The sequence below is a fragment of the Tauraco erythrolophus genome, chromosome Z (genome assembly GCF_009769465.1).
Source record: "Tauraco erythrolophus isolate bTauEry1 chromosome Z, bTauEry1.pri, whole genome shotgun sequence".
NCBI classification, from domain to species: Eukaryota; Metazoa; Chordata; class Aves; order Musophagiformes; family Musophagidae; genus Tauraco; species Tauraco erythrolophus.
The window spans coordinates 17867368-17979828 of NC_141496.1; the positions used below are offsets into that span (position 1 = coordinate 17867368).

General features: G+C 41.8%; 1 protein-coding gene across 2 annotated transcripts; it reads left to right on the top strand.

Moving 5' to 3' along the window:
* The first annotated feature begins 20675 nt into the window (after positions 1-20675).
* GHR (growth hormone receptor) lies at positions 20676-96452 on the top strand. Of its 2 annotated transcripts, none has more exons than XM_086628793.1 (8): positions 20676-20745; positions 79549-79678; positions 82286-82446; positions 83445-83623; positions 89416-89587; positions 91931-92021; positions 95163-95232; positions 95490-96452. In XM_086628793.1, exons 1-8 carry the CDS (start codon positions 20676-20678, stop codon positions 96450-96452), a joined length of 1836 nt encoding a protein of 611 aa, XP_086484919.1. The 2 variants fall into 2 exon arrangements, with proteins under 2 accessions (XP_086484919.1, XP_086484918.1); XM_086628792.1 differs by lacking the exon at positions 20676-20745 and adding an exon at positions 78113-78212.
* The last annotated feature ends 16009 nt before the right edge of the window (positions 96453-112461 follow it).

The window sequence follows — 112461 nt, forward strand, 5'->3', positions numbered from 1 at the left end:
ATCACCCTGGAGCCTTCTCTTCTCCAGGCTGAACAGCCCCAACTCTGTCAGCCTATCTTGATAGCAGAGGTGCTCCAGCCCTCGGATCATCTTCATGGCCCTCCTCTGGACTCGTTCCAGTAGCTCCATGTCCTTCTTGTGTTGGGGACTCCAGAGCTGAACACAGTATTCCAGGTGGGGTCTCACGAGAGCAGAGTAGAGGGACAGAATCACTTCCCTTGACCTGCTGGCCACACTCCTTTGGATACAGCCCAGGATACAATTTGCTTTCTGTGCTGCCAACGCACATTGCTGGCTCATGTTGAGCTTCTCATCCACCAGCACTCCCAAGTCCTTTTCCTCAGGGCTGCTCTCAATCCATTCTCCGCCCAGCCTGTACTTGTGCTTGGGATTGCCCCAACCCACATGCAGGACCTTGCACTTGGCCTTGTTGAACTTCATGAGGTTCTCACAGGCCCATCTCTGCAGCCTGTCAAGGTCCCTCTGGATGGCATCCCTTCCCTCCAGCGTGTCCACAACACGACACAACTTGGTGTCATCTGCAAACTTGCTGAGGGTGCACTCGATCCCCCTGTCCATGTCTCCAACAAAGATGTTAAATAGCACTGGTCCCAGTACCGACCCCTGCGGAACACCACTCGTCACAGGCCTAAAAAAAATATTAAATAATAAAAGTTGAAAGCAAGCACAGTGTCTCTCTCCAAAAAGTATGGACCTTTTTGTTTCATGATGGGAACCAGGAAAGAACCTGGCTTACAGGTTTCACTTCAGCTAACCACACATAGGATGGTTTATTTTAACCTTGATTGCTATTGCATGTTATTCTTGGTTTTGCATGGAAAATCCCTTCTGTTATTTTCAAACGTCTGTTTAATTTTTGTCTCTGTTCACTTCAAGGATTTTCTTTTTTGGTAGTTGGGGGTTGGTTAGTTTTGTTTTATTTAAATATAAATACAGAGGTAACACTTAGCCTTTTACACATTGCATTGAAAAAAGATTCCTGAGAAACAGATTAAATTTTAACTTGCAGTCTATCCCTTTTTGCTTTCAGTTTTTTGTTATTTAGAGATCTGTCCATACATTAATGAGGCTTTGGGCAACCTGGTGTAGTGGAGGGTTTCCCTGCCTATGGCAGGGGGGTTTGAACTAGATGATCTTTGAGATCCCTTCCAACCCTAACCATTCTATGATTCTATGATTCTATGATTAAAATGCTAACAGGAAAAAAGAAGAAAATTCTGCGGGTACAAATCAAGATTCCTGCTGCTCTTTCTTAAACCAGTGCTAGTACTCAGTCAAGGAAAACTGGCTTTTAAAGTATTACTTTTTTCTTGTTAAGGCTACGGCAGTGTGGCACTAGGCATTCAGTCTGAACGCATACAGCATTTCTTTAGATGTTATTTGTGGGTTTTTGCAGAATGTTTTCTGTTTCCAGTTATTTGAAGAGCCTGATACTGTGAAATCTGGTCTTCATTTCATAGTCCTACCCCCTAAAAACCAAATTATTATTAATTACTCTATTAGTGTGGGCACTGTGGCTGACATTTTGAAATACTTTAAAAAGCTGACTTGCGTCCTTGGGAAGAAGTAACCTTCCGTGTTGAATTAATATTATTTTTACTTAAATATAGAAGTACTACTAATTCAAAACTGTTTTAGATACTGCTGCTGTGCAGTAGGGAGTGATCATGGGAGTGATAACGTGCTTAGGAATTCTGAACATAACAAGTGACGTACTTCCTTTTTTTAACAGCACACCATCGTCCTGAGATTTATACACTGTCCTTTTAGAGAAAAAGGAAAAGTTGCTTTCTTAAAATTATCAATTTCTAAGTTGCTACACTGTAATTTATTGTCTGAAGTAGTAGCAGCGTAGTGGTTTTAGGCTGATCCAGCAACTAAAACTCACACAGTCTCTCCTTCTCCAGTAAAGTAGAGAGGAGAGAAAAAAAAAACAAAGGGACTGAGGGTTGAGACAAGAACAGAGGGAGCACCCACCAACCATGGTCCTGGGCAAAACAGGCAGAGCTTTTCTCAAAGCAAAACAGTTTATTAATGATTACTTAGAAGAACAAAGGGAAACAAAAACTGATTACTTGAGAGGACAGAAAGAAACAAAACCAGATCTTAAAACCGACACCTCCCCCCCCCCCTTTCCTTTTCCTCCCGGCTCTACCTCCTCCCCCCAGCAGCACAGGGGGCAGGGACTGGGGGGTGCAGGTCAGTTCATTCCGTGCTGTTACTGCTGCTTCTTTCTTAAAGGAGAAGGAGTCCTTACACCCTTTTCCCCTGCTCCAATGGATCCCCTACCCACGAGGAAAAATCCACAAACTTCTCCAGCGTGAGTCCAGCCCACTGGAAACAATCCTTCCCCACAGATTGCTCCGGTGTGGGCTTTACCACAGTCTCGGGTACTTAGGGAGCTGTAGCCACTCGCTCCGGCGTGGGTCGTCACGCAGACTCCAGATGCCTTTCTGCCTTGTCGTGCACCCCAACACGACCATCCTCAGGCTGAGGCATCTTCTCCCCACGGGCTGCGAGTGGGTCTCTGCTCCACCGAGGCCGTCCTGGTTGCCGGGGGGCCGCCTGCTATCTCACCACCAGCCGCAGGGGAAACTCGGCTCCGGCACACCTCCTCCCGCTCCATCCTCACTGACCTGCTGTCGATGCGGCTGTTTCTCTCAGATCTCAGTCCTCTCCAGGTGAACTCAGCCCAGTGGGCACCCCGGGAGTGGGGTGCCCCCGAGTTCCCCAGCTGGCTCCGCCGCCGCCATTCTCCGTGGGTGGCGCCGGCCCGACGCAGGCAGCTGCCCAGCCGGGAGCCAGGGAGCGGGGGCAGTGCCCTCCTCCCTTCTCTCCTCGATCCTGGGCAAAGCACCTTTTCCAGTTCCTTTGTCCTGACTTAAATAGGGCAATTCGCAGAGGCGCCCTATTGGCTCAACCCCGAGGGGGATGGCAGTCTGATCTGGTGGCCAGAACTAAGCCTAACCCGGTTCCAAAACCGGGGAGGTCACAGGGACCAAAACCCCTCTCCTGCCACCAGAACCACCCCCCCGCCTCCACATCAAACCATGACAAGCAGTGAGATACTACTCATCCAGACCCTGTTCTTGATGATTCAGAGTTTACTTCCAGTCCAGCTGATTTCCAGCGTGGACGTGGAGTGAAAACGAGCCTCGGTCAGTCACCCTGACTTCTCTTTGCCATTTAAATCGGCGTTCGTGTGTTTTAATGTCAGGGTCAGCGTGGGATCCTGTGGCTTGGCAAGCCCCCAGGGACACGAGGGGTTTCAGGCAGCCGCTACTGTTTGAGTGAGAAGCCCAGGTGCTCTGCTCAGCGCTGCTGCGCAGAAAGGCTGCCCAGATGGTGGCTTTTCTCGAGGTGGCCTTCCCTGAGGGACGACAGTGCCAGGACACCTGTTCGGATTTTGTTATGTGGCCTTCCTGCTGCCAGTGACCTTTGCTTATTCCAGACCTGAACTCTTACCTGTGTTTCCCCTGGTTTTGCGTAGGTGCTGAGATGGCTGGAGAAGGTCATGTTTTGCAGTTGAGCTGAGGGAGGCGTGAAGCATCATCCATCCCCTGCTGACATTGGAGGTAGTGTCACAACTTTCATCTTACCTGCGAGTGACTTTATGATGAATGTTGGCTAAGCAGAGCGGTCAATAGTGTCCTGTAGCGCTCTGCAGATCATCCTCACAGATCCCATGATCCATTCCTACAGAAGGTGATAATGATAATATGCAGCATACAGAATTCTGATTGGAATCCATTCGTCATATTTTATTAACCCAACAATAGAGAGATTTGAACTAAGGCTTTCAAATTCAATCCCAGTGTAAATTGATGGCTTCAAGCCCTTTCTACCAGTCTTCGGCAGCCAGCATTTCAGACAAAGTGCTCGGTAACTGGTAGAAGTGCTTAAATGCCATTTTTCCTTGTCAGAATTATTATACTGTATTTTAATGAACCATTTCTCGTTTAGAATGCTATTTAAAATATTAATTGGCTGACTTTTAAAACGCATGGTATTGAAACAAATGGAGAAAAAAAAAAACTGTGTTTTTCCAGGGAGAGAGAACTGGAAAACACGTATCAGAACATTGTACATAACAGACATCTAGTTTGAATATATGTATCGGGTCTAACTCATATCTAGACTGTATTACTGAAAAATTAATCAGATTACAGAGAGGTAAGTTTGAATCAAACATAACTGAGATACACTGTGGTATAACAGATTTGGACCTGTGATTGCTCATGCCATGGAACTGAAAAGCTGTTATCTGAGGCTAATTGACTGCGTGAGACTTTACAGCTGCTATCTGTGTATTATTAACAGTTTTAGGAGACTTTGCTGGCTATTTCTGTCTAAGTATACACAAAAGTTGTGTTACTAAATAGAAGAGAAATTCTGGAGACTTTTTGCTTTCGTTACAATATAACAGGTAGAACTTGCCACCCTATGTCCGTATTTTAAATGTTTCTAAACCCAGATGGTGGAACTCTGTAGATTCGTGCATCATACCGTGAATCTCTGCTTGGGAGACTTGTGTAAGGATATAGTAATTCCACTAAGTAAATAAGAAGGTCAGAATAGTGAAAAGTTACTTGTAAAAATGTTTGTAAAATAGCCATTAGGAACTTAGAGTCATCAGGAACATCCTCAACCAAAGCCTTCTTTGTTGTGGGTGCTGTGCCTTCTGGTACAGAGTTAAGCACACCTGAAAAACAATTTATGAATGGCTTATTTTATAGCTGAATTATGGCAACACAGCCACACAGAAAGCTGCTTCTGTGCTCTGTTTTCCTACCTCTCCGTGCCCAGTGAGCTGGTCAGTCCCTAGCTAAGCTGCCCATTCCTGATTCCTCAGTGAGGAGCGTTGCCAGAAGTTTGCCCGGCACTGGAAGTGCATGGCTTGGATCCAGGGTCTGGCCTCCCTTCTAAGCTACACCACCAGCTCGCTGAGAGGTTCTGACACCTTCTGGAACTTCGTTGTGTTTCAGTTTCCTATTTATAAACGAAGGCTAATGATTCTTCACTTCCAGGAGGACCACCGCATCCCAATCCTTAAGACATGCTGTTACTCACACAGTGCCTGTCCAATTTGATGTCATAGTGACACTGTGTTACCAGGGGAGAGTTCAAACCCTTTGCATTTAAGTGTGGCCATGGGCTTGGAAATTCATAGTGGATCCTTGGATGGTAAAAATAATTTCTGTGGTGCTTTCTCACTTGATACGTTCCACTAAGATAAAGAATGTTTTGGCACAGGGAAAAGCAACTAACTTACTCCAAGGGTAACATGATCGTGGGGGAAGGGACATATCTTGAAAGTGACGTGTCTGTAATTTATATTACCTATGCCAAGTTAGTTTTAGATTAGGAACTTGAAACGTGGTAACTGTCCCCATGTAGATCAATTAAAGGCTGAGCCTTATATATATACCTTTCGAAACACGTTTGGCAATACCAGCCCTAGACTCAGTCATCTGGAGGCAAGTTTACTGCTTAGCTCTTCTGTGAAATTGAGACATTTAATGCATTGTGCACAGTGGGAAGTGTTCATCTGCACATTTTCTAGACTGCGATTAATAGCGTTCTATGCTGAATGAGGTTTTTGTTTATCCTAAATGAATGTGTCGTATTCTTTCTTTAAAATCTAAACAGATGTCTTGTTATTTCAAATCCAGGATTCTGAAAGTGACCCATAGATGTGGCAAGAGTAATTTGCGCCTCATTGACATTTACAGTCCCAATGGAAGATAACACATGAGGCACAGCTTTAAATAGATTTTGACAGTGCTGGTAGTTCTGCTGAATATACTGGAAAAAATTTTAATATCTGGCCAAAAGTAGCAGAGATGTTTGTAAAATAACTGCTGTAAAATATTCCAGTAACTGTAGTTTCTTTAGCTATTAACACTTCTCCAGCTACCAGGTCAGCACACCTCTCCGTCCTTTAAATAAAGCTCTGCTAAGTTGCCTGCTGTGGAATACAACGTACGGAGCATGGAAACCATTTGTGGTGCTGTGAGAGCCTGAGAAAACTAAGAACATGGGAATAAAATTGACTGTGATCTGTTTCTCCACAGTTTGGAAAAACTTACAGGCATACGAGAGCTGCTCCTTTTGAACAGCCAAGTTCAGGGAAGAACTTGCCTACATTGAAAATGTCAAGTGTGTGGATGTTGTATTGACAATAAATGTATCCATCAGTTTAATACCAACATGCTGTAATATTTTTCTCATCAGGCAACTTGTTTGGTAATGTTAGACTTCCCCAAATCAGGTATCCACCATGTGTGGGTTCTGTCCACTAGTTTGTGACTGAGATCAGATCCAAATCCTTCGATCTATAGTGTTACGAGTAGATCAGGTATATATATACTTCACTAAAAAAACCCAAACAAACCACTTTTTTTTTTTTTTAACTTTATGACTATTCTTCATGCTTTTACATTATTAGTTCATCATACAATTTGAAGGGTTTGCTTTTTAGGAGTTAATGATACAGTCATCAGTGGAACAGTTTAATTTTCTGTTAAATACATTGAGTTAAATTCTGCTGCGGTTGAGTCATACGGTACTTCAGATTTGAAATCAAAATTAAGATTCAGTTTGAACAAGTCTGGCAAAGTTAGGTATTATGGCCTGGCAAAGGGCTACAGGCAGTCATATTTTATTAACTACTGTGCATAAAATAGAAAGGAAATTAGAAAAATAAACATCAAAATATACTGCACAAAGTATTTACTTAATTGTCTTTTTTCCTTTAAAGACAATACGCTTCACTCATTGGTAGCCACTTTTATTCTGGCTCTTACTTCTGAGTAAAGTACCTCATAAATATGCTGTTTGAGAATTATTTGTGAAAAATAGATTTTCCAGACTAAATATACCACACTGAACCAGTGAGAAGAATCAGATTAGATAAATCTGTGGAAACCTATCCTCCCACACATGGCTCAGCATGCTTTAAAAATACACTCCAGCAAATTGAGTCTTACACCGTGGATACTACTGTAGAGTTTATTATGCATGACTTGTAAAAATATGTCCATATGGTCCAATCTTTGCAGTACTATGTGGGAAGTAAATCAGTTTTGGAAAGGGTAGTCTCAATATTCCCACTTAGCTGCAGTGGTCCCACTGTTATTTCGGCAATACCGGTCTGTCTCACCCCATCTAACCTCTGTGCCCTCTCCCAGGGAGGTAGCTCATCCCACACTTTGAAAGCAGCTTTCCTCTGTCCCTCTCGTTCCCTCAGGAAGGCTGTTGCCCTCCTGCTTCCATCACCAGCAGAGATCAAGAGATAGGAAAAAGGAAAGGATGGGAGCAAGGGGCTGGAAAAGCACAGCTCCCCATCCCTCCCTGCCTTGTTGGCAGCGGGAGGACGCCAAGCTCCCCTTTAGGCTGTGGCTGGCAGAAAAAACTAAGGGGGTTCAGGCAGTCTTCACAGCTTTAAAGCCATTTCTCATGCTCTCCTGGCAGACATCATTTCATGGCCTAGATCTGGTTTATGAACTACGTGTCATAAATAGAAACCTACTTTAAAATCCAATTTTTGTTAAAGAAAGAAATGCTAGTCCTCTTTTTGAGACATTGCGCTGTAAAGGTATACCACCATCTCTATTAATTTGTGCTACAGCTCCTAGTAACAGCTGTTTGTTTCCATATCAGATAACTTTCAGCCATACCAGTAAATTAAATGTACTACTCCATGAGTACAAATTCTTCTTGGAAAAAATAGCTTTCAAGTTGTTTCAAATAAGCTAGTTGCTTAAAAAATCACACCGCATGATATGAGTTTCCTACCTTTGCTGTAGTAAAATACTTCAACGTTTCAGTCTCAGAATTGTTCTTTGGATCCTTTATCAAACATGTACGTAAATATACCTAGCACTATCTACAGCAAGATCTAGAACAAGTATCTATATCAAAGGAATGTATATATTTTAATTATTTCAGACTTAAAATCTGAAAATTACTCCTTCCTCTAGTATGTAACAGGAAGACACAGGGAAATTAAAACACAATTGCAAATTCTAAGTTTTGAGGACTTTCCTGCTCAGCAAGGGTACAGCTGTTGGGTACTCCCTACCAGCTGAGCTATTCAGGAGAAATGTGGCTGACCTACACTATGTGCTCTTTCTGTGAGTTTTATACGTCTGCCGTAGAGTGTGTCTGAGACTGGAATAAAGCCTGCTCTCCTAGGGAGATAAAAACTCAATTCCAGGACAGCCAAAACCAGACCCTTCTTAGCCAAGAAAGTAATTTATAGACCACTGAGTAATCCTGCAATTAATTGTTCTCTGCAGCCCGTAGAACAGCTGACATCAGCTGACATCTGGATTCACTTTCTAAGCTATGAAAAGACTACAGACTTTTCGAGGCTTGGGTTTTTTTTTATATGTGGTTAGAGCACCCCGTATCAGTTTATATTCGGAGCTAACTGAAAGTATGGCTGGTAAACTGTTGAAAATCTTGGCAGACTATTGCTTTTAGAATCTCTGAAAGCAGCAACAGAAAAACACCTTCCTTGAATGAACTATACCAAGTCATTATTCTTTTTAATGTATGAGTCCAGTCACCTGTTATCAAGTCTGATTGCTGAAGAGAAGCTTGAATGAGTGAACTAAACATCAGGACTGATTTATGCATCAGGGCAATTCAAAACTGAAAGCTTGATCTGCTGTGATATTCCACAGTCGTAGCAATGTTGGGAAAATGATAGTCTATGCAGAAGTAATTTATCTAACACTGCTGTACACTTTGTAGTAGAACCCAAGAGCAGTCAGTCTCATCATGCTTATTGCGTACATGGTTGCTCATTCAGGATTCAAGTGTGATTGTTAAGTGTCATACGCATCTTAGGAGCAGAGGATATCGTTGTTAAGGACTTCTTTAAAGAAGAAAAAATACTTTTTTTATACAGTAAAGTTTTTCTAAAAATGGAAGCCTTTTATCTCTCCAAAAATCAAGTTCCCTGTGATACTAGACTTATTCAGTGTAAGAACCACAAAAAGGAACCGTCACGCTCTTTCCCTTCTGCGCTGTCAATTTCCACGCACGGTCACGCTGGTGAGGCTATAAAGACTGCCGTGTAGTCCACAGGGCACGGCATGGAGCGGGACAGTTACCGGTACGCTGCTTAACGGGGAGAGAGCCGGTTGCTGAGACTTTTTCTGACAGGCTCCTGTGCAAGCAACCTTGCTCCCTATTTCAGTATAAAAACCTTGCCCCCTGTTTCATTATATATATTTTTTTAATAAAAAACAGTTGAATCTGCTCCGAAGTTTCATTTTCTTAATCAGATAAGTGATAGAGTTCCTGCAGAGAGGGAGGCTCAGCATCGGTGGCAGAGGACGTGCTCTCCCTCGGCCAGCTGCTCGCCTGGCACGGAGTAGCCCTCTTGTTTGTAGCACCCGTTGCAGATTATCTCATTTAAAGTTGATCAGTTCAGAGTTTGTGTATTTTAACTCAGGTCTAAAGGCAAATGCAGAATGTTTGCAATGCAGAACTGTGATGGTTTTAGTAGTGGTGAATGTCTACATCCATGTAGTGGTGGAGAGGTCTACATCCACTACACTGGTTACCCTAGCTGAAGAGCATGGTTCATTCCTATTGTTTGTAAAATAGAGCTATATGCTTATGAAGAAGGTCTTGCTAGTTCCTTGAGTGTTTCAGATGAGCTGGTCATTCTCTTAATTGCAATTTTTTCTCTCTTAATGCAAACTACTAGTTTGTTGTTTCAGGGGCTTTTTAATCCCCTGCAGCTTTATTTTGTGATTTTAAGATAGCTGGAAGTAAATCCACAAGACTCTTTAATGTTCTGTGGTAGCTAAAACGTTGGAGAGGATTGCAGTTCATGCCTTACTTTAATGCTGGGCTGTGGCGTAAATGCAGGCAAACTGCTCCTCTTCCCAGTGTCTCCGGTTCCCTGTTTGTGAAGTGGATAATGGCACTGACCCCCACTGCAGACTGCTTCAGGGTTTGCTGATGGAAAACATTGTCTAACAGCATGAAAAGACCTCTTCAGAAATAGATTTGGCAAATTACCTTTAAAATTAACAAGGTTGTTCCTGTTGCTTATTTTGCAGATGCTTCTTAGTTTCTTCGTTGGTAGAATTTTCTTAGAGGAAACATTGGGCCTTCGGGCTAAGCTCTTTCATTTTCCAGTGTGAATCTCGAATTGCAACCTGGTATCTCCCTTTACCTTGCTTATTCCGGAATATAGCCTTCCTTGTAGTGCTGCGCTAGCTGCAGGTGTGCACTTCGAAGATTAACTGGGAGATACTCAGCTTCACCAAACTAGTATGTGTTAAATAGGTCACTATCTCTAGAGATTACCAGGCATGGCTCTTCAGTTTATTTCCCTTAAAAGTCAGACTGGCTTGATCACTGCTGTGCAATCCACTTGTCTCCACTTCCTCAATAATCATCTCCAACTCGCCCTCCAAGCCTGTCCTGGATCCCGTGCCGCATACCCTCTGACCTCTCCAATGGGGGAAAAGGCTTTCCTCAAGGCTTCTCCTACTTCTTTATCGTCAGATCTTTTGTCCTCCACCCTGGGCTCACCTGCCTCGTGGGGTGGAACCTCCCTCTCTCATGCGAATACAAATAATCAGCTGAATACCAGTGAAGTCACACCTTCGTGTTTCAGCAAAACGCAGGTAGGCGTGTGTGCATATGTGTATGCAGTGCGTGCAAGCATACACGCACAAACCAAACCATGCTTCACTTCCTTCCTTGTGAAAAGTTGTTTCAGAACCTGTGGTAATTGAAATGGCTAAAATAATGCCATGATGTGATTCAGAATGTGATCTGGAAAGAAAGTTGCTTGAAGTCTTTAAAAAATAAAGCAGCGTACCCAGAATATATATTACATTGACTTTGAATAAATTTAGTTAGTGGAATGAGCTGACTTGTCTCCCTGTAGTTGGAAATACTGGACATGCTAACCTTGAAAAAATCTTGAATTAAAACAATAACTTAACAGAATTCTTCCTATGGCTCTTGGTTTAAAAATGTCATCAACAGCTGCATCATAAAAACGTGTATCAGAAGTGAATGGTTCTGTATAAAGGTTCTAGAGATCCTGTTTGGATGGTATACAAAAATGCTGATGTATTTTTAAGCCACTTTGGTGTGTATGGACAGTCTATTTTTTTATGTGAGATGTTTCATCAATACATACTTTAAAGTTGCGTATTTTAATTTCCAGATCTTACCAATGCAAGTGGAGGGAGAAGTTAACTGACTTTTAAAGATTTCATGAAAGATTTGAACAGATATCAGCATTTCTTCACGAGTTATTACTTAGCGCATGAAAACTTGTATAGGCAATGCTGCATTTAAAAACACTGAATAATCTTCCCCCCTTGCTGGTCTCATTCAGTATCTCTTTCAACTTTGTGCTGATTTACACAATTAAGGATCTAGCTCACAGTCTTTGTATTTGGCTATACGAAGTTGTTTATGCAGTTGTTGAATGCAGCACGCTACGTTTTGGTAGGTGCCCACAGTTTATATATTCAGATTTGTATGGACTTAAAGCACCAAATCAGCAAAGAATAGGGCCAGGGAACAATGCTGCTATGGTCTCACAGAGGACACATGGAAAGCAGTTGCAATCGTATTGTTTGTCATGAACAGAAAACTTATTAAACAGAGGATTTTACTTGCAATTATTTTGAACGTTTATGTTGAATAGGTATGTTTATACGCTAACTTTACCTCAGTTTAAACGAGATTTAAAGCTATCTTCCGTTCGTAAATTAGAGATGCAAATTAAATCAATATAAATTATATCTTAAACTGATGTGAACTTCAGGACCTACAAAATTACACCAATTGCACTGTTTACTGCTATACTTTCTGTCAAGCTGATTAATCTTTGTATGTTGACCAAGTGATAGTAAATATGTGAGTACTCGGAGTCATGAGTGGCTGTCCAGAAATGCTGCTCTAGTCCTTTGTCTGTCATTTACCAGCTTTCACTTAATCCGCTGTTTAAGCTAATGACTTCCTAAATGCCATATAGGCTTTGTTATGTAGTCTTTAATCTGATTAGGAGCATGCGAATAATTTAGCATGCGATTAAACCGTGTAATTAATTTGTCCCATGGTAATGAGCTGTTAAGTAGATCCATTAGTCCAAGATAAATACCAGGGTCTTGAACTTCATTTTTACAGCTTCTTGAACATGTTTTTCCTGGAGGAAATGGAGGGGGGTGGAGGGGGGTGTATATAAACACCGTTTCAAATTAAAACCCTACTCCCACTGATTTCCTGAAATTGCTCTTTGAGGTCTGAAAGGCAGGTTTGGGTTCAAGGTGATTAGAAGAAATTGAGGATGCTTTGTTCAAAAATGCTCAGCTGTATCCAAACCCCGTCTCACCTGAGGTCAGCAAGAGCTTCATCATTTTGAAGACAAAAAGGTTAATTTTGTCTTTTGGATGACTATTATCTAAGTGTTAATAATATTTAAAAAAAAAAAAAAAAAGAAGAAAAAGCCTAGGAAAAATTACCACTGTACTTGCGAAAAGTGTTTAGAGCCTAAAAAAATTACTACTCATAAACAGGCCTGCATCTCCTTCCTTAGTGATACAAGTACTTGTAAAGCTCAGCAGTTGGCATCTGCATGATAGCAGCTACATGTTGCAATTTCTTTCAGCTGGGATGCATCTGTTTTGCTGCTTTGGTGTGTTTTGAGGACTGAAAGGCAAACAAAGCAATTAAGTCTTTTCCATGTTCAAAATTTTCTATCTGTGCAGTAGACAGAAACTTAAGGCTATAACTTCAATTCTATTTTAGCAATTGTCTTTTGACAGAGATAATCTGTTTATAGCTAAGATCCTCCCCCTGTGTACCTAGTCCATTAGGTTATTGCTGTCAAAATGTGACAGATTTTATTGTAAATAAAGAATTGATACGCCATATGACACAGCCATCCCTTGGGCTTCATAGCCCAATTCTTGAAGTACGACTTTATGACTGTATAGCTGGATTAACCTAGAACAGCTTTCACTACAAGCCCAGAGCAACGTCCAAACTCTGAATTCACTGAAGGGCTCCTTAGCCACATCCAAGAACTGATAACCATTTGGCCTGTTACCTGTTTAAATGCAATTTAAATTACAGTAATTAGCTGACGCATCTATCCATAGGAAAAACAAATCAGCTCTGGTGGAAGTGTTGAAAGTGTCTGTTACAATGGAGATATAAATAAATTTGGTGTTAAAATTAAGCTTTCATATAGACGCTATTCCAAAATTAAAAGTTTATTAGGAAAGTAAGCAATTATTTTAATAAATTCCATTTACAATTGTAATACTTAAAACTATTATAAATTATTTAGCTTACAAAGAGCTCTAATTAATAATATAAAATTGCCTCTGTTCCGTAGTTTTAGTTTATCATAATGATGTACCTTTTAATAATCCTCAAATTTGCATCAAACTATACACAATGAACGCAACTTTATGCCAGTCTTTCATTCTTTTTCAGTGGCGCTGTCTTTTGTTGTCAGGTTTTTGGTGGTTTTTTTTCTGAAACGTGCCCTTTATGATTTTTTTTTTTTAATGTGCAGTACATAATTTCAGTTTCTATGGTATTATTCCTTGTTCTTTTCATATCCCGGATAACCGCACGCACTGGGTGAATGGTGTGTTATTCATATCAATTGTGACAATGCGATATTTCTACTTCTTAACACGGCCGAGTATACAGCCCTGACAAGGGTTCTGTAAAAAACAGGCATTCATCCAAGTGCTGCTGATGACTCAGTCAAGCTGTAATACCAGCAAGCAAGGAAAGGCGTCTTCAGGTCCGTGGCGGTTTTAGATTGTGTTGATTAGGAAGGGCTGTCTGTTGGCGTTCGGGGCAATGACGGTAAGCAGGCAAAGTGATTTCAGCTATACGTGATCAGCCAAACCGGTGTGAGTGTTTCTGTGGAAGTACAGGAGGAAGATTTCCTCTTGGTGCCACTACTCTTGCCATGACATAGCTTGTGAGGAATATCCAGGCTGTGAAAAATAAAGGCCTTTCCCCCAGAAAAGTTCTGCAAGGGTATGTACATGTGTATTTGATAGTTGCATGAACAAGGTTCAGCAGAGAGCTGGACAGCCTGGGATTAAATTCCCATCTCAACACTTCTTCTTATTTGGTGGGTGATGTATTGGTGTGTATTCATCTGGGTCGCAAGCTCTTGTGTCCTTGCCCGTTTGTGATCTGATGGGATGACAAAACATAGCAATGTACAGAAAAGTTCCTCAGATTAATCCTTCATGCAATAATTCTGTGGTTCAGTTTGCAGCAGAGAGGCTACCTTTGGTTCTGGACCAACTGCACATGTGCTGTTTTGGCAAGCAATGCTAAACTGGAGGAGGTTGCAGGGGGAAAAAACCTCTCTCATATTTAGAGCACAGTGAGTTAATGGAGCTGACAGAAGCAGAAGTCCCTTCATAGGTGCAGTTTAATGAGGTGTGACATCCTTTCCCTTCCTTCAGGTCCTTTCAGGTTCAGGAGCTATCTAAACATGAAGATCTCACTTCAAACAACAGTTTTGTTTATCAGCAAAACTCCTTATGGTTTACTTTCAGTGTTAACATTCTTACCTGCAAGAATGCTACCTGAGTAGCTGCAAACCACTCAGTATGCTGTGACTAAGCTACATCTTTTCTCAGGGATTTTCTTAGCCCATTTTCCCCTGTTTATGCTCACTATGTTCACGTCCTGCTGGAGAGATGTTGTGTTTAAATTCACTTGTGATTGACCTTACTCCAACATTGCCATAGAAAAGGGCCAAGAATTTTTTTTTATCCTTTTCATAACTTCTGACTCCCTTTCTGTACTGAAGCAATTAGCATGAGCTGACCTCTAGCCAAATGTTCCTGTGGTCAAGTTTCAGCTGCCTTGAGGACAGTCAGCTGCTGTATTTTTTTTTTTTTTCTGGTTTTAGCTTTCTTCGTTATTGCAGACTGCTGGAGTTGGGTAAGATATGGGCTATTACTCCTTAAAATAGTGTGTATTACAGACACTGAATTGTTTTTTCTGTTAAGTAACTAGGATTTCATCAGTGGCATTTGTCTTTCATATGGATACAGGGGTAGGTGTTGGGAGGTAGATATTACTAGATTGTAAAAGGACAATTTTGGGCTAAAGCTGACAGAGAAGCTGTGTCCTGCTAGGTTAACACTGCAGCCTCCGAACAATTCTGTTCTTGTTGGCAGTGAGCTTGCAAGAGTATCTTAGAGCAACAGCAGTAAGTGATTGTAAGACAGATTTGTGAGAACTTTCTGCAAGGCAGTAGTTGTCTAATGGTGGGGCAGATGGTACTTCAGAGGACTCTTCTCTCAGAAATTTTATTCTGTACCACCAGAAGTGGTGTCATGATGGGGAGCTCCGCTTTGCAATAGACTTTTTTCCCACGAGATCAGAAATGGTCTCTCCCTTGGCCTCCAGTACTTCTAGAAGTGGTGGTCATACCTGCAGCTCAGCAGAGCTTTTCATATATGTGCTGTGCACACAGAGAGGTCACATAGTCCCTGATGCTTCGCATCCCTTGCAGAGCTCCTTTTGCCTGGGAGAGACGTTGAGTATAAGTGCCATCCCAAGGGCTCAGGGTTTGGGCTCTGAGGAGGGTTGCATGACTTTCCCTTTCCAGAAGCTATTGTACAAAAGGTGGAGCATGGCCCATCCATATTTTCTATATTTTCAAATGAGAACAGTTGCCATTTTTGAGCTTGTTCCTGTTCGTATTCAGCATGTTTGGAGTACACCTGCATGCGATTTGTATGGACACGTAACTCAAGGGAGGATCCCGTGTGGGTTTAGGCTGAGCAGAGACACTCTACTGCATTGCCTTGCCAGGATGGAGCATTGGTGAGAATCCACAACAGAAAGCATCATTTACTAGCAAAAACTAGGGGATTAAACAGCGATTTTGATCACCTTTAGGGTTTAGGAACACAAAACTAATCCTGTGCCCTGTTGCAGACAGCTAAATGTTTTAGTCAGGATCTGTGGATCAGCAGGAACTGTCCTGATAGTTATAGAATTGCTCTTAAGTAAGTGGTAGCTGCTGCTGGAGGAGTGGCTGTGTCCTCCCCTCCGCCCTGGCTGCTCACTCCATGCCTGTGCTGCCAGGCTCTTCTCCGGGGATGTGCCTTTGTGGAGTCCTGATAAACCTGGTCAACAAACAGATCTGATAGAATACATGTTTGAAGTTGCTAAGCCACTATCCATTATATTTCAGAAGTTGTGGCAGTATGGTGAAGTTCCCACTGACTGGAAAAGGGGAAACATAGCCCCCATCTTTAAAAAAGGGAAAAAAGAAGACCCAGGGAACTACGGGCCAGTCAGTCTCACCGCCGTGCCTGGCAAGATCATGGAGCAGATCCTCCTGGCGACTATGCTAAGGCACATAGAAAATAAGGAGGTGATTGGTGACAGCCAGCATGGCTTCACTAAGGGCAAATCCTGCCTGACTAATTTGGTGGCCTTCTATGATGAAGTTATAGCATTGATGTATAGGGGAAGAGCAACTGACATTGTCTACCTGGACTTATCCAAAGCATTTGATACCGTCCCACACAACATCCTTGTCTCTAAACTGGAGAAACATGGATTTGGCAGATGGACCACTTGTTCGATAAGGAATTGGCTGGATGGTCGCACTCAAAGAGTTATGGTCAACGGTTCAATGTCCACGTGGAGGCCAGTGACGAGTGGTGTTCCTCAGGGGTCAGTACTGGGGCTGGTGCTATTTAACATCTTTGTTGGAGACATGGACAGGGGGATCAAGTGCACCCTCAGGAAGTTCGCAGATGACACCAAGTTGTGTGGTGTTGTGGACACGCTGGAGGGAAGGGAAGCCATCCAGAGGGACCTTGACAGGCTGGAGAGGTGGGCCTGCGAGAACCTCATGAAGTTCAACAAGGCCAAGTGCAAGATCCTGCACGTGGGTCGGGGCAATCCCAAGCACAAGTACAGGCTAGGTGGAGAATGGATTGAGAGCAGCCCTGAGGAAAAGGACTTGGGAGTGCTGGTGGATGAGAAGCTCAACATGAGCCGGCAATGTGCGCTGGCAGCCCAGAAAGCCAACCGTATCCTGGGCTGCATCCAAAGAAGTGTGGCCAGCAGGTCAAGGGAGGGGATTCTGCCCCTCTACTCAGCTCTCGTGAGACCCCACCTGGAATATTGCGTTCAGCTCTGGAGTCCCCAACACAAGAAGGACATGGAGCTGCTGGAGCGGGTCCAGAGGAGGGCCACAAAGATGATCGGAGGGCTGGAACACCTCTGCTATGAAGACAGGCTGAGAGAGTTGAGGCTGTTCAGCCTGGAGAAGAGAAGGCTCCGGGGTGATCTTATTGCAGCCTTCCAGTACTTAAAGGGGGCCTACTGGAAAGCTGGGGAGGGATTTTTACAAGGGTGTGTAGTGATAGGACAAGGGGCAATGGCTTTAAAATGAAAGGGGAGATTTAGATTGGATATAAGAAAGAACTTCTTCACTCAGAGGGTGGTGAGGCAGTGGAACAGGTTGCCCAGAGAAGCTGTAGATGCCCCATCCCTGAAAGTGTTCAAGGCCAGGTTGGATGAGGCTTTGAGCAACGTGGTGTAGTGGAGGGTTTCTCTGCCCATGGCAAGGGTCTTGGAACTAGATGGTCTTTGAGGTCCCGTCCAGCCCAAACCATTCTATGATTCTGTGTTTAGGAACTAATTTTGACTGGAACAATTTCCTGATGGAGTTCACTGCCTGCAGGTACGTAAAGAAGTCTGCCAGCGCAATAACAGTACTGGAGTGGGATTGTTTCCATCTGCAGCAGCAAGACCTTATTGAAGTTCATCATGATCCATGCTCCTGATTTGGTGCTTGGGCTGTTAAACCGTTGTTCTTGGAAGGAAGCTGAGATGGGTGCCGGTGACAGTGCAGGAGTGGAGGCGATAGCCGAGCTGTGAGGGCTGTGTGTGAGGACCGATCCTGGTGACATAACGGAGTTGTCCGGTGCAGTTACGAAAAACAAAACGTTGTTCACAAGTGTGCTTTGAATTACAGAGTGTTGATGACATTTGTTCTCACAGGGGAACTCCTGTGAGGGTGTGGGCTTTTCTTATGGCTGTTGTTAGGCAGGAACAAATAGGAAAGCTTTGAGAAGAGTGGTAGGAAGATCAGCAGAGGCTGATGGACATGGAAGAAGAGGGAAGTGTGAATATGGAGGCAGCCCGGGATGCCTGGGTATTGTGACAGGGAGAGAGCAAGAGGATTGTGAATAAAGTGACATTATGTTCATGCCTGTGAAAAAGAAGACAAAACTTCAGGGAGAAAGTGCAAGGGCTGAAAGGGAGGAGGGTCTGTTCAACAGGATAAAATTCGTGTAAGAGGAGAGGAACTAGCAAGTACAGAGGCACGTTTCTGTAGAAGATTTATTAATATGAGACAATAAGAATCCTTTAAACAAGAGCCCGTGATTTGCTTTATGAACTTTTTCCCAGCCATATGCACTCCAGCAGCTGCAGCCCTCACTGCTCCTCGTCCTGCTCCTCAGGCCGTCTCGCTCACCCAAACCCTGACTAACAAGCCTCCAGCCTCACCGTACCCCTTCCCTCCTCCCTGTCCACTTGAGGACGGAGGAGCCACCCATGCCTGCCTGGCCAGGGAAGAAGCCCTGCCCAGTGCCTGGCAGGTCCTTGAGCTCCCCCCGCTCCCCTGGCTGTGCAGCTGCCCCATGCCCATTCTGGCGGTCCGGAGGGTCCCCGGGTGGTGCACCTCCATGCTGAGGTGGGAGCGGTGGGGGCATCTCCTGGCTTGCCTTTGCACGTCTGGGTTAGACTCTGCCAGCCTCGAGCAGCTGGAATAAACGTCTCCGGTACTGAGCTTGGAATTTGACAATTAATAAGCAGTTGTGTTAATGAGGGTGTGAGAAATACCTTTTGATTTTCAAGTTTTGTGCTAAACAGCATGAATGGGAAAGTGGAGTTGGTAATAGTTTTGGGTTTTTTTGTAGTGTGATTCAAATCTGTTCTGTTGTGGTAAGAAAATTAAGGAGGAGATTATCTTTTAAATTCAGTTTTAGCATGGTTTTACATACTTGGCGTGCTTGTGTTTTACAGTTTCTGACTAAATTCAAACTTTGCTGACTCTACTAGGAGACTGACTAGTTTTTAATACCCAGATTTGACAGCATCAGTGGTTAACCGGTAACACCCACTTAGAGATTGTTACTTTTTAGTGGGCTTGGTTGTTTGGACACTTGTGATTTAATCTCCTATTAGATGAAGAAAGAAAATGTCTAATAGAAAGCTCGCCAGTGTAGAATCAATGTTCGTCATACCAATTTACGGTCAAATGTGAAAGTGGAGCAATTTCTCTCTCTCTCTGCAGCCTCACTGAGCTGAGGTGTCAGTGTATCTTGTCAGTTTTGTGCCATGGAACTGCCTGGCTTGTTTCAGTATTGGTGTTCATTGTGGTGGTGTAGCTTTGGTTTTGAAGGCCTCCAGTAATGTGTGTGCTTTGCTGGAATGGTTGTAAATAATCAGGTAGTATGTATGTTTCCCCCTGCTACGTATGGAGACCTCTTGAGCTTTTTGGGGCATGGTACGGTGTGTATCCCAACTTGTGTCCTATCCCTTTTGTTACCAGATGCTGGTGGTAACGGCAGGAGCAGAGTAGTGTCCCTCAAACAGAATTGTCTGATGGTGTTGTAGGCTATGTGTATGTGGCACAAGAGAATTAGGGAGAAGGAGGAGAAGGCTTTTTGGGAAGATTGTAGAGGCTTATTTGTTGTTATGCCAAGGTTCATGTGCTTGGGGTTTGTAAAGGCTTGTGTGGATGCGCTCAGGTCTGTTGGAAGGAGCTTTCTTGGAAATGACGCAGGTAGAAGTTTCCAGCGTGAGACACATCCATGGCAGCCCCTGAAGAGCAGCGTGGCAGAGCAGGGCACCAAGACGGGTGCTCAGGGTTGTGCAGGGTGCCGGTAGGGATCAGACCGGAAAATCAGCCTGGATCGCTCCCAGTCCTGCAGCCCCATAGCTACTGCTGCCCTCTCCGCTCCTGGCGTGCTGCCTGCCACAGGCACCGGCCGTCAACGCCGAGCAGGTGTTTCTCTGCTAAGAGCCATTTGGCTTTCTAGTGTGCAAGATGGCTTATTAAACTGTGTCACTCCTCTCAGCTTCACTGCATGTAGTCCTAGACCCGGGAAGGGCTATACCTGGCATGCAAAGATGAATACAGCTTCAGAGGAGCATGAACAGGAAAGGACATCATCATCTCTTGGTGCCCTGAAAGAGACACTTCCCTACTTTCACGTTTAACCTCAGCTAGTCTTTGGGCTCCGTCCCCCAAAGACTGCTGTGGGGGGAGCATGGCTACTCCCTGGAAAACAGGATAGAGATTGACAATACTTGATTTTTCCCCCCTCTGTATTAAATGAACTAGAAACCCATAAGCTAGTTCTCTTGTAAAAATAGTATTTACTCTCTGTCCTAGACAGCAAGACGATATGTATGACTTTATGAGGCAATAAACTGTAAACTAAATACACTTGTGGTTTAAGTCCAATCAGAAAATCAACAAAACTCAATAATAGTTTAAATGTCATGTCATACTAGTTATTAATACTAGTTTATAAAGAAACTCTCTTATTGTCTTTTATTATTACAGAATTGGAGGTATGGATCTTTGGCATCTGCTGTTTACTGTGGCACTCGTCTGTGCACATGACTCACTTTCTGCAAGTGATGGTAAGTTTTATGATACTTTTCTGTGCCTTTGTGTGTGTACATATACATATAGCTTTGTATATAAAGAGTATTTTTGTATTACATATGTCAGGACTATGCAAGTCCTTGAATGCAGCAGCCTGGGTGCATAAAGTGAGAGGTGAAAAATACATCAGTTTCTCTTGTAAAGGTAGTGGATGAGATTGAGATGTGTTGCAGAGTGAAGGTGAATTTCATAGACAGATGTGTGGTGTGTAAACAGACTGGATCAATGTCGTTGTTAGATATCTGGATTTTTTTTTCTCAGATACCGAATTTATGAAAGGATTGTATGCGTTTGTGGGGTTTTTTTTGTAGAAATTAGTGGGTCTTTTCCTTAAAGAGTCTTTTATTCGTATGTTAAGCGTAAAACTATTTGGAAGTACAGAGGAAGCATTTTTAGACTGTACACTTTGGGTCTGAGGCCAATATGAACAAGTTTCATAAGAAATACACTTAGAAATTCTTGAGTAGAGGTTATAAAAGGGATTTGAAAAGAATGCATACCCTCAACCAGCCAGCTGGCTGTGGGTAGCCAGCAGAAGGTTTTTAGTGAGGAGAAGCTCTGAATGCACATCCTGTGGTGTTCATGATTCAACAGATCTGCCCAGAGTTCACATCCGCTGAATGTACCTCTGGCTTTCCACAGTTCTGCTCCTTCCCATCCTTATTCACCTCAGTTCTTCCATCTTCTGAATTAAATGCCGGACTGGAAAGTACTTGGTCCAGCAGAGCGCTTTCTGACGTTTTTTCTTGTTGCAAGCAGCGATGATTTAGAACCGTTTCCCTATCACCCGGAGGCCTGTCCTGTCCCTGGTGAGTCCTCTGGGACTAGTCTTTTACTCATCTAGAACAAAAAATTCCCGTTAACTCCAGTGGGAGCTTTACATTGTGTCAGACTGATCTGCTTACACTGGTTATGATCTGCTCCTGTAAACAAATGCAACTTAACCTGGTCTGCTCTGTCTTGTTCTGACCTTTGGAGAGAGCAGTAACTGTTTTCCATAATTACTAATTCCGTGCAAATACATCACTGCTGCTCCCAGAGGTACAGAGCAGCTGCAGAAGAGTGGCTTCTTAAGCAGGTGCCCCTCCTGACCACCTAGCCAAAATCAAGGCTAGCAGAGAAAGTCAGAGAGGGCGGTTTGACAAGTAATTTTGGAAAAAGCGGGGAGGAAACAGCTCCACAACAAACTGTAAACAAACTGATAAAATTTTCTACTAAAATTTCTGTCATTTCTCAACTTCTCTTTTCTTCCCTTTAGCTTCATACTTACGTGTTAACTGAATGCAAATTAAGTATCTATAGATTTGTAAGCCATGCTTCATTAGCCTTTCTGGAGAATATGGAACTAAACTAAAGGGCTATGGCATGGTTGCCTGTAGTCATAACTATCCTACAGTTTAAAGGTATAACCATCCTCCTTTGCTCTAATACAGTTCTGTATTTTCTTGGAGTTGCATGCTTAAAATTTCTAGATATCCATATTTGCGGAAGCGCTGGAGACATATTAGAGATATTACTTCAGTGTTAATGGAGACATTAAGCTGAAATAAGATGTAATTAGAACTCAAATGATAAGTTTTCAGAGAATTCTTCCATAAAGTTAATTTTGTTTATTAAAAAAAAAATGGCATTTGGATAGGGAAAACACAAGTTTCTGTTTATTTACATCTATATGTGTGGCTCAGATGGTTGTCCTTTGTGTTATCAGGAATCTGTACGACTCTCTTCTCCCGTGCTAGTTAAGGCTTTTTCTTTAACATTTACCAAATTTGGTTTGAGTTCCTAGCGTATCTGACCATTCAAGGCGATGAATGAATCAAGTTTTCACTTTTGTTCCTTCCTTTCCTTTCCTACTTGCAGCAATACTTTCATTCTGCTACCTATATGTCTTGTGGGAAATGAATGTGCCTATTTAACAAGTAAGGAAGTGTGGGGCAGTGAAGTGTTTATTTTCGTGTTGGAATGGGGCTGAAAAAACGTGGAGCCTCTATTTAATGTGTTTTAAATCCCTCTTTGTCTTCTGATTTGGTTAAAAGAAGAGGAATTTTCTGATAGGAATTTGCAGAACAAAGCTCTATACTCATTTTCCCCACTTTGTGTATCAGTCTTTTTAGTTAGACCAATGAACTGAAATAAGATTTGCAAATTCTTGCTTGATTCTGCTGAAATGTGGAAAGTCAGTATTTCACAGTGAAATATGATACATGTACCAGCTTCTATTTGTTGCCTCATACAGAATGGTCAGTAGAACAAAAATTAATGTGTCCTGACTTGATCCTACCTTCTGAGTGTCTGCATTTTACAGTACATTCTTTCTGTAGACAAAAGTAATCCTGCCCAGATGCAGTCTACTGGACCAATTGATTTCTCTCTCAAGGTTTAAGAGCAGATGAGGATTTTTTTGATCCTTGGCAGATGAGATGTGATCCAGATGTCTGAATTTCGGTAAAAATCTGTGTTATAAATAAAACTTAACCACAACATCACCTTTTTGTGGCCTTGTCTATACTGATGAAATAGTAACTTCCAGGAGCTTACCTTCAGAAACATAAAATGAAGAACATTTTAATTGTGTTCCTATGCTTAAATCAAGACACAATACTAATTATATATGTCCTGATGTGCTGCATTATTAAAGAATTGCGTGTGTGAAGGGAACAGAGCTTTGTTAAATTTCTAACTGCTAAAGTGCTTCTAATGCTGTGACATATTTATTCTGAGTAGAGGAAATGCCCAGCTGAGAAAGTCAGACAGGAAAGTGTAAGTCAAACAGGAATATTTGAGATAACAGCATAAGAAAATGTTCGTTTGCCATTCTTGCATGATTTAGGACAGAATATTAGATGAGATCTGTTTATCACCTGTTTTGTTCTTTTCGTCCCTCATATGAATGTGCTTCTACCTGCAAAAGTTCTCGTGAGCATCCAACTCTACTCAAGTGATGAATCCTGAAAATCTTGCAGAGCTCTGCCCAGTGCAGTCTTGCTGAAGCCTTCCTATAAACTTGATTAGATGCGCTCCATACCTGTACGTTGCCCGAGGGACTGGATCTAGAGTGTCACGATTCCCTGAAAAATCCACTTCGTTAATTGTATTTGTCTGTCAGCAAATGAAAAAAATTACACGTACTTATCTAATCTTGCACCAAAGCACATTACTGAGACAGTGTAATACTGACTTGTACATGGAAGACTTTTATGTCTTGAGAGTAAGTAAAGCTTACGTTCAGCCTTACAAGAGCCTGAGCTTCGAGCTGGCTCTGTGGGGCTGGATCCACTCTTGGCACACGGTGAGATCCCATACGTCTTTCTTCCTGGCAGGAGACAGGGTGTGAGGCCAGCAGTTGGCCAGGCAACTGCACAGCATTCGAGACCAGGTATCGGACGTTTACTCACCTATTTGCTGTCTCCAGGCTGGTGCCAAGTTCTGCTGGAGGCTTTCCACTGATTCAGCTCATTTTTGTGCTCTCCTTTTGCAAAGAGCTTGGCTTATCAGCTCTTTAGACTGAGACTGGCTAGTGTGGAGTGACAGGGACCATCTCTGCGGTGGCGATGCCAAGCATGTCTACTGTGCCAGGTCTTCGAGTGTAACTCAGAGCTGAGCAGGTCTGGGACTTGCAGCCTCCTACCAGGGGACACTGCCCCACACCCTGTCCGTGTGCCCCACGTGCCTTCCCTGCAGTGGTAAGGGCAGAACGGAGGCGGTGGTAGAAAGGAAGCGTAACAGCCACAGTAACAGGAAGGTAAACTCTGACAGGTGTGTAATTACCATAGGCAAATGGGTTTTGTGCCCTAGGGACTGGAAAACGTAAGGCCCATTTTCACAGCTAACAAAGACATTTTTGCTAAGCTACAGAATTTGCGCTTCTGAGAGCTCAGGTTGCTTTGAAGAGAGGAAATAGTGTGATTTTGGAAGTTTAGTTTGATTTAGTTAAGTAGGTACATGAACAAGAAAGAGCACTGCTTCATGAGTAGATCACCTACGTCTGTGCAATATTGTTCAAGAGAAAACTAAGAGCTTATGTTCACCATTTGTGTTCAAGATATTTATATTAATGTAACTGTAGTGTTTGAAATACATATCCAGCATACCTGCTGACATCAGAAGTGGTTGAGAGAAATTGCTCCAGACACAGATTGAAAAATATTTAGGAAGCAAAATAAATTTTGTCTGCTTGTTACTTCTCTACAACTGATGAGTGTAGGTCAGATAAGGACACAGAATAAACTGGGAATTATTCCCAGTTAATAAAACAATACATAAGCTCAAGCAGTTCCAAAACTAATTTCTTCCCAGTGACAAGAAGTGGGAAATGTCTTTTATAATTTTTAATACTAGATCAAAGTTCGTTCCAGGCTATTACAGCTATGCTACTTCATCCTCTGAAGCAGGTTTAGAGAGGCATTCATATTTAGTGGTAGCACAGTAAAAATATTTTTGAATGAACTGGCTTTGTACAATGATAATTTTAAGAGCTACAAGCCTGAATTTATTGTTCATTTTATCTAATCTGATTTTAGAATTTTTTTTCCATCACAACTTCTTTTAATTACTGTATGAAGCTGTTATGCTCAAATGCTCTGTTTTCCCCACTTCTATCTAAGAAGTAGGATTAATTCTTTTCCCTTCCGAGATGTATCCAATCTAATTTTTTCTATCAAAATGTCCTTTCGTTATGCTGATGTCTGCTTGCTTACTGTACTTGCATGCTTTGTGTGCATTACATATCTAGATTAAACCATCTAAGTATAGGTGTGCACTGGATATCAAAGCTCCCGGTTGTAGAGCTGGAGATTGAATCCATAACCCATGCATAGGGCTTTAGTGTCATTAAGGTCCTTACAGCCAAAATCATTCTGTGATTAAAGACACCTCTGGGCACCCGAGACATCTGTATGGGACTCAGGGCAATGACACAAGACCTGCAGGACATCTGCATCATTCTGGAATGGCCAGAAACTTACAAAGCTCTATAAAAAAATTAAGGCCAGGTACCTCATACGTACCTTAACATCTGTTTTCTGGCAATTAAATCCACTCTGTCAGCTGTTCCTTGTTCCAGGGGCTGTATTGACAAGCTCTCCATTGACTATTGGGAGCTTGGACATTTAAGGATGAGATTCATCCATGTATTAGTCATATGGATATCCTCTAGGTACACAAAAAATCTGCATGAGACTTGTAGACAGGACATCTGTGCCTTTTGGAGCAGAGACTGTAAGGCAGGCAGAATATCCTAGTCAGTCTGAGATAGCTGCAGGTGTCCAGGCAACTGGATTTTGCCCTACCTTGCAGAAAGAGAGCTAAGTATAGGTGTCTTCATTTTGAACTGAGCCTCACCCTTACAGCCGCCTTGTTCGGATATGCATAATTCTGTGTTCTTTCTTCTGGGTAGCGTCATAGCTGCTCAGCCACACGCTGTAGGTCTTCTGGTACTGCCAAGATGAGGCTTCTTCTCACTGGATTGACAGGGCAGCAGTTGAGTTGTTGCTGTCACCATGAAGTTAAGTAGCAGATGTATATGGTCTAAAGGCATGGGTTTGACTTTTGGGACGCAGAGGAATTCTTAGTCTAAGCAGTAAGGTGCCTTTGAATTGTGGCATATTCTCTGCTGAGAAAGGGAAATTTGTTGCTCGACCTGAAATACTCAGAAAAAAAGAGCAATTGCTGTGTGGGGTCTTGACTGAAAACATGTTTTGTGATTTAGATGTACTCAAATTTTATAGATTGCAGTCGGTGTAGTGACAAGCCATTTCTCACACATGAAGGATATCCTTTTCTTTTTAATGTCTTTTTTTTGATGATCGGGAAGACTAGACATATTTGTATATATAACAATCCTAATCTTGTTAGGAACTGACAAATGAGAAAGGTAATCTTCCTTAGCTTAAGCTGCAAACTCTCTTGCCTCCTCTTGATAAATAGTAGTGCCATAATACAGGTGGTAGTCATTTGTTCATTATGGTCATTTTTTCTTTTTAATTCTTCTAATTGGTGTGTCTTTGCTGTACCCTATCTCTGTGTTACATGCAGCTATCTAAGTACAGAACACAAGCCAAAGCAGAGCTGGCAGTAAAACCTGAAAAGCTCAAAACTATGATCAGCTTAGTGCGTCCTGATTTACATGGACAGGGGCAGAACTGTTGAGAATGTGGATATAAAACTTTTACCTGCAGACAAAGCCCTCAGAATAATTGCCTTGTTTCCAGAACTTCTAAGTGTTTCGGAGCAAGAAATACGTAGAAGAAATTGCTATAGAGCTGTTCCAGGAGCCAAGATCAGGAAGCTTGGCACAGGGATGCATAAGTTATACCACTCTGATCTGGCTAAGCCATTTCGGCTGGAGGGAAGATTCAGTTTGGCAGAGAACAAAGCAGTATTTCCATCATCACTTTCCATTGTGATTAGGCATGGCTTTGATGGCTAGCAGAAAAATCTGAGGGAAGGCCTTGAGTCTGTGCACTTCTGAGTTGCTTTTACTGCTCTTGCTTCCTAGCCAGTAGTATATATTTCGGATAAGCCATTTGTCTGGGCCAGTGTGGCAGTATCTATGGTCTCGCATGGAAAAGAAAAGATTTCACCTTGTCTTTCTTCTGTCATGGGAGCGTACATGATATTTTAATAGGAAGGGATTTGGGATTTCTAAGAGCGGGAGACATGCTGGAAATGAATTGTAGACAGGCCTATATTTTGTAAGAAAACAGAAAATAGAAACATAGTGCTGAAATTTTCAGGTATAGTAGCCTTAAATTACGCCTCTAAAAATCCGTGTTCAGTCTTGTAACTGAGTACATCCAATGGTTCAAATACTAACCTGGGTTGCCAGAGATTTGTCTCATCTATCCTTTTCTGCAAACCACATCTGTGACTCCAGCATTTACTGAAGAGTTTCAGGCCTTTGGATATCTTCACCCACAAGCCTGCCAAAAACACTTTCTGAACAATCAGCTTCAGTCAGACATCCTGCAAAATAACATACGTGCCATAGTTATCCCGTCCAGTTATCTCTGTCATCTTTAACATTCCTGCTACCATATTTCCTTCATTACTTTTTAGTTGCCGTCATACTTTCTTCTCTTTCGTCATACAAACTCACTGATTTACTGTCCTCTCATTGCTGGGTTTTGAGGTTGTTTGCAAGAATTAGCCATACCCCTGTGCCACCATAGCTAGTGCCGATGCAGTCAGAAGGAGAAGTCAGTCTTGCTGCTTCTCAGCTGCGAAGCTTGTAGTCCCAGCGTACGTCTTTGCTCTCCCCAGCAGACCTATAGACTGCAACCAAGTCACCAGCACACACGCTGGTGCTCCTGTGAAGCAGAACTGTTCCTCCTTTGCCAGGGCTGAGCTGCACCCAAAGCTGCTGGCTGACGGTGGCCACTCATCGCCTGCTTTTGGAAGAGCAGCGGTGAGGCCAGTTTGAAACACAAACTGTTGCCCAAACAGGCAATTAAGTCCGTGTATTTGAAGAGGAAGATCAGATGATGGAGATGATGCAAAAATGTGCGCAGTGGTTAGTTATTGCTATCTAAGAAGCTAACAAGTGAGAAAATTCCTAGTTACAGTTTTTACTTTAACTCCTGTTCCGATATTTTAAATGTAGTTGTATATTTTACGTGAATTATTTAAACAGTTTGTACTGCACTAGCCAAATGGACTCAGTTGATAAACTGACTGTGCATCAGGGGAAGGAAAAGTATCTCAGGCAAAAAAACACTAATCCATATTATAAAAGCATATTGCATGAGTTACAATGAATCATTCCGTGCAGTGGAGCACGCACAGAGCCAATTGCTTTCAGTACCACCCATTTGTAACGGGAAAAAGAAAAAGAAACCCTTGTTACTGCACATTCGTAACATACAATGAAATGACCATGGGACAGGGTAACATTTTTTCATTAATTTAAACAGTAATGCAGTTGTGCAGTAACTTGCACTGCCTGATTTAAAATACAAGAGATCTTTAAAACCAAGAGGCTATCTGCAATGTTGTACCTTTTCTTTCCATGCTGTGCTCTTCAAAAGTGACAGTCAGGATCAGACTGGGAACAATAAAAGCGTGACTGGGAAATAGAGAACCGTCACTGAACAGACCTGGTTCCTACCAGTATAAATGAGGGAGCTCTGTGTGCACCTATGCAATATTTTGGCACACCTGGGTGTCGTCTTCAGCTGTTCCAAGGGATCGGAAGTGAAAGAGAGACATTTTAGAGTAGGAATTCACAAGGTGCCATCCTGGAATCATACAGAGTGACTCTGAAAGTTTTGTGCTGGTCACCACCCTCAGCAGAAGCTTGTGATTCTCAGGGTGGCAGCAGCACTTTCAGCACAGCTGGGTCCTTCAGGAACTGGAGCCACTGTTTGGAGGATGGCTAAGCCCAGCTTTACAGAATTCTGTATCCGTTGGGCTCCAAAGAGTCCCCCAGTTGCTTATTTCCAACCTTGGCTGCTCCCCTAGTCTTCCCTGTTACACTCCAACAGAGTACTGGTACCCAGGTGACTATCTACTTCTGAGGATGATGGAAAGGGGAAGGCGAATGAGAGAGTGCCGGGGAGCTTGGCCAGTGTGTGGCCCTCCACAACAAGGCTTTGGCAAGGTTCCCCTTGGGAAATAAAAATACCTGGCCTAGGCTGTTTCTCTGCTACTGGAGAGGTGCTCAAAATGAACTATGGAAGAATAGCCTAGGAATGATGCCGTAGGTGAGAGGCAGAGCTACAGACTATCATAAGGACTCTCTAGCTTCTGAATCTGAAACAAGGCAGAGGTTTCTCTACTTTGCCTTCTCTTCCTGCCCATTGTAGAAGCATGCTGTAAAAATTCAGTGATAGCAGCAATGGTGAGTTTTCTGCAGACCTTCTAGAAAATGGTCACCCTGCTAGGGATTTTGGATTCTTCTTGCATAATGCAGTGAAGGCTTTCTTTTCCTGAAGTACAGGATTTTTTTTTTTTCCAGATAATTAAAAATCTTTTACAAAGTAGGTAAGTCCGTGTTAAAGGATGTAGAACAGCCATAAGGTAGGCTGATAGAGGTGGTATATTGTTTAAAGAGCCATGCATAAAGTCAGTTCAGTCCCATGTTTCATTCTCACTAAGTTGGTCAAGGAGATTTTCCTGGAAGTTTCAAAGAATGCAACAGGAAGCTGTTAAATATGGTGTAGTTGGGGAATTTGTCACTTGTATCAGCTTTGACACCAACGAGGTGGGATGTAGCAAACCTCACACCAATGTTGAAAAAGAACTCAAGGAAGTTGCACATCAGAGTTTGTCCCCTGGGCAAGGCAAGTTGGAAGAAACTTGGAAAAAGCACATATTGATAAATGTATCGATAAATCTATATTTAGGAGTCTGTATAAGTCATGTTTCTTTCAAAAGAACTTGGTGTCTGTCACCCATAGCTGCTGACTCAAAAAAAGATGTCAACACGCACAGAGAAAATGGTTAAGTCCCTGCAGCGGGAATTTTCAGAGTAAAGTTGTTTTCTTTTACTGCAGCAAAGGTTCCTTAAAAAAAAGCCAGGGGTTTAAATGGAAGGATTTCCATGTGTTAAAAATTAATCAGAAGGGGGAACAAAGGAACAAATGACAAACAAATTTCCATCAGCAGAAACATCCAAGGATATTTCCATACAAGCAGAAATTAAATGGACAAGATCTCTTCTGCATGGAAAGCTCCATAGTGGGACAGGACAGAAAGCAGTGCAGTCCTGCGTGGTGCCGAGGGCATGGAAGAGATGGGTGTGAGTGGGCAGGAGCGCTCCAGGGGCGGCTGGAGCCCCGCGTGCGCGCGTGCAAATGCTTGGCACTGCGCTGCTGGAGTGACGGAGTGCGGTCTGGCTGTGGAAACATGAAAGATCCACCCAGACTGAGAAGTATGTCTTTTGTGGGCTATCCCTAACTGTTACCCAGAACATATGCAGAGAAACATGCTGAAAGGAAATATGTTTATTCTGTATTTGGTCTGGGATTTTGTTTGTTTATTATTCCCCTAGCAATGTGTAGTCTTGACTTTAGGGCTGAGACAGAAACTTTAGAAGCAAATTTGAAAACTCCTTGGATGGAGAGTTTACCCTTGAATCCCTATCTGCTAAAACCCCCTGTTTTCTACTTTATAAAGACGACAAAAAAAAAAAAAAAAAAAGAACAGAACAATTGCATGCCTAGCTGGCAAACACCATGTGCGTCATGTTTCTTTTGAAAGTCACTTAGTGTTTGCCACCCGTGCCTACTATAAAACAGGAACAACTGTTAACATTTAATAAATACTAAATCTTAAGCAAGAACATGTACAAAGTAAAATAATGTCATTATACCCTTTGAATTTGAGTTCTGTCTCTTCATCACTGAAGCACAAAACAAAGAATAATGTGATAATTTGACTTTGAACAGGAAATTGCAAGTGTTAGGGAAGCAAATGTAAGTAATAACTATAAATGTTAACGTGGTCTATTTATTACTTGCTGTTAATGATCAAATAGTTAATACTCAATATAATTACCTCAATGAAAATGCTGATGTCAACTATAGTTACTTTTGTATAGGATTTAATTCAAACCATCTGTTTGAATCCACTTGTGTATATCCTGGGTTGATCTTTGCTTGCAGTGAAGTGTTTTTCTGGTATTTAAAAGTAATTATTAAAAGAATGGAAATTATTAATGGTTCATGGTTTGGCAAGGAAAAGAAATGCCTTTTTACGTTCTTAGTGTCTATTTTAGAGGCCTTCTACACCAGAAATGGTTGAGGGTAGGCTGTAAAGCAGAAGTGCTTTCTGTCATAGGCCATGTGTTGATATTTAGGGTTCATCCCAGTGAGGTGTTTGGATGTGTAAGTCACTGATCTGATTATGCTGAACCGCTTAATTAAGTCAATTTATTTTGTAGGGCAAAGGAAATATTAGTTGTTTATTAAAAAGGAGATGTAAACGACTGGTGAACAATGTGGAAAAATGCTGGTATGTGTATGTAAACAACGTAATTTGTTCTCTAGTCGACTGTTTCATTCTCCAGTGTATTCTTCTGTGGATTTGTAGGGTATGTTTGGTCTCACTAACTAGTTTAGCTAACTTTGAATGTAACTGCCTTCTCTGTGTCAGTCAGAAATTGTCTTGTTATCTAAGGATGTCGCCACTTGGCTCCAGAGCTCAGCTCTTCGTACTGTGAAGATCTATCAAGCCACTTCACAGGAAAAACACATCTAGGGCAGCTCCACAAGTAATGAAGTGGATGTGAGATCAATAACTTACTGTCTTTCCTTTCTGACTCCATAGCATTTGCACAATAGGAAGTTATAGAAGTTAATGAGAAAAACCCAAGGTATCTCCTGTTACTCTTGACTCATGCCTTTCAACTCACCTAGGACCATTCAGAACTAAATAAAAGTCCTGGCTGGATTATCCCATAGTTTATGGAGATAGAAGGCAAGACTTTGCTCTTGAAAGGATGCACTGGGAGCTCTTCAGGGTGTCCAGCTTTCACACCTGAGACTGTTAAACCTCCCATTCATGGCCAAGCCAGTTAAGTAGAGTTACATCCTTGTCTACAGAAATACTTGCAATAATATTGCAGGACTCTCCTGATCAAGACTTCATGTTAAGAGAGGGAGCAAAACCAAAACAGGCAGAATTTAATGTTGTTGCGCAAAATATCTAGCTGCTATTATCTGTTTTTCCAAGGCCTTGAACACTGCTTATTGTTTGAAGTAGGTTTTTCTCTGGGTTGTCCTTTTTTTCCTCCTCTAGTCAAAAAACATTTGTTTTTTACCAGGAGGAACATGCGTTACAGAATCTGGCACGTTTGCCTGTGTTGCAATCTTGTGAATGTTTTGTTGAGATAAGTGAGTGACAGCTTCCAGTTGGTGTTGTGCAGGAGGTGAGGGCTTCTTTCCAGAATTGCTGACCATCTCAAAATAGCTATATTCTTCTTGCAGAGCTCCCAGTCTGACACGTTATGTTATCCCCTCGCTACAGCAGGCCTGATATTCTGCAACACCAGTTTATCTAGCTAATAGAGTTAAGTAGCAGTTCTAGTTACAGGAAAAACTATGCAAGGATTACATCTATCGGAGTTAGCGTTTGGTCTGTGTTGTCTAACTTTATAACAGAAGACTTGATTGTAAATTATTGTTAAATGCAGTTTTTCAGTTAAGAGATCTTGTTACCACTAGAATTCAGCATTGGGGTTTTTTTTGCAGTTTGTTAAGCCAAAAGTGCAATTTTTCTTAAGAGAATGAGACTCTGTTTTCTTCTTGTTTAGAGAATTGTCAACAATTAAAGTCTTGCTATTTCATGTCATTATATCCCCTTGAAATCCCTTAAGAAACATGAGTTTAGGCCATGACAGTGGTTTGCACTTCATGAGTTTTACATCTCAGCGACTTGCAAAGATGTGTGAAATGCAATTAAGATCTGCAGTAATCCCAAGATACCATATATACACACTGCCTTTCTAGAAACAGTGTTGTTTTTCCTAAAGTCATAGCTGTCCCTAAAGGACATAGAATATTAGATGTAGTATGTGGCTCTTAACCCTCTTTAAGAACAGAAGTGGGGACCAATAAAAATAACACATGGCTTACATTGAAAGGACTCCTGGATTTAAAAAGAAATGGTCTCTGTATGTTCTAGTTGCTTGTGGGAATCCCATCATGCATTCAATTGCAGTTTATGAAAAGCTGCTATAGTCTTCTAACAAATTACTTTTAGAAAAGCCCTGAATCTATCATATCTCTGCTTCACTAGAGGTAAGCTGCCCTGACTTCTTATGTAAGTGGGGAAGTCCTACACCATTTCCTATTCATTAACATAATAAACCGCAGCTTTTAAACGTAGCATGTTAGAAAGACACATGATCTTTACAAAAGTGCATAAGAGGAAATCCTCCTTCCTTTAAATCAAAGAAAATTAAGTCATAGATAGGGAATAAAAATTGTTCCATATTTGGGATGGCTACGGGATGGACATGTCCCTAGGAGGAGCAGAGCTGGCGTACTCGAATCCTTGCAGCCCAGCATATAGGACATGTCAGGAGAGCTGCTGTGCGGAGCAGTGAGGCTCTCCTGAGTTATCAAGTGTTTATTTCAGTGCTGAGATGTGAGCAAGATTTGTTTTACGGGTTAAGGCTGTTTTGTTTGGGTTTTTTTTATTAGTAGATAGTTCTCATATGATTGGTGTGAAATTACCATTTCCATTTTTTCCTGGAGGAAATGTGCCCCAGTTTTCTGAGTTGTCACTGGCAGCCATACCTGTCATGGGTCTCAGCAGAAAGGCAAAGGGGTGGCGATAACCTGAGCCCTTCAGATGAGGCTGAAACATGTTGACAGGAATGGGTGAGTTTCGAAAGCCACTTACTGCCCCTAAAGTAGGCAAAATCCCTGTGACTATGATTCTATGATTCTATGAAAATCCCTGTGACTCCAGGAAGATTAATGGTTCTGTAATAAGGACATTGATCTGAAACAAATTTTCAGCGTCTGCTGTGCCACAGAAATTCCTCTGTGTCCTTGGAAAATTGATTAATATTTGTGTCCCAGCTCCTCAGCTGTAAAGTGAGAAGGCACTTTAAGGATAAACTCCTTAATCGGTTTGAGTCGATCAGATATTATGGTGACGAAGTTGCTGAGGTTGTGCAATAACCTCTGTCAACAGCATTGCATTTATTGTGCAGAGCAAGACGATATAAAAATATATCTCTTCTTCTGGCACTCATGAAGCTGGCGTGTTGGGCTGCGTGCTTGTCAGGAGGTAGGGAACACCACCAGCAAGCAGAGAAAACTCCGGTTTCCTCCAGCGCATATTTGTTTTGTGCATAAATCTGCGTACTTGCAGAAACTGTGCTTTTCTTCCAACAGGCAAGGACTTGTGCTAAAGCGGGCCCATAACTAATTGTTGCCATGGGAAACTCTGAGACGGCCACCCACACTTTTATATCTGAATGGAGCTTGTGTTCAGACACACTCTTCAGTCTGTGTGTCAACATATGCACATAGTGCATACATATGTTTCTTCTCTGGTGTAGCGCATTCAAGTTGAGGTACAAAAGGTTGCTTTTAATGTTAGAGGTTTTGGTAGTGTCAGCAGCACCTGGAACACTGTGTCTATGGGGCTGCTCAAGTAGCTGAGGTGCCCAGAGTGCCACTTGGAGTTGCTTTAACTCGTTGATGTACTCCGAGCATATAGAAGGGCACAGCCAATCCTAAGAAATTTTCACTTTTGTTTCTTTAGTTGTTGCCCATGTGACCCTCCAGCCCTTCTCCCCATGTAATAATATGATCCAAATATAAGTTTGGAAATGCTGGAGCTCTTCAAAGAAGAAAGTATTTTGCTTTGGATTATGAACCTATTTTCCCCTTTTCTTGAACTGAGAAAAGGCTGTACTGTCCTCTGTGAAGTTTTCTAAAATACTTCTGTCATGAGATGTACGCCTGATTTAGAAAACGTCTGCTTAGATGACTGAAGTTTGGAGAAGCTGTAAGTGACCCCAATGTCCACGGTGGCAGGTGGTGACTGAGGCGTCTCTGCTGGGACAGGAGAAGGGATGCCACTGGTCCATGGTTTCTGCTAACTAGCAGGCGCTTGTGGAAGGTACCCGTACAACAGATGCATGTATCAATTCTAGATACACTCTTCAACAGGTTAAATTTGACTTATTTTTAAGCAGCTTAGTTTCTGAAATCTTTTAGATATGCTATTGAAGCCAAGCTGCTTGCTAACAAGCTGCATTAGAAGATCACTAGTGTCAAGAAATGTAATTGTTTCGCATTATTCTGTCAGCAGAGCAAGGACTTCTCTAAGTGTAGTTGCACCACCGTTCTTTCAGAGAGGATCTGTGTGAAGCACATTAAAACATATTGATGAAATGTTGTGGAAAAGGCTGCATTGTCGCTGGCAGAGCTGCACATTTGCTTTGGACTGTGGATTTGGCACTGTTCAGCGAGACGAAAGAAACACCAGCACTAGAGTACAATGCTTGGCTTCCTCCCGGCCTTCAAAACAGTTTAACCTGCCAATTCCTTCTGCGTACACAAATACTGACTGGATTAATATAAATGTCAATTATAACATCATTTAGGACAGCAAGCAGACACTTGTTCCTGTCTGGCACTTCTGTGGTGTGCATGAGCACCTTTAACACCAGCAGCTCCTTTCCTAAATGAAGGATGAGCCACAGGGGTCACACGAGCATGGGCCTTAGTTATCCCTAACTGTGTGGCTTTGCGTCTTTTATTGGGTTGTTCCCCTGCTGTCGTCCCTTTTTTGTTTTGAGAGGGTTTTTTTTAAGCCAAAAAGGTGGAGACTGTACATATTATTAAACTAATTTGTTTATGATGGATGTACTAATGTAGACTTGGATTTTCAAGGATGAGAAGATGACTACGGATCACTAGATACTCAGTGGGATTTTGAGAAGTAATAGACATCTAATCATCATACTGTTTGTATGCTTGTATTTACTTAAATTACAATTTCAATTTAAACTAGGATTGTCCTTTACTATCATTGTGAAAGTAACAGCTAGCAATATTGAAAGTGAAAGTAGCAATTGAAACATCTCCTTATGGAGCTGCCTGTTGCCCATTACCTCACATTCCCAGTCTGCGTAATTAACTGATGAAGAAAAGACATTACTAAAAGCATGTGAATATAAAACATATTTTATAAAAGTTATACACTTAAATGATCTTTAAATGATCTTAAAGAACTTTAAGAATTAGATAAACCAAATTGCTTAAATGCAGGCAGAAGACAGTTCAAGCTACAAAAGATTTTAATCATAGAATCATAGAATGGTTAGGGTTGGAAGGGACCTTTAAAGATCGTCTCATTCCAAACCCCTGCCATAAGCAGGGAAACCCTCCACTACAACAGGTTGCCCAAAGCCTCATCCAACCTGGCCTTGAACACTTCCAGGGACAGGACACCCACTCTGAGCAACCTGTTCCAGTGCCTCACCACCCTCTGAGTGAAAAATTTCTTCCTTATATCTAATCTAAATCTGCCCTCTTTCAGTTTAAATCCATTGCCCCTTGTCCTATAACTACATGTCCTTATAAAAGTCCCTCTCCAGCTTTCCTGTAGGCCCCCTTTAAGTACTGGAAGGCTGCAATAAGATCACCCCAGAGCCTTCTGTTCTCCACACTGAACAGCCCCAACTCTCTCAGCCTGTCTTCATAGCAGAGGTCCTTCAGCCCTCCGATCATCTTTGTGGCCCTCCTCTGGACCTGCTCCAGCAGCTCCATGTCCTTCTTATGTTAGGGACCCCAAACTGAACACACTAATGATTCTAGAAATTATGGTTCTAGAAGTGATCCTAGAAATTATCCTTCTCCATGAAATACCATTATTACAAATTTAAAAGAAGAAAAATTTTAATTGTTTTTCCACTCGCAAGGTAGCTTGTCTGTTATCTGTATTTTTTTTGCGTTACCTTAATATTTTGTATGTGCTACGTGTGCCACTTAAAATGTTCTTCTTTTTCTAGATCTCTTAAGTAGATAAATCTCTTGTTTCAATTCCTTGAAATTACATAAAAGTATTCAGATATTTGTCATATTGTAGTTGCAATTGTGTAACTGTGGGCACAATGGGAGTTTCTAATTGACTGTATTTTTCTTTCACTTTGTAAAATGCCTTACTGAAGATGGAGTCTTAGGAGCATGATTTACTTTAAAGCATGAAACTTAATACCTAAGAACGTATTCTAGATGTCATATTTAATCCTTTTGCCAAATTTATCTTTTGAAACACGAAGAAAAATTTGTAATAAAGCAGTCTTTTTTAAATAACTGAGAAAATTGCATTTAGTTGTGTTTTCAACAACACTCTGCTACTTAAAGGGTTTGCAAAACAGTTGTTCTGAATTTTTTTGTTGTAGCTTGTTCTGATTTTTTTTTCATCCATTACTGTGAACTTTAATCATGTTGAGCTTAGCCCAAAGGTTTCCTGTGTTCCAGCTTTTTAAGCTGCCTAACCTGTGTAAATACATTAGGGCAGTTCTAAACCATTAAAAACAAGAGGAGATGGATGTGTGCGAAGTTCAAATGTGTTCTGCTGGCTTTTATCATCAGTGTGAATCATGTGGCAATTTAGATGCTTAAAATAGTTTGTTGTTCATAAAACAAGGCAAAATACAGCAAATGAAATCTCTCTAGAGGAGACAGAAATACATATTGGGCATTTCAGTTTGGTGTTGTGGGAGGTTTCTTACTGGAAGAGGCTAGGTTTTTTTCCATTGGTGTGTTTTCATTTTTATTTAGAATTATTTTTGGTGTACTTGAAATTGTGTGTGTTGAAAGCTGTGGAAACTGAAATCCTTCTTTCGTCCTCAAAAATGAAATAGTATGGGAAGTTTAAAATATGTGCTTCCAGGACAGGGTTAGATCACAGCCATTTAACGAAAACAGGATTCAGTATTCCTGCTGAATTAGTTTCTCACCTCCTTCAGTTATTTCCCGAGACCTCCAGCTTAATTCCACATTGCATGCAGAATCAGTGAATAAAAGTGTTTAGAAACCTTACAAAGCCCCCAAAATTTCATTTTTTGGTCCAGGTACAGAGCATCCTCTCTGGACAGAGGCTGAAAGTTCGTCCTTAAAACCAGCAGGCACAGTGTGTCAAACCAGCAAAACTGTGTGGGAGAGTAGAATAGTTCAGGAAAGTGTATAAAATCTAGTTGATTGACTGCAATTAATTGGATTTTTTTTTTTCACCTTCAGTTATCATTAGTGTGTAGACATAAAACAGTCAATACTTAAGAAGCGAGCATAGCAAGAGGGAACCCATCCAAATCTGTGTAAGGAAAAGTTAATCCCTTAGAGGTGTAAGGGAGACAGTACTTGCATGGACAAGCAGGCAAGGAAACAGAGATTGGGAGCCAGTGAGGGGAAGTGGCATCCCTGCCAGGAGCTGTTCTTTTCTGCATATTCATAAAAACTCTCCAAAGGAGGCAAGTGCTGAGGTTTGCAAAACAAGAAGTTTACTAACGCTCTGTTAAATCATGAAGGACCAGCTGAAGAGCTGCAGAAACTCCTTACAAGGCGAGTGCCTGGGTAGTAAATCAGCAAATTAAATTTGGTGTAGATAAACGTAGAATGATCCTTGTAAGCAAAATGCAACCCTAACGTGGCATGTAAATTCACGGGCTCCGAATGTTATGACTCAGAGCTGGGATTTTGCCGTTGTGGCAGGCTGTCCCCAAGAAGGTCGGCTCACTGCAGCTCTGCTCATCACCACCCCAAAAACAAGCAGCAGAGCTGGAAAAATGCAGAGAAAGCCAACAAGGATGAGCACAGCTCCGGAACAGGTTCCGTGGAGGTCTTCCTCGGTGTGGCCTTCACAAAATGGATGTCCTGAAGCGAAGAACCAACAGCCTCAGAGAGGAAGGTGTCTGTCACGTGTGCTCTGGCAGGCTGCTGCTGGGTTGCTGGGAGCAGATGGTACCTGATGGCAGCGTGCGGGATGCATCCCACCCTGCCCTGGAGGGAAGAAGCCGGCTGGCAAAGCTGATTTTACACCCTGTCCCTGTGTGCGCAGAATAGTGAAAGTAATTCTGGTTGGGTCTAGTTTATTTTATACCAATTATTGCATCTGACACCGGCTTTCTGGAGTACCATGGTCAAAAATAGCGTTGAGACAAATACTACACAGCAGTTTTTAAAAGAAAGCAGTAAAAGAGTGACGGTCTCAAAAGTCTTACTTTTCCATGGATGTTTCCTTTCTCTGCCAGCCTTATGTTGCAGTTTAAAGACATTGTGCCCAATTGAAAGCTCAGTTATTGGGCGGGAGTAATACAAATGTAGCACGGAATTAGGGCAGCTCCTGTGTTGGTATGTCCTCCTGCTTTCTGGTATTTGTGCTATTTCAGCAGAATATACTGGAAATAGTCAAGACTCTAGTCAGCTTGAGGGAGTCCTTGGCTCCTTTTCTGCTTTTGGTATGAAATGAGTACCATTCCAGTTCGGGTGAAAAAAAAAGAGGAGGAGGAGGGAGGGAGGGCGGTGAAAACACCAGAAGAAAAACTTCAGAACATTTCAGAACAAGGATGGGCAGCACTCAGTGTTTCTTCTGGTAGTTCCTCCTGCAGCTAGGTTTTTCCAGCTGAGGAGGCTTCGTTCCTCCTCGGGAACTGCAGCCACGTCCAAGAACACAGGGTCTTGGCAGCGAGCTGGTGCCGTCTGATGTAGCTGGAGAACTGAAAATAACTCTTCTAAGGGAAAAACTTCAGACGTAAAAGACTTTAGACATGGCTGTCTGATGTTGTGAGGTTTTAGTGTATTTTGTATGATTCAGAGAACTGGAGGTTAAGGGTAGTTTTTTGTGTTCAATGTTTTTCTTCTTTCCTCTCAAAAATAAGCAGCTGAACAGTTCACCCACAAAGATAATACAGGACATAGTGAATTGTATCAAACCTGCTGTCACTCATGAAATCTGAATTTTCTCTCTGCCTTTTTGAATTAGTGGAAAAAATTCAGTCCTTGCGATAAATATTCTTTGTTTTATAGTCTTTAGTAAGTGCAGTTGGCTTATTTTCCAATTTCTATATTTATGTTAAAGGCGAAGTTGTACAGCTTTACAACCATAATGTTGGATAAATAGTTATCAATAAAACCTTAGCATGTTTGGTGAAAAAAAAAAACAACAGGCTGAGCTGCTTTCAAGTAATTGTTTGCAGTGCCTGTTAATTTAAAGCGTTGTCACCAGACACAGCTGTGGGAGTATTGTGACCTGGTCACCCATCCAAGGCAAGATGCAATGTAATTTAAAAACAAAAAATTCCTAGCCTGTACTAGTGTTACAATTTGATTTAAAATATGTGAAGTAGTTTAGTAGTAGTATGGCATGTTACGATAAATGATGTTTAGAAAGCTCTTGGTGTCTTCATATACAGTGCAGACTTGGTAGAAGAACCATATGTATCGATAAAAATGACCACAGTATATGTTTCTTACAGAGGACTTTGCATTTGAGAATATGAAAACACTTAACAGAGATTTAATATATAATCACATTAGCATGTTTCACGAGTGTTCTGCTGCAGAAAATAGAGATACAGAGAAACAGTAATTTTCCAGAAATCTAAAGGAGAATGTGATGGTTGAGAATGCGATGGCTTGGCAGAGAAGAAAACTAAAATCCTAATAGAGAGCCAGATTTCTCATTTTACGGGGTTTTGCGTTTTTCTATTTTGTTAGTAATAAAGGTGATGTTTTTAATGTATGCGCTACAGTGAAAAAATACGATCCAGTGATCCTGCTAACAATCTTTTTTGACTTTTCAGTTACTGGAAGAGAAAATCAATAGATCCTTATGTACACAAGTCAAATCTGGTGTTTTGGGAAGGGGTGGAAGAAAATTTCTCTTGTGTTTGTTTTTATTTTATGTCTTTCTTAACTTCAAATACTATTCACTTCACTAAAAGCACGAAGTACAGAGATTTTGTTTGTAATGCTAGTATCACTGTTCAGATTTTATTAGCTCTTAGTCCGCTGAGGTCAAAAATTCCTGGTGAGTAACATCTTGATAGTTTCACTTACGTACTTTATATAATTTATGAGAACACATTGGCTTTTCTGAAACAAAGAGCTATGTTTGTGGAATTATATGAAGGATATCTGAAACTTGAAAAAAATATGCAAAATGTGCGAAGAACAAAGTGTTACAGTACAAATCATGCTGTTTAACAATGGTGAATTCATGAAGGTGTGCTCTGTACAGATCCTTACACCATGGTGCTTCTTCAAAGATTGTTCAGTGCCGCATGAGAGCGGAGCAAACAGAAAAGGAGAAGAAGTGGGTGACGATGGGTGAGACTAAAGGCTAGCCACACAGCGGACCGCACTATCGAGAGCAGTGCAAGCAGGTCAAGGGAGGAGACCATTCCCCCTTTTCCACACTGGTGTGTTGTGTCCAATTTTCTTGTGATGTGGGACATACCAGCAGAAGACTAATGACAGGCCAGGATCCCGTGGATAGCCACTGCGTGGATGGGGAGTGAGAGCAGTTGGTGCACAGGAGGCTAAAGAGACGAGTCTTGTTTAACCTGAAGAAGGGAGGTCAAGTTTCTGTTTTCTGCAATCATTAGTACAGTAAGGGCAGTTGGGTGTAAGGTGGAGCCAGCTTCCTGTTGGAAGTGCACACAGAAGAACAGGAGGCAGTGGTCACAAGCTGCAAGAGCAAACATGCACTTGGACTTACGGAGAATACTCTTTTCCCACAAGTGGTTAAGCACTGAAGCATGCTGGAGAGGCTGCAGGAGCCCAGTTTTTGGAGATATTCAACAAGAGCTTAGGCACGCTAGGTAGCCTGATCTAACTTGGAAGTTGGCCTTGCTTTGAACGTGAACTCGGTAGCCACCAAACCCACTTAAAATATTCTGTTCTTATGTGATCCCAGACAGGCTGAGATGGTGGGTGGTCAGAGGTGACCTCTGTCAAGGACCTGATATCCAACCATTTCATGAACAGAGAGCAAGCCCTCTGTATAAGGTGGAATTGTTTGTAGATTTGTCCACACAGATTGCAGTACTCTTTCAGTAGTTGTAATGACAATTACATCCTCTGATATGTATTAAATTGAAAGACAGAAACAGCGTTATCTGTATTCTGAGCGAACAACATTGACTTAACTGATTTTCAGTTGTGTTAGTATTTAAATACTTGTAGGAGCAAATTTTTGCAAGTGCTTTGTACTGCGGTTTACAGTCCTATAGAGGTAAATTATTAATCTCTGACATAACATTTACATTTCAAAGGATTTAGTATGGCTGTTAGGCCCTAATTTCATCCTTTAAGGAGCTGAGAACCCTTTACACCCACCAAGACTCAAAATTAAAGACTCTTCCTGGATTTATTTTACTGCTTGGGGGAAAATTGCCAGCATTCTTAGGTGGTTCAGGGAAGCTAATGCTAGAAAATGGTAAGTTGTGCTGAAGGACACCTGTTCTTCCAGATCCATGACTCTGAGTGCTCACTGAGCAAAACATGGAAATGCAAACAAAGAAAATACTGGAAGACCAGAGCAATTAAAAAAGGTGAACTGAGTATGAACCTTTTCTGGACAAAGGAGGGATAAATGAAGAAGGCTGATACTGCTTGTCCCTGCATATGAATGCAAAATGAGTTCCAGCGAAAGTATTTTAGGCTTTTTCTTTTCTAGTGGAAAAGGGAATTTGTAGCAACTGCATGTTTTTAACATAAATCAATGTGACAAGTCAGGCAATATGTTTAGTTGATGAACATCCAAACTCTATGTATGAGCTCTATACATACCACAGCACAGGAACTCATTCCCGTGCTTTTGAAATTCGGGTTGCAAGACATAAAATATATTGATGTTTTGACGTAGGTTGCCTCCAGAAACAAGCAAACAAAGTCTGTTCAGGGTTTGGAAATAGTAAGTTTCTCACCATGCTGAGTGTGTGATTTGACCTTTCTGTCTGCAGTCACAAGCTGGTCAGTCTTGCTTACACTTTGGAGAATGATTAAGGATCTACACTGAGATGGTTCTCTAAAAAGTCAACATATTCCACTCTGAAAACAAATGATGGCTTAAGTCCATCAGGCTCATGATGGCTTGGTATGATCTTACGAGCATATGGAATCTACGTGCAGTATTGTCCTGGAAATTGGAGATGTTTGTTTCTGTGTCAGAACAGTGAGCCCTAACTGTCTGCCTGTTGTAACTGATTGTTGATTTATAACATTTGTCCTGGACGTGATAAGCTGTTCCATTTGTCAAAGGGACTTAAAGTTCTCCTAGTTGTGGCCTTTCCTTCTTAATGAATGACACCATTTTTTACTGACAGAGACATAAGCATTTAAAATGTTTTCCAGATTTATCTTCTTTTGCGAGGGATAGTAAGAGGTTCCAGGGAGACAGTAGGATTTGTTGCTGGAAGCACTCTTGGTGGGTTTAGAGATGTGGAACTACCATTTTCCTAGTCTTGCTGCCAGGTGTGTAAGCAGCTTGTTTCCAAATGTTACTGGGGTGAAAAACCTGCAGTGAATCAGCAGAATTTCATACATTGTTCTACAAATACCTGTTTTCTAGCTCTGTTGTAAACTGTGTGAAACTCCTTGGAATAAGACAAAAAGAAGACTTGTGTATGGAAGAAGACGAGGAAAAATTAAACAACATTTGGCCACTAGGTGGAAACAGAAGCAGCAAGTGTGTATATGTGTATGTTAACTATATGTTTTTGCATATTCACCTGGATATTTTCGTCTCTTGTCTTCTCATGAGTATAGAGAGAGGAAACAAAGTAATTTTTAGTACTGCAGTTCAAGTTAAGAATTAACTGGACAGCAGAGTATGTCTGGAGCGTAAAAGATAGATGAAGTAAGAAGGGGAAGGGTAAGAAAACCGATACAAGAGAAATCAAATCAGGGAAGGTCTAAAAAATGCTGTATACTGTGAAAGCCACATAATGCTGGCTCATCAAGAGGGGCAGGGTCTGTAACTGTCTTCTCATCCTTTTCTTTGGAGTTTACCAATTTTATGTTCCTTTGCAGCAGCAGGGAAGAAATCACCTTGGGTGTTCCAATGTGTGGGGAGTTATTTTCTGTGAGGAAACCTTGCTTCTGAAAAGCCCTAGAAGTCGAATTTATGAACCCCGTATTATTAAACTGAAGCACCACAGCTTGCTTAGTTAGCAGTTATGCAGCTGTTCTGCACCGTTCCTATTGAGTCACGACGTCATTCAGTCACAGAATAATTTAAATCAGAAGAAAACTCTTCATGTCTGTAATCCAACTACCTGCTGAAAGCAGGGCTGAATTTGAAGTTAGATCAGGTAAAACTTTGTCAAGTTTAGAATGTCTCTAACAATGGAGACTCAACAAACTCTTTGACAAACCCGTTGCTGTCCTTGGCCACCCTCACTGTGGGGAAAAAAAAAAAAAAAATCTTTATGTCTAACTGAAATTTTCCTTACAGCAAATTCTGTTGCCTCCACCAGTTCTGAAACTCTCATGGTCTCCACAGCTGAAGCTGCTGTAGATCTTCACATTCCCTACCAGCTCTTCTATAATTGCAGGTCCAGCAAAGCATTTTCTTCAGAGTCTGCAGTAAAAAAATGTTACTGAAGGACTCAGATCACCTGGATTTTGAAAGTAAATCATTCTTGTCTCACATTTCAGGGGAAATTTTAGACTTTTGTAGCTAGAGATCTTTTAGAAGATAGATTGACAGTAACACAAGAATGTTGGGCATGCTTCAACCATGATTCAGCTCATACTACAGTAGATGTCTGACAAATGTTATGTGAATTGCACCTGTTTCTCTCCGCTGGTTGTAAAGGCTGCTGACTATACCATGTACATCATGAGTATCTGAAACTGAATTAAAAGAATCTCACTTTTGCTGACCGTTACGTAGGTGACCGCTTCTTTCTGTTGCTTGTGGATATTGAAAGCCAGTCTGCAAGTCAGAGTGCAAACTTACTGAATATGATAGATGCTGTATTTGAAGTGCCTGTCCTTTAGAGCAGTCATAGAATCATAGAATGGTTAGGGTTGGAAGGAACCTCAAAAATCATCTAGTTCCAATCCCCCTGCCATGGACAGGGAAACCCTCCACTACACCAGTTTGCCCAAAGCCTCATCCAACCTGGCCTTGAACACTTCCAGGGATGAGGCAGCCACAACTTCTCTAGGCAACCTGTTCCACTGCCTCACCACCCTCAGTTTTGTGAAAAATTTCTTCCTTATATCTATTCAAAATCTCCACTCTTTCAGTTTAAAGCCATTGCTCCTTGTCTTATCACTACATGCTTCCCTTTCCTGTAGTCCCCCTTTAGGTACTGGAAGGCTGCTAGAAGGTCTCCCCAGAGCCTTCTCTTCTCCAGGCTGAACAGCCCCAACTCTCTCAGCCTGTCTTCATAGCAGAGGTGCTCCAGCCCTTGGATCATCTTCGTGGCCCTCCTCTGGACCCACTCAAACAGCTCCATGTCCTTCTTGTGTTGAGGACTCCAGAACTGAATGCAGTACTGCAGGTGGGGTCTCACGAGAACTGAGTAGAGGGGCAGAATCACCTCCCTCGACCTGCTGGCCACGCTTCTTTGGATGCAGCCCAGGATGCGGTTGGCTTTCTGGGCTGCAAGTGCACATTGCCAGCTCACGTAGAGCTTCTCATCCACCAGCACCCCCAAGTCCTTTTTCTCAGGGCTGCTTTCAATCCATTCTTCGCCCAGCCTGTACTTGTGCTTGGGATTGCCCCGACCCACATGCAGGACCTTGCACTTGGCCTTGTTGAACTTCATGAGGTTCTCTCTGGCTCACCTCTCCAGCCTGTCGAGGTCCCTCTGGATGGCAACCTTTCCCTCCAGCGTGTCCACAACACCACACAACTTGGTGTCATCTGCAAACTTGCTGAGGGTGCACTCGATCCCACTGTCCATGTCACCAACAAAGATGTTAGACAGAGCCAGCTTGTTGTGGCTTTAACAGCACCGTATTTACGATTTAACATTCATATGAATGTACTTTGATTTAGTACAATGCTTTTGTTAGCACTATATACCCTTGTCCTTTGTTCCAAAATGTTTGCAAAGCCTTTTAAATCGATATAGATGGTAGGGTCCTTCTCATCTATTGTGCACATTTGCTCACATGTTGATAACTTGCTCTTTCTTTCCTCAGTGACATACTATGATTTTTGGCTGGATTAGGCAGTATGAATTTGTTGTTCAGTCTGTGCACGCCTAGACAGAGTTTTAATGACTGTTGATAGAAGAGGTCCGTCATGAACAGGTATGTGAAAGAGTGCCAATCTGACTGGGAGTTCAAAGGAAAGCAAAAGAAATCACTTTCCGGCATTTTGGGAAGAAACTTGAATCTGTTTGCACAGATACGCTGGCCTTCTGGAGAAGGTTCACAGGTTCTTTTCTTTCTGTTTCAGTCTGTATAAAAATTAGTAGAAATGGAGTGAAAAGGTGGTTTTAACTTGCAGACTTCCTTTCCCTGACGAAGAGCCTCGTTCTCAAAGCAGGCTAAATATCCCTCCCTAATTAGTAACAGATGCAGCAGTGCGTGCACAAGCGTGTGTTGAGAGGACATTTGGAAATCATAGCAGAAGGTACCGTGCCAGATAGGAAAGGAATATATGAAGCTGAAGCAGGGAGTTAGGAGAGTTCAACAGTTGTTTTGTAAAGATAGGGAGGGAAAGGGGACAGCTGTTACGGGCTTTTAGGTAACGCTGCAAATCAAGCACATGGCCCCTGCCCCTTCTCAGCTGCAGTCTTCCTCTGTTATTTAGATGTGTCAGAAATGCATAGAAGTTAGAAGAGACACCTCCATATTTGGTCTTCAAAAATATGTTTAAAACATTTATGGATTTTCCTCCTGTCCCCAAATCCAGAAGCTTTTCAGCAGCATAATGTCCACATTTTCATTCTCCATTTTTTTCTCTTGTGGTCACATTGTTGTGTGAAAGAGACAGACTAGCTGCAAAAATACTTAATGACTGTACCAAGACAGACAGAGAAACTTCCTGCTACAGAGAACGTAGAGGCAGGCTGAATTAAAGAGAAAATATTTTTGTATCACCTCTTTTAACAATGCTGCTACTATACTGTTATTATTTTTATTACTTCTAATGAAGTTAAAAATACAGTAATAGACAGTACGTGCTTAATTGAAATTTTTATTGGGCCCTTCAATGTACTTGCACCAATCTTAACGTATTGAGCCTTTCAATTTCAAATGCATCATAATGCTAATTCTCAGAAGTATTTTTCAGTTTTGATATTTTTAATTGTTATTTTAGAATAGTACCACCAATAAATATTTGGAATTATATTGCAAGGTTTCTGTTAGTCTCACTCAACACCATGACTACAGCCCTTTACGTAGGAGATAGACTGTGATTTACAAATACTGATATTTTTGGTGCATTTTTTTACCAGCCTTTGTAGCCTAATCCAAAATGCTTTTATATTATTATCTGGAAAAGATATTAAAAATGTATTTTTAAGTATAGTTGGACAAGGAGGATCAATCTTATGGGTCATGAATGAACATCGGAGTGGAGAGCCTTCGATGGGCACTTGACCTAGAACAGGTTGACCGGGAGGGTAGAGTGGCGCCTCTGGTGTCATATGGATAAGTAGCATCAAGCAATATTGATGCAGCTCTTCTGTCCACTTCCCCTCCTGAAGTGCTCTGCGGAGGAAGGATGCTTCTAGGAAACCTGGCCTTGCATTTACCCAAAGCCATTAACACGGTTTTGGTGTTAGGCGTGTGGGAAGGAGGCTGGCAGCCCTGCTACTTGCGATGGCAAGCGTTGTCAGAAACACATAACTTTTGTTCTCCTTTGGGAATACTGTAACTGCTGCCACATGTTCCCTGCTTTCCCCATTGTTTCTCTGCATAATGAGAAGAGAGGAGATAGGCTTCACGAGGGCAAGGAGAACTCAACTGTGGCCTGGCAATCTGTAAAATCCTGTGTGAAGGCTATAGAATAATGCCATAGGATAAGGTAACTGCCCTTGCCGTGCTGGAGTTCTCATCAGTTGCTGTTTCGCAAGAGGGCACTGGATAATTGAAGAACTTCCCCGTAGACACAAGTTCAAACAAACTGGCCAGCGTTCAGTCACAAGGAGTGTTTCCAATTCTTAAGTGTAGAATGTGATTAATGAGGCTTTATTTTCTGAAACATTTTTCAGAAGTGCATCAAAGTCATCTAAGTTCACAGAAATATGTGGCTTTGCTGTAAGTGCAATATTCTAATAGAAAGGAATTGCAGCTGAAAATTCGTGACCTGTAGTTACAGCAAACGTGCTTTCAGTTACTTCTTTCTAGAGTTACCGAAGTCCACAGGACATATTCTACCTAATATTTATATTCTTACATAAGCTTCATTTTTTTAACCTTACTGTAGAACATGCCTGCAGAAACTGCCCTGTATTGGCTGTAATTACTGCCCAGGTCTAGTAGTTTGCTAGCAATCATTTTCTTTAATGAATCACGAAGGATCTGTAAAATGTATTCATAATATTTATTTTACTGTTGTTAAGTCAGTGTGTTCTTGCGGGATTGTGCAATCTGGAGAGCTTTATAAATACTTACAAATATTGCTGACAAGCTGGAGGCAGTCCAGGGGAGGGCCACTCATGGACAGAGGCCGGGAGCACACGATGCACAAGGGGAAGCTGAAGAAGCTGGGTTTGTTTTCCATTACCTGCAGGAGCCTTTATGGACAAGCCAGTTTCTTCTGAGAGGTACACGTAAAATAGCAAGGGGCAATGGTCACAAACTGTGACAGAAGATGACCCACTTGAGCGTAAGGAAAAAAATCTTCCCTTGTGAGTGGAGCGGGTTTTTCCAGAGAGGCCGCAGGATCTCTGTCTGTGGTGATAACCCAAAGCAGGACAGGGCAAGAGCATCAGCAGCCTGATCTAACTTCGAAGATGGCCTTGCTTTGGCTATGAGGTTGGAGTAGATGACCCCCAGAGGTCCCTCCTAACCTAAATTATTCTGTCGTTCTGATAAATAAATGCATCATAAATAAGCACAACTTTGAGTGCTCCTCTGTGCTTCCAAGCTCACCGGTGATAGAATGACTGCAGGCGGTATTGCTAACACTTTATGTGATTACGATTGCCTAAGCCTACTGAAATGTTCCCAATTGCCTGTAGCTCACCAGGGAATTGTCTTCTACTGCGTTTGTGAAAATGTGCTCAGATTTTGGTATTCCCACAAGAATTCTCAGCTTTGTCTGTGTGTGTGCAGTAGAAACTTGCTTGCTCTTAGTAACTAAAATCTCCAAAGACCCTGACATCACAGTTTGCTTAGGCTCTCCTCGCAATTAGCGCTGACGAGCCTGTGTGCACTGCAGCAGAGGCTGTGTGAGCACGCTGTGTCCCGGGGCTGCGGAGACGATGCAGTTTCTCTTAGCGGCCATGGCCAGCTGCTGCGGGCTGGGACGAGGCCAAGCCCTGGGAACGAGAGCAGGAAGCCTGTCTCTCATGTGCGTTCAGTGACCCCCGGCTTGGTGCCAAGGCAGCGTGGAGGAGGGAATAGCTTCAAATTTAGTGGGGACAAGAACTAAACTGGGGGAAAGGGGTATGGGCAAGGGTTGTATTTATGCAGCTGTGTTGACGTGAGCTGAAGAAGTCTCAGTGGCCCCATAGATGTCTGCCTGTGTTACTCACCTGCGTGCATGCTTTTGAGACTCCTTCCTGGAGTGACCCTCTCCATAATCCAGGAGAAGCTTTCTGAAAGTATTGAAATTCTGTTTGGACAGTGCTTTAGAATAAGCTTACCTGCGGTGCAGTTGGATCCAACACTCCGTACAGCTTCTGCCTGGGTTATCTGCTGCTGGCTTATTAACATCACGCAGGTATTCCCTAAAGGTGACCTGGCATTGCATAATTTCAGGGCAGATGAGATAAGAAGCAGCCAGGGACCATATTTGGCTGACAAGAGACGTGCAGTCCTGCATTCAGGGGCGTGCTGCAGTGCAGGAGAGCAGGTGTGATGCATATGCAGCCAAGGAGCTAGGTTGGACTGCTTTAGATGGGGTGGAAGAGACAAGCAGCTTGCTGCGTGTTGGAGGACTGCTGTTGCAAGCAAAGGGAAGAGTAGGATTGTCTGAATGGAAAAAGTGGGACAGAGCACAAGAGCTTGAAGACTAGATCCTGTGATAAGGACAAGAAGTCAGAAGCAAGTGACAGGTTTGTGATACTGAGGCACAAGGGATCACACTGGCAAAGAAATGCACAGAAAATCTCTGTGTAAGCCCTGCAGCCTGCTTTCTTCCAGAGCCTGAATTAGAGCTGAATTTCTTCGTCTCATCCGTCTGCTGCCTCATAACGAAGAGATGCAGATCTCACTGGCAAAGCGCATCTCCGAGCCAGCTATGGAGCGCCAGCAATTAGGCCTTTCCCATCCAGGCAATGTTGTTCCAGTTGGCATTCAGGAAGATTGGCTCATGCTTATGACATATTTCCTTCCTGTGTACATGTGTCTTTTTTCCACTGTGCACTAGAGCTGCAGAAAGAAAACATAAATCTGCTGGTGATTGAGATTCATCTAGGCACTGCACCAGCAGTGCACCAGTTTGCTCTCAGTGGAAGCCACAGATTAGCATTTTAAGGCGTTAAAGAGGGAATGTTGTATTACACTTATTTTCTCAGTGTAATCTGAACAGGCCTGTACTGCGTTTTGCAGAAGGATTCCATGGGGAATTACACCCTGTTCAGCATGAGTAGAGCCAGTCCCACCCTCTGTTCATTCCATAATGAATTCGTGTCTTTTTTAGTGTGAGTGGTATGACTTATATTGCTCAAGAGTCACTGTGATCCTAACATTTTTAATTTATAAGCCAGCTTTCTCAAAAGCTGTTGAAATGTTAATGTCTATTCAATGTATCTTTGATGAGAACTTAAAAGATGGTTTTCATAGAAAAAATTGCCGTTGTCTGTGTCAACAAGAGGTTTCTCACCAGGACGACTGTGACAAAAAGTAAATCCATTTATAAATTCTGTAACAAACATCTAAATGCTGCAACAGCTGCATTATACAAGGCTTTTAGAAAGGATGACAAGGATTCTGTGGCAACAGGAGGGAGCTTTGCAGGGGCTGATACCTTTTCATTTGTAGTAATTGTGAGGTTTATTTGATACATTTATTGTTGCAGTCTTGAAACATGTGTCGATAACTGCTCACAGTCACATAGCAGAGCTGTAGTTCTCATGGGCTGTTCCGGGCTTCAAATTGCAAACAGAATTCACACAAATGTTCACCAAAAAGTATTTTCTGACTTTTTAGATAGTTAAATACTGTTGTCTTGATAGCAAAAGCTCAGTGTTCCCTGTGGAGCAGGCAGCACAATTGTTGGATGCACCTTAATTGTACTACTTCAAGATGCCAAAGTAGATCCCTTCGTAAATCTTCTTTTTTCTTTTTCTTTTTCTTTTTTTTTTTTCTGGATTGAGCTGAACTAGCCAGTTTCCATCCTCCCACTTCAGGAGTTTTGCTGGGAACTTTTCGCCCCAAACAGAAAACAGAGCTGTGCCCTGGGACCACGCCGGGATCTGTCCCGCGGCAGCAGCCGGCTGTCGGGCGCACTCAGCAGCTGTGCGTCGCACGCTCCCACGTTCACCCATCAGGGGCAATGTTGGAAATCAACTCAGAACTGCAGACAAGAGATGTGCGATATCAAAGAGAAAAGGAAAGAAAATAATGGTACAGGGAAAGCACCTTGAGGAAAGAGGCAAGGAATTCATCGATGAAAGCAAAGAGCTCAGGGAGCAAAAGAGGGGACGAACAAGGACAAAAAGGAGAAAATGGAAAGTGCAAAAGGATTTCTGTCACTAGGTTAGGTGATAAAATCTGAGATCCTCAGTGCTCCGAAACAGCAGGAAAGGGAATTTGTTCTCTGATCTTCCCATCCCATGAATGTTAATTATTCTCCTTTTGCAAACTGGACTTAAAAAATCCCAGTGTTGCCTTTCCTTTGACTCTCACTTTCCTATGAGCGTGGCACCGAGTACGCTCAGTCACCCCTGAAATGTGTGAAAGTTAATTGTGCACTTGGATCAGATTATTCCACTAATCACGTCTTCTTACTAGTGTGTCCTTGGCACTGCTGCACTATCACACGTCACTCACAAACAATACCATGCATTTGATTCTTCATAGCTTGAAAACGAGAGGTCTTTTTGGCTCCTCACAGTTTACAGATTTAGAAGCCATGATGGCCCTTTCGCTTTCTTGAGCCCTTCTATGGATTAGATGATCTCTAAGGTCCCTTCCAGCCTATGCCATTCTATTCACCTCTCGAACTGATTGTGATATATCATCAGTGCCTGGATCCCAAAAGCTGTGCATCCTCTGCCTTAACTTCATGTGTAGCAAAGAAGTCCCAGAGAGAGGTAATGCTGCACGAACTACTTCGTAAGATTTACAAGGGGAGCGGGGTGGGGGAAGGACCATAACCTGCAATAAATAATCTTTCTCTATCTGTCTCTGGTACAATCTCAGCTGCAGAATAAGCAAGCGGCAAAAGTTCAGGAAATATTCTGTTCCTTCAGTTCTTCAAGTCACTTTGCTGTTCCCAGCTCTGCCTGGGGAGCAAGCTAAAAGCCACCATGAATGCTGTATGCGTTCTCGTAATTGAGAAATTGACAGGAGGTTTTTTTTCAAAAGATCAGGAATATCAGTCTTATTGGTGCTAAATCGTAGAATCATAGAATGGTGAGGGTTGGAAGGGACTTCCAAGATCATCTAGTTCTAATCCCCCTGCCATGGGCCGGGAAAACCTCCACTACACCAGGTTGCCTAAAGCCTCATCCAGCCTGGCCTTGAACACTTCCAGGGGTGGGGCATCTACAGCTTCTCTGGGCAACCTGTTCCAGTGCCTCACCACCCTCACAGTGAAAAATTTCTTCCTTATATCTATTCGAAATCTCCCCTCTTTCAGTTTAAAGCCATTGCCCCTGTCCTATCACTACATGCCCTTTTAAAATGTCCCTCTCCAGCTTTCCTGTAGGCCCCCTTTAAGTACTGGAAGGCTGCGATAAGATCACTCCGGAGCCTTCTCTTCTCCAGGCTGAACAGCCCCAACTCTCTCAGCCTGTCCTCATAGGAGAGGTGCTCCAGCCCTCGGATCATCTTCGTGGCCCTCCTCTGGACTCGCTCCAGGAGCTCCATGTCCTTCTTGTGTTGGGGACTCCAGGGCTGAAGGCAGTATTCCAGGTGGGGTCTCACAAGAGCAGAGTAGAGGGACAGAATCCCCTCCCTCGACCTACTGGCCACGCTTCTTTGGATGCAGCCCAGGATACGGTTGGCTTTCTGGGTTGCCAGTGCACATTGCCAGCTCATGTAGAGCTTCTCAACCACCAGCACTCCCAAGTCCTTTTCCTTAGGGCTGCTCTCAATCCATTCTCCGCCCAGCCTGTACTTGTGCTTGGGATTGCCCCAACCCACATGCAGGACCTTGCACTTGGCCTTGTTGAACTTCATGAGGTTCTCACAGGCCCATCTCTGCAGCCTGTTGAAGTCCCTCTGGATGGCAACCTTTCCCTCCAGCGTGTCCACAACACCACACAACTTGGTGTCATCAGCAAACTTGTTGAGGGTGCACTTGATCCCACTGTCCATGTCACCAACAAAGATGTTAAATAGCACTGGCCCCAGAACTGACCCCTGACAATATGTAATGACTACATATTGAACGGCTCTATTAAGCTCCCTTTCCTTACAGTTTGGTGTATCCTCCCTTACAACATTCTACCTTCCGTTATAAAAAAATGTAAAGAAATTACTTTGCCCATGGACTAAACAGGGATGTAGCTTAGACCACCCCATGCTTGGCTGTGCTCCCAGACTGGTGCTTACATAGTAACTTGTAAGTGAGCCTGAGAGGTGCCATTTACAGATAGGAGATAGGGTAAGAGTTCAAGAGAAGAGGACAGGACTTTACACCTTTCTAAGCCGTGAATTTCATGCCATCCTTGCCATACTCCTCTTTCTGAGCTCTCCGTATATACGTTCTACCTAACTCAGATTTCCTTGCATCAGTAAAATGGAGTAGCAGTTTTTGGCACAGAGCTATGAACGGACATGAGCTTGCCCAGTATTTTCTGACTAAAAGGAGAGGAGAAAGTTTATATCATGTTTGTGTTACATAGCAAGCCTCATTAAGTTTGTCACTTGCTGACGAGGGATGACAGAACTGGGCGGACTGATCAAATAAAGTCAAATTTATTTTGTAGTAGAAAAAATCTTTTCAGCCACCATTGGTTGATACTCATGTCTATCTTCCTTACAGGCTTCTCTTTTCAAAGCGTTTAAAACATTAATCGCTATGCCAGGGAAGACCTAAAATTCCTTTGGCCTTTTATTCTATCTCCTGTATCTTCAATAGTTACTTACCAAATGCACAGTGAAGAGCAGAAGAACAGAGCAAGCACTGAATATTCTGCCTTCCTCTAGAGATGTATGTCTTGGGGGGCAGGGTTGGAGCCAGAGGTGATGCCTTGATATTTATCACTTTTGAGTACTTTTTCCTGTACAGTTGACAGTTGTCCTCTTGAACACACAGATGTATAAAATTTTAGGATCCTAAATGCCATATAATAAGGACTTTCACAACTCAGCTACAAGTTGGGTGGGGAAATATGTCCTGTTGTTCCTTTGAACCTGCTGCTCACTAGTTGTATTAGCTGCCCCCCCTTTTTTTTTTATCATTTCAAGAGACAGTGAAATAATCAATCCCAGATCATCTCTTCTGTTCTTTTGTAGATCTCCCTACTAAGCTGTCTCTTTTCCAGGCTGGAAAGTCCTAGCTTATTTAATCATAAAAAATCAGTTCTTTAGCTTTTTTGGTAGCCTTGTCTGAAAACAGTTTAGGATAGAAAATCATTTTCCTTTTGAACTCCACTGAAGGGAGGAAAGAGAGATGCGTATGTACATGCATGCGTACGTACACTCCTGCCCTCCGCACCGTAGTGGTGTCATCTTCCGAGTTTAACTCCATCGCAGGACTGGCACAGTGCAACTGAGTGAGGGCAGACCGGAGCACGGGGATCCCCATCATGCAAATCAACCGCTGTGAAATGTGACAGCAGCTGTTTGGAAGAAGTTTACAGGCTTTCTGCAGTTTTAATGGGTAATGGCTCTTTGACTTACCTTCTGCAAGGCAGCATTAGAGATACTCCTTTGTAGTGCTGCTCCTCTAGATGCTTAAGCAACTGATACTTTAATCTGCTCCTCAGTTAACATGGTTTGAAAAGGGCTTGGCACTTTTATGAGAAAAAGGATCCTGATTTGAGCTCAAAATATTTGCTGAGTGATTTCTAAAAGGAGAAAACTTGTAAAAACATATTTGATTTATAGTTTGGTGAGACACGCTAGGAATGTTTGGGGGCCAGGTGTAGATTAATCTGTCAGCGTTTTGTCACTGTCCTAGGAATTTCCAACATGTGCCACCATGTTCTGTACCCTCAGGACTCAAAGGGATCACTCCTGGGTTTGGTTTCCCAGCTCAGATAACAGCACAAACATCTTGCCAACAGGCTGAGACCTACGCTGACCTACAATAGCATTATATAAGCAGCCACTTTTATTAAAGTAATAGGTCTGTCTGCACGTCATGTGATAAAATTATGTCCCATGAAAGGGGCCAGTGCAAATTCAGGCACGGCGTGAAGCCCTCAGTAAGGTGCATAATGGAGTCGGGGCAGATTTCCACAAGATGATGGTATATTCCTAACTGAAAAGCCATTTTCGAAATTAAGAACATGAGAATACTTAGCATGGGCAAACCACTTTCTCTAACCTGCTTAGGAATAGCTGAACTGTTTGGGACAGAGATTTCCATAAAAGACAAGTGCCTGATACTGAGATTGTCACCTCAAATGAATAAATTATGGCAACACGTCAAGCAATCAAATACCAGATTCTGTAGTAGGATTGTAAGGAAGACTTAGCAGATGGCATTGTTAGCTCTGCTACTGATACATATTGTATTTTAACAGCTTTCTGGCATCTTATATCTCTGTTGTGTCATGTGGACACTGTCTACCCACTCTATTCTCACTACTCTTCCCATCTTCCAACAATTTTTCTCTCTTATGCTAAGATAAGGTCTCAAAACCTATGAAAATTTTTTAGTTTTGTTTTACAGTTATAACTGCAGCATCCTGACTACCACAATTTTCTTTTTTTCTCCTTTGAAATACTGTGATTTAATTTGGATGCTTACCTCAAGCTTAATGATCTAGAAATTAACCTGAAAATTTTATGAGGTGTACATTGGTATTTCCCATGTTCTTTGTTTCCTAATTCTCTTGGAACAATTTATAGTTTGAAATTCATCTTAGTGAAAATTTGACACCTCCATTTATTCTTCCTGGTAGAACTAAAAAGTATAGTTAAACACTAAAAAAAAATTAAAGAGTAAAAAAAATACCTTCAGTTTTTCAAATTTCAAACAAAGCAATGCTGGGTAGTAAGCTTGTATAAAACTTCATGCTGCTGTTATTTCCTAAACTGGCTTGCTTATTCCTTTTTAATATAAACACACCTCAAATTTATTGGAGCCAGAATTGCTGGAGCTGGTTATAGTGTCAACACAGAGATGTTGTCCAAAATTTCAGATTCATTTAATCAATTTAAATTACTCTTCATAAGTCTATGTGTGTTAAGTGCACACCATGCAAGCTGATTTCTTTTGTCTTTTATGCTCTTTCCTGCTTCTGGAGTCACACCATGAGTCAAGACACGGAACCGAATGAATTCCTGCTTGAGCCGTGTGCTCCGGCATCATTTTTAAGCTGTGCAGAGTCACTGGCACTCCGCTTTTAGCATCTCATAAGGAGCAAGAGTGGGTTTTGTTTTGTTTTTTCCCTGAAGTAAACTTCATTGCTAGTGAAAGAACTGGGCTCATCTGTGCCTGGCTGCTCATTCCCAAACCTCCACTGCTGCCTCACGCATGCTGGCACAAGCTTTTTTGCAGTCACATGGGAAGCCGGTTTGAGGAACTGGTTTGGCTGGAAAATACTCCTTTTTTTTCCCCTCAGTGTTAGCTGTCAGCTACTTCCCTTCCCTGATCTAGCATATACCACCTGGTCATATGGGCTCTTGGAGCAGGAGAGAACGAGTGGCCTGGGAGCCTCCATCATCCCACGACAGAGCCACTGTGTCTGCTGCAGGAGTTGACTGTACTGCAGTCAAGGAGGAGAGATCAGTATCTCCAGATGTCAGATCAATATCTTCAGCTGGCAGATCCAGAGCACCTCCGCTCTTTCCCTAGGGGCATCAATTAAGCTCTCGGAAGTTAGAAGGCAAGAATCCATGTCTTTGCACCCAGAAAGCACGCCAAGGAGCTCAGCGAGAAGAAAAGCGGTCGAGCCCACCCAGAACAAGAAAGGCTTTGGGCCAACAATAGTGGCACGTGTCCATAGCACCCTGGGAAGCATTCAGTGGGGGGAGTTTTGACAACATTTTGCTGGGGTTGTAAAGAAATGCCAGGCTTGTTTCTAGAGATCAGACACAGCAGATCACAGCACACAAAGATTCCCTGCACTCCCGTGCTTTGATACTAGAAGGGAACCCACAAAGTGATTATCCAGCCTGTAGCTATTGTATCTACTATCCCTCTTACTTAATGCAAATACATTATTTTAGGACGTGATTTGATTTACTGTTTAGGTTTCTTAGCTGTATCTTGATATGTTTGAGGAAATGCTTTATAGCGTTGGATCCTTCATGGGCAACCAAGGGACCAAACTGAGCAAGGTCAGTGTAAGTGAGGTTCTTGGGAGCCTGGCATAATGATAGAACTGCATCAAACAGTTGTACCAAAACTAATTGCTGGTCCTGTAAGTGTGAAGAAGGGCTTTGTGAGCTGTAGACTGTAATTACACTGTTAATTTCATGTTTGCGTTGCCTGAGAGCAGCAGCCTGTTCTCAGAAATCCCTTGCAGAGCCGATCCTGGCCACATGAGCTGTGGCACGGGCAACGTGGCTCCTGAGCACTGTCGTCAGAATCGCGACCGTTCGCAGCTTGGTTGTCCTCTCTTCTCACAACTGTTGCTGTTTGTCTTTCGCTGTAACATCTGTAGACTTCCACCAAGACAAAGCGTATGAAGAATGTGTCTGCATGCCTCTTTTCTCCAAGTCCTGAAGCCGTAGCATCTCTTGGCTGACTGGTGAGAAAGAGAGAGGAGAGAAAAGCTGTAAAATACAGAGGGAATTTTCTGTGTCACCGGTAGGGCCTCTGTCTCTGTGGTGGTCCCTCTTGTTTATTATATTGCTCTTCTATCTCAGGGGAGAAGGGTGAGCTTCAATATTACAAGTTAAAGGACAGTTACTGGGTGTATCTACGTGGAGATTTTTTTTTTTTTAAACTAAGCTGATATGTACTTCAGCTCCCTGTTGTTTCAGGAAAGATGAATTTCTTAAAGAGGTCTGATTGCCTGGACGCTGTCAGATGTGATCCATGGTTTTGTCTACCTTTTCAAAAGAAACAGCTCTAAGAGCAGCTGGAAAAAGAAAGATTTTCATGTTTCTTAAATTGCCAACAGTTTTTTCCTATTTTGAAATTAAAATACTTGGTATCATTTGTATTTTTATTGTTGTAGGCCTGGCTCTGTGCTGTGCTAGGTCTACACGCCGTAACTAATCATACATCCTAGTACCATATCCTGCGCAGACCTGGCAGAATTTGCTTGCATTTTATTTCTGGAGTAACCATCAGAATATGATGGCTCGTGTCATTCAGTATAGCGTTGTCTTGGTCACTGACAAAAATAAGTGACAGAAACACTGAAGCTCACCATAAACTCAGAACTTTGCTGAATTCAATGCTGACTTGAGCCTTAAATGGCCCCTGTACAGTTCGCATATACCCTCTGGAGATCTATCTGCATATGCCATGCTGTACTGAGTGTTTCAGGTAGGTGGAAGCAGTCAAGATAGCCTCTCTGGGCACAATGATTTTCTCCGGAGCATAAGTGCATTCCCTGTTCCAGCGTTCCTTTTAGCCCGGCTATGAAGGAGGGTGCTGGCAGTCCCAGGAGGGGCCTTGCTCAGAGACTTCCAAATCAGCTTTGCATACCGTGGGGAAAACCCTGCGACACTTGCCTTGCTAAAGCCAGCAGGATTGCAGGCTGAAGAGGAATTTGTCCCTAGAGATGCAAATGAGCGTGCAAGCTAGAAATGCTGAGCTCAGGTTTCCTGACATTTGTCCGGGCTGTGGCCAGCGTTCAGCGTTAATGATCATCTGCTGTGGAAGGGCTTTTTAGTGGAAATAGGGTTGGTTTTCTGGTAGTCTTTACTGTGGTGTTTTAGGAGACAAAGCCATGTTTTTCACAGTCTGCGGGGTTCAACATTGACGGTTGATGTAAAGCTGTCAGACTGTTCGGGGTCGTTCTGGCATCAAAATCAGCGATGAAGAGCAAACCTTATGGGCTTTTATGGATGAGTTCACTTCTTAGACATGCCAGTAAGTAGAAGTAGGTCTGCAATGTTGCAACACGCTCTACAGACTGTTTGCTTTTACTATCTTGTCTTATTCTGCTGTGAGCTCTTTGAGATATAATCTTTTGCTGTAGTTTCTGCCTTTCTGTTGTGTTTCTTGAATGTCAACCTACTATGGAAAGATTTTGCCTTTTCTTTTTGTCTGTTTTCATTAAATAATAATTTTGTAGCTACTCGGAATAGCACAGATTGAATCTTCTGAAAGAACCAGCATTTGTTTCATACAAGTTTTTTTTGTCTGTTACTGGCAGCTTGTGCGTGAGCCTAGGCTGGTTCTTAAGGCAAACACCGATTTGTGCAGGTTTTGCTTTCTGGCTTTTTGGAAAAACAGAATAAATATTACCCATGGCTGCAATATAGAAGAACTGATGTCGCTTATTTGAGTGGAATAACCACATGTGTGTGTTTGCAGTTGGGCTTTCTGTTCATAGGCAGGTGTATGTCGCTGAAACCTTGCCTTCTTCATAGAATCATAGAATCATAGAATCGTCTGGTTGGAAGAGACCTTCAAGATCATTGAGTCCAACCATTCACCCTGCACTGTCAGGGTCCCTAAACCATGTTGCTCAACACCAAATCTACACAGTTTTTAAACACCTCCAGGGATGGGGACTCCACCACCTCCCTGGGCAGCCTGTTCCAATACTTCACAACCCTCTCTGTAAAGAAATTTTTCGTGATATCTAACCTAAATTTCCCCTGGCGCAACTTGAGGCCATTCCGTCTTGTCCTGTTATTCATATAACGTGGGAGAAGAGACTGACCCCCATCTCCCTACAGCTTCCTTTCAGGTAATTGTAGAGAGCGATAAGGTCCCCCCTGGGCCTCCTCTTCTCCAGACTAAATAGTCCCAGCTCCCTCAGCTGCTCCTCATAGGACAAGTTCTCTAAATCCTTCACTAGTTTTGTTGCCCTTCTCTGAACCCGCTCCAGCACCTCAAAGTCCTTCTTGAAGTGAGGGGCCCAAAACTGGACACAGTACTCCAGGTGTGGCCTCACCAGTGCTGAGTACAGGGGGACAATCACTTCCCTGCTCCTGCTGGCCACACTGTTTCTGATACATGCCAGGATTCCGTTGGCTTTCTTGGCTGCTTGGGCACACTGCTGGCTCATGTTCAATCGGCTGTTGACCAGCACTCCCAGGTCCTTCTCTGCTGTGCAGCTTTCCAGCCACACTTCCCCAAGCCTGTAACGCTGCAGGGGGTTGTTGTGGCCCAAGTGCAGGACCCGGCACTTGGTCTTGTTGAATTTAATATAGTTGGCCTCGGCCCATCAATCCAGTCTGTCCAGGTCCCTCTGTAGAGCCTCCCGACTCTGTCCTGATTTTAGCTGGGACAGAGTTAGCTCTTCTTTTTAGCAGCTAGAAGAGCTCCGTGTTTTGGTTTTACTCAGAGGCTCGCTCTGAGAAGAATGTTGACAGCAAGCTGATGTTTGTAGTTGGCCAAGGACTTTTCAGTGTGCCATGTCCTGGCCGGAGTGCAGAAGCACGGCGGGATAAGGGGGGAGTATAGCCGGGACAAGGGGGCCACAATTCCCCTTGTGGGAACTTAAGATTTGCGGTGGAACTTAAGAATGAGGGCCAAACTGGCCAATTAGTATTCCATATAATGCAGCATCATGCCCAGTATAAAAGTGAGGGGCAGCTGGACAGAAGGGCTTTTGCGCTTTGGCTCTTTCACCACTTTTGCTCCTTTGCACTTGCTGCGCTTTTGCTCTATTGCCTTTTTTTTTCTCTCTCTCCCAGTACTCCCACTCTCGGAGTACTATCTCTCTCTCTCTGCCCCTCTCTATTTCGGGGCCTCGCGTTTGTCCGGGATTGCAGCTTTGGGACGAGACGGGCTTCGCATACGAGGGGATGGTGAGCACCTACACTGTATTAAATCATCTGTATTAAATTGTTCTTATCTCAATCCACGGGTTTCCCGTTTATCCTTTAATTCTCTCCCTCATCCCTGGGGCTGGGGGAGGGTGAGTGAACAACTGTGGGGGAGATTTGGTTGCCGGAGCGGCCTAACCCATGACAGACCCTCAGGCAGATCAACACTACCTCCCAATTTAGCGTCATCTGCAAACTTGCTGAGGGTGCACTCAATCCCCTCATCCAGATCATTGATAAAGGTGTTAAAGAGAACAGGCCCCAACACTGAGCCCTGTGGGACATCACTGGTGACCGGCCACCAGTGAGATTTAACTCCATTCACCACCACTCTGGGCCCGGCCGTCCAGCCAATTTTTGATCCAGCGAAGCGCACACCCATCCAAGCCATAGGCTGCCAGCTTCTGCAGAAGAATGTTATGGGAAACAGTGTCAAAGGCTTTGCTAAAATCAAGGTAAACAACATCCACAGTTCTTCCCTCGTCCACTAAACGGGTCATTTTATCATAGAAGGAGGTTGGTCAAACAAGACCTGCCCTTTATAAATCCATGTTGACTGGGTCTCGTCATCTGACTCTTATACATGACGCATGATAACACTAAGGATGATCTGCTCCATGAGTTTACCTGGCACTGAGGTCAGGCTGTAGTATGTTGAACTACAAGTCTGTAGTTCCCTGGGTCTTCCCTCTTACCTTTCTTGTAGATCGGCGTCACGTTTGCCAACCTCCAGTCAGCTGGTACCTCCCCTGTTAGCCAGGATTGTTGGTAAATGATGGAAAGTGGCTTGATAAGCACTTCCGCCAGCTCCCACACAACTCTTGGGTGGATCTCATCTGGCCCCATAGACTTCTGCACATTTAAGCTGTGCAGCAGTTGGCTTACCATTTCCTCTTGAAAGAAACCTTATCTTCTTATCTTCTTATGTAGCATTATTCAGCCAGTCTCCTGGTATAGCTTCTGGCCTCTCTGACCATCAGTCAAGCAGTGCTCAGCCAAGCGTTTGTTTCACCAGGGCGGGCAGTGGGGACTGCTGGCCTCGCTCGTGCCGTTGGGTCCGTGTGAGGCTGTCTCTCACTGTCCAGCCTTGGAGACAGCTTTGAGTCTCCTACCCTTGAGGCCAGCTTGGCACCGAGCAGCTGTTCCTCACTGCCTCGGACGTGTCCCCTTGCCCGCTCCGCTGCTCCACGTGGCGTGCGATGGCAGCAACTGCTGCATGGAGCTGCGGCAGGGTGCCTGCGGGCAAGAGGCACCTGGCAACTCGCCTCCTGCATGGAAAATCAAACGCCCTTCTTGTGCAGGAATGGGCAGGTCCGATCCCCACTCAGGCAAAAGCAAACCTCTTGCTGCAAGTACAGCTCTTTGGGATACAGAGAGTCACAACATTTAAGTTCATTTTTAGTATCTGCTTAGCAGCTGCTTTCTATAGCATGCATTTAAAAAGAAGCAGCTTCCAAGTATAGGTGTCGTTAGGATTTATAGCTCGTGGCTTTGGTTTTTTGACTTCTTTCTGCCTGCCTTTTTTTCCTCTGCCTTTTTCCACCTGCTTATTCTGGGCTTCTTGTAGCTCAACATAACATCTGAAGTGAGTGAAAATACAGGGGTGTTTAAAAGTTAGATGAGGGGTTCAGCACTATAAATCTCAAGGTAAAGGTTCTGCAACCATCTCTGACAAATTCTGCTGAAACACGGGCCGTAATGTATAATTCATCTCACCTTTCCAAACATGCACTGGCCCAGTAGGGCCATCAAGATTTAGCGTTTGCTTAAGTAAAATGAGACAGTATGATTTAGTGCGTAATCAAGAACTGAATCTAAGTAAAAGGGTGACATTTCACAAGGTCACTCTTGTTGCTGTAAAAAGAGCAGCTGTCTGTACAACGAAAGAACGGGAATAATTAAGAAGGCTTTCTGAACCCAATTAGAATTGCAGTCAAGAAACATAGTATGCTGTGGGAGATATGCTAGGCTAGTAATCATAAACGTTAGGTTTTCCCTCTTCAGATACTACTTTATCATTAAAGTCTAGTGAAACGTGTATTTCACCTTTTTTTTCAGCAGATTTTGTTTTCTTTAAGTACATTACTGACAGTGAGCCAAAGCTGGTTAGTTTTCCTTTCATTTTCTTTCACATGTTTACATTGCACATTAGTTGCTTTAAATCAGGTGTTTGCTTTTACTTTTTTGCCCTAATGTTTTCTAATTCTAGTCTCACCATTCAGTCTCTGTTTTCTTAAATTATATCAATATATCCTTAGATATGAGTTTATACGACTAAGAAAAACACTACCCATAACCTTACAAATTTAAGAGGCCTGTTAGATAGCATATTTTATTTTAAAAAAATCACAACTAGCAAAATCTCAAAAACAATTTCTATATATTAGTGCTGAGAGTGTCTTGGACTCCTGCGAGCGATAAAATTTTACATTTTATCTATGTCCTTAGGAATTAGAATCTAACACTTTGTACCATGGGAAACTCCACATTTAGTATGATGGTGAAAACCTGGATTTCAAAAATGCAGGAATATTCAAAGGTCCTTCATAAATGGTTTGATAGGAATGAGCATACACTTATTATAGATTACTAAAATTCTACCCTTCAAAAATTTGAAAAATATTGCTATCAAAGTTTTCCTGTTGAAAAAGGTGGTAACATCCTTCTTTATTGAGGTCCACTGCATTAGGACCTATCAGGACTAATGCAAAAGACCTGTGACTATGGGACCTCATGATGACATCTATGAGACTTCTCTAAAGACACATTCTGAGGAGATTTCTTAGAGAAATTTTAAATATTCTGTGCAAAATTGATAAACCACATGGGATGCAAAACAAGGCTGCCAACATTAAATGTATTAGGAAATTATAGAATTACTTTCTACCCAAAACTAAACTGGATCTTGGTTTTGTCTGTTTCTTACACTTGTGTAAATCATTTTACCTGCCGATGTTGATTCATGCGGTAGTAAAACCAGCACCAATTAGGGAGGAACTTTTCACCGAAGCAAAACAATTTCTTCAAGTAAAACTTAGTATCGTCACTCACAGATGTTCTCCCATGAATTATCCTCATAGCTATTTCTATTTATTGTTTTAAAGACAAGAGTAACCCTTTTGCACTCATCACATTTTTCTGCTCACCTGTAGAGGGGGTGAATGAATCACTTAACCCAGTGTGCCTCAGTGTGCCAAAAAAGTAGTTTTGGTCATTTTGTATAATTACAGCTTGCGGTCGTTGCTGAGGAAGTGGTGTGATTATAACTTTATTCTTGAGACCTGTCTGAGTAGCAAACTCTTTCTCTTACTGTGCGGGGTTGTAGATGGAATCACAGTTGCTGAGACTGTAGCCAAGATACAGAAATCTGGCTAAATGCACACAAGTGATCTGTGGGCTGTTGTAAGCTCAATTTTCTCTTACTAAGGCATTGGAGCAGCAGGCACAGAACGACTGCCAGCTTAACTGGTGTGCTTGTTGACACTTACAGAATAGCGTGGGGATACTGAGAGAAAAATGAAGAGACCACGGAAAGTTGGGCCAGAAGCGAGGTGACGCACTATCACTGTGGGAGACAAGTTCTGCAGTACCTACCTTCAGGCTTTCCAAAGCTGCAGGGTCTCCAGAGCAGGAAAGGTGTATCTCGTAGGAATACCTATCGTCAATCTATGGCGTACAAATCAGTGATTAATACCTGCATTTAGAAACCTGAATGTAAATGGAGCTTCCTGGCAATGCAGTGTCTGACACATTAAAGCAGGTTGTTAGTGCCAGGATTTTCTGAGTAATCATTTTGGCTTTGGCAACTGTTCTTCCTTCCCATATTCTAAGCTCAGTTAAGATTCACAGAACGAACCTCTCTTCTTCCCCCGTTTTACCACTGCAAAAAGCAGAGAAATGCATATGTCACAGTAATTTTAGGAAGATTGTGTGTGAGTGTTTGAGTGATAGCTCGAATGAGGGCATATACAAAGCTTTTAATGTATTGTGTGTTGAATGTCCAAAACCGACTGACTTTAAGTGCGTATTGGAAAGCTCCTGGGGGAGAAGGAGGTACTCTGACAAATGGTATGTAAGAGCATTTTTTGACTGACCCGTGTTTCTTTCATTGTTTTAAAGAATAAGTAGGTGTACCCTTATTGACAGTGTCTCTTAGGTTTTTTTAGTCTATTAGCGTTTTGCTAATATAAATCCATTTAATGTTTTGTTAATAGAAATAAACCACAAAGATTATATTGCTTCTGCATGAATGTCACTCAGGGGAATGAGCCCCTCCTGGGCATAGTACCCTTAAAGTCCATGCTTTTGTCAGAAGTAGAGTCTTCCTAAGCATGCTAGAGACTAATAGAACAGTAATTCTAGAGACCTAGATTGGTCTTTAGTTAATGAGATTGTTCACACTTTTTGTTGTCCAGTCAGGAAATGGCTGTGTTTTCAAATGAAAAAAAATCAGGGCTTCCCTCTAAACTCCTCCATATGGTTATTTGAAAAGCCTAGTTTGTGAAAAGATATTAGAAGATGGGAAACAAGCCAAGCGAGAAAGGCACATCTTTTAAAAGAGATCAAACTTCAGCTGTGTCTCTGGAGCCTATGTTTCAAATACTGAGAAGAAAAGCCCCCACCACCTCTGCCTGTGACTGTTCCCTAACTGCGCTCTGAAACCCAGGGCTGACAGCACTGAGTTCTCACAAAAGAGGGAACGGGTGTTAAAGTCAAGTTCAGCAGAGGGTACATAAAACTTAAATCACTTTTGGCAGTGTGTCAGAAAAAAAAAAGAAGGTATTTCCTTTATAAATCTGTGCACTGTGCTTTTGAATATGATTGTTTTGTGCGAATCTTCTCCACAATAGTAAAATAAGGATGAGTCTGGAGGCTTACTTCAGGCCACTCAGTGCCATACAGATGATCAGAAGATTATTTTAGGCTCATAGCCAGATCACAGAAATAAAAGCTGAAGGAAAATATGTATTATTCTGTTAAGCTCAACTCCCTTCTGAGTCATGAGTGCTCCCTGTTCATGTGTTCTCTCGTGCTTTGTTCATCCTAGCACTGAATCGCCGGTACTTCTGGGGCTGTTGTTTTTCTACTGCTAACTTAATTCCATCAGTCTAACGTGATTTCTCTCTCATTTGGTATTTACATCATCCTGAATTTCAGAGTAAGCTAAAATGTATCCAGCTCAGCAACTTTCCCTTTTTGGGAAGAACATCAGATACTCCCTGTTTGTAACTTTATAAGTGTCACATACATTTCCTTTCGTGTGCAAGAGTCCAGCTGAAGTCCAATGCATGTATGTAAGTCATGGCCTTGAGAACTGCCTGGTACCCTAGTTGGTTGGTTGTTTTTTTCCAAAGAAAACTAGTTTGTAAGTTGGCAGGATTTTTACATGATGTACGACAATATTGGCTTAATTTCTGACGATGAAGAGTGGAGATGGTTGCTTTATAAATACTATTAAAAGGACAATCCTGGTAGGTCTACAAGAACTCTGCTTAAGTGGGGGACAGAGCTGTTGTTGTAGTCTTTTTCCTTTTGAAACCCACTAGAAAGGATGCTCTTACAAGAAAACTGCAAAACTGCAAAGATCAGGCTCTTGCTAAATTTGAGGGTAAATGCAGCAGAAAACAATACTTTTATTCTGCTCTAGTTTGTTTTTAAAATTTCACTGGATCTTCTTTGAAGCTGGTAACTCATAGTTCATGATTCATTGCAATAATAAAGCTCTGAATTACTGAACGAGTAAACATCCTGGCTACAGTAATAAAACAGACACTCTAAAAAGCACAGGAGAAACACAGAATGTTGTAAAATACTCCAACCAATTCAGTCTTGTTTGTGACCCAAGAAAGGATACTATGGTCTAGACGTGCAAAAATAGTGAAAATATTGTATAAGCCTCTATGTACCTCGCAGTGTCTGTAGAGATGATAAGGGGTAATTCTCATCATGAAGAATTGTGAAGAATCTGAAGCATGGCTTTCAGTCTTCAGGTATTCAAAGCCACATAAAATTTTCGGTTGTCGCTGTCACTGGTCACAGTACTGGAAACAAATCCTCAGGTTACTCTCAGGGCTCAAATTTTGTTCGATGCATATGCCCTTGTTATGTTAGGTGGATCTCATAGCAGGACTTCGTAGAGGAATCTCTAAATAGCAGGTCAGTAATGTCCCTTGGAGTTTTACTCCAGGTGGGGAAGGTAACAAATGATCCTCCTAGTAACAGCCTCTGGACGCTTTTTGTCTCCTTACTTTTTATATTGATATATGATGACTGTAACAGGGAACTTCCCTCTGGTCTGAAGAACAGGATTGCTGCTGACTTTTGGGAGTTTCCTTCAAAGATGTTCAGATAGTTGTTCTGTGGATAGAACTGGCATTTTTCCTTCGCTTACTTCGCTCGACTAAAAACCACACCAAATTCTACTACTTCAGATTTCAAATGAATATTGATGATTTGTACTCCATGAAAATCTCTGTAGAGTAGGAGGTAGGATTTTTCTGTCATGAATGCAAGTGTTATTGCACATAAATCAGGCAGTCGTTATTTTGAAAAATTGTTAAAACCTGCAGAAGCCAGAAGTAGCCTGAAAGTTCAACAATGAGGAGTAGAAGAATTTACAGCTTGACTCTGGTCTCCCAAAAGCAGCATGAATTAAAAGGACCGAATGTCAAGAACAAGGCCAGACTGAGGGCCAGTATCTTCATGAGTTACTTCATTCAAATATGACAAGGGTGTGGAGGGGGAATAAATAACAAGAAACAGCAGGATGCTTTTGTGCATAACCAGCACTGTTTCGATGATTAAATACAGAGTTTGGGACATAGTGTCATTGGTAACTGACAATACACAGCTGCGTCTGTCTAATGAAACCTGGCAGATTCATGGCCGTGCTTTTATGGAGCACTGATTATGGTGGATCTAACAATTGAAACCTTGTTAGATTTGTGAGGAAGACCTCAGTCTTCCTGTTGCGCTGTCACTGTTCTGCAAGTGTCTTTAAACAGAGGTGCACTGTGTCGTTGCCTGCTTGTTTCTTGTCACACTGTCCTTGCAGCGACCTGCTTTCCGCTCCACTCTCCTACCTCAGTATCTCTTTTGGGTCACCCCAGATACGTGCAGTTTTTTCTCTACGCTACTAGGATATATACATAATGCACCAAGAAGTGGTCATCTTCACTATTTAAACTGAGTGACAGTGTGGTTGGAGGTTTGCATCAGCTCCTTGTTTCTTTTACAGTTTGTTGAGAATACATTTCTTCTCCCTTTACCTCAAGTCTTTTGCTACTCTCTTCCGTCTCCCTCGCATACGCACTTACGCGTCCTCTTGTGCGTTTCTTTCCAAACACATTGTCTTCTTTTCTTCTCCTTTTTTCCTCCCGTGTCTTTGCCCTTCTTTACCTTGTGCCCCCTGCTTTTGCTCCCTTTGTCCACTCCCACTGCAGATGTTAGCTGAGCTGTAGCTTTTCCTTTGTGAAAACACTCTCCGTACAGTTCTCACGTTGGCAGTCTGTTGTTCGCCTCCCTAACGCTGCTCTGCAGCCATTCGCCACCTCCTGATGCAGCGACACACTTGCCGCGGTGCCCTGCCTGCCACAGGGCTCTGCTGGCCCCTGGCCGCCAAGGTTTGGACTCCCCTTGTCCTCTGGTTGGGCCAAAGCATGGCCATCCTGTACGGGTACTCACTCCAGTGCCATCGAAGCTGCATAGCTTCTTGTTTGTAAGGAATGAGCTAATGTTAAAACAAAGGAGGTAACTTACCAAATTTAGCTGGGACCATCAAGATGTGCCCTAGCATGACGTTCCCATGAAGGCAATTGTAAAGTTGCAGTTCTTAACTTGAGCTGACACCTAACAGTCTTACTCCTCAGATCCTCTGAGTATTTTCCTCTTAGAGTTTGCGGGGTGAATGTCAGCTTGGAGCCCAGTTTGAGGATGCTGGACTATACTTCAGCTTGTCTTTCTGGAAAAATATTGGTCCTGGTTCTGAGCACCAGTTCCTGGTGGGAAGCTGGCAGCTTCCCAGATCCCAGATCTGTGATCTGGATCTGTGATTCACCATAATCAACTGGCTGTGTCTCATCTAGGACATCCCCTCGCCACTGCGCGGTGCTTTCTTATGCTGCATGATGGTGAGCAATGGGTTTTCTTTTAGACAGCTATCAACTTTGAACTGGGCTTCAGACCGTAAACTGCTAGTACATGTGCAGGACAAAGAAAGATGCTGGAGATTTTTGTCCATCCAGTGGAATTTGCTCTGAGAAGGGCATGGAAGACCTTTTGTGATGTTTGCTTACTGCACATACTGTTTTTGCTTGCAAACCCTTATTTGTGCCTGCGTATATCCTCATATGCCCTACCACATAATGTTAGTCAATACGGAGCATCTACAGCAATGGCTGTACAGATATGAGCATTATTTGTTATTATTTTTATACGTATTTTCTTGAAAATGTAATTTCAGTTTGACTTTATGAGCAATTAAGGGATAATTGGAAATTAGTTTGTTACATTACCTGCCTTTCATTTACAAATACTGTGACCTCTGGCTCTGCTTCCCTTTATATATTATGTATGTAGGCAGGCCAGTTGATACGGCTTGCCTGTAACAGAAATCATGTGATTTCACCACTGTACGTGGGAGGGCATGATTTGGAAAGCACATGCCAAAGACCATGGACCATGGCACATGTCCACATCCTCGCTCATCTCTCTACTGTCTCAGGTGCAACACTATTGAATAATGCTGCGTAATTGGTTTTCCCCCAGTCCTGGGCTTTGTTAATTTTAGTGTGTATCTTTATGGATACCACATCAGTGAGCCACATCGATTTCTGTTCTGGGGATGCTCAGTGGCACAGAGAGTATTGGAAACCAACACAGCCATTGGACTTTGATGCTGTGGAAAAGCTCTGCTTCCGCAAGGCTTTTATTCTTTTAACTATATCAATCTCACTTGACAAAAAAAAACAGTAATAGTTCGTTCTGAAGGAGAACAACCTGAAAGAGAACAGCCATTGCCTCTTCATTCAGTGTGAAGAAGCTCCAGGATTTTTTTTTTTCATTTGTTTGCTCATTGATTATGTTGCAAGCTTGCTAAAAAAGTCCTTCTGGCAACTCCCAAAACGCTGTATACCACCTCCATCTGTTATGCAGGGATGCCTACATATTGTTGGTCGAAGTAGCGGTCACCAAATTAGTCCTCAATGCAGAGGTAAAAACATATTCCTCTTTCATGTTCCTCAGCAAAACACCCCTATTTATCAAGAAATATTGCAGTCTTTGGACTTAATCCATGGGCAAAGTACTCTCTTATGCAGCATTTCCCTTCAGTTTTCACTGCGATATATCATCTTAGAGTTATTAAACTTCACTTTGTTTCTGTTGCGTACTTTGTGCAAAAAGATCTTATTGATTACTGATATGGAAGAAATTACCTTCTTTTCCCCAATAAGTTGTTCCAGAACTTTACTGCTGGCCGTTCATGGACAGGTTGTACTTAGAGCAAAAGCTGAGTCAGACTAGCAGGCAGCCTGATGAGGAAGTGACCTGATTGTTGTCTCCGCTTACTGCATCCCACTCTCCATATATGTGATGTCTGACAGTTTCTTAGTACTAGACTGTACCTATTTAAAATATCATCCACTGACGGTAAACGTTCATTTTGCTGCACAATTTGAACGAATCAGAACTTCCTGGTAGCAGAGAAATCAACCTGCCCTTATTAAAGTAAATTGCCCAACATTTGTTGAGCTTGGTGGATTCAGGAGCACACCCTAATTGATAGAGCATTCACTCTCAATGTACAAATTTGAGCTACAGTAAATAATGCTCCAGGTCTTTATAACTGTTTCCAATTTTAAATGTCGTTAATTCCCCTGTTTACGTTTCCATTTCCATCTTTCTCGATTATGCTCTAGCAATGACGCATCCTGTATGCTTTGAGAGTGGATTATATGAAGATACATACTGTTGCATAAGGTTTCTTCTATCATTGATTTGCATATTGGAACATGTTATTCTTCTGTAAGTTTAAGCTTGCACTAGGTTTGATAGATAAGTTCTGATAACTGATAATTCTACATAAACCTTCTAAAGCTACCACAACCAGAAAGAACTTCCTTTTGTTCAGAAAAAATACATTCTCTTTTTTTCATTTTCTGTTCAGTCAGTGTGATTCTTTTGGATCATTCATTCATGTCCTCATTATTATTTCACCTACCTAAGTCCCATACTAGTAAAAGACGTTTCTGTACAATTGTGTACTGCTCCACCATTGTTCCCGCAGAAGTACCAGAGTTCTGATGGTAGTATAACGAACCCAAGATGATGATAACCTATTTTGTTACACCCCAGCTATAAACTTCAGTTCCTGACTCTTCCACACTCAAGGCTAGCTCCCTTTACAGTTAAATTTTATTAGAGAGACTTTAAGCAAAAACAAAACAAACAAACAAACAAAAAAAAAAAACAACAAAAAAAACCCACAACAAACTGGGAACTTAATCTCTAAAAGAATTAGCCTTCTGACACCTCTAGATTTTAGGATTTTTTTTGTTTCAAGGTCTGTCTCTAGATAAACTTCCAGTGAGCTGCCATTACAGTACCATATTTGCTTTTAATGTAGTATTGAAACTACGCTAAATGGAAAACGGCAGGCTGGTGACCCACAAACAAATGTAGCCAGAAGAGATGGCACATCTGCATTCCTGATCCTTTCTGTAAGCTGTGCTATTGTTTTAGCTACTGTTTTGGCACAGTTACTTCTGGCTGAGCCAAAGTTTAGACCATGGCTAATCGGTGGTCATAACATAATGAGAGCACAATACGAGAAGATTTGACTCTTTTGCAGCACAGTTGTGGCAGCTGAACATTTACCTTCAGCTAAACCCAGGGGCAGGACTAGGAACTTTTCTACCAAACTTTCTCAGTAGTCACCATGGAAACCACAGATTGACCATTTTTTTCCCATGTTTTCTACTGTTGAATCTACATATTCAGCCAAGCCATTATCGTGAATGAAGCAAGTGTTTTTATTCATGACAATTTGACCAGAACTGATTGGATCAGGTAGGAAAAGAGCAAGTGTGTATCCATGTTTTGTTTTTCTTTTCTAACCTATTTAAAATCTCAGTTTGACAGTCTTTACTTTCAGTACCCTGCTGCCTTTATGCCTAAATGCATTCAGCTGAGCTATTGTGTTCATTTATCACATTCTGGTACAGTTTGTTCAGGAGATGGAGCTCACACAGGGTCTTGTACAACATTGATAATTGACTTGCGTGGGAAACGAGGAATGCAGGACATCTACCCCAAGAGTGCCAAGCCTTACACAAGTCAGTATGATGAAGTTTCCTTCAGTTAGTCACAAAAGCCTGGGGTTTTGAAAACTGTAAACTTGACACAGAAACTGGAAACAATCCATCAGAAGATAATTTTTCTTAGAAAAGGAACTGGTCATTATATATGTGTGTGTGTGTGTGTGTGTTCCGTTTTCCTAGAATCATAGAATGGCATAGGCTGGAAGGGACCTCAGGGATCATCTAATCCAACCTCCCTGTCATGGGCAGGGACGCCTCTCAACTAGACCAGGCTACTCAAGGCTCCGTCCGACCTGGCCTTGAACACCTCCAGAGAGGGGGCATCCACAACTTCTCTGGGCAATTTATTCCAAAGTCTTACCGCCCTCGTACTGAAGAATTTCTTACTAAGATGTAATCTAAATCTGTTCTCCTTCAACTTAAACCCATTTCCCCTTGTCCTATCAGTGGACACTCTTGTAAAAAGTCCCTCCCCAGCCTTCCTGTAGGTTCCCTTCAGGTATTGGAAGGCAGCTATTAGGTCCCCCCAAAGTATTCTATTTCAAGGCTGAACAATCCCAGCTCCCACAACCTGTCCTCGTAGCAGAGGTGCTCCAGCCCCTGGATCATCTTTGTGGCCCTCCTCTGAACACGCTCCAACAAATCTATGTCTCTCTTATGGTGGGGACACCAGAACTGGACGCAGTATTCGAGGTGGTGTCTCACAAGAGCAGAGTAGAGGGGGAGAATCACCTCTCTTGACCTGCTGACCATGCTTCTCTTGATACATCCCAGGATGCGGTTGGCCTTCTGGGCTGCAGCAGCGCACTGCTGGCTCATGTTGAGCTTCTCATCTATAAACACCCCCAAATCCTTCTCTTCAGGGCTACTCTCAACCCACTCTGTGCCCAGTTTGTATTTGTGCCTAGGATTGGCCCGACCCAGGTGAAGGACCTTGCATTTTGACTTGTTGAAGCTCATGCAGTTAGCACTGGCCCAATTCTCAAGCCTATCAAGGTCCCTCTGGATGGCATCTCTTCCCTCAAGTGAGTCCACAGCACCACACAGCTTGGTATCATCGGCAAACTTACTGAGGGTGCACTCAATGCCGTCATCCATGTCGCTGACAAAGATGTTGAACAGCACTGGACCCAGAACAGACCCCTGAGGGACACTGCTTGACACTGGTCTCCATGTAGACATCGCACCATTGGCCACAACTCTTTGAGTGCGACCATCCAGCCAGTTCTTTATCCACCGAGTGGTCCATCGGTCCATCTGTCAAATCCGTGTCTCTCCATTTTAGAGACAAGGATGTCATGTGGGACAGTGTCAACACCTTGCACAAGTCCAAGAAAACAACATCCGTTGCTTTACCCACGTCAACCAGCGCTGTAGCTTTGTCCTAGAAGGCCACTAAATTAGTCAGGCACGACTTGCCCCTAGTGAAGCCATGTTGGCTGTCGCCAACCACTTGGTTATTTTTTATGTGCCTTAGTACAGCTACCAGGAGAATCTGTTCCATGATTTTACCTGGCACAGAGGTAAGGCTGACTGGTCTGTAGTTTCCCGGGTTGTCCTTGGTCCCTTTTTTAAAGATGGGGGTTACATTTGCCCTTCTCCAATCTGTAGGAACCTCACCAGACTGCCAGGACCTCTCAAATATGATGGCTAGTGGCCTAGCAACTTCAGCCGCCAGTTCCTTCAGGACCCGTGGATGTATCTCATCAGGTCCCATGGACTTGTGCACCTTCAGGTTCTCTAGGTGTTCCCGGACCTGATCTACTCCTACCCTGGGTGGTTCTTCACTCTCCCAGACCCAGCCAGCATCCTCTGTGATTTGGGTGGTGTGGTTCGAGTGGTTGCCAGTGAAGACTGAGGCAAAAAAGTTGTTGAAAATTTCAGCCTTCTCCATGTCCTCAGCAGCCAGGTCACCCGTGTCTTTCCGGAGGGGCCCCACATTCTCTCTCGTTTTTCTTTTTTCTCTCACATACCTGTAAAATCCTTTTCTGTTATTTCTAATATGGCTGGCCAGATTTGACTCTGTCAGGGCCTTAGCTTTTCTAACCTGGTCTCTGAGTACATGAGCAACTTCCTTGTACTCATCCCGGGTTCCCAGTCCCTGCTTCCATGCTTTGTGTATTCCCCTTTTGTATTTGATTTTAGCGAGGAGTTCTTTGTTTATCCATATAGGTCTCCTGGTGTTTTTGCCTGATTTCTTCCTTTTAGGGATGCAATGCCTTTGAACTTGGAGGAGATGATCCTTGAAAGTCGACCAGCAATCTTGGGCTCCTAGTCCTTCCAGGTCTTTATCCCATGGCACACTACCAAGGAGGTTCCTGAAGCGGCAAAAGTCAGCTCTTCTGAAATCGAGGGTTTCAGGCTTGCTGAGCTTCCCCCTCTTAGCTGCCCTTAGGACCTCAAACTCCACCATCTCATGGTCACTGCAGACAAGGCTACCCACAAGTTCAACGTTACCTACCAGCCCTTCCCTATTGACGAGAATGAGATCTAACATGGCACCTCTCCTCCTTGGTTCCTCTATCACTTAGAAGAGTTTGTACATCTTACAGTCCTTAGTGTAGCTTGTATATAAAACTGGTGAATTCAACAGAATTCATTATTAATACATTGTAGTGCCTATATCTAAGATCCTGCTGGACCTCTGAAAACGTATGTTGTGGGTTAGGCCGCTCCCGCAACACAACCGCCCCCCCACCCCAGTCATTCACTCACCCTCCCCCAGCCCCAGGGATGAGGGACAGAATTAAAGGATAAATGGAATACCCGTGGATTGAGATAAGAACAGTTTAATACAGATGATTTAATACACAATGTAGATGCTCACCACCCCCTCTTATGCAAAGCTCGTCTCATCCCGAAGCTGCAATCCCGAATGAACGCGAGGCCCCGAAATAGAGAGGGGCAGAGAGAGAGAGATAGTACTCCGAGAGTGGGAGTACTGGGAGAGAGAGAAAAAAAAAAAAATAGAGCAAAAGCGCAGCAAGTGCAAAAGAGCAAAAGCAGCGAAAGAGCCAAAGCGCAAAAGCCCTTCTGTCTGGCCGCCCCTCACTTTTATACTGGGCATGACGCTGCATGATACGGAATACTAATTGGCCAGTTTGGCCCTCAATCTTAAGTTCCACCACAAATCACAAGGGGAATTGTGTCCCCCTTGTCCTGCCGCGCTTCTACACTCTGGCACACTGAAAAGTCCTTGGAGTCTCACGTCCAACCACAAACATCAACTTGCTATCAGCATTCTTCTCAGAGTGAGCCTCTCAGTAAAACCAAAACACGGAGCTCTTCTAGCTGCTAAAAAGAAGAGCTAACTCTGTCCCAGCTAAAACCAGGACAACGTAAGTGAAGTTGGATTCCATTCAGTTCATTTCATCATGTTAAAAAGTGGCAGTGTGCTTTATTTAACCCTGGAGATGAAAACATGGTCTGCATGGGCTTTAAATATTGTATGTTCTAGCGAGAAGTATGGTGCAAGCATCAACAGAAATATTCTAATTTAGGAGGGCTTTCCAGTGTATCATCTTCTCAAATTCTTAACCTGCTTCAGTAAAAATAGCTATATTTGTTCTTGGTGCATGTCGCTCAGGATAGAAACAGGAAAAGCCATAAGATATACTTCCTTGCACATTATCTATTTATAGAAAAAGGGAGAGACTCGTGTCTTGTTGATTATAGGTATTATGCAATTGAGGCAATTTTACTCATGTATTTGAAGTAAAGGCACGAAATTTCATTTACTTTTCTTTGTTTTGTTTTGAAACAACGATTTGATTTTCAATTAAATAGAAAAGAAAGTTGAAGTTTGGAAGCTGGAACGTTCATACATTTAAAAAGTTGTAAATGTAGTACTATTCTTGAATCTTTTATTCAGTTTTATTTTTGATCTACGTATGTCAGTTTACAATTTCATGATCATGTGCTGCTTTTAACAAAGATATCTACCACCTGAAAATTGTTTGATGAATGATGTAAAAATGTATAAAAGCTCAAGTCAAGGTCATAGATTCATAGAATCATAGAATGGTTTGGTTTGGAAGGGACCTTAAAGGTCACCGAGTTCCAACCCACCTGCCATGGGCAGAGACAACTTCCACTAGATCAGGTTGCTCAAAACCTCGTCCAACCTGGCCTTGAACATTTCCAGGGATGAGGCATCATCTCTTATTTACATACATGTGCTCAGGCCTTGTTCAATGTCCAAAGTGTGCATAATATGGAATGAGCAAAACAGAAATTCATAATAATCATGCATTAGTTACTGCCTGAAGTGGATGCTTGGCAGTGTATAATACAAAGCACACAATTTGAACTATTAAGCCCAAGAAGTAAAAACTGCTCCAGCGTTGAGTGGCTGTGTCTGTCTGAGCCATAAATAAAGGAGTCAACATGCAGGGAGGCTGTGAAATCCTCATGCGTAGGAGGAACCATCTGGTGCGTGTGGATGTCTGTACCTTAATATTTTTTCTGACTTTGAATGTAAATATTTTGTACCAAATATTATCATAGAATCATAGAATAGTTTGGGTTGGAAGGGACCTTTAAAGGTCATCTAGTCCAACACCCGTGCAATGAGCAGGGACATCTTCAACTAGAACAGGTTGCTCAGAGCCTTATCCAACCTGGCCTTGAATGTTTCCAAGCATGGGGCACCTACAACAACCTCTCAGGCAACCTGTTCCAGTGTTTCACCACTCTCACGATAAATAATTTCTTCCTTATATCCAGCCTACAATTCTGGTATTCACAGTGGTCATGCTGCAAAAATATTTGCAAAGAGCTTTGCATGCAGAGTCCAGTAGAATCATGTTGTTCCCTGGCCAGGGATCACTTCACCAATCATAAGCGCCTGACTAATACCTTCATTTTAAGTGCCTTGTGGAGAAATTTTCTTAAATAAATGATCATATTTCCCAGATAGTCAGGAGAGGTAGACACTTCCATGTGCATATGATCGCCCTCTGGAAAGCTTTCCAGGCCAAATAGGAAACACTGGCATTAGACCCTTAAAATCAGGAAAAAAGTTAAGTACTTACTTTGAAAGCAGTGAGTCATACCCACAACTTTTGGTTTTATTTTTCTTACGAGGGTCGATGAGGCTAATTATAGCAGTCATTTCGTGGCCCTACATCATTTCAATTTTGACAAAGAACAGAAGGTATGAATATAGAAGTAGCATGTGGCAGAACAGGAACGTGCTTAGAGCTATCCTTATCTCTCTCAGAACAAGGTTATATCTCTGCAATGTCATATACACAAACCTGAACTCAGTTCAAGGTAGCTACTCTAACGAGTAGACACATTGCAAAACTGCTCAGCTGCGTAAATACTAAGCTGTGGTTAGTCTAGTACCGAGCTCCACAGTGCCACCCTTCATTTAAAGCAAGTGCAGGGCTAATTCAGGTATATCTGTACTGAACTAATCAAACACGGTGTAGCCAGCCAGCCAAAAGAGGGGATTATCCCGCTGTGTTCAGCGTCGGTGTGGCCTCAGCTGGAGCACTGTGTGCAGTTCTGGGCCCCACGATTTAAGAAGGATGTGAAGGTCCCTGAATGCATCCTGAGGAGGGCAACAAAGCTGATGAAAGGGCTGGAAGGCATGTCCTGTGAGGAGCAGCTGAGGACTTTGGGCTTGTCTGGTTTGGAGAAAAGGAGGCTGAGGGGCGACCTCATGGCTCTCTACAGCTTCCTGAGGAGGGCACGTGGAGGGGGAGGTGCTGAGCTCTTTGCCCTGGTATTATCCAGTGATGGCATGCATGAGAATGGTTCAGAGCTGTCCCAGGGGAAGTTTAGACAGGGCATTAGGAGACATTTCTTTACCAAGAAGGTGGTCAGACACTGGAACAGGCTTCCTAGAGGGGTGATCGATGCCTCAAGCCTGTCAGTGTTTCAGAGACATTTGGACAACGCCCTTAGCAAAGTGCTTTAACATTTGATCCGCCCTGGATTGGTCAGGCAGTTGGACTAAACAATCGTTGTATGTCCCTTCCAAGGTGGTTGTAGCAAGGTGAGTGTTGGTCTCTTCTCCCAAGTAACAAGCACTAGGACAAGAAGAAATGGCCTCAAGTTGTGCCAGGGGAGGTTTAGATTGGATATCAGGAAAAATTTCTTCACCAGAAGGGTTGTCAAGTATTGGAACAGGCTGCCCAGGGAAGTGGTTGAGTCACCATCCCTGGTGGTATTTAAAGGACGTGTAGATGCAGTACTTAGGGACATGGTTTAGTGGTGTACTTGCCAGTGCTAGGTTAATGGTTGGACTCAATCTTCAAGGTTTCTTCCAACCTAGACAATTCCGTGGTTCTATTCTATTCTGCTGAACTACAGCTATAGGGTTGGCAGATCCCCGTGCTGTGTGTCAGGCTGTGATACTAACTCTTCAACACTGCACAAAAGACAGCTTGACCTGTTTTTCAAATTTGGCTTCCTACAGGTATAGTCATCTATCTACATATATGCACTAAAGAAGAATGTAAATCTTGCCTCATTGTACATCAGGAATTGGAAGAAAAATTAATTATTAATTTAAAATGCCGAGTTTCATTTTAACAGTATGTTAAGTCTGACTTAAACATTTGTGTAATGTGTCTCTGTCCCCTGCCATTTTTCCTGACAGACCTTTTGCAGTGGCCACAAATCAGCAAGTGCAGATCCCCTGAACTGGAGACATTTTCATGTTATTGGACTGACGGAAAATTTTATAACCTCACCGCTCCTGGAACAATACAACTATTGTACATGAAAAGGTAATAATATGGAAAGAACAAAAGAAAGAGGAAAAGAGAGAGAAGTCATATATTTTGCTATGTCTGTTTGCTTGTTGCTGTCAATTTTTTGCTATGACATGAACCATACTGTTTTTAAGGGCATAAAACTGTGTTTTAAGTGCATATTTTTCAATGTCAAAATTTGTTGTTAATTATTAAGCAACCTGCAGCAACAGGTGTTACTTGGCAGATAATTAAGAACGCGTTCCTAGTAGATTTAGGTTCAGATTGCAGAATCCAAAACTGAACACTGTGTGGCTTGAGAATGGAGTTTTTAATAGGCAACTTCAGTTTATTCCTTATCAACCTGTCTTGCAACCGTTAGATTTGTTATACCTGTGCACAGATGTGGAGTTTAGATACAAGCCTCTTTGAAATTTTTATTAAAGTTTTATAAATCTCCCATTGATCACTTGCTAGATGGAAGTTTGAATGTGCAGGTCCAGGTGAAAGGGCTGCTCTGAGACTGGGGATTCCATTTCATTGAGCCCTGTTCAATTCTGATTCACCTTCCATTAAAGTATGGTAATTTTCAGGTTGTTACAAAACAGGACATAGGTATTACTAGTTATGGCTCTTAAATAACAATTTGTTCACTCCCATTTTGCTTTAAGACTCTTTTGGTTTTGAACCTGCTGAGTAGTTTCAGGTCGGCCATATGAAAATGATCCTACACAGTGTTTCTCAGTCTGAAAGTTTATGCCACTCTTCATAACTCTGCTGGTTTGTCTTTTCTAAGAGATGAAATGAATGTGATATTTCCTGCTGCAGTTCTTTTATTTACAAAGAACATTTATGAATTTTTGAACAAAGTCAGAATGGAAAAATGTAAGAGGCTTCTTGCTAGTAGTTCCAAGCCCGTTTTTCAGAAGTTCTGTATCCCAAGGAATTTAGCCCTTCCTCACTCACAGTGCTGTATTTCTCTTCCCTTCTTTCACATCTTCCAGTCCCGAGTGGGTTTGTGCCAGGTCTCCTGCAGCGTCCACCCTTGGGCACTTTCCCATGTGAGTGATCAAAGCTCCAGTGCCCACATCCCGGTTCAGTTCCTCAGAGCAACACACTCCCCTGTCCTTGGCTTTAGAGGTGGTGCAGTACTGATCTGCCTTAAGGACTGGCTTTCACTATTTCAGACCTCGTTATGTAGACGGGCATCTTACTGCCCTTTCACTTTGCCTGAACAACAGTTGCTTAAATGCCTATCAAATTTGCCTGAGTTTGTGCTTGCTGGTGGTAGGTCATTAGCACCTACCAGCGTAGCGAGATGTTCTCTCTGACTGTTCTTTCGGAAGCAGCATTCAAAGCGTAGAAATGCTACTAGCAGTACATGAGAATCTAAACTCGTTTCTGCAGGTTGCTTGGATTGTGGCTTGGTTTCACTGTAAATCACAATCAATATTGACGTGTTTTTCTCACTTCCATAAAAGTTAGGGCTTACCAACAATGTGTCTTGTAACATCCTTTGGGTTAAAAACTGGCTGGATGGCCGGGCCCAAAGAGTGGTGGTAAATGGGGCTAAATCCAGCTGGAGGCCGGTCACCAGTGGGGTTCCCCAGGGCTCAGTGCTGGGTCCAGTTCTGTTTAACATCTTTATCAACGACCTGGATGAGGGGATTGAATGTACCCTCAGTAAATTTGCGGACGACACCAAGCTGGAAGGCTGTGTCGATCTGCTCGAGGGTAGGGAGGCCCTTCAGAGGGATTTGAACAGACTGGATTGTTGGGCTGAGGCCAATGGCATGAGCTTTAATAAGGCCAAGTGCAGAGTCCTTCACTTGGGGTATAAAAACCCCAAGCATCACTATAGGCTCGGGGAAGAGTGGCTGGAGAGCTGCCTGGCGGAGAAGGACCTGGGGGTGTTGGTTGACTACCGGCTTGATATGAGCCAGCAGTGTGCCCAGGTGGCCAAAAAGGCCAATGGGATACTGGCGTGTATCAAGAATAGTGTGACCAGCAGGAATAGGGAAGTGATCCTGCCCCTGTACTCGGCACTGGTGAGGCCACACCTGGAATATTGTGTCCAGTTTTGGGCCCCTCGCTTTAAGAGAGATATTGAGCTCCTGGAGCAAGTCCAAAGAAGGGCGACTAAACTGGTCACGGGGCTGGAAAATAAAACTTATGAGGAGCGGCTGAGGGAGTTGGGGCTGTTTAGCCTGGAGAAGAGGAGGCTGAGGGGAGACCTGATTACGGCCTATAAATACTTGAGAAAAGATGGTGGGGAGGTGGGGGAAGGGCTCTTTACATTAGTGATGGGTGATAGAACAAGAGGAAATGGGCATAAGCTTAGTCAGGGGAGATTCAGGTTGGATGTTAGGAAGTATTTCTTCTCTGAAAGGGTTGTCAGCCACTGGAATAGGCTGCCCAAGGAGGTGGTTGAGTCCCCATCCCTGGATGTGTTTAAGAATAGGGTGGATGATCTACTTGAGGATATGGTTTAATGGGGATTAGGAATGGTTGGACTTGATGATCTATAAGGTCTTTTCCAACCTAGAAATCTATGAATCTATGAATCTATGAATCTCTGATTTGTACTTTGTAAGATCTGTAAATCTCTCTCTCATGTATGTTACGTTTTTGTCGTCATTCTAGGAATGACAAAGACTGGAAAGAATGCCCTGATTATATCACTGCAGGAGAAAATAGCTGTTACTTCAACACATCCTACACCTCTATTTGGATACCGTATTGTGTGAAGCTTGCCCATAAAGATGAAGTGTTTGATGAGAAATGTTTCAGCGTTGATGAAATAGGTATGCTTCCATTATGCATTTTACCTCTATATTTTTGTATCACAATAGGTGTGATGCTATAAACTTTAATATTACTCATACTATATTTAAATTTAACCCCTGAGAAAGGTTAGTTTCTAAAAAATATGATATATAGGAAAGGATTTGGGTTTGTAACGTGTAATGTGATCCACACCAGAAAATATTGCCCAGATTGGAAGAAAGCTAAAAGGGCAAAAGCAAATACATGACTTCTCTTTCTGCATACCAGTGATGTCTCAGATGCATGCAGATGAGCTTGCCTCTGCTGTAACTCTGAGCCCTTTCTAATGGATGCTACATACCCTTGTTCAGTGTGGGCAAGGATGGTTAAAATCTTGATTCTACGAAGTTCTGGAACAAATAGTTCTTCTTAATCTATAGAATCAAGATGTTTAGCATTTCTAAGCTAGAATTTATATTTATTGCAATATGAATTGTGACTGTCTGGGACTTGATGTTATTGCTTGTTCAGAGCAATGGTGTATGTGATTGATTTGTTCCTGCAAGTGACTAGAATATCCACTGTTCTCTTTTCTGCAGCTGAGCAAAATTAGAATAATTTTTCAGAATACCATAGTTTTTCAGTGTACTTCTATATTAGTTATTAATAATATTTGATTTATCTTTCTGTGTTACTCCAATTATTATTTCCAGTAAGAACTCTAAGTGTAAATTTTGATGAAGAATTATTTAAGTCTCGGTATTTTATAAGCTGCTATTGGGAGATGTAGTGTAATCGGCAATAACATTCTTAGTCTTCTTTATTAGTCTCTCAGGTGAGATTTGTGCAGTGTATCTGCTGCCAATGGCAGGGTGCCTTCTTGTTACCAAACTTGCAGTGACTTCGTCATTGGCTCACAGCAAATATGTGGTTAATATGCTTTTTTTAGTCCTGAAATTATTTAACAGTGTGTTGTAAGTATGATCTTTTCACAATGAAAACTGGCTGGTTTATTCCAAATACTCTGTTTAAACAGTACTACCTGATCCTCCTGTCCACCTTAACTGGACTCTGCTGAATACTAGTCAGACTGGGATCCATGGGGATATTCAAGTAAGATGGGACCCACCACCAACAGCAGATGTTCAGAAGGGATGGATTACTCTGGAGTATGAATTGCAGTACAAAGAAGTTAATGAGACAAAATGGAAGGAGGTATGAAGCAAATGTTTATCATACAATGGACACAGTACAGGACAGGCTTGTTCTGTCCCTAACGCTTTTGTACTACTATGAAAAGCAACAGGTTTGTAATTGCTAATTAGATGATGCCTTAAATCTTAAACAATATAACCATATTCTTTTCCAGTTTTCTAGCAAGCATTGTAACTTTATGTGTCAAGATAGTTGGCACTCTGGATTGTAATAACAAGCCCTGAAATCCCTGTGTTAGATGAGAAAGTATAGCAGAGTCAGATACATACAAGTTTTTTTCAAGGATAAAATATTTCTCTATTGTTTTCCTAAACCTCAGCATGGTATTTTTAGTAGTTGGAACAGGAATATTTTGCTTGGAAAACGTCACCATGTCTGTGTAGATTCTTCAGAGTACCTGTAAAGTTCTAATATTTATAATTATCATTTCAGTAGATTAAAAAAAAAAAGAAAAGCTTTGTGTTATAATTCAAAATTTAATACAATAAGCAAATTAAAATAATTAAAATAGATAAGACATACAGATTTCATACCAGACAGCAATGGGAAATTGCTGACTATGGAGATAGTCCATGAAACTATAAAATACATATTCTGGAAATCTTTTTAATTTTCTTTTTGAAAATCACTTAACTTCTCACGTAGTTAGTTTTCCTATGACAGGCAAGAAATTGTACCCAGCTTACCTGGATGCACAGGCATATTTGCATATGGAGGACTTCCTGAATACCAGTTCAGTGCAATGAGAACATCATTTCAGAGCAGAACCCTTCCTTTGCTTTTTTATTAATGTGAACTGAGCTCACTGACAGAAGGAAAGCAGCTAATACTGTTATGAATTTGTCTTAATCTACAAAAGGCAAATTTACCGATTGAAACAGTCAAACTGGTTTGCCTGCCTTCATCTATGAAAGATATTGGACGCCTCCTCATCTCTAATCCTTCTCAATGTTAGCATCTTCCGTTTATCCTACTCCTCATTAGTAAGTCTACAGCTAAACAGCCTATAATGTCTATAACTTTTTCCTAATGCTTGTCTGAATTTCTCTCTATACTGGTTTAAGCTGTGCTTACTGTACAGCCTCTATATTTTAAAGCCTACAAAGTGAGTTAAGTTTAGGCAGTAAATCAATACTCCTTAAATCTTGAAAATCTGCAGAGTATTTATGGGATTTACAAAAGCAGGTGGCAGTACAGGTAACTCTTTAAAAATGCACATTTTTTTTATTTTTTTATAAGCCTTCGGGTATCAATAGCATAAATACCCCAATAAAGCTTTGTTCTTGCTCCAGTACCATCAGTAATTCCAGCACGCCTTGAGAATAGTTCTTCTCAGGAGAGCAAAGGTTTGAAGATCAGCATTCCTTCTTTCAGAAGACGGATGGGAATTGCTGAACACTATACTTGCCTCAAGAAAAATAGTGCTGTAGATTATGTTGTAGTGCAGCTGTATATATTTTATGTTATTGTCCCTTTAGCTTAAAAGCACGAACTTGGCATGATTCCCTGAGACGCTATCAGAGCACAAAAGAGAATTTCTGGACAAAATCTTGATCTGGCCTAAGACAATGGCAAAACTCTGATTGAAGCAAGAATTTTATTCTTTGCTACAAATATCATCTGTAATGAGTGTCAAAGCAGTACAGAAATGTCTAGTTATACTGTTATTGTTAGATTTTTACTCAAAGGATAATCTTTGACTGCTTAAATATACCATAATGCTTTGTACATATAACTGATACAGAAAACTGATACAAAGATTAATTTATAGTACTTAAATTGCACTAAGTCTCCCCTTAGTGAGATTTGTTCGTCATTTTTTTAGATGTTTTGGGATTTTATTTTTCATATATAGCATTCATTTTTTTCAGCCCATTTACTAATTGAAAATAAGTAACATATGAATGAAGGAGAGCTCAAACATTAATTAGTAAAGTATCATAACAGAAAACCACAGTGATAAAAGAATCAAAGTTATTTTCTGAGAAACTTCATAAAAAACAGTAAAATCCTCACCATCATATGATATCATAGTGGGGGTTTATGATACAGAGCCAAAGGTAATCTGGCTCAGTTTAGAAAAATTTCATCATTGTTATTAGCTCCTTGCTGCGTATCTTTTTAAAATTCTACCCTCTTATCTTGACGTGTTACCCATTACATTCACAAGACTAAAATTCTGCCCTCTCTTATGTCTATCCAAGTTTGCTAGTCATAGAATCACAGAATGGTTAGAGTTGGAAGGGACCTTAAAGATCATCTAGTTCCAACCCCCCTGACAGGGGCAGAGGCACCTTCCACTACACCAGGTTGCTCAAAGCCTCATCCAGCCTGGCCTTGAACACTTCCACGGATGGGGCATCCACAACTTCTCTGGGCAACCTGTTCCAGTGCATCACCACCCTCAGTTTTGTGAAAAATTTCTTCCTTAGATCTAATCGAAATCTCCCCTCTTTCAGTTTGAATCCATTGCCCCTTGTCCTATCACTACACGCCCTTGTAAAAAGTCCCTCTCCAGCTTTCCTGTAGGCCCCCTTTAAGTACTGGAAAGCTGCGATAAGATCACCCCGGAGCCTTCTCTTCTCCAGGCTGAACAGCCCCAGCTCTCTCAGCCTGTCTTCATAGCAGAGGTGCTCCAGCCCTCGGATCATCTTCATGGCCCTCCTCTGGACCCACTCCAACAGCTCCATGTCCTTCTTGTGTTGCGGACCCCAGAGCTGAATGCAGTATTCCAGGTGGGGTCTCACGAGAGTTGAGTAGAGGGGCAGAATCCCCTCTCTCGACCTGCTGGCCACGCTTCTTTGGATGCAGCCCAGGATACAGTTGTCTTTCTGGGCTGCAAGCGCACATTGCCAGCTCATGTTGAGTTTCTCATCCACCAGCACTCCCAAGTCCTTTTCCTCAGGGCTGCTCTCCATACATTCTCCGCCCAGCCTGTACTTGTGCATGGGATTGCCACGACCCACGTGCAGGACCTTGCACTTGGCCTTGTTGAACTTCATGAGGTTCTCACAGGCCCACCTCTCCAGCCTGTCAAGGTCCCTCTGGATGGCATCCCTTCTCTCCAGCGTGTCCACACCACCACACAACTTGGTGTCATCAGCAAACTTGCTGAGGGTGCACTCAATCCCACTGTCCATGTCACCAACAAAGATGTTAAATAGCACTGGCCCCAAAACCACCCCTGAAGAACGCCACTCATCACCGGTCTCCACTTGGACATCGAGCCGTTGACCACAACTCTCTGAGTGTGACCATCCAGCCAATTTCTTATCCACCGAGTGGTCCATCCATCACTCCAATTTAGAGACAAGGATATTGTGCGGGAGAGTCTCAAATGCTTTGCACAAGTCCAGGTAGATGAAGTCACTTGCTCTTCTCTTATCCACCAATGCTGTAACTCCATCATAGAAGGCCACCAAATTAGTCAGGCAGGATTTGCCCTTAGTGAAGCCATGTTGGCTGTCACCAATCACCTCCTTATTTTCCATGTGCCTTAGCATAGTTGCCAGGAGCATCTGCTTCATGATCTTGCTGGGCACAGAGGTGAGACTGGCTGGCCTGTAGTTCCCCGGGTCTTCTTTTTTCCCCTTTATAAAAACTGGGGCTATTTTTCCCCTTTTTCCAGTCGATGAGAACTTCACCGGACTGCTACAACTTCTCAAATGTGATGGATAACGGTTTAGCAACTTCATCTGCCACTTCCCTCAGGACCTGTGGATGCATCTCATCAGGTCCCATGGACTTGTCCACCTTCAGGTTCTTTAGATGGTCTCTAACCTGATCTTCTCCTACAGTGGGCGATTCTTCATTCTCCCAGTCCCTGCCTTTGCTTTCTGTGACTTGGGCTGTGCAGCTGGAGCTCTTGCCAGTGAAGACTGAGGCAAAGAAGTCATTGAGTACCTCAGCCTTCTCTATATCCCTGGTGACCAGGTCTCCCGTTTCCTTTCGGAGAGGACCCATGTTTTCCCTAGTTCTCCTTTTATCCCTGACATACCTGTAGAAGCTTTTCTTGTTGCCCTTAATGTCCCTGGCCAGATCTAGTTGTATCAGGGCTTTAGCCTTCCTAACCTGATCCCTGGCAGCTTGGACAGTTCCTCTGTATTCCTCCAAGGCTGCCTGTCCCTGCTTCTACCCTCTGTAGTCATGGCTGGCAATAGCTATACAGACCCTGTGAGGCTGCTGTTTTCCGAACAAGGTGTGAAAACACACATGTCCTCAGCAATAGCGAAGAATGATCACTTCTTATTGGAAGTGTCTGACTATGTGTGCCGAAAAATTTATGTGTGATAGGGAATCTTGAAAGCCTAGTTTTCCTTTAGTTATTTATCATATTTTAGATTGTCTTGATCTTTTGACTTATTAAAAAACTCCAAACGACCCAGGCCTAGATCCGCCTAATATGGGATGAAATTGGTGATCACAGCTCAGTCATCAGTGAAGAGGGCTGGACCAGAGATGACTTCACTGGCTTTCATTGTCTTGTTGAATTTCTGCTGGAAAAGATCCATTTCACACTGCAGGGAAGTGTACTTAGGGCAGGAAAGCATGAAGTCCTAACTCCAGAGCTGAACACCATCATTGTGTCCATAAAGTACTGTGGCTGAGACAGGGCTTACTAGTTTGAGGGATTCTCTTCCCAACACATTCCAACTGGATTGTTCTCTCACATGTTAAAAACCTCTGCAATGTAGAGCAATGGTTCTCCATGATCTTGTGCTTAACCACTAGCGGAGAGAAGCAGTCTGTCTGAGATCACTGCCTCCTCCAAAATCTGACCAGTTGATTCTCAGAACATTTGAGTCGGCAGCCGCCAGGGATCAGGGAACATGGATCATAGCTACCCACAGAATGTGTCTCAGGTTTAGATTATGCTGCTACAGTGATTATAGGATTGTATTATCTCACATCCCCAATGGCTGCTGTTTTCCAGGTGGTTTAATTCTTAGCCCATGATGAGTTTTGCCAGTATCACCGTTGATTCTGAATGAAATGTGGAATATAACATATGTCATGTACATTTCTATTTTGAGCACATTTTCCTTGTTTTTATGTATTTGTATTGGGCTATTGGAGCTAAAATACATGTTCTTAGAGGAGGAGTAGAAGAGAGGGACTTCACATATTAAGACCTCCCGTGTGACTTCCTGCATAGTTTGATATGCGCAGTATCCAAGTGTGTTGCAATTAATACTAATATAGAAGTCTCAAGACCGAGACAAGCTGATGCCAGTTCTCATAGAGTCTCCATCATAACATTTTATATGTAGTTGAAGATTTTGGGAGCTATGCAATCTTCCCCAAATAAATAAATCTGTAAGATGTAGTGCATCTGGTTAGAAGGCCTTTAAATCATTTTTCTTCTTAAAATTAATTCTGTAGTGGAAATTGCACTAGTTTTAAGACTTCTGTGTTATTTTAACAAGGTTTTTGGCATTGTGAAGTCAGGAATGTTGTGTTGTAACAGTAAAAAGTATTTACAACTTGATGAAGATCAGGGGGACATGTTCTCAACACCTGCTTAGCCCTGTAACTGGGAGCAGTCGCTTTTCTTCACTGACTGTATTTACAGAGAACTTGGATTCTCCACTTTTGGTCTCGTAAATCACAGCAAAGCCTGATGGCTAGTAAGTCGGAAGTAAATGGTGTGAATTTTCTCTGAACTCTTCTCATGGTATCTACAGTTCCAAGTAGCAAAAACACCTTCAAATGTTTATTTCTGAAATCAAGAAGCAGTGTAAAATTGCCAGTACAACTCAAACAAATGAATCACAGTTCTTCTATCTTTACAGTTAGAACCCAGACTCTCAACAATGGTTCCACTGTACTCTCTGAAGATGGGAAGAGATTACGAGATACGAGTCCGATCAAGACAACGTACCTCTGAAAAATTTGGGGAGTTCAGTGAAATTCTTTACGTATCTTTTTCTCAAACAGGCGTTGAATTTGTTCATTGCGCTGAAGGTAAATAAGCTAAGTGCAGCAAAGTATTTCTATAACAATGCTGTCTTTTTGCTGTTGTGGTTTTTTTTTCCTTACCGTTGATGTTGTATGCTTGAATAGATTGATAATTCAGCCTACTACATGAAAATCATTGGTGAGATTGAGAATGTACAAGTTGCGTATGAAAGTCCAGAAGTAAACTTGGCGAGACTGTTTCACAGCTCATCAGAGAGAAAAAATAGTTAGTTTTAAAAATCAGAAGTAGTAACTGCTGTTGCACATCTTATAAACCCTAAAATACAATTAAATCTCATACTTCATCATCTAAAACGAGCTCTCCGGTAGTGAAGACCAGAATTGTCACTTCTATTAAAGTGTTATACTGCTGGCTAGGTGCCTTTCTGATCTGCCCATTACTATCAAGGACAGTGAGTGTTTTTCTGATTCTTGTTTCTGTCTTTTATTTGTTTTTAAAGTGCTGTTAAAGACAGAAGGAGAAATAGCCGTCGAGCACCACATTTTTTCTATTAAAAGAGTGAGATAATGCCTTTTCCTAAAGCATTCTCAGGTCTGAGCTACTAAATTAACTCTTCAAAATATGAGCTCTTCAGGAAATTTTTTTAACAAGCTGCTTCACTTAATTTTCCAGGCTGTTAGTGAAGGTGTTAAATAAAAGAACTCATAACTCTTATCTTTCAAAATCTTTCTAGATTCCCCTTTCTAACTCTTTGTTTTCATTCCTGATTTATATGAACAGCTAATGTTATGGACATGCGGCATGATTTTATTAAGCCCAGCTGCATTAAGTTGTCAAGATTTTCATGTGAACAAGATTAAAATACTATGAAAATCTAAGGTCACCCTACAAGCACAGTTTTCTTCAGTCATAACAACCCAGGTTCTGCAAATTTATCCACATCCCTGTGTCTCACACAGCAGCAGTGATCAGATTTGATTGACAATTTATTCTTGCTTGGTTTGCGTATCACCTTCAGTAACACAGAATTAAAATTTAAACTTTCTGTGTATTAAAAATTAAAGTAGTTAAATTCGAATGCAATATTGTAACTTTTTGAAGCACCTGGACATTCACAGGTCTCACTGACGTGAGAGGAAGTTGCTAGTTCATCATTTAAATAGAGACCTGTCTAACGCAAACATATCACATAGGACTTTGCTTAGGCGCGAAAACACGTCCTGTCAAAATCTAAGCTGGGAGCACAGGTCTAAAACTGGTATGTGCGTTTTCTTTTTTTTTTTTACCTGAAAGGATATATATTTGTGTTCATATATCGAATTCTAAAGCTTTGTGTCCAGTATTCCGTGGCCCAAAAAATGAGTGAAGTTTGTATGGAAAACTTAAAATTGGGAACAAATGAGAAGAATCTAAGACTACAGCTGGAATAAATTTCTCTATATTTTGTATTCTACAGTGTCAGCTTAAGTATAATGGAATTGCTAGTATTTAAAAGATAAAACATTTCATTTATCAGCATTGTTCTTCATTCCTACCAAATTGCAGTTCTTAATGACCTGAATTCTTTGTAGTCACCTGCAAAGTAAATAAAAGGGAGAATGTATTTTTTTCAGTTGATAGTGCAAAACATAATTAATGTTCAGCCTTTAGAAAGAGGAGTAGTATGCTTTTTGACGCCACAATATTTTAGTTTCTGTGAGAGAAGAATAGGTTGCCTATGATTAGAGGGTAGATTTTGATTAGATATAAGGAAGAAATTTTTCACTGTGAGGGTGGTGAGGCACTGGAACAGGTTGCCCAGAGAAGTTATGGCTGCCCCATTCCTGGAAGTGTTCAAGGCCAGGTTGGATGAGGCTTTGAGCAACCTGGGGTAGTGGAGGGTTTCCCTGCCCATGGCAGGGGGGTTGGAACTAGATGATCTTTGAGGTCCCTTCCAACCCAGACCATTCTATGATTCTGTGATTCCATGATTTAGAATGCTGTTAATAATGTTCTCTCAGCTTGGGTGAACCAGCAGTAACATGGTCTGCAGCATTATGTGCTGTCAGGACTACTGGTAGCATGTTCCAAGCAGGCAGAAAGTTCCTCATGGCTGGTTTTGCTTCATATATTGTCTGTACTAAGATCTTGTTTATATTTAAAAACTTCATGTGTTTTTGCAAGAAGTTTCAGCGGACTCACAAATGCGGTATGGGAACTATTGAGACCAAAGGAGTATTTTTATTTTGGCTTAACACAGAACTTTCACATTTTAGTAACCAAAAATTGTTCTATCAGTTTTTACCACTTTGGAATCCCCAGGCAGTGGCAGAGAAGGTTGAAATTAAAGATGCAACAGAGATGCAGAATCCTGCTAACATGTTTTTGTTTTTGTTTTGTTGTTTCAGAAATTGAGTTTCCGTGGTTGTTAGTTGTTATCTTCGGAGCATGTGGGCTGGCCGTAACTGTGATCTTAATCCTGCTGTCTAAACAACCAAGGTAAAGAGTTTTTATTTGTCAGATTTTATGTACCTGTAGCTTAAAAAAATAGAGTGTTTCAATTGTTTCAAGTCTGGAGGACTAGAAACTATTTTGAGGATTGTTGTCCGTTGTTGTTGTCCGTATGTACGTACTGGGCCTTCAGCAGTGGGACTCCGATTATGTTGACAGCTCCTTTTCCTTTTGGATTGCAGAACATTTTAGCCTACAGTATTTACATAGTTAATTTACTTAGGCTTTGAAGGGGATTAGTTTTTTAGTCTATTCAGGTTTCGTAAATACTATTTTTACCCACATACTGTTCAAAAAGTTTCACACAAACATACGTCTATACGTTTGGTTTTTTTCTTAGACTATTGTACTAATCTCTGTTTCTTCATCGAGCCAAGGGAAGGAGCTTGAGTCACAAGGGAGTATTTGGTCTCTGTGGATAGACTGCATCTATAAATAGCAGGAATAAAATAAAACAAAGCATAGGACTGTGCCATTTATAAAAATTATAAAATTGTGTCACTTATAAAAATGAAACAATGACACATATATAAAAAATGACAAAATGGTCTCCAAGTGAATTAATCCCTTAATATGTGTGTTCAGGGATAGGTTTTGGCAGAATAATTCAGCTTGGATGCCATACCAGTACTGTCCTAGACTACGGAGCAAAACCATGGTCAAGTCCCAGTGCACACATGCATGATGTCATGGTCCTGTACGTGCACTTCAGAAATGAACACTGAGGTGTTTTGCACATACCAGCATAAGGACAAATCATTGAAATGCAAACAATACGGTGCAGTTGGAGCAGCTCTGAAAGAATAATTTAGGCAAGCAGCACTATACTTTGACAGAGCTTGTTTTCAGGAAGCCACTCCCTGCAATAGCATCCCGATTCCAGAGTTAAGAGCAATGCTCCTGATACAATACGTGACAAAAGCTAGATGTGTCAGAATGGGGCAAGAACAACTCGCACGTGGGACCAGGAGCTCACTAAGGTCAGCATGCTGAACAAAGAGTGGCTTGGTCACAGAAGATGTTATGAAGACAGGCTGAGAGAGTTGGGGCTGTTCAGCCTGGAGAAGAGAAGGCTCCGGGGTGATCTTAGAGCAGCCTTCCAGTACTTAAAGGGGGCCTACAGGAAAGCTGGGGAGGGACTTTTTACAAGGACGTGTAGTGATAGGACAAGGGGCAATGGCTTTAATCTGAAAGAGGCAGATTTAGATTAGATACAAGGAAGAAATTTTTCACTCAGAGGGTGGTGAGGCACTGGAACAGGTTGCCTAGAGAAGTTGTGGATGCCCCATCCGTGGAAGTGTTCAAGGCCAGGTTGGATGAGGCTTTGAGCAACCTGGTGTAGTGGAGGGTTTCCCTGCCCCTGGCAGGGGGGTTGGAACTAAATGATCTTTGAGGTCCCTTCCAACTCTAACCATTTTATGATTCTATGATTCTGAGATCCTGAGGGTTGAAGCATTTCTCTGATTAGAGCTCATTAATACCTTCCATGCTAGTCAAAGACTGCGGGTGGAGACTTTCTCCACTGAGGACCCTTCATCTGGAAAGTTTTTCTAGACCTATGGGCCTGCACTCTTTCTTTCAAACCGATGCACATGGTGGTGGGAGCGGCAATGTATTCTGCAGAAGATCAGGCTGCATAGATACCCTGTAATGCAAAATACCCAGGCTCGGTTTCCTCCTGTATCTGAAAAGATGCCAGTTCATGTTGTCCTCAATTCTGACCTTACAAGATCTGAACGAGGCTCCCTAGGACAGACGCCATAGGGTTAGGCCATACCCTTTAAGAGTTAAGATGCAGACTTGAATCATGCAAGGCTAAGAAAGGAGCAGAGCATAGTTCTCCCTCCTGAATGATTTCTCCAGGCAGTGAGTGGTAAAATCCTTTGTCTGTTTCGTTAGAAGCAGTGCCCATTCCTGTCAGAGTAGATGATCTGTGGATTTAACTGTAAGTCCAGGTCTTAAACTGGCACCCTGAGACCCCAGCCAGTGCACAGCTAACACAGTCCCTCCAGAGATTAGGTGAAAAATTATGGGATTTCTGGCTGTCATTGAGGCTTGCTGAGCAGAACTTTGAGGGTCTGCCAAAAACGGAAACAGCTGGGGAATTTGGGCCTTCCATAGTTAAGCAGAAGGTGGCTAAATTTCTCTCTAGGACTCCCTAAGACTTCTCTGATCTTCTCTGGACCTCGCCAAGGTCACTAACAATGCAGCAAAACTAATATTTTGATTTGGATTTACCATTCCCACATCTTACTTTGCAAACTAGGCAAGTAATCCAGTATAAAGTGAATGTTGGATTTGCCTTTTGGGAGCTACAGTTTCTCTATTTGCAAAAGAAGCAGGAAGGTAAAATGGAGGAGACAGGGATGACCTGCTATTGTTAAGATTATTATTAACAGAAATAATCCGTCTGTTTTTTTTTCTTTTTTTTTTGTCTCCTCAAAGGATTAGAAATTCACTTTATGAAGGATTAGAATAATATGTATTTTCATAGTGTGTACATGCATAAGCAAGTTACTAGTCCTTTCTCTACAAGGGTTAAACCCTATTGTTATTTTATATCACTTGTTACATTAATAATTCAGAAAACAGAAGTGTCATAGAGATGGGAAAATAGTAGCTTAAATTTTTACAGTTGTGTTTCTGTTTTATTTTTTAGTTCTAAAGTAATTCACTCTTTTCACCAACTCCCTTTTTCTATTCCCCTATTTAAATGTATTGGGCTTCTGCTAGACTACTGTGTCCCTGAAAAAAAAAAATTGTGGAGAGTCACTCTGCACTGAGGCTTGTATCAGGTTCCCTTGAAAATTATGTAAAAAGGAAAACTATTGACAGGGCTTTAGGAATTTACTCTCTTTCTATAGAGCATTAAATTATCAAAGACCAGACTTCAAAATGGATTCCGATATAAATGTATGTGATTTCAACAAGGAAGGCTGCATAAAAACTTGTGGGTTTTTTTGCAGTGAGAGAAAACAACCCTTCTTTTCCTTAGGACTACTTGAAATTGAATCTTCAAACATATCAGTTTTGAAGTAATTAAGTATAAACACAATGTAAGGCTTTCTTCTTTCTAACTTCCTCAAGAAGGACCACTGTCAATTAAAAGCCATAATTTATTTTTTCTAGGTTAAAAATGCTGATTTTTCCTCCTGTGCCAGTTCCCAAGATTAAAGGGATTGACCCAGATCTCTTGAAGGTACTACTGTGCTCTAGAACCTACAGTGGGAATCGTTGTAGTCGTAGCGGGTGACAATTATTGTTCCGGGCAGAAAAATTTTGTAGGAAAAAATTATGACATGGGGGAGTTGCCACGGAATTAGTTTTCATACAATAATTATTACAACTGAACAATTATTACATCAGCTACAGTTACTTTTCCTTAAGTTAACATCATAAGGAGCACAAGCATTTTTATTGTTTCCTTTATAACATTCATTTTTTGTTGTGTTATAGAAAGGAAAGCTAGATGAAGTGAACTCCATCTTAGCCAGCCATGACAACTATAAGACACAGCTCTACAATGACGATTTGTGGGTTGAGTTTATTGAGTTGGACATAGAAGACCCTGATGAAAAGAACAGAGTCTCAGATACTGACAGGCTCCTGAGTGAAGATCACCTGAAATCACACAGTTGCCTGGGAGCAAAGGATGATGATTCTGGACGGGCCAGTTGTTGCGAACCAGATATTCCAGAGACAGACTTCAGTGCAAGTGATACCTGTGATGCCATCTCCGATATTGATCAGTTCAAAAAGGGAACTGAAAAAGAGGAGGATCTCTTGGGCCTTGATAGAAGAGATAACGATGAGTCACTTCCAAGCCTTGCCAACACAGACACCCAACAGCCACCTATGAGCATTCAGTCCGAGAGCAGCCAGCCGTGGCCACCTTTTGCAACCAGCATTGACTCAGCTCGTCCATCGGCCCATACCCAGCTAAGTAACCAGAATTCGTTGACAAATACTGACTTTTATGCGCAAGTGAGTGATATTACGCCAGCAGGCAGTGTTGTACTTTCACCAGGGCAGAAATCCAAGGTGGGGAGAGCACAGTGCGAAGGCTGCACAGAACAAAACTTCACCGTGGATAATGCCTACTTCTGTGAGGCAGATGTGAAAAAATGTATTGCTGTGACTTCCCACGAAGAGGATGAGCCACATGTTCAGGAGCAAAGCTGTAACGAGGACATTTACTTCACCACAGAGAGCCTTACCACTACCGGTGTCAATCTTGGAGCTTCAGCAGCAGAAACCCCAAGTTCAGAGATGCCTGTCCCAGACTACACGTCTATTCATATTGTTCACTCTCCGCAAGGCCTTGTGCTCAATGCAACTGCACTGCCTGTACCAGACAAGGAATTCAACGTGTCTTGTGGCTACGTGAGCACAGACCAGCTGAACAAAATCATGCCGTAGCTCTTCTTTGACCAGATGTGTGCAGTATTTCACAGCAGACAGTCAGCTTGGGCTTGTATGCTGAAACCAAAATGAAGTCTGAAAGTTTCTCGTGGTTCTTACAATTTTATCTGAAATGTTGCGACATAAAAGTAGTCACCAAAATATTCCTATTGTGTTCTGTAAATATTATCTATGACTTTGTCTTGAGACTGTTTTACTAGCAGTGACTGTCTTGTTCTTGTGGGTGTTGATTTTTGTGATACTAAGCATTGAAATTACTATGTTTAATGTACAGTAAATCATGTATTTTGATAAAGCTAAAAATCAGGTGGTTTAAAGTCTAAGAATTTAGAAAATGTGCTGTTGGCAGAGATCTTTATATCAGTAATTGGGAACTGAACATATAAGTGAAAAAAAACAAAAGTGGCTTAAATAAATAACACATCTATTTTGATTTATATAAATTAATAAAATATATTTTCATATTTTAGTCATAAAAACATAGACTTTTTCTATTACACTACACACTGTAGTTCAGTTATGATGACCCATCTAAGAAATGTAATTGCTGCAATCTTAAAAAGGAGTTTTCTTCACAGCAAAAAGAAAAAAATAGGTTTTTACAGAGCCATTTTATACTTCCAAAGAAACCTGTAGAGAAATTTTGAAATGTTGTAGAAACTTAAAGTAACTGATTCTATTACTTTCTTATGGTAACTAATACAGAAATATACATTCAATTTAAAGTTTTGTAGAAAACTTTAAAATATACAAAATATTTGGGAAAATTATTCTGTTCTTCATCAGATTATGGTTAATGCTAATAATATACTTTTTTATAAGCAAAATTTTGTTTACTACAGTAACAAACAGTGTGCAACTCTACTTTCACTTAAAATTTTTGAGAACACATGAATAAGCTCTGGTGATTTAGCAGCATAATCTCTTCACATTTGACCAACTTCTGAAGCCCTCCTACAGCCAAAGGTATCACGACATTTATTAGTTTGTGCCACATAAAGTCTTGATTAAAAAAAAAAAAAAAAAAAATAAGGACTTCAGGAGTTAGCCAGCAGTTCATTTTTAAAGATACGGCAGGATTAATAAAAGACTTCAGTGGAACAAGGGGAATATAATACAGTATTGCTCAAAAGTGTTTTTCTGTCTTGCAGCCTAACAGCATCTCCTCTGACCGCGTTAGGCAGACTTTTGGAAGGATAGGAGAGAAAACTGAAACTCAGTGGGAAGGCTTTCTTTGTTCTTATGTATATGAAGAACTTGACGGAGCTTTGCAGTGAACGGTTGCTGCTTCAGAAGTTACCCTCCTAGGCTGTGGTTTCATCATAGCAGGGTTCTTCTTAGAAAGCCAACATGGGCGTTCATTTCTTTGACCTGACCTGGACGGGAGTGTATGGAGTGCAGCAAACGCAGGTCTTGCTTATGGTGTCTCCCACTGAAATCACTGATGCTCTCTTTGTGACCAAGGGCTACAGGACTGTGCCCAGCTATTGGGTGGGATTTTTAAGTTTAGCACGTACTTTATGGTAAATGTGCATTAGATATTCTGCTAATTTGCTGCTATATTTTTCTAACAGCTACATTATTTAGTTTCATATAAAATTTCATAGATGATAGACACTAATGCAAGTAATGCCTATGTGTGTGTTTGGAAGAAGTTTCTTACTCTGTTTCTATTGCCAAAAAATAGTTAAATACCTCAATCAAACTCAGAATGTCATTTTGGTACTTTACTGGTCAACAAGCCATTCTACGCCGGTCAGAAGATGTGTCTTTCAGTTTCTATTTAACTTTCCCTATGTCAGTGTTTTGTTTGTTTTTCTCAAAGTTTAATAAATGTATTGTCTTTGATCTGTCCCAACACAATGTGTTTTATTGCAGATTTTTTTTTTTTATGGAAAACAGAGATTTTATTAGGAGAAATCACCTATTTCTCATTGAATGAAGCAGAATGCAGCTTTCCTTATAATAGAAGCAATGCCTAATGAGATCAGTGTTTTCACTGATTGATATGTATACAGTTAAAAATAGAAGCATGGACCTAAATTTACAGATGGTGATAGGACATGTCGTACTGAGAACTGGCCAAGACATATGTTACTGATTTAGCAGACCAGTTTACCTTTGGCTGGAATAGCCCGTGGTTGCCAATAAGCAACCTGCACCAGTTCAAGATTTACACCGACAGCTGAACCCACAAATCAGATATTCTGACAAACCTTGATAGTTAATTGTTGTGATAGGTAAAACCACCTAGCAATATAGGAACTCTGAAATGTCAGAAATGTGAGACAGTCTGTGTCTACGGAAAATACCGTGTCTTGAATGTCTCCCAGTGCATAACTTAGTAATGTACTACTGCCTCTCTCTGCTCCCTAGAGGTAGGGAGGGAGCTGTTGGAGGAATCCAACTGGACAAAGGTAAGCCCTTTCCTCCCAAGGGAATCGGGGTGTGATTTAGTTCGTCTACACAGATGTCCAGTGCCATTTAAGGTGTGTAGCCAGGCTTCCAGGTGCTGGTCCAGAACAGCACAGGTCTCATGTAGATTCTTTCTTATCTAAAAGCCTGATTGATGGTAGGTGTCCATGTTTTGGCAGTTGAATTGATCCCCAGTGGAAGAAAACAGCTTGAGGAATGTGAACATCTTTGTGTCTGGTAGGTCTAAGTTATTATAGTTAATAGCCTGAAGAGCTACTTAGCTGGCCAGATATAGGTGTCTGCTTTAGGTGAGCTGATTTAAGGCTCTCCACTCTTCAGACTAGAATGGGAGCATGGACATCTCGCTCGCATTCAGATACCAAATGTATTTGTTAGTTAGGGCATCCTGATGTTGATGTGAATTTTGCCTTAGCCGAACCATTGCACAAGGTAAGCCAGAGAGGGGCACTGGTGTTCTCCTATGGTTTATACGGTCTGTAGAAAGAGCTTACTCTGTAGAGCTTGGTGCAAATGAACTATCATGATGAATAAATGTGCTTGCTTATACCTCCTGCTTGAAGAACTAAGCTTCGGAAGGCTTATGCCTTTATAAGGCTCTAAAAATACCAGAGCTCCAATAGGAGTTGGATTCACAGCTGGACTTCAAGAAACAGCAGTGAAGACATTGGTTCACCACTGCCATGTGGGCAACTCCAGGTCCCATTACTCTCACCTGTGCCAGTTCCAGTGCTCTCTGCCAGTGCCTTTCCATGAGCTGATCCAACTTTCTAAAACCCGAGAAAATCATGAAAGCAAAGTATCAGAAGTTACCTTCTGTTGATTAATAAGTTAAACTGATTGAGGAGAGTCCCAGATGAGCACCAGGGAAGAAAGACAGGACCACATGGCCAAGAGCAAAGGAGGGAGGAGCTAGAGTGATCTTCCTAGGAGTGTCTCCTTGGCAAAAACAGCTCCCTCATGCAGACAAGAAACAGGAGGAATACACAGCTCAAGGTAGCTGTGTGTTTGCAGGGACACAGTATAATGACCTCTTTTGTTGGTAACTATCACCTAGGTCGCATAAAGGGACTGTGAAAAACCAGCTAGAGCTCCTTCCCACCTCCAGCAGCACTGCAGCTCAAATGATCACATGCCTAATGACTGCAGTCTGTGTACAGTTCACATGTGGGTGTTTAGAAGAGAAATCCAAGTGTCAGACTTGTGGTTGTCTCCAAACAGTATGTTTTATATGGGCAATCCACTGTTTTCCTACAGAACACAGCAACCTGTTATTTCAAGATATGATGCACTTGCCAGATATGGAAAAGCTTATATTACATGTTTGCAAAGCAACCTGTTTATTTACTTTTACCTTTTCTTTGAAGTAGGAGAAAATACATCTGTGCTCTACAGAAAGAGCCTCAGTAATCTTTTATCTTCTCTCTTGTTCACATTGAGAAATAATGCTACATATTGCCCCCATGCCAGACATCTGAGTCGATGTAAAAGTGACAGACTTCATTATTTTAGAAATGCCTACTAAAATTGTACTTTCCAAGTTTAATCAATGGCTGAAATGTATCAGGTGAAAAGAAACAGACATCACAGACTGACACTTTTAAGCAAGGAGTATTTTGGTAGTAAACCCAGTAACTTGAACTGCACTGAAGCTTTTGCACTTGTTCCTATTCTTGAAATGACATTTCACTTGTAATTGCCTGACAGAGGCTCGTCTATATGAATATTTGCATTCGGAAACGATGTTCATTCTCAAAAGCAAGGAAGACTCAAGTAGCTCTGCTAGGTGCCTTTTATTGTCATCAAGAAGCATACCTTGGTTTGGAAGAGTTTGGTTTTGAGCCTCTTTTCTCCATCAAAGACTGCATTTCCAAGGTTTCAAGTTAGTGTTACAGGAGACTGAAACAGCACCATCTATACCAGTTTTCGTTAAGATAAGAAAAAATTTTGTCAAACATAATGACTTACACTTCTATTCTTTACTACTTGAGTTGAAGTATTTTTCCTGACTTAAAACATAAGAGGTGAGATCAGCAGATTATGAAAGCTGTTGACTCTCTCCGGATGAAAATTAACATTATCAAAGCTATACTTTGTATTTCAAAATAGTAGGAGTATGAGAGAAGAGATGAGTGTTCTATAGACTTGCTATGTTTTTAGAAATGCTTCAAGTTAATGATCGCAGTCTATGTTGGGAACACTCTACTGTCATTCACAGCTTAGTGTGCACAACTATGTGTGCATCAGCACAGATGTAAGAATGGGAAATAACGCTCTGGTTCAAAGAGAAACTTAAAACCATATGATATGTAGCCACAGGCAACCTTTTTCTCCTGCACCAAGATGTGCTGTTTCAGGGTCTCCTTACCAGACACCCTATAAAAAGGAGCATCTGACTCAGATTGCCTGATTTGAGAGGACAAGAGAGAAAAAGTTTAGAGCATGTCATTTTAATTAAAGAAGCATATGCAAACTTGGCGGGGCACGCAAAGAGAATATTACTTTTTCATTACATGTTTTTCAGTTCTAATTCAGAATATCCTAGTTCATGAAGACAGTGAAATTGATAAGAGTTTAACCAGCTTTTATAGCCAATTGACTTTGAGAAGATACAAGTGGACATATTGCTCTCTTGGAAATCTCTCTGTTTAAGTGCAATTCTACAGTACAAATTCTTCTTTCTGACTGATCGTTATTAATTGCACACACAGTCAGTGCTTTAACTGCCACAGAAACCATGCCCTCAGGCCACACAGAAGCAAGATGTAGCCCAAATCCATTTCCATGATTTGTGTATTACTTAAACACTCTGGCTTAACTGTATTGAGCAAGCACTTCCTCACCTTCTCTAATCTCTAGGGCTATGGGAGAACATAGGCAACATTCAGAAAGAGATGGAAGAGACAAGAAAGAGTAGGTGTTAGAGAACCAGGTGCAGCAGAGCAGCTGCCAGCAGTTAGCAACACGCAGGGTTATGAGCTGTAGGAGTGGTGTGGATGACAACTGTAGTCAGTAGTCATAACGAAAAGCAGATGCAGCTATTAATGCATCTAGTGAATTGACACAAATGTTTGACAGGTTTAATATTTTTCAGGCTTTGGTATTTCTTTTGCATAACATGAACTTCTTTATCCTTATATATGAAAATTAACTGACTAATTAGCTTCCTGAAATTAGTCTGAGAAAGCAGAGGATCCTTCCATGTCCTCTTGAGAATTGTGAGAACATAGGTGAAATCCCCTCCTCCCAACTGGAAGGAATGAAAGTCTGCAGAAGGCTTAATGGGACATAAAAGTAAAGTTGAAGAGATGATAACTTTCTGTAGCTTCCCATCACAGATGCTGTAACTACTGTCCTTGATCTGCTTTTGAGGTCGCGCTGAAGGAAGTAAAATCTGTGCCATAAGAAACACCAGAGGCCTAGGCATGCCAGGAAACAGATTCCTCACACTTTTTTCTTCAGTAGTAGAATTAACAGAACATGTATTTTACATATTTTTTCACTTGCATATGAAACCTTATGATATTATATCAGAAAGGCATAAGGTATAGAGCCATAGAGTGTCGGGTATCTTTCTCATACTAAGAAGTTAAATTTTTTGATCTATTTCACAGAAGCTATCTGGGTAGCACATACAGTGCTACAATCTCAAGTTACAAACAAAGGAAATACCAACCTTGCCCTTCTGAATGGAAAGCTTCTTCAGGAACTAACACTGTGAGCCAACTAAATGTATTTTCCTTGGAAGAGTAAGGCACAAGCTTGGAAAGGTACCAAAGACAACATGATTCCTAACAAACATGTGCTACCAAATGAGTGGGTTCAACCCCTCTTCAACAGCCATCTGAGTTGCTGTTACTCAGAGATGTTACGATAATTACGAGCGCCCTGTCCTCCATCTGTGGCCTAGCTTAAGTTCTTACCTATGTGTTAGAATTCTGTCTTTGTCATGGCATATTTTTTGATGGAATCAGAAAGATTCGCTACTGCCTTAAAATGCCACAAGAACTTTTAAGTGAAATTTCCTGAGCCAAACTGACGGAAGAATGTGCAATTCTGGGCAAGGACCTGTGTTAACTGCTATTACATTTGTAAACCTACAGTATTTAAAAATGAAAATTTTACACAATTGTAGCTTATACAATTTGTAGTGGTAGTCAGACTGCAAGAACAGACTAGCGAAAGACTAACCTGTTTTATGACAAGCTCTAGGGACACAAAGTCTCTTGCTGTTACAGTGTAAATAACGGCAAATTTGTGTCACGTTCTTCAGAATTCAATCACCAATCAATCAGTTATTACAACCTTCTGAATTTACTTCACTGAGGAACGTATTAAATAACTATTTAGAAGCAAAATGCATGCTTTTAGCCTGGCACTGATAGTTGAGCACTGTCACAAACAGAAATACAAGAAAATAGAAGCATATGTATCTTTACAAATTGTCTTCCTGCTTCCACAGTGTAGTGAATGGTGCTTTAGACACAAGCATTACTTTCTCACAGGCCTACCCTCAACTGTTTAACTTCCATAGACGAAGGGCTAATAGTCAATAAAGGGAAAACTAAGAAACAACAGAAAACAAACAAAATGCTGTCCAAATGAGTTCCTTTGGATAGGATCAATTAGACCAGGTTTGGTAATCTCTAGAAAATGTAGTCCCTAACAAAGCAGTATGTTCTTACAGTGTACTAGATGCATTTAAGCAGATAGACGTTTGTTACTCACCAGCCTGGGCTGCGGCTCCAAGGATGCCATTGCATCTTCCACAGCCAGGAGGAAATGGCCCACCTTTTGTAGGCAGGGTCTAAACCTTAGTTAATTAGTTAATTATATTCAATTCAAGCCAGCTGGGTAATAATAACTGGATGCCATAATTCCCCCTTTTTGTTTTACAGTTTTTTGTTTTCAAAGGTGTTTTCAAGAAGGGTTTGCAGTGAGCAGAGACCCCGTCCATTCATTCCAACTCCAGCACACTTCCCTCCCATGAATATCACATTGGGGCTTGCAGCTTTACCTTCTTCACTGAAGGACTCTGGCTCTTTTAGCTCTGGCAAGGGAGTCACAGTCCTCAGGGTCTCTCAGATGTATCACATCAGGGTCACCAGTTGTTGCTCACCAGCCTGGGCTGCAGCTCCAAGGATGCCATTGCATCTTCCACAGCCAGGAGGAAATGGCCCACCTTTTGTAGGCAGGGTCTAAACCTTAGTTAATTAGTTAATTATATTCAATTCAAGCCAGCTGGGTAATAATAATTGGATGCTATAGACGTCTTGCCAATCTGACGCATACGCACACATTCATTTAGTTCAAACACTCTTTACCACCCTGATTTCTTTAGGAGTGCAAGAAAACTAGGTCAGAAGTTCAGCATTACTTTAAAAGTACAAGAGATCCAGAATTAGAAATAAATTACAAGACTGTAATTGTTGTAATTGTGCTTAAAATTGAAATTATAACAGTCCGACCCATCAGTATGTCAACAGAAAGATATGCCCCATGTAAATGGGAAAGCAAAGGAATGCAGGCTAGGAAGTTACTTAGAAAGCCAGTGGAAGCAATACAACTGCTTCTCTTGACTTGGTCCTTCTTTCTCTATGGCTCTTCATTCCCCTAAGGTTCACCAGTCTTTGCCATATCTTATTTAAACCAGATAGAATATCTATCTGTTAAATGTGCTTCCAAGTTAAGAATCTTTCTTGTAGGCTCGCACCTTGGCTTGCAGCACAGAGCTGTGGCACGATCGGAATGCTGGCACGGCTGCAGCATAAATAGTAAATGGTAATTCGTAAAGTAAAAATCTTTTGAGGAGAAAATTGTTCTAGTGACTTCTGGTTTTACAGAAACAAATCATCAAACCCAACAATCTAGTTTTGCATAATTATGTTCTTTCTGAAACTGACTCCAAGTGGATTGATACACTCCAATGAGGAATATTTGACTACTGAAGAACTCAGAGCATAAGAGTATCTGAGGCTGCCTATGTGCAGATAAACACTTTCTTCCCTGTAGCATAGATTAGATTTTTGTATTGTTAAATTATTTAGTCTAAGCATGTGACTTCTGTTTAGGCATGGGTAAGTATGTACATACTTGAGAAAATTTAAACAATGTCAACATAAAGTGAGACCTGTGCCAGACAAAGAGCAAACAAGCTGTGCTACAAATTAATGTTTTTGCTCTTGCTTGGGTAATGGTTGAGACTTTTGAAACAAAAATATTGTTCTGACAAGCTAAATGACCGCAAAGGTCTCTTAGGCTCTCATGACATACAAGGGGCTTTTTTCCTCTTGGAAACAGCACGTACCAGTCTGTCTATGCAACAAAGTGCTGGAACATGCCGTCTACCTTCCACACCATATGGCTGAATATTTTATTAAAAGTTATGCTGCAGATGAACACAGGCTATTCCAGACAAAGACTTGTAGACAGCATGATACAGTGAGCTGGTTTTCCGTCTCTAGTAATTTAGAAAGTTATTTCAGAAGGCAAACCAAAGCCATTTTAAATTCAGCATGTGGTACAGCTAACACAGAAGATTGTGTGATTTTTACATCTGACCCTAATAAGTCCTTCTGGAGATTACCAAATCCAGGATTTTACAGAGGCTCAGAATGATACGCATTTTAGGAGATTTAATTTCCAATTTACCTAGTGTTTACCTTTCTTGGTTTTTTTAGTTCGTCCTGCATCACAGAACACTCCCGTTGAGATTATAATAATACGGAATTCACACAAGAAACATCAGAAATTTACTGCCTACCAATGTCCTGTTACAAATAATTAAACTTGTATTTGATACATACCATAAACACTAATGCTAAGCCATTATTTTTTCAATTACCAAAGCTATAAAGCAAAGATTAGGTTATCCTTTGCCAAGCAAAAAGACACAGTGCAGAGGCATAAACTACTTTGTGGAAGAACAATTCTATTCTCTTTCTGAACAAAATAACAGCTCGAGCACGTGCTGAAACTAAGTGGCCTTTTATGTTATTCCATGGCTCCAATTACGAGGAGAAGGTCACATACCTAGTCTTTTTCTTTTTTTTTCTTGTTCTAAAACCTTCCACTCCAAAACTTGGGTAGCAAACACACATGAGAGATGGTAACATACAATCAACTGTTTTTACTGAGGTTACTTTAATAACCACAGACACTGTTTTAACAGATACATTTGCCTACACACACATACATATATTTTTATATATTTAAATATCTCTATTTAAATGTGTTTGAGTATATTAACCTACTTAATAAACATGTATTCCTATGTATTTGTGTGTATTTATTTGTTTTCATCCGTTGGACAAATACAGAACTTTTTGGAGAACAGAACAAAATAGGTGCTCCTATACCAAAAATCCCTCCTGACAGAGAACTTTCATCTCCTAACCCAGAAAAGTAAATCCTTTTAGCAAGAGGAATACAACATAGCAATCAGTATGCTGATGCCCAAGACGTATGATAGCACAATATATCCCCCATCTTACTAAGCTACTCTCCAGCCTGACACTACAGTGTGTTAAACACTGTGATGTGTACTCTAGCAGTCTAGAGCAGGTTAAAACCCATGCTCTTCCTTCCATCTGCTCTCCAGAGTAAGAGGAAAACAATCAGTTGGTAAACCGAGTTGCATCTTGCAAACCTTAACTCTGTAAATGCAGTTGACCTCTGATACAGCTGGGGTTGTAAGGAAGGGTATTAAAGACCATGAAAATGTATAATAACATGAAGATTAGCAAAAAATTACTCAAGCCTATCCCTAACCATGAGATTTTAAATGTACACAGATGATGCCGTTTATGAGAAATAAAATAGGAAACACGGCTAGCACTGCCATTAGATCTTTGGCACAGAAGTTTCTCTTACAGGGATGCTCATAATGGCAATGAAAGGCATTTGTATTTTCCATTTGTGTTAGAAAGCTTCTGTAGGTTGCACTGTATTAATATGGCACCACCCAGCTACCTCCTGGTTTTCTGCCAGAAAAGGCCTCCCTACTTGCCTAACGCACCATGGATGTCAGACATTTTTTCAGTGACCACCAGACTCTAGAACTGTCTTGCCAGAGAAGTTACTACCCTATAAAAAGTAAAAAAATAGAATGAACTACAAACAAACTACAGAATAAGTCTCATATTTTGGAAGTCTGCAGTATTAAACTGCTTACTAGTTTAGCAGCAACATTTTAAAAGGTAAAACAAAAGAATATTTGCTGACTGCTAAACCTCTTATAAGACAAATGGTCTACTCCTGTCTTATAGTATTTTATGCCATGCATTTCTGTGTCAAAATCTGTCATAAAGTTTTCCCCGAAAGTTTTTTCTGCATTTTTTTTTTCCAGTCTGTTCATAGTAATCACCTTCCCAGTTGTTAAATGACATATTTACATATGGGACATTTAGCATACCTTCACTGCAAATATAACATATGGCCACAGTGTAACATTTTTGCCTCATCATAAGGATTGGATTTCAGTACTCATTCCCTGTCTTACTATGAATAAAATAAAATTCCCTGTCTTACTATGAATAAAACCACCACTAAATAATTAACACAAAAAACAGTCTACGCAACACATTGTGGTTCACTATGCCTTAAAATTCTCACTACTCAGAGTTTGTTGGGTTTTTCATCTTTACAGCAATCAACGGTGATTGTGCACCTTTTTCTGGATCTAAGGCAAGCAGTTATTGCTGTGACATTTCGCTTTGACTGAAACAGTGATCTAGACTTCTCTAACAAATAACTTTATTAAACTTGGATTTTTTTTCTTCAAGTACCAAACCTTTTGAACAGATGTTTAGGGGTGCTGCAGTTTACAAGGACAACTGAAAGTGTGTAACAGGTTTTCTAAAAATTAATCAGTGAAGTGGGAAAAGTGAGCTAGAAAACACAAGCAGCATGCATCGAGTTCCTGGGGAGATGACGGGAGTACTCCTTTACAAGCAGCATGCATTGAGTTCCTGGGGAGATGACAGGAGTACTCCTTTCCCTGTTAGTACCTGTCATCATGACACACTTGGCAGTGTGTCCTTTCTCCGCTTCTATCTCAGCTGCAGATCTTCTACCCACAAAAATTATTTTCATCACTTTGTCTGTGTTGATGTTCCAGTGGACACCAACCCTGAGACATCCTGATAAACAGTTGCCTGCAAACAGCATTTGTGACCATGACTGGTAGGCTGTTATTTCTCTGGAGGTTTGCAAGCGTGAAGGGTCCTGCATGCTCCCACGGCTTCTCACGGCTTCTGCACGGCAGGCAGTTCCACTCTTGAAGACAGCATCAACAAGCACTCAAGATGTAACATCTTTCCTCTCTATACAAATAAACCCAGACCATCTGAGAATGCTAGGGACTATTTAGTATTTCTGAGAACAAGTCAATTTATTCTAGCACGCAGATGTGGCTCCAGGAATGTAATTTTACAGCTTGTTTCTGAAAAAAATCTATGTCAATAAAGTAAATTAACAGTTGTTTCTGTCTAAGTCCAAGCCTGTAAAACAATTCCTCTTCAGATTATGTCATAACAATGTTCTCCTTGAAGATATTCCAAACTCAACTTGACAAAGCCATACGCAACCCATTCTAGATTTGAAGCTGGCCCTGCTTGGAGAAGGGATTTGAACCAGGCAAGCTCCAGAAGTCCCTTTCCAAACTGAATTATTCAGTGAGTCTCTTAAGTATGACAAATAGTCACTCACCTAGCATGACTAACCCCGAAACCTATTTATGATCACTGAAATGACAAAAATGGCTAATGTTTTTCTGTGAAGTTTTCAGCAAGGGTATCTAGCCAAGAAGCCTATTCTACAGGTACAACAGTTACTGATATGAACCCAACTGTTGAAGAGTCTCCACTGTCTTAGCACAGTTTGTTTCCATGGTAAGGCAGGATATTACACCTTACACCAGGCACTCATAGTAGGGTTAAAGAGAGGTTCGTATGTCTTGATCATCAACTCAACTTTAGCCTAGAAAAAAAGCAATTTATACCTAGTAAGGCAGAAAGAATCAGTAGGAGGGGGAGTTGCTTTGCTTTCCTATGGGACCACAGGGCCTGGTGCCTCTGATTTCACAGGGATGTTATCCAGCAACCCAATGGGTCCCTACCAGTCCTACGTGTCTAGTTTTAAAAAAAAAAAAAAAAAAGCCTGGCAGGATGCTAATTATGTTAGGGAATGGTAATCTTAACAGGACTCGCTATCAAATTTCATTAACGGATTTCCAAAAACAATGACCTAACTTGCTCTTTTTCATGTTTAAGCAGAACGATCAATTTCCCCAAAGCAGCAGAACCTCAGTCACCACCAGCAAGGCAGCAGCACTTCCGTACAACCCCCTATGGAGCAGGCAGCATCGCTTGAGTACTGACCTCCATCTTCGTGGCCTCAGGGTGTGCGTCTGCACTGATGTGGATGTCTTGGAAACTTTTCAGAGACCTTTGTGATAGTTTCCCTCAGAGAAAGGAGCGACAGACCTGGGAGTATCACTGCTCGGTAGCCATAGTTACATGTGCAGTATAAACACTGAGAAACCAAAGATAAAGGGAATCGATCGATCGCCCTGTCACTCGCAGAGGTGCTTCCATCCAACTTCTATTTGCTGCTGTTCAAAAGAACATTCATTCGCACATGAAGTCCCCTCTCAGCTGATGTTAATGTTGATGTGACGAGCCATTTTATAAAATAGTTCACATACTGCACAGAGGAGTGAAACCAGGGCCTCAACAGGTGCCCTGCTGAGTGTTCGGGCTTTGATCGGGTTTTCTCATGAGGCGGCAACTGGTGGCACTGCCTTTGGAGTGATGCCAAGACAGCACTGGGGTGCACAGCCCCCAGTTCACCAGTCACCCCACCACCAAGGAGACAGTTATCCTGTGGAGACTATCCCGAGAGGCGCCAACAGACCGGTAGCGACCTCCACTCCCGCAGCGCCGCACACGCACCCCTCAGCGCAGCACCTCACCTCCGCCCGCCCCCGCAGCGAGAGGCGACGTCCTCGAGCACCCGCGACAACACGGCCGAACCCACCCGCGGGCCAGCGTGTACAGGGGCGGAGCGGCGCCCACGGGGCCGGCGGCGGGAGGGGCGGAGCGGCGCCCACGGGGCTGGCGGCGGTACGCCCCGCCGGCGGCGAGCGTTGGCGCCTTCGGGTGCGCGCGCGCGGCGGTGTCTCTCAGCGGGCTGTGAGGAAGCGGGGCGGGGTGAGGTGGGCTCGTTTCGCCGCCCGTGTCGGGAGCGCCGTTATCCTGCTCGGTCTGTCGGTTGGGCCCGCGCACTGAGGAGTAAAAGACACCCGGGACTGTGAGAGGGTTTTGCTTCTACCCGGTGCGCTTTGTGTAGGCAAACTGCAGAGACAAGGGGAGAGTGAAGGAGGGGCGCGGGGACTCGGTGGGCGCCGTCGGTGGGGTCTGCAGTCAGGCAGCTGGTTCCTCTGTCGCAGTTGTCTCTGAAGTCGGAGGAGGGGATGGGATTCACCCCGCTTGTGGGTGATAATTTTGCGCTGCGAACCGGGCAGATAAAATCTTTTACTACCTTTGACCGTGTTTTAGATGGGCTCAGTGTCTTCAAGGAAGACATCTTCAGGAAGGGTGGAGTTTAGAAAAATAATGAGCCTTTTCGAAGTGCGTATTATTGGATAGTTACTAAATTCATTAGAGATAGTGCAGTTAAAAAATAGTATCTACTCGTTTTATTTTGGTTATAAATACATGTTTTGGTTATAAATACATGTTTCACCTGTTATATGAAGCAAAAATGAAACCTTTAATTCCAAAATCAGATCGTCGGCTACAATACTTAAAAAAGAATACTGAAAGAGCATGGGTGGCAAGGGGTTAAAGAGAGATTAAGTAAAGGTGTCAGTTTTATGGCAGTCAAAAATTAATTTTAAATCTTTAATTTTCCCGCTAGTAAAATAAATATCATAGCAAAACAGGGGTGGAAGGCTGAACAAAAATGGTTTTGGAAGACGTAACATACATAATGATAATATACACAAAAGTAACAGTGATGAGTTTTTCTGCTGGAGAAATAGAACATTAATAATAGAACATACTATTTTTAATTTAGTGTTTCAGTTCAGTAGTTTTATTCCCAATGGCAGTGGTTGCCTAATGCTGCCAAGCGCTGAGCACATCCTGTCCTCTGAGAAAACAAATGATGCCATGAAATAAGGAAAGACACAAATAAAACAGCACACAACATGGCAGCTCCCTGAACTCCCATCCTCAGCCAAACTTTGGAGGGTAAAACACAGTTTTAAAAGCATGATGAAAAGAAATGGTGATTAACAGATAAGATAAGGACTGGAAAGATCAGGGCTTGGCATTCCTGGTGTACATTTAGATTATCAACTAACAGAATATTAAGATATGTAGTTGTTTTACAAAATTGAATGTCCTGAATAAATATTTTAAACTCCATTTTCACAAATCATTGCATTGTAATAAGTTAGAAGTCATTAAGATTGCTAGCTTAGTAAAAAATCACTAATTTAACTGAGAAGTATTAGTTCTTTAATGTTACATATACTCTTAAAAATTGTTGATCTAAAAAAAATAGTTAATTAGCTCTAGCCAATGAATTTGGTTTAGTCCTTCTGAAGTAACAGTGGATACAAGAGAAGAAGGGTATTAAACAAACAGAACCAATACCTTTATTTTCTGCTATGGTAAAGACATGACAGACACATAAAGACTTATAAATACTGAATGACTGAGAAAATAATTCAGTTATGTAATTTTGGTTCCTGCTTACTAGTTTTTCATTTATATATCTTATTTCCGTCTAACTTTACTGTAAGTATTTCTGTCTGGAAATCCATTCAGTTTCTGAGTAGTGCACATTTCTAACTTCTGGTTCATCTCTCTCATTGCATTTTTTTGTTATTTGTAAAAAGACAGTTCATATATTACCACATAGAAATGATTTATTTTTTTTTTAATACATGGTTTATCTGGTATTGGAGTTTTTGTTTCATGCAGCCTGATGTTCAGAGATAGTTTCAATATTTTCAGAAGCATTCATATTGTGTCTTTCAGATCCATTCTGCAAATGTATGTTGAAGACTCTGTAAGTAGAATTTCTACTAAAAACAGGACTTGTATTAATAATCTGGAATTACATTGGTGCTTTTCAAAGTACTGTCTTATTATTCATACAGTAAGGTCTATGTGCTGCAGTGTCTCATCACATATTAAGGCAAATTTTTTATAAGAAAATGTGTAAGTTAACTTGAAGCCTGAGTAGTAGATAAGTATTAGAGTATCTATACAGGTAAAAGGTCTAGATCCTGCATTAATGTGTGCCTGGTAAAATCTCAATTACTTTTGTAACATTTTTTAAATTAATCAAACTTAACAAAATTTCATTGGTTACCTCTAAAATACACACAGCAGAGAATGAGTAATTGTTTCAATTGTTTGAATTTTCTACTCTTTAAAGTGAAGATAGAAGACCAGTCTGGTTTAGTAGCATATCTAAAAAGAAATTGGTCATATGTTTCAAAATCATCCTATGGGCAGACCACTAATATGTTTAGGTAAAATTGCATCACTGGGTCTAC

Bases quoted from the DNA above. Each gene is read 5' to 3' on its own strand.
- GHR (XM_086628792.1), top strand. From the start codon at position 78,113: ATGTGGCAGAACAGGAACGTGCTTAGAGCTATCCTTATCTCTCTCAGA. The intron at 89,588-91,930 runs GTAAATAAGCTA...TTGTTGTTTCAG, and splicing joins ATTTGTTCATTGCGCTGAAG to AAATTGAGTTTCCGTGGTTG. The intron at 95,233-95,489 runs GTACTACTGTGC...GTTGTGTTATAG, and splicing joins TTGACCCAGATCTCTTGAAG to AAAGGAAAGCTAGATGAAGT.